Source organism: Carettochelys insculpta, chromosome 5 (assembly GCF_033958435.1).
Source record: "Carettochelys insculpta isolate YL-2023 chromosome 5, ASM3395843v1, whole genome shotgun sequence".
Classification (NCBI taxonomy): Eukaryota; Metazoa; Chordata; order Testudines; family Carettochelyidae; genus Carettochelys; species Carettochelys insculpta.
The window spans coordinates 69,089,432-69,233,610 of NC_134141.1; the positions used below are offsets into that span (position 1 = coordinate 69,089,432).

A 144,179-nucleotide genomic window follows, 5' to 3' on the forward strand; every position below is an offset into this window, starting at 1 on the left:
AAACCTCTTGATATCTTTTCCCTTGACCTTTGTAATAAGGACAAGGGACATGGCGGTTAACCAATGTGTAATCGGAGTCACACAGTGCCCTCCACTCTGTCAAAATACAGTAGTAGTAAAGTAGTTTCACTTTCTTCCTTAATTCTTGTCAACTGTAACTCTATAATGGCTTTTCCATGTCTAGTGTTGAGCAATATTTGTAAGTAACAGATGCTGTGTTGCTAAGAAGGCAGGTAGAAGGACCTGTTTAAAAAAAAATCTGTTTCTATAGAGATTTCCTGTTACTTTACATATCCTGACATTTGTGCCTTTAATGCAACATACACTAAATGAGCAATTTAAATTTTGCTAACTTTTGTTCCTGAAAAATTTTCATGGACTGAAGGGAAGAATGGCTCTTTTTAGATTCTCAGATAATTTCTGACATATCAGAAATGTGATATATTGCATGGAAATCAATTTGCCTTGTGATATATGTTTGCATTTTGTTAATGGAATAACTGTGACATTCTTGAAAAAAAATTGTATGACACTGAATATTTAAACAGATTGAATCTAAACAGTAGCACAAAAATATCGGACCAATACAACTCTTGGGCTTCTAGATTTTTTCTCTTAAACTGTTTGCGTTCATAATACTCATGATGCTCTATTAGGCTGACAGATGGCTCACTGAGCTTTGCAAATTGAAAATGCACTTTCGGCTGCAGATATTTGCATTGATTGGTTATAGAATTTAAACTCTGTTGATGTGCATCTACCAATAGTGCCGTTTAAAATAGACATAAGGTCTGGCAACATTGCTTCATCACTGTCTACTTTGCTTTCAGATTTAGGGCTCAATCCCAAGAGATTATGAGCTTCTGCAATTTACATCAGTATCATTGTGAGGTATGGATGCTCAGAACCTTTCAGAATCTGGCCTTCAGTCAACTGTTGGTTTTCTTAATCCTCAGGTTTGTTAGTTATATGTGACATATTTTATGGTCATGCTACTGTAACACTGATGGACCTGGGTCATCAGCAAGAGAGGTTGAAACTGTGACCTTAGTTTGGGCTGTACCATATGAGCTAAAGGTCAGCTCGCTCTCAGCCAGAGATGTAGAGCAGAGACTTCACTCTCCCTAGTGTCAGTGCCTCTGAGGCTACACTAGTAACCTGCCCTTTACCAAGTAACCATATTTCTTTCTTTTCTGTAGTTTATTTCACTTTCTCTTTACCTGGATTACTTTGCATCCTTCAAATGATCAATGTCTTACTAACTAGTCATTTAACAATCTAATGTATTAATTTAAAATGGTAGTATTAAATTAGTAAGAAAAAGAGATGTGAACTTGGGTCTCCCAAATCCCACATAAGTGACCAAATTACTGAGCTCTTCACTACTTTGGCTAAAAGCGTGTGCAACTGCTTTTTCGTGAAAATTGTTTTAAAGGTCTGGAGTTGGTCCACATCAGAACAGAACAAAACTTTTTTTAAAGTGAAACTGAGCAAATTCAAGGCCATTGCCTTGTTTTGAACTATAAAACACTTCAATTTCTAAACAAAACAAACAAACAAAATAAAAAAAACCTAAAAACCCTGTATATGCATTCTGGAACTTTGGCAGTTACTTTATTCTTTGTTTAGACATATTAAATGGTCAGGGTTTTTATTGTTTTCTGTTTTTTCAAAGACTTTAAGGCCAGAAGGTACCTTCATGTGTGATCATCTTGTCTGAGCACCCGCAGACTCTCACCCACTCACTGCTATGGACTGTTAATAAATGCATCACTGTGTTATCTTTTAAGGTTCTCTCTTGACTAGTTTACATTTCTTTAAAAGCTTGCTTGAGACATCCTTGTCTCCATGCCAAGATGACTAGGGTTTTGTACTCTCAGAACTCAAAACTGTGATTCCAACTGCTTTAAAAAGGATCTCTCTATGCTTGCTGTTTGTTTGCTGGAAGCTTCAGTCCTTATTTGCATTTAGTAAGTTTGTCAACATGTATTTCTACATCTGATGGTGACAATATGTCAAAACTATACATTTTTAAACAGATTTATACTTCACATTTATGGATTAGTGGATTTTGGATTATGGATTAATTTGAATTAAAGATATAATAATATGGAAATGGATTAATTTTAAATGCAAGAATTTGAGCATTCTTGATGGTGACTAGAATAGGTCTGAGAGGAAAGGATGAATTTCAGTTTTCAGAATAATTGCAGTCTGATTTTTTTTCCCATCCACATCAGAAGTAAGATGTCACCTTTCAAAAAATGTAATGAAAACAAATGACGTCAACCTTTTTCAGAATATCCAGTAATCTAGGATGCTGGAGACCCAGGTTCCAGTCTCTGCCCTAAACCAGGAATAGGGACTTGAAGCTGTCCCTGCATCACAGGCCAGGACTGGCCTTAGAGAAAATGGTGCCCTGGGTGCCTTTGCATTTTGGTATCCCTGGCCCCCATGGTTGTGGTACTTCTCATTTCCTTGGTCCCCATTGGCTCTCTAGTCTTGGCCCCTCCCTTCCCTCCACCTCCCTGTCTGCATTGTGCCTTCTTCACACCTACCTCTGCGTATCATGTGCCCTGGCCCCCAAATTGTGCCCTCTTCACTTCTCCCACACCTCCCTCCTGTGCCCCTTCTCCCTGCACTGTGCCTCCTTCACTACCATCCCTTGTACCCTTAACACCTCAATCCTCCTCCCACACTTATGTGGGGAAACTGACCCATCTGGATGTACAAAGCATCTAACGTGGCTTGCTCTCGCACGGCTCCTTCACTACAAGCAGCCCAGGGACTGCACAAGGAAAGGGAGGAGAGAATAGCTGCTGATGCCTCAGCCCAGATGGGGAAGTGACCTAATTGTAGGGAGCCCTGGTAGTCTCTGTTGGATGACAGGGAGAGAGAGTGTGCATGCCTGAGTATATAAGTACACTGTCTCTAGAAGAGAGCATTGAGGGTCAGGAGCCCAAAGCCATGTGTTCAGACAAAAGCAATTAAAGGCAGCAGCCACAGACAGCCACTCTGTCCTATCAACCAGCTCAAAGGGATTGAGAAGAGAGCAACCCTGACAGCAGTCCCTTACTTACTTTGTTATGGGCCTCTCTCTTCCTGGGTTGTACCAGAAATTCCATTCTGGACCATCAAAACACAGTTTCCCACAAAGTTTTGGTTTGACACGTTGGTATTTTGGATGAAATAATGTTGTCAAAATATTTCCAGATGACTCTATTGCAATCTGTTTCAGCATCCCTAATCTATTCTATTGTCATCGGTGACAAGTATCAGAGAGGTAGCTGAGTTAGTATGTGTCTTCAAAAACAACAAGGAGACCTGTGGCACCTTATCGACTAACAGATATTTTGGAGCATAAGCTTTCATGGGCAAAGACCATGCATCTGACAAAGAGGTTCTTTGCCCACGAAAGCTTATGCTCCAAAATATCTATTAGTTTATAAGGTGCCACAGGACTTCTTGTTGTTACTGTCATCGGTGAATCTCTCTTGCCTATTGTTGATTTTCAGGTGTATGATATTGGTGATATTCTGTTTGAACCAGTCCCGTTGAGTCCTAACTTGGGTAGTTCCATTGAAAAGTATGCACTTGAAAAGTCATTGTACTTGAAGATTGTTTGCTTAAAGGTGAAATCCTGGGTCTGTAATGCAATGCCACTAATATCAGGAGGGAAAGGATTTCATTCTAAACAGATTCTAAGCTTTCTTTTAATTCCATGTCTTTTTAAATAAGTTCCTTCAATGGTACTTAGTTCTGTTATATTTAAAATGAGGATCACTGTAATTGTACCCAAGAAGCTATGTAGCAACTTTCGCCTTTTTGCTTTTGCATATTGAGATGAGATGAGCCCAATATAGCTTTAGGAGCACAGTATGTCCTAATTTTTAGGTAAATAACTGCACAATTTTAGTTTCACATGACTCTGCCCCAAAGTTGATTTTGATTTTTTTTCTTTAGCTGTGTATATATGGCTTCTTGGAATATGATTCTGATTTCTGATGCCTTCAAAAAGTTGGATGATGTCTCATGGAAAATTTTTGTTGCAACATGATTCCAAATGGCAGTTGAAGTTGAAATGCATAAACATCTTTGAAATTTTCACTTCTTGTCAGCTGCCAAATTCATGAGCTCTCAGCGATGAAGCAGAAACAACTCTAGAACATTTGCTAGTAATATTCTCAGCCAGTCATCTCGTCTTTGCAATGCAGAAGATTGATCAATGGGATTTAAAACAATCCAAATTTCTTGTATTTCATGAGTGATAAACTGGTTTTCTGATTTAATGTGACTGTCTGCATCTCAGATCCCTTTCCAAGAAACTTCTACTTCTTTGGAAAGCATGCCGTTTCTGTTTAGTGACTTTTTAAACTCTCCCTCAGAATGACTTGTAATTTTTTGTAAAAAATAAACTCTGGCCAGTGACTGGGAAAGCTAGGGTATTGCAAGGAAGTAAGTCAGCAAACTTGCAGAATTAGTACAGAAATCACCATATAATCATTGCATTGTAAATCCGATCTTCACTTAACATTTAGACCAACCTAGTTATGTCATTCCGGAGTGTGAAAAATTCACACCAGCCCTGAACACCATACTGAAGTCAGCCTGGCCTGTCAAGTAGTCACAGCTTGGTTTATGGAACCATGTTGCCATTGATCTCACTACTACTCTTCAGGGAGGTGGACTACCTAAAGCAATTGGAAAACCTATTCTATTACTATAAAAATATTTATGTGATGGTGATACATCAGCACAGCTACAGAGTTCTAGCTGTGCTGCTGTAGCATTTAGAGTACAGATATGACTTCAATTTGATTATATTTTGAAATTTATTTTTTTCCTAATTCACCAAGCCAGCGCTCTTGTTTGCGGGGCCCAGATCTGTAAAATAAGAGGAAGCTATCCATAGGTCCTTTGATTTCTGAGGTGGCAAGTATAATATAGCCACATTCATAGGTCCATGCTTCTGTATAATGAGGAAGGGAGTGCTCCATAGCAGGGGTGAGCAAAGTGGGATTGAGGGGCGCAGCATGATTGGATGCTGGGTCTCAGGCTTATTCATCCCATTAAAAATGTTGAAATGTTACTGGTTTTATATTTGTGTATTCACATTTAGATACTGGTAGAGTTTTTACATTCTACATACTTTCTTACATATGCAATCAGGTTTTTTTTTTTTCTCACATGAACATGACCGGAATGTCCATCTGTTTGGATTACATTAGACAGGTTGGAGGGCATGGGAGGGGAGGCTCTGCTATTTGCAGGGATGAAAAGTAGGGCCTAACATAAAAAGTTTGCTCATCCCTGCTCCATAGCATAGAATTGTACAGCTGTTTCACAGTCAACCGCTAGATGTCACATACCTGCAGGTGAAACAAATTACTGTTGAGCTATTTGGTCTGACTGTGAAGAGAAAACTAAACAAAGGAATGAATACTGACCATCTTTTAGTGAAAAGAGCGAGTGGGCATGTACAGTGTAGTAACTAGTATCTTTGGGAAGAGGTAAAAGTAATTAACTCTTCCCTACAGACTTGTTTAATAGATTCACATATGCTGTTGAAAAATCGAGGACTACATTAATTTGGTTCTGTCTAGTTAATAATGAACTCATGTGTAGATCACAGAAAAGACTATCAAACTTAACGTAAATGGAAACCCTGGCAGACTTGGCTGAGAAGTTAAAAGCAGAATGGGCAGGGAGCCTGGATGCTCCACCACAAAGTACTCAAGGTCAGGTCTGAGGCACATTTGTGAAGGAATTTGTACACCTGCTACTCATGCTGTAACTGTTCTGTGACTAAATGAAAGACTTCAGTTTTCAGGCATGCCAAAATGGCACCTTCTGTGAGTATTAAATGTCACACACAAAAACAAACAAGCAAATGTTGTGCGAGAAGGAAGTATAATAGTTTGAAGAAGAGATGTCTCCCACGTAGATAGGAAGAGCTGAAAAGGGGAAGAAGAGAGTATCCAGCACTACTATCTTGAAATAAAAGGTTAAACTAAAAACAATTACATCACTATGGTTAACTATCCACAAAAAAACAAAACAGAACAAAAAAAAAAAAACCCTTGTATCCCACCGTGCATACAGAGCCAGATTCAGTGCCACTGCTTTGGATTCCCATAGCTAACACAATGAGGTGGTAGGGCAGGTATTAAGAACCTCCTTGCTCTGGTGAAGGGAGGTGTCTATAACAGATGGGAAGGCAGTTCTGTGCAGACATGATATTGGGATTGTTTTGATGGGGAAAGGATGGAGAAGTGAGGAGTTATCCCTGAAACTGTCCTATGGGGTGATCTTCTGGCAGCACCTAAAGAGGGGGGACACAAGACAATGTCTATAGTTTCTGCTGTAGTGCAGTTTGACTGACAGTTTTTAATTTGACAATCCCATATTTTTCAAATAGATTTTTTCCAATTCTAGATACACAGATGTAGTATCCTACAGTAACTACAGTCATCAATTATATGAAAAGTAGACAAACCATTCTGACATTGTACCTGCTAAGTGTAAAATATAAAGTAAATGTGAACACAATATATCCTCCCTCAGTGTCAACAAAGTTGTCTTCTAAAAAAAAAGAAAATGTATGAGGAAAAACAAGCCACAAAAAATGCATTCCTATGTACAATTCGTGGAAAAGTGTCTGCAATAAAATTATTACTCAAAACAATAGAAAATCAGTGTTACAAGTTTTATGTTTCCTCCATGAAAAATGTAGAAAAACATGAATTAAAAAATTTGCCCAAAATATGAAACAACTGTGAAAATATAAGTAAATAAAACAAAACAAACATAAACAAAAACTAATGAAGAACTAAGTAGAGGAAAAGGAATATAGAAAATGAAGAAAATAATTGTGCTAGGATGAATTGAAGTACAGGAGAGTCAAAAGAAGACATGACTGATGTTACCAAATTATATGCTGGGTTGTTAACCCTCTTCACCCCAGAATAACAGAGACATAGTGGGTGAGATAATTTCTTTTACTTAGTTGTTGCTATTGCAAAGCAATCCAGGCTGGCCAATCTGATCTCTCTGGAGGAGTCCTATTGAGAGCAAGGGGAACTCGCCTCACATGCAAATGTAGACATCCAATTCCCTTATCTTGTACAAGATCCCAAGTAAAACAGAATTAATTTAATTTATCATTTCTTGTTCATGTAGCTTTTTCTATTGTAAACGTTATGGTGAGCAAATATTTCTATTTACTGAGAGAAAAGCAGTGACAAAATAGGATGCTTTTAAAACATGGGTGGGTGAAATACAGCCTGTGGGCTGGATCCAGCCTGCCAAGGTGCTGGATCTGGCCGCTGGCTCAGCAGGTTCCTCAGCCATGTGCATCTCTGAACACTGAGATTCAAGAAGGAAGGGGGAGAGGCTTTATGCACTGCTCCAGCCCTCAGCACAATCTCATAGCTCCCATTGGCCATTTTCCAGCCAATGGAAGCTACACATCTCATAGAACTGGAAGGGACCTCAGGAAACCATCAAGTCCAGTCCCCTGCCTTCTTGGCAGGGGCAAATACCATCCTTTTTTTTAAAATCTATGTGTCCCAGATCCATAAATGGCCCCCTCAAAGATAGTACTCAAAACCCTGGGTTTAACAGGTCAATGCTCAAACCACTGAGCTACCTGTTTGCAGGACAGACAGCATACAAACTACCCTCCCCAGGGCCTGCAGCATTCAGAGAAGCAATGGCTGGGAGCAGCTGGCTGCTCGGAGCGTCATGCCGCGGTGGTGCAGGCAGGAAGTCTGGTTGAGGAACTTGCTGAGTTCCTGGCTTGGAGCTCCCCAGGTAAGTGCTTCCTGCCCAGAGCCTACCTTTGGCACACTGACATTTCCCCCCAGCCCTCTGTCCCTCCTCCTACACCTCTACATACATCACCCTCATGTGCCCAGACACCACACCCTAATCCCTTATCCCCATCACAACCCAAACCCCTGCACCCCTTCCTCCATCCCAGTCTCCCGCCCCAGGTCAGAATCCTCCTGCACCCATACATTCTCTCAGATCCCCCACCCCTCCTGTGCACAAACCCTTGTCCCAAGCTCCCTTCTGCACCCAACCTCCATCCCAAACCCCACACCTCCTTCATTAATGTCATGGAAGAATGAAGCCTCTGACCACTTACCAAATTCTTGGAGTACCTCCCCCCAAAATTATTGCCCATTCCTGTTTTAAAAAAAGATTTAACACTGTTGAAATTGGCTTTGAAAGATAATGCAGAATGGTCCTATACTCATCTCAACCCAGAAACTGAGAATTATGTGAAGAAATGTACTGCAGCAGAGATAAGATTGCATACAATATCCCTATCCACAGGGGAGGGATTTTACAACTGTGCCAAAGTGTAGGAGATAAATACATAGAGGTATGTTGACATCTGAAACCCAGCTGAAATTGAAAACCTACCCGAAAAGCATCTTACAGGATCCAGTAATATTTTTTGTAATCTTATTTTGTAGTAGATGGAGAGAGGATGAAAATGGTGTTAACACTAAATTATGACAAATGCTTTGTGAGTTTCAGGTAGGGAGAAATTGAGATCTGTATTCCATTGAACTTGAAGGGGAGTAGGGTGCGGCATAGAATGTATTTGTTTAGTCTGACAGAATCTCATCCTCTTTAAAAAAAAAGGGTAGTTGTCTTCCCCCAAGCCCTACTTGATAAATGCCAATGCAAAGTAGTGCTTTAACTTTTCTACAATCCTCTTGTTCTCAGCTACTCCCAGAAAGACAATCAGCTGTCTTGCCCCATAGTTTTCAGTCAGTCCAAATCAAAGAGACTATCCAGTGACTGAGGGTAACAGAATCAGGCCCTGAGTTACAATATTTAGTAAACGGACACAAATGTACAGGGACACTTAGTTGAGATAACGTGAGGAGGGTGAAGGGATTTATTTCCATAATAGCATACTCTGCCCTAGAGTACCTCTACACTTCAGGGAACAACTACAAGAAGTCATGTGGCATCTTATAGACTGACAGATTTATTGGAGCTTAAGCGTTCATGGGCAAAGTCCCACTTCATCAGATGCATGTAGGCCTCAGACGAAGTGGGTCTTTACGCACAAAAGCTTATGCTCCAATAGACCTGTTAGTTTATAAGATGCCATAGGACTTTTCATTTTTTTTGCCGATACTGACTAACAGGGATACAACTCTGATACCCAGAGGAAGACCAGCCTCCTGGAAGTCAATCTGCCAGGGTTCAATTTAGTGCTTCTAGTGGGGATATGCTAAGTTGAACAGTTATGGCCACACCATCGACCCTGGTACTCCTGGCAGTTGCAAGGAATAAGGGAAGTCAACAGGAGAGGTTCTCCCATTCTGTAGCGTGGACAGTAGCAAAATCAAATTTTAGATACCTTAACTCCAGCTACGCAATTCTCATAGCTGGATTTGCGTATCTAAAATCAATTTTTATCTGCTAATATAGACCTGGCCTGAGTCTGCTAATGGTATGGTGACTTTATCCACCAACTGTCACTCTCAGCCACTGTGGACAGTTTGATTCCAACATTCCACCTGACTTCTAAAAATGGTCCTTGTGCTTTATATTTCCCTTCTGTTTCCTAATCAACTACTCTAGACAAGTTAGGTTGTCCTTTAAAGCAAAAAAGGATTACGTTCTTTCGCGGCTTTCTTTTGCGATAAACCATGTTTAAATTGTGCGTCCTCTTGCTCTGGGCCTCCTGAATTGCTAGGAATACTTGAAATGCCAGGCTGACCTTTTAAGGGGAAAAAATTCCTGGTTGGGGAGTCAAACATATGCCCTGAGACTGAGCCAAGACCATTGCTAACACATGCTGGCTCGATTTTATTCTTTTCTGTCATAAACTGTTTTGGGCTCATAAATGGGGCTGATAGTGTCCTGAGCTGAGCACCTGCGGGTGATACCTTATAGACTAACAGATATTTTGGAGCATAAGCTTTCGTGGGCAAAGACCTGCTTCTTCAGATGCATGCAAATACGTGGGTCTTTGCCCACGAAAGCTTATGCTCCAAAATATCTGTTAGTCTATAAGGTGCTACAGGACTTCTTGTTTTTGAAGATACAGACTAACTTAGCTACATGCTGGTGATATTGATTCCTGGACTCCTTCCAAAGTGTTCTTGCTTTGAAGGGCAACAGAGAGGTAGCCGTGTTATTCTGTAGTCTAACAAAACAAACCAGCAGTCATGTAGCACTTGAAAGACTAACAAAATAATTTATTAGGTGATGAGCTTTTGTGGGACAGACCCGCTTCAGATTTAAATGGGTAAGATGATTAATGCCTATTATTTGTGAAGACACAGGTACTGCCACTAACCACTAGACCCCCACTTGACACCCTCACAAAAGTATTGATATCTCTTCCTTGTTCCAGCTCAGAAATATATCTATAGGTTTCTGAGATGCTGGTATCAGATTCACAACACAACCCGTCTTTGTAAGTCAACCCAGGAGTAACTGTTCTCAAAGACATTGGGAAAAATCTCCCTCTTTGTAGATCTATCTCTTGGTCAGAAATTGGCTTAGCAGTTCAGGCTGGGTTTCTCTACATGAAGAGGGCAGGTCCTGGAATAACTCCGCTCTCGCTTTTTGCATCAGCAACACTGGATGTTGCGAAACTCCAGTTCTGGGAAAGGGCTTCCAGGATGGGGAATTCGCTCGAGTGCTTCATTTTGCAAAATGCCAATGGGCTTTCTATTTCTCCATCTGCAGCCTGGCACAACAGCGCTCCCCAGCCGTGCCAAGTCGCTCCCATCCGTCCTCCTCTGGATGGGGAGGCTACACCACTCCGCCCAGCTGGTCCCTTGACTTCACGCACCCTGCTGGGCTCAGCTCGGGGATTCCCGCCCCTCCCCCCCGGCTCCTGAGGCGACCCGGACCGTTCGCGGACAAGCTCCCGCGTGTCATTTGGCGATGCCTTGGCGGGTGCAGAGCCCAGGCTGGAGGCCGGGCGGCGGGGCAGGCGAGAGGGCGGCTGGCGGGGCAGCCCCCGGGAAGGCGGGAGGCCCCTCCCCTCAGCTCGGGCTGTGTTGGGCAGGGCGGCAGGTGCCGAGCCACCGCCTCAGCGCAGCGAAAGCTCCCGAGCCGGTTCCCCGGGGCGGTGCTGCTCGGCGGGGGCGGCCCCACGGACGGCAGCCGCGGCGCACAGCTGGGGGCCGTCCTGAGTGGCGCCATGCAGCGGGCCGGCGTGGAGAACCCGGCTTTCGAGCCCTCCAGCCCCGACCTCCGGCTACAGCGCAGGACGAGCGCCGCCCGCCCGCGCCAGGCCCCCGCCCGCCCCCTGCCGGCCTGGGAGGAGGGGCCCTGCGGCTGGGGCAGCTTCGCTCCCCGGGCTCTGCAGCGCTGCAACAACCCCGAGGGCTACCTGAGCGCCTACAGCCTGCTGGCCGTCTGCCAAGGTAACCCCCCCCGCCCCCGGCGGGCCGGAGGAGACAGCCCCGGAGGCTGCCAAAGGGAACCGCAGTCGGGGGGGGGGGCGGTTGGCGTCAGCCTCAAATGGGGCGATCTTGTGGCTTCGCCAGGCTCCATGTTAGGCGTGTTCGGGCCCACGGGGCTGCCAGGACGAATGGTGCGGGCGGCTGGAGAGCTGGGAGCCGCCGAGCCCAGCTGCGTGGGTGGGGGGTGGAGTGGAAACCACTCCAAGCCGGGAGGTGCCGCACTACGCCTCCTGCCGGCACTGGGTCCTAGCCCAAGTGGCCCACCTGATGCCTCAGGCTCTTTTTAGAGGCTCCCCCCGCTTTTAAAAGGTACGTTTAAAATGTCTGAATCCACCAGTACCTCTCTGGTCAATGGGTTTCGCCTCTTCGTTGCGCCCCGTAACTTAGGTAAAATGCGCTGCCTTGTTTCTCTACACCACAAATAAAAAGGCTGCAACTTTTACTTCGGGTGACTTGACAGAGGAAGAAACCGTGTGTTAAGAAAACAATAAATTGGACTGGCTAGGGCATAGCTACCACTACCACCTGCGTTCCCAGCAAGTCAGCTGCTTGTCTTTCATCAGTGGGGTTTTTCAGGCCCAGCTTGACAAAGCCCTGGCTGGGATGATTCAGTTGGGATTGGTCCTGCTCTGAGCAGAGAGTTGGACTTGATGTCCTGAGATCTCCTTCAACCCTATGATTCTATGAGTTCATCAGGTAGGTTAGTAGATCTACAAACTTTGAAGTATATTTTCAGACACTTATTATTCATTATTCTAACAGCAGCTTAGTACTGAAAAGCTCCAGGAGTTAAACTGGACAGCTCAGTACATCAGTGGGTGGCACTCATGCCTATGCACACTTAACCACATACAACAGTAGACCCCCAACTTATGCAGGGGTCGCATTCTCCACTTGCCCTCATCAGTTTCCTGACTCCTGTCAGAGGTGGCATCTGAGAGCCTGACTCTCCACTGCCACCACTGACAGGAGCAGGGAAACCTCTTCTGTCAGGGCTGGCAGCTGACTGGGCAGTGCTGGTCAGTTTCCCCACTCCTCTGAGTCAGGCACCAGCTCCCCACCACTCAGAGTTGTGTTAACCTGAGATATGCACCACTCGAGTGTGTGTATCTCAGGGGTCTACTGTACTGTTTAACTTTAATGAATAAAGTTACATGTAAATTTTTATCAGAGAGGTAGCCGAGTTAGTCTATATCTTTGAAAACAGCAAGGAGTCCTATGGCACCTTATAGACTAACAGATATTTTGGAGCATAAACTTTCGTGGGCAAAGACCTGCTTCATCAGATGCATGAGTGAGTGAGTATCATGCATCTGATGAAGCAGGTCTTTGCCCATGAAAGCTTATGTTTCAAAATATCTGTTAGTCTATAAGGTGCCAGAGGCCTTCTTGTTGTTTGTGTAAATTTTTGCAAGGCTTGGGCATAGGATAACAAAGAGATCTTTTTTAACAAACATTTTCTAGTTTTCTGTTGCTTGAGTCAAGTATAATATCAATCATTGAACTCAAGGAATAAATAATAAAACAAAGACATCGTTGAGAACATGAAACGTGTGAGCTTATTGTTCTTGAAAGGCTACTGCGCATTAGCTTCTTATTTAATATTTTTGATATGAGGTAATGCTCAACATTAAGCATATTTTAGTAGGTATTTTCCTGCTAAGATTGAGAAGACATCCTATTTTGCTATTAGCACTTCAGTAAAAACTTTCTCTTCCTGTTGAAACTTGTTAGCCTTGTTTTCATTTAACCTTTCCTCATTATTATTTTTCTTCCCATATCAAGGGATTTCCTCAGCCAGGAGTCTCAAAAGTAATTTGTCTTAGGACCGCTGCCAGCCTTCAAATACTTCTCGGCTGTGGCTACACTGCATTCCACTTTCGGAAGCGGAATGCAAATGAATGAGATCGGAAATGCAGTTGAGGTACGGATTTATATATCTCATACCTCATTGCATATTGTCATGCGATCTTGCTTCCGGAAGCAAAAACAGCCTTTTAGACAGGGTTCCTTCGAAAACCAGCTCTGTTTTCGAAAGAACCCTTCTTCCTATTTTTTTCAGGAAGAAGTGTTCTTTCGAAAACAGGGTTTGTTTTTGAAGGAACCCCATCTATACAGCTTGTTTTGCTTCCGGAAAAGGCTCTTCGCGAAATGTGATCGTGCAGGAATATGCAAATGAGATGTGAGATATGTAAATTCACACCTCATCTACATTTCCAATCTCACTTTTTTGTATTCTGCTTGTGAAAGCAAAATGCAGTGTAGCCGCAGTAGTGGTGAGTTCTGACAAGCCTTGTGAGGGAGGCAGGGGTCTCTGCTTCACCCCTGCCATGTGTGTTTCCTGGCCCTGTCTGCTTGCCCATGCTCCCTCCCTGGTACATCCCCCAGCCCTGCCTGTCACCTGCAAATGATTGAAAACCCTTTGGAGGTGACTCTCCAGCCCTGGCAGCACAGCGGGGCTAGAGCTGCTTCTGTCTGCTATCTCCTTGCTGGTGCCAGAATGTCCCTCTGGCCAGGGAGAGGTGCAGAACCAAGACAACCAGGCTGGCCTGGGAGATGGCAGCAAAATGAAGCAGAGGCTGTTGCATTACTTTGCTTCCTGGTATTCCTGAGGCCCTGATCTTGTGGGAGAGGGCATGAGAGAAGAGGGTGGTGGGGAGGGTGAAGTAGGAGCAGCAAGAAGCAGGGTGGGGGCAGAGCAGGAGCTGGGATTGGGGAAAGGGTACAGACATACTCCCAGTCATGCATAGGTCAGACTGTGGAACTACTTGGGCTGCATGTGACCCGTGGCTTGAGACCTCTATCCTATGCACTCAGCATTGACTTCATTGGAAGCAGAATTGTAGGCTGCCACCAAGCACCTTTGCAAATCAGACCTTTTGGCTCTCTGGGAGCTTAGAAAAAGGAACATTGATTTTTCAAGGTGCTCCCTCAACATCATAAGCTGAATTCACAAGCAGGACATTGCTGTCTCAGTACAACATCTATGTCACTGACACTTACAAAGTCCCTGCTTAGCTGTTGCCTAGGCCTGCATGTGCCTGAAGTCCCTAAATGCCTAACTTTCTGTTAGTGGGAAGGTGCACAGACACCTTAACTGTGATGCTACCATGCATCTTGGTGTCTAATTCCTGTTGGGATTCATGAGATAAGGTCTTGCTACCTGTTTCATTTGTGATGCCTAATGCAGTAGGATATGATCAGAGGCTTCCTTAGTGCATACCTACCAGACTGCATGCTTCCCGCTCCACCCAGAACAGCTGGAGGAGGCACCAGCCTCTGGTCCAGTGATTCTCAACTGGTACATAGAGGTCTTTCAGAGGGCACATCAACTCATTTAGATATTTGCCTAGTTTTACAACAGGCTATGTGAAAAGCACTGGTAAAGTCAGTACCAACTAAAATTTTTCATAGACAATGATGTGTTTATACTACTCTATTGCTACAAAAAGTTCTTTCAGCCTGGCGGGAGGGGTCTTAACTTTAGACTTGTAAACATGAAAAAGTAAGCAATTTTTCATTAATAGTGTGTGGCAACACTTTTTTGTTTTGTATTTTTATGTCTGATTTTGTAAGCAACGACTTTTTAAGTGATGTGAAGCTTCGTATATGCAAGGCAAATTGATCTTCTGAAAGGGATACAGTAGTCTAGAAAGGCTGAGAACCACTGGGTTAGAGCACGTATAGGGCAATGGTTTTCCTGCTGTTGTCTGCAGACCTGTTAGACATTGACTGCTGTCTCCAAGATTTCCCAAGGGGTATGCTCTTCCACTTAGAATTTATTAGGGGTCTGCAAACGGAAAAGAAAAGGTCTACCACCATGGTCATGGGGAATATAAAAAGTCTTCGTAATGTGAAGTTGGAACTTGAACTCGCATCTTTCATATGCCCATATGAGTGCCTTAAACACTGGGCACTGTCTGACCCAATGATGAATACTCAATTATTTTAAAGAAAGTAGAACGGTTTCAATAGGTACAGCCAAGAGAAATCTACTCCAAAATATTCTCAGATCTTCAGTGAGGCTATATCTACATGTGAGGGCTTTTGTTGGAAGTACCTGCAGAGTGTCTACATGCAAAATGTGCTTTATCAGCAGTCTGTCGACAAAACTCTGCACATCCACCAGCAGCGTTATAGCTCTTTGCTTTGAGGTGTATAGCGCCTTTCTGAACAGCTTCCTGTCAAGAAAATAGCTGCGTAGAAGCTTCAGGGTCATTTGTTGACAGACAGGGCTTCCAGTTCACCAGGCACCCCTGTTTGCAGACCTTCTGGTCAGCCATTCTGATGAGAGAGGGCGGGGCAGTCTGGCTGCTCTCCGTTGACAGAGTAGATTGCTCTTTTGAGCTGCTTTTATGTGTAGATGCAATCTGTTATCAGACGTTTTGCAGGGAAATCTCTTCTGGCAGTCACTTCTGTTGACAGATGCTTCTTGTTTAGATGTAGCCTGATTGTTTTAGGCAGTAGGCCACTGGCCTTAAAATAGGCAACTAAGTACAATGGTGCTAACTCCTGTAGAGGGTTTGTGGCTCAATCGTGAGTGGAGGGAGGTGTATCTTGTCTCCTGGGCACTTGAACTTCCTCTTCTCATCATTTTCTATGGGCTAGCTTCAGCAACACCCTTTCAGTGTGCTGGCTTCAGTACATTCCACATTTAGATGTCTAATTCTCCCTAGGCATTATTAAGGTAGCTTAGATATTGAACTTAAGTATTGTGAATTTCACTTGGGAGCATGATATCATGAAAACTAAGTACTGCTTTCATGAGCATTAGTGCCACCTATGAATCCAGCCTGCACCACTTAATAACATTTCTTTTTAAAGCGACATAATCAAGGTTCATAAATTAAGAGGTAAAGAGGCTTCATATAAACACCTTACACAAGGGCTACATCTACACTGCAGTGATCTGTCAACCGATGTTACTGTTGAAAAAGATCTGGCAAAGTGTCGACAGATCACTACCACAGACAAAAGTGGATCGAAAGAGTGATCTGCTCTTTTGACGGAGAGCAGCCAAACTGCCTGGCCCTTACTTGACAGAATGGCCAACTGGAAGCTCAGCAAACAGGATTGTCTGGTGAGCTGGAAACCCTGTCTGTTGACAGAAGGTCCCCCGAAGTGTCCACACAGGTTTTTTGTCAACAGAAACTGTTGACAAAGGTGTTATTCTTCATTGCGGAGAGGCAGAATGCTGTTGGTGGAAGTGCTGAGTTTTGTCGACAGACAGTTGACGAAATGCATTTTGTGCATAGTATCAGAGGAGTAGCTGGGTTAGTCTGTTGGTGCAAAAACAACAAGAAGTCCTATGGCACCTTATAGACTAACATGTATTTTGGAGCATAAGCTGTTGTGGGTAAAGACTTGCTTCGTCAGATGCATGTATGGGAATTCCAGAAGAGGGTCTAAATATACAGGCTCATGAAAAGGAGGGAGTCCCAGTCAAGAGGAAGGCCCGAGTTGACAATGTCAATTGAATCAGGGAGGATGTGGCTGATTATCAGCAGCTAATGTGGAGGTGTGTAAATAATTAACTTTTACCTGTATTTATAGAGGTATTGTGAAGATTACAGCCAGTAATATCTGTGAAATGATTAGTATTAGGGACTGTCACAGTGAATCAAATACATAAATCTGCATAAATAGATACATCATCTTACTGGGACTTACAGCCAGTATTTTGAAAAGTTCCCTCTTTTTTATAGTAATAAGATGCTAATATCCTAATTAGAATGGGTATCCTACCTTCAGCTGTTAATGATATATCAGAGTGCACGTGGAAAGAGTGGGAAGAGAAGCCTAATTAACCTAGATAAAGGAGTGTATCTTGAAACTACGGTTGCAAACAAGCTTACTGAGTTTGTGTGCGGGTTGGATGGGGAATGGTACATGCTTCCAAGAACACTGTAATTGTAGGGAGTATGAAAACCAGGAAAATAGAATGCAGGATTGCATTTAACAAATATTACTCCCTTACAAGTATGTAATTGCAGAGTTAAAGTAATCCAAATGACTGTAACTGGTCCAATTCTATTATGTGGCCCCTTTTCATCTCGAGAGACAGTGGTTAGCAGTGGCGGTGTGGATCTATGGGCAGTGTTTGAGTCTGCAGCTTCTCTCATGGCTTATCCATCCAATATTGGATTTTCATGGTTGACTGCAATAACCGCATGTCAATCGATTTCCGAATTCTTGAGTCTAAGAGCTTTTGCTTCTAAGACAAAGATCTTTTTCATGGCTTGCACATATATTGTCAAAGGATGATGTGCCCTGTCGCAGCGGTCGTTGCCAGGTATTTCGATATGATGATGATGATTCCCAGGCTTTTGGATAGATGTTGATTTTTTTCATGGAATTTTCGCATGTATCCTTGAATCTTAGCTTTGGTCTTCCTCTTGTTCTCATCCCACATGACAATTCACCGAAGAGGATTTCTTTGGGAAGATGTTTGTCACCCATTCTTCTCACATGGCCAAGACAATGTAGTCTTCTGCTGTTGAGGATCAGTATGAGGCTGGGTATGCCAGATCTTGACAGAATATCTGCATTTGAAACTTTATCTTGCTGGTTGATATTCGTAATTCTGAAGAGGCAGCGATGATGTAAACTGTTCAATTTTTTCTCCTGGTTTGAGTAAGTGGTCCATGCCTCAGAATCAAATAACAGGATACTCAGTACACATGCCTGGTAGATTAGTATCTTTGTTTTCCCTGTCACTTTAGGATTGTTCTATGCATGTTTCGTAAGTCTGCCAAAAATAGCAGCTGCCTTCCCGATTCAGATGTTCAGTTCTTTGTCCATGGTAGGTTTCTGGTGACAGTAGCTCTAACATAACAGAATTGTTGAACTACATCTAATGGGCTGTTATCCAGAATGATTCTGGGTTGCTGAGGTATACCTTGAGTGAATACAACAGTTTTCTTCTTGCTTATATCAAGGGAAAACAACCTGCAGCCTCTGGACAGAGAATCTGGAAGTGACTGCAGAGAGTCTTCATTATGAGCAAGAAGAGCTGCATCATCTGTGAAGAGGAGTTTCCTAACGAGGTCTTTTTTGACCTTAGTTTTGGCCTTGAGTCTTGCCAGGTTGTAGAGAGAGCCATCGAATCTTGTGTAGAGAAATACATTGCTGTGTGAGTTTTAAAATGTGCAATTTAGTAGAACTAAGAAGAATATGATGAAGAGAGTATGGTCAAGAACACACCTTTGTTTGACTCTGCTGTTTATCGCAAATGGTTCCATTGTAGATCCATCATATTGCACTTTTGCTTTCATGTTTTCGTGAAAGGATGTTATGAGCTTGAGTTGGGTTGGTGGGGAGCCAATCTTGGTTAATACTCTGTATAGTCCTGATCTATTAGCTGTGTCAAACGCCTTTAAGTCCATAAATGCTATGAGTAATGGATTCCTTGTTCTCTGTATTTTTCCTTTAGTTGTTGAAGAGAGAAAATCATGTCCATTATTGACCTTTCAGCTCTAAAGCCATGATGGATAGACTCAATCTGCAAGTTTTTGGAGGCGTTTGAGAACAACACGGGACAGATGCTTTTCCTGTGATGCTCAGTAATGAGATGCTTCTGTAGTTGTTCCAGTCACCCTTGTTGTCTTTGTTTTTATAGAGGGTGATGATGTTTGCATCCTTCATATCGTGTGGGACATCTCCTGTTCTCAAACATTTTAGGAGTAAATCATAGAGGAAGGGGAAGAGCACAGCCTAGTTTGCCTTCAGGACTTCAGCTGGGATTCTGTTGTTTCCTGGCGCTTTTCCATTGAGAGAGCATCAAGAGCTTGAGAAAGTTCCTCCTCCATAGGCTCTGCATCTAGCTCAGACATTTCTGGAAGGGCTGGGATGAGGTTATCAAGTTCAGGTTGTATTGTACGCTCATGGGAATAAAGACTTGGGTAGTGTTCCACCTATCTGGACATCTGCAGCTTTTTGTCTGTGATCACCTGTCCACTAAAATGCTTCAGTGGGGTGACTTTGGCAATGTTTGGTTTGAGTGGGTTCTTCAGTCTATCATACATGGTTTTCAAGTCACCCAAATCAGATGCCTTTTGGATATTAGAACATAGATCAGCTCAATACTTGTTCATACGTGGCCTGGATTCTTGCTGAAGAACATATCTTGCATGTTGAAGTTGATCTTCTGTGGTACGAGATGGGCTCTTTGGCTACATCTACACTAGTCCAAAAATTCAAAATGGCCATTTCAAAGTTTACTAATGAAGTGCTGAAATACATTTTCAGCGCCTCATTAGAATGCTGGCAGCCACGGCACTACGAAACTGACGTGGCTCGTCCAGACGGGGCTCCTTTTCGAAAGGACCCCAGCAACTTTGAAATCCCCTTATTCCTATCTGCTGTTAGGAATAAGGGGATTTTGAAGTTGCCAGGGTCCTTTCGAAAAGGAGCCCTGTCTGGACGAGCCGTGCGGCTGCGAGCTGCATCAGTTTCGAAGTGCCATGGCTGCCGGCATTCTAATGAGGTGCTGAATATGTATTTCAGCACTTCATTAGTAAACTTTGAAATGGCCATTTGCATGGCCATTTTGAAGTTTTGGGATAGTGTAGACACAGCCTTTATGTTATTCAGATGTTCCCCGTGTTTTTCTTTGAGAAGAGGCCTACGAATGTCAGCATTTGTTAGATCCAGTCTTTGCTGGAGAATTTACATGTTCTAAAGGCAAATTTGGGACAGTTGTATATTACGTCTCTCAGCATGGACCATGTTTCATCAATGGTTTATTGGTCTGGTTTGTGTTCCGTTTTGTGAGTGAGGTCATCTGCGAAGACAGAGCATTTCAGTGCACCTCTGGTATTGAGGGTATTTATCTTTGGTTTACTGTGTTCCTTTGTCTTTTCGGCTGGGACCACACTTGGCCAAAACTTCGGAATGACCATGCTAATGGCCAAATCAGAGGATACTAATGAGGTGCTGAAATGAATATTCAGCACCTAATTAGCATGCTGCTGGCCATGGCACTTCAAAAGTGCTGCTTTTGATTGCACACGGCTCGGCTACACAGGTGTCCTTTTTGAAAGAACTCTGCAGATTTCGAAATCCCCTTATTCCTATTCAACTGCATTCCTTTGTCATTTTGGCTGTGGCCATAGTTGGCCAAAACTTCAAAATGGCCATGCTAACGGCCAAATTGGAGGATACTAATGAAGTCTTGAAATGAATATTCAGCATCTCATTAGCATGCTGCTGGCCATGGCACTTTGAAAGTGCCAATTTTTATCGTGCGCAGTTCAGCTACATGGGGTTCCGTTTCTAAAGGAACCCCGTGTAGCAGAGCCGCGTGCAATTGAAAGTGGCATTTTCAAAGTGCCGTGGATGGCAGCATGCTAATGAGGCACTGAATAGTCATTTCAGCACCTCATTAGTATTCTCTAATTTGGCCATTAGCATGGCCATTTCGAAGTTTTGGCCAATTGTGGCCACAGCCATAGTTTCTTTGGGACAATCTGCACTCTGCTGATGATCAAGGAGTGATCAGTGTTGCAATCTGCACTTGTGGTACGTGCATGTAAATTTGATGGCATTGAGTTGTTTTCTGTGTGCCAGTACAAGGTTAGGTTGATGCCAGTGACCAGAACTGGGGTGATGCCATGAAATCTTGTGACACTCTTTCAAGTTAAAGGAAATATTAGTGATGCAGAGCTAATTCTGAGAGCCGAATTTGAGAAGCCTTTGACCATTTTCATTCATTTTCCCAGTACCGTGATGACTGAGGCAGATGGGCCAGGACTGATGGTCACATTCAACTCTTGCATTGAAGTCGCCAAGGATGTACAGTTGTTCACCAGCTGGAAAGGCGTTGATAACTTTCTGAAGATTATAATAAAAGCAGTCCTTGTCTTCGGTGCACGACGCCAACGTGGGTGGATAAGCACTGATGACGTTGACATATCCTGACTTGGAGCAGAGCTTCAAGGGTATAATGCATTCTGATTCAGCTGAGGGCGTATTGATAGATTTCAGCAGATTGTTCCTAACAGCACATCCAACTCTGTGGAGGCGGTGTTCTTCTGAACGCAAGTCCTTCTAGAGGAAAGTGTAGTTGGTTTCTTTTACTGACCCAGCATCTGCCAGCTTGGTTTCCTGGACAGTAGTGATGTTGACATTCAGTTTGTGTAGCTGTTGAACTATGGCTGCTGTTTTGAGTATTGAGTCAGTGTTCGTAAGGTCATGGGCAGATTCAAGTCCCGGACACATGGTCTGCACATTCCAGCTACTGAGCCAGAGGCAAGTTGATTTATTATTTTGTTTTGTAGAGTGTACATCATTTACATCTACTTTTCAATTTTTGGTCTATCCCCATGCACCCAATAAGGAAGGCAGATGTGGTGGGTCAGCATCTCACTGATCAGGGGCTGCCTGGCCTGAGGCAGGTGGTAGCTGGCCAGTGGAGCATGATGACTCCTCCCCCCAGTGAAAGTGACTCATGGCATCCCCCTCTTCGCCAGTTGAGGAGGGCTTACAACCTGTAACTGCTACTTCCCGTGTTGTTTCCATGCTATCAGCAAGGATGGAATGTCCCCTCCATTTAGCACCCTCTTACACGCTACATTGCCTGGGCTAATATTTGGAGCAAGTGCATTGCCCAAGTGGCACTGTCCCCCTCTCGGTCACTGCAGTTAAATCCAAAGGAAGGACAGAAGTCAGTGTGTTTGGAACTGAGGTGACTGCAAGGAGATGCCAGAAAGCAGATTTGATGAATCCGCCCTGCTCCCTGCCTTTGTGTCTCCACTCTGGATTTTTTGTCTGGGTTACTCCCATAGCCTTTGGATCTCCCAAACCTACCCACAAGGCAGTGGGGAATTTTCTGACAAGGTTGTCTTCCCTGGGGTGATGTGAGGAGTGATGCTCCCTTGGATATCATTGACCAAATTATGGTCCATATGCAATTTGGATTATCCAAAATAATCCAGGGACCCAGTGTTAGCCGATGGTCGGGGTGAGATACCACATGTGCCCTCACTTCATCCAAATCTTTAACTGCTAGGACAGACAGTCCCTTTGCAGCAGGCAGCTAGGGGTGGCTGACAGATGCCCCAAGGTTTTAACACCCAAGTCTTTAACTGCTAGGACAAAGTCCCTTCGCAGCGGGCAGACAGGGAGGCTGACGGGTGCCCCAAGAGTCTGCTCCGTGGAGGCAGCACGACTCAGCGCTCAGCTCTCAGTGTGCCTCACCAATGACCAGGCTAAAACAGCTGAAAAGCAGCTGAGTTCTTTGTTTTGTGTTTGGTTTGCACAGTAACGGGAAGAGTCAGGTTACAAACTTAACCAGTTACTTATTTATTGACTAAGGAACTTAACTCTTATGGTTACAAGGTTACAGGGTTTATACTTTGTTACAAGATTACAAGGTTTGTACTTCCCTTCTTTAGCTACCAATAGCTAGCATATAACAATTCATAGATCTATTATTGAATGTGCACAAAAGCAAAAGCAATACACTTAACTGGTCTTATTCTCACCCCTGCATTACCCAACGTGGCGTGATGAGCATTTTCACTCAATCCCTTGGGAAGAAACGATATGAGGAAAGGGCATCCCCTGGGACCTCGGGAGGCAAAGACCCTCCTGACCGGCAGGTAGAGGTAACTGGACCTCAGTTAGAGGACCCAGGCCCTACTTTATGCCCATTGGGTCATGTACGCTCTTCTTTATCTCAAAAGATGCCAATTGAATTAGATTGTCTGGTGACACTAGTTCTCACAGGGCGTTCAAGGATCTAGTTCACACCTGTGAGGTAGAGATAATTTTAGGGCATTCTTTCTTTATGGGCTGGAGGCTTCCTTGTTTGGGACGTTTGTGTAGGCAGATCAACTGATGGTACTAGCCAAGGGCAGCCCGAGGCTCCGGCTGTCTGTTAGCCCATTTGTCTTTTGTTGTCTGGTTTCGGCCCATTCAGGGTTGTTATGTTGCAGTTTTGCTACGGAGCATCAAAAGACTGTGCCTGAGATAAGCACATCTGCGCTATCGGGCATTCCAGGGCTGAGCTGTTTCTTTTAACCCTGTGGTGCTCTGAAGAACCTAGGAGAGACAAGATGGAGTAGAGCAAAAAGGGGGGACTCTGTCTGGCTACACCCAGCTAATATAGTTATGGTTACATATTTCAGTTTACAAATTTCAGAAACATCAGAGGAGGTAATACATAGCAGAAATGCCACCTCCTTCGGTACCCCAAATTCTGAAGTATCTGCGTAATTATCCAACATATTTTAATATCCTTTATGGAATTTGTGATCAAAAAGTGATGAGCACTGCTGCTCTAAACCTCCTTCTAGATACAGTAATCCTCAACTGTCATCTCATTTGAGCAACATTTTTATATGAAGAATAAAACCAGAAATAAATAGGAAATTGTAAAGGACTAGTGTGCATATGTATCACTGATTTAACTGAAGCTATGTTGGGTAAACTTAGGATTCCATCAACTTTGAAAGATGTTGTACTCCTACAGTACATGTGGAGCTGACTGGAAAATTGACAATTTTTTAATCTGCTGTCATTTAAAGCTCAGACAAGGCCTATATTTTAGAGTATAATCATGGTGTATACCCTACAGTAAAATGACTAACTTGATACCTAATTTATTTGGCCATTGATCAATATAAAAGTGCATAATTGCATCTTACGATGCTGAGTCACTGTACATTATAGCAAGAGATGCTATAATTCACAATGCAAGTTGAGTGACAGAATGTGCAGACGATGCTTTCATTTGTTTCCAGATAAACTGCTGCCACTTTGAGTCACTTCCTTCTGTGGACAAATGGAGGGATGGCTATTTTCACACTGGGGGTAGTGCTATTTTTTGGTGCAGCGAGTAAAGGGTAAAGAATAAAATAGATACAGCCAATCTGCATGTGGCTTTGACAAGCTTTGTGACCAGGCATAATTTAATACAAATATTATCTTGTATTGTTTGTAAACTGTTTTGAGGTAGTTGGGTGAGTTATTAAATTTCAGGACAATATTTTTATTCAACTATAGCAGGTCATAATAATTGTTAAGCCACATACCAATTGTAAAGGTCCAAGTAGACAGTGACATGATGCCAATGTGCATCTAAGATCTTGTCAGTGAGAAAGGGGAAAAAATCATTTTGGCCACTGTGCTAAATGAATGGGTAAAACGTGAAAATTGTAATGATTAGTTTATGTAAGATTAATGATTTACTACCACACTAAGGATGAACCTTCACATACTACAAAAATGCAAGTAATTGAAACAAACTGTTATTTGGTTGATATACTTGTGTCCCAAGAGCTCCTTGAGTAGGATCTGAGAGTTGCTGACAGTATAATATTTAGATCCACAGGCTTCTGTTTCTGCTAAAGCAACTCTTTCTTCTTTTCGTAATAGGAGGCATTGAAAATTATTTTACCAGCAATTGCATTTAATACTAAATTGTTATCTAAACTCTTTTATAAGTAAAGTTCAACTGCAAATTGAACTGTCTGTGGGTTGAACATGGGTAGCTAAACCAATGGCAAACTACAAGAATGTGTAACAGTTTTGTAATCCACTACTGATCCACTTCATTTTTGTGGTGTGCAGGTATTTAACTCTTGTGAGCTAGTTCCCCATATTTAAAATATGAAGATACTTATGTATTTCATAATGGTGCTCAGGAACCTAATTAGATGTTTGACATGCTGTACATAGGCCAACAAATGATACAACTGGAAAATGAGCTTGGTATTTGCTCATTCCTTTTAGGTGAAGGCCCGAGGTGGAGAGGAACCTCTCAGTGGTGACTAAGTTAAAAATAACCCAACATACCAACAGTCCATTGTAGTGCTATTTGAAACTGGACTCCTTCTTTCTCACCTCTTTTTCTACCCCCAGTACTGCAAAATACAATTTAAACATAGTAGCTTGGACATTATAGTTCATAGGGCGAGCCTTTTATGCTAGATTCTTTTATGCCGATTCTTTTATGCTAGATGTGGGAATTAAGGTGCTATTTAAGCCTAGTATTGGGCGGGGAGGATCTCCCCACCACCCTCGCGCCCTGTGCACAAACTGTGGAGGAGAGCTGTAAGACTGACTTCTGAGGAAGAAGATTTTTGTAAGAGATACGGTAGATGTGGGGCTAGCAGCAGGAAAGGCATTGTAGGGGCATGCTGTAGACATTCTGAGTTATGTTCCTACCTATAGGGCATTTTTGAAATGCTGCTATAAGCAGGCCTGGCAAGGGGGCAGGGGGAGTTGCCCAAGGTCCAGCATTTCGAAGGGGCCCAGAGCTTTGGCTGCAGCCCTTGCCACTATGAAATATTGCTGCACTGCTCTGTGCAGCTGTGAGGGAGGGAGACCCAGCACCATGGTCTGAGCTCCCCTCTCACCTTGTACCACTGGCTGTGATGACTGTTAGCCTGGCTGGCTGTATTTTATATCTACGCTCCAGTAAAGTACAGTCACTGCATGCTTAGCCAGTACGTGTCAGTAGCATATAGCTGGTGAAGCATTCTATAGGCAAGTACTGTAAAGTAAAAGCACTTCTGAATCCTGAAGGTGTCTACTGGCTATACAACCTGGGTATATACTCACCTAAGCAATATCCCCTTATCTGAACTGCTGTTTTTAGCAGTGTAGTATTCGGCTACAGGAGTTTCCCCTGCCACAACAAAAGGCTTCTGTAACTCCCTGCAGTGGTAAAAGGCTCCGGCAGCTCCCCCTTGCCATTTCCTGCTGTCTCTCCCTGCCAGAACGTGTCACAGACTTTTATAGCTAGACAGCACTTTGTGCATTCAGCCTGCTTTTTGTAACGTCTGTGCTGTTGGAAGGGGTGTACAGTGTAAATTTATTCTTAGGGCACATGCCTCTCCAAATGCCTGAGCAGTGCCTCATTGGTCTATGCCGCTATTTTTAGCAGTGTTAGTGTTCTGTTGGAGCCCTTTGCTGCCATGTGCAATACAATGGGGAATCCATCTTGTCTTTCACTGAAGCGTGGAGGTACAAATAAACTATATGCTGCTTCAAGTGGCAACAAGACTTTAAGCGTTCCTAGGAGTCTGCAGCTCCAGAGCAAGAGGACACCAAATTGACTTGAACCTATATCTGGGGCTGTCACATCCTGAATTCATGCCTTAATAACTGAAAGTTAGAGGCAGGATGGCAAAATCTCTTCACCAATAGTTTCAGGTCAATTGATACCTTTGTATAAAATGTTCATCTGAAAAAAAATAAATTGCTATGGTCTTGATTTAGGTCTATGCTATCATGATCACTAAACACTCTCTCAGAACAGCTGAGCAATTGAATGCAGGATTGAATTTGCACTTGCATGTGATAAGGTAGTCAGATTACTCGGGATTTTTTTTTCTAAGAAAATAATGCTGATTTGGTGTGTTTAATTATGTCTCTTTTTGATAGGTATTGTGGTGAATGGCCTAATAAATGTTAGTATTTCCACTATTGAAAAACGTTTTGAGCTGAACAGTTCCCTCGCTGGCGTCATCTCTGCAAGCTATGATATTGCATTTTGTGTCTTGTCGCTGTTTGTATCGTTTTTTGGAGAAAGAGGGCACAAACCAAGATGGCTTGCCTTTTCATCATTTATGATAGGATTGGGATCACTTGTGTTTGCCCTGCCACACTTTGCTGGTGGAATATACCAGTATGGATCTAAACTTGAAGGTAAGCTTATATTTTAGTATTTTTGTTATTTTCTTAAAAGAATGAGTAGTATAACTGAATATGCACAAATTTGTGTTAAGGAGATCTCTCTGTGTTTGGATATGAATGTATATATTCTGGGTTAGGGTATCAAGTGCAGAGGAAGATGGGGTACATGTTCCCTTTTTTTTTTTTTTGGTCTCACATCCACATAGTTTTGCTTACCAAGGCTTTGACTGTGCTTACAATTTTACTCATCTCATAATGGTTTCTTGTAGCTGTTTAAGCTAAGATCCCTGAACAAATTTTGGGCTCCTTGTTGATGTAAATTCTTGCCTTTATGTGCTGCAAAGTACCAGGTACTCTTAAATGGTTGGTGATGTCTTTGTTGTTAAAGTTGCAACTTGATCTCGAATTTCACTAACTGCTACCCTATCCCAATTTTCTGTTTGAAGTGAAGATGACTGCGAAAGCTGAGATAAAGGGGTTAGCTTCAATACTTATTCAGAGTGTCTGAGATCACTTAAATTGCAGCCTCTTTGGGACAAGACTGTCTTTATTCCATGTCTTTACAGCACCAAGCACAATGAGGTCCTGGACCATGGCAAGGTTCTAGGATACTAGTACCAAACTTTATGAAAACTGTGATTCTGATGAAATATTGGAAATTGATTTCTGGCATTGGTTGTCTGTACAGTGCTAGGGAGGTGAGGGTTGGGGGTGGGGAAGGGAAACTGTGTTGTATATATGCATGTCTGTGTGGTTGTGTAATTGGATCTGCCTCTGACACTCCTGCACTGGAGGTGGTATTGACATTTTTCTCTACGTGACTTATTCTTTCAGCACCTCTGCCCTTTCCTCTCGCCAGGTAATGCTGGGAAACTATTTTCAAAGTGTCCATCAGTGCTGAAGTTTGGGTTTTGTGTGTATGTAACACATGTCTGTGGCCCATCAAATCAAGATTCTGCGCTTAAAATGTTTGAGGAATAAGGGGTCTTCCGGAAGGGGTTTTCCTTCCAAAGGAACCCTGTCTACACGGCAGCTTTTGCTTCTGGAAAAGGATCTTCCAGAAGCAAGATCTTGTGGGAATATGCAAATGAGGCACAAAATATTTAAATCTGTTTCTTGTTTGAATATTCCTCTTTGATCATTAGCATGCCCCTTCCAGAAAACCTGGCCTAAATGATTTAATTCAGGAAAGCTAAGTACACATGGACACATAACTGTGAGAGTAACATCAAAATATGGTTATAATAAAATTTTTGGAAAACTTTCACTGATGGTGGCATTCATGGGTATGATGTGAGTCGCTATTGCACATTGACAAGAAATCTAAGACTGCAGTCACACTAGTGCAAAACTGTAGACCTAATTCTAAACAACTTGTGTTTAGAAGATCTTGTTGCCAAAAATATAAACACAGTACCTCTCCCCTCTGACATAGCTTTTTCCCATGCTACATTTCTAGTAACCTGCCTCCATCTTTGCTGTGCTTTATTCAAAGCTAGAGAGCATTGAATGTGAGAACCCTGATGTCATATGTCAACTACCTCTGGATAGGTCAGCCCCAGAAGGAGTCATCCTTAGTCTGTGCACACTTACTGTTGATTCATATCTGTGCAGTGTTCTAGGTATTAAATCGGTAATCCATCCACAAAAATGATTTGGAGATATCTGCGTACACATCCATGTATACAAAGAAGATATCCATAAATTTGCAGTTTTCTGGATACTGAATAGGTATTCTTATTGGCAAAATGAACTATGGATATCCACATCCATGTCTGTGGATACCTTCAGATATAAAACGGATAGCCACATATTTGCCAAGTTCAGCTTACATTGTCTCCTTACTGATGTTTTAGAAGGAGGAAAAGTAGCAGGAATTTGTTTTCTTGGAAAATCTTTTGTATTCTGTCTTACTAAGTGATATTTTTTCTTGTGTGTGCCTTGACTTTTGAGTAACAGACCTGTTGACCTCTTGGCAACCCTTTTTTCAGGAAAAAAGTCAATGTTTCTAATAACCCAGCTGTTATATATTTGTGTTCATTAATCATTTGGAATCTTTTCTATAGGGTACTGAAATCAATTTATATATCAGTTCTATGTTAAATGTTCATCATATGTGGACAGTGAATATGGTTATAGAGTTGCCAGTTTCTGAAGCACTTCAAACAGCAAGATAGTACTTAGTTGTACTGTATTTTTGTAAGGAAATTTATACAATTACCCACTCCTTGATTAAGGAATTGGGATTAAAAAGTTCCCAGTGGCTGATATTAAGAGACTAATTCTAATTTCACATGCAAGCCAGAGCTCATATATTGTTTGCTCAGGATTTTGGTTGAGGTGTGTGTGTGTGTGTGTGTGAGAGAGAGAGAGAGAGAGAGAGAGAATGCACCTTGAGTGTCTGAGGTAAGAGTGGAATCCTGGTTTAAGCAACATATATAAGGTCTGTCTTGAGCCGACTCATTGCAGTAGTGCTTACATCTTGTTTGGTATTCTAGTAAGACCTTTTCTTAGTTACTGAAAACACGAAGGGAAAAAACAAAGAACCCAAATTGATAAATTGGAGGGATTCCAAAAATATGGTGATAAAAGCAAAGGATTGTATGCATGTATATTCAGGAAATCCAACATGTAAAGCAGAGAGAGATTGAATGTGATTAGCTGTGTGTAAATAATTTACATAAACGTGTAAAAGTGTTGGATGCCATCTCAAACTAAAATATGAAAGGGAATGAGGCTGGGTGTTCTATCACTGAGTGAAGTCAGGTATCAGAGGGGTGGAAAACAAAACAACTAGAAGTGCTGTGCCACCTTATAGACTAACAGACATATTGGAGCATAAGCTTTTGAAGTGGGTCTTTGCCCACGAAAGCTTATGCTCCAATATAACTGTTAGTCTATAAGGTGACAAAGGATTCCTGATTATTTATGAGTGAAGTCAGATGCTGATTTGCCAGAGAATGCTGTGATCACGTCTCAGCAAGACAGCGCCAAAATTTTTTATCAAATACTGGTTAATGCGAGAGCCCTTCTACTTGAAGAGGATGATCATCTGACTCAAATTACTTGATAGCCTCAACTGAGAAATAGGTATGCTAATATTCATTGCCCCAACGTCTGTCTGTATTTTCTGATTTCTGGTTTTGGAAACTGCGGTGACGAGCATCAGAGCAGGGATTAGAATCCAGTTCTCTTCTTAAACTCTCTCGGAGTCTGCCTCTCCACTTGGTAAACAGATGTTTAAACCACAAGGGGCTTGTGTACACTTGCCCCTGACTTTGAAGGGGGCATGTTTATCAGGGTGATGGGAGATTACTAATGAAGTGCTGTGGTGAATACGCAGCACTTCATTAGATTAATTCTCCCCTGCAACAACTTTGAAGTGTCAAACTTTGATGTGCTGGCATGCGTGTAACTGTGGGCACTTCAAAGTGCTTTTACTCCCTGTATATGCTGCCACTTCAAAGTTTGACACTTTGATGTTGCCACAGGGGAGAATTAGCCTAAGGAGGTGCTGCGTATTCACTGCAGCACTTCATTAGTAATCTCCTATCGCCCTGATTAACATGCCCACTTTAAAGTTGGGGGCAAGTGTAGACCCAGCCAAGGAATAGAAACTAGGTGAGAGGAAGACATGGTTCTGCCCTCCATAAGGGGTGGAGCCAAGGGTGAAAAGGGCGGGTCCTAGGGCATTTGTCCCTCAGTACCACCTGGAACACAGCACTGCCTCTCCCTTCCCTCACAGCCAGGTGCAGCTGCACTGCTGCAGCAATTCAAAGGGGCCCAGAGGCTGGGGCCAGGGCCATCTGCCTCCTTTGCAACCTCCTTTCACCAGGCCAACCAAGCACTGTCCCTCACTGTTTTGTTAGTACTCCAGTGATCATAGCTATAAAAGCAGTAGAATCTATGTTTTGTCAATTCTGATAGGATATGAACACATATCATCTCTTGTAACAGTCAAGTTCTAATGGAAAAATTGAACTGTTATCAAGAATGGAATTTGTATTTAGGAGACTGCTTTCTGGCTCATAGCTATGGTACTTTCCTCTGAAAGATGTGCAGATCCTGATGTTCATGATCACCTTTTGAGCAAAATTGCTCTTTGAAAAAGGGTCTGCCTAGAGACTAGTGGAAAAAAAGTAAGTTACTCTCATGTTCATAAATACAAAGTAACTGGAAATGTGGTCACTAATGCATTAAGGACATCCATATTTGAAAAAATGGAATAAATTTACACTTCATTTTCGAAGTAGAGCAATACTTTCTTATGCAGTGGCTGGCTTCCTTTCTATTTTTTTTTTTTTTTTTTTCAGTTTTTGAACTATTGCCAGGCTCAGTGAACATTCTTAATGAATTATCGCCCTTTAGAAGTTTCCTTAAGTTGGTCAAAAGTGTTGAGAAATGTGGTTTGTACAAAGAGGAAGCAGTGAACTTCTTCTTTCTTGGAGTACTTTCTTTCTTTCTTGAGAACTCTCAAGTGAGTATTCAGTTCCGTGGCAACATTTAACTCTGTCTTTCTCAGTATGAAGTACAAGGGTAACCATTGTGGGGGGTGGCGCGCATGGACGTGACTCCCAATAATCATTGAGGGCATAGAACGTCTCTGGTCTTGGGCCTGTGGAGACAGGGAAGGATGAGTGCCTGCTGCTGTGCGTGAGGGAAGAACAACTTCCAGCCAGGGTGGTGGTGGGGGAACAATCTTCTTCCCAAGTTGGGAGAGGAGCATGAGCGCCTCTGGAGCAGGAGAAGGGGCGGGGAGGCATTTAAATTTCTGCACACGCCCTTCTAACCACTATATTTATTTTGAATATCTAGCCTTTACAATTTGTAGTGTGCTGTGTAGTTCACTGTATGTGCATGAGTACAACTCCCTTTCATATTGATTGATCTTTGAGGGCCATTGTAGGTTTTATTACAGTATTTCATAAACCATACACGTCAAGTATGGAGAAATAGCCTGTTACCTTAAAGTGAGCATTTTGAACCTTCTGTCAGGACTTCCTGCAGTGACAATTGTGGGCTTCTGTGAGCTGGACCTGCTGGTGAAACCAGGAAGTTTGTCTTGCCCATTTACTCATTCCACCCCCACACTCTCCAGTCCACTGCTGTGTAGCATGCCCACCAGAACTGAAGCTGGAGGGCAGTTGTTTCCTGGAGAGATTGTTGGTGCAGAGAAATGGGCAATTTATGGAGCTGGAGTGGAATCGACTTAGCCGCATGAAAAGAGCAATTAAGATGGTATATTAAAGTTCCACTTGCTCAACTTAACCTACATACAGCTTCATTCTTTGTAGATGAAACAGGCAATGAGGGAGAGCAAGTTGCCAGATTCTAATGCGGAAAGAAGAAGAGCTGTACCTGGAGGAATTGGAACTGGCAGATGGATAAAGAAGAAGTTTTTGTGTAGGGAGTGAGAGTAGGGCTTGCTGGACAAGGAAGCTTTGCTGTGATGAGAAGCTTGAGGTGTGGAAACTGGGTATGGTAAGTTAAAAGGAATTGCACTGGAAGGAGGAGCCAGTAATGGGGGAGGAGATGCCACAGTGACAGCTGTGATTGGATGTAACAGAAGATTGAATGGTTCCTCTGTGACGGGGAGTGGTTGGTGTGGCCCACTGGAACACATTGTCAGCTACAGCCCGGTATGGACCTGGATTCCTATCTCACTGTTTGTTGATCAGCAAATAGCTGTGGTATCATGTGGCGAAGTGTGTTGTTCCCCTCCTGGTCTTCAGCAGGGCGCTAATTTCCTCTACTGCCTCCTGTGGCAGAGATTTGTGTATTAGGAGTAAAAAGGTTCCTTCTACTGCTGCTGAGCTATGTGAGTGTCAGAATGATACACCACAGGATGGAATTTGTTTGCTCTTTTTAAAAAGAACTAGGAAATCATACACAAACTGTATCTAAATAACGTTAAGACTGAAAAGTGAAACACAGAAAGTTAGAAGATACTAAGTTATGCTTTCTTGTGCAGCCTAATTCGGTTAGCTTGTGCTTAAAGACTGTTTGATAAGATATATCCATGTGGTCACTCACTTCCTCTCTCCCCTCCCCCTCCCAAATTTTAATTTATATGGAATGCATGGTGTTCACTCTCCTTTATTCTCCTAATGCAGAGTTTAGTCCCATGCCTAATTAATGGCACACTCAGGGTTTGCTGGTGGGGAAGGGGAGCAGGGGATGCAAAGGAGACAGCTGCCACTGGCCTGACAATTTAAAAGGGCCCAGGGCTTCCATCTGCTGCTGCAGCAGTGGCTAAAGCTTTGGAACCTTTAAATTGCTGCTGGAGCCCCAGGCAGTGCAGTCCAGACAGTGCAGAAGGGCTGTTTCAGGGAGAATATTACCCCAGCCCCACTTCTTCCAGAAGGTTATGGAACTGTTCCCCCTTACCTTTCCAAGGAGCCTGGCATTTCTGTCATCAGTCCTGGGTACACTTCAAACTCTCCTCTGAATACAATAACAAATAATACATCATCGTTTTCTTCATGAGGTTGTCTGGCTTGCTGCCAATACTATCTGACTAGCTAACAAAACATGAATTAACTTTTTTCATATCTTTGTGATGTTAGAAGGTAATACCTCTGTTTCACAGATGGGGATCTGCGCTTTGAGAGTTCAAACACAAGAATTAACTAATTCTCACAGTGCCCCCTATGACATGACTAGCTTTATAGGATTGCATAGAACCTCATATGCTCAAATCACAAGCTTCTGCTGACTTCAGTTTCAGCTCAGCATGTCTGCAAATGGGACCCTTGAGTACCACATTAGTCACTTAACTTGAAAATGAGGAACAAATGGTCAATGACTACCCATGAAAAGTTAGGCAAGTCACATAAGCTAATCATTACATAAGAACTCTGTGGCAGACCCACCAATATACTTCTGTCCTGCAGGAGTGCATTTATCTACCTTACTTGTGAGGCAATATTTCTTTTCCTGTACTCTGCTGTCTATTCACTGAAAACTTTCCAACTTCTACAACAAATGAGGTAGTGGTCCTTTAGCCAATATCCTTCCTTATTACACAAGTGATTAATTCCTAGAGGTGGGGGAGCCTATGCACTAAATGAAGCAGGGGCTCCCATAATCATGTAATTATAGACTGCAGTGTAAAGCATATGCAAAAGGAAGCCCAGGTAAAACTGGTCTTGCATTCCCAAACTTTTGAGTGCTTGATGTTGTAATGGTAATGCTTTTTAATATAGCTATTTCTTGTATGTAACTCTCATACTGCCCAGAGGCTATCAATGTGATATTAAAAAATAGTCTAATGAACTTCAAATAACTTTTAAGTGTTCTTCATGTATGCTTACCTATGCAAAGAACACTGCTAAGCTTATCTACACGCCTCCAGCTTCCATCCCGGGCACACTACACAATCCATTGTATACAGCCAGGCACTAAGGTACAACTGCATTTGCTCTGATCCATCAGACAGACACAAACATCTACAAGACCTTTACCAAGCTTTTCTGAAACTACAATACCCACCTAAGGAAGTGAAGAAACAGATTGACTGAGCCAGATGTGTACCCAGAAGCCACCTGCTGCAAGACAGGCCTCATAAGCAAAACAAGAGATCATCAGTGATCTACAACCCATCCTGGACAACAATCCTTCACTCTCACAGACCTTGGGAGGCAGGCCTGTCCTCCCCTACAGACAACCTGCCAACCTTAAACAAATCTCACCAGCAACTATAGACCACACCACAATAGCTCTAAACTTGGAACCAATCCCTACAACAAATCTCGCTGCCAACTCTGCTCACATATCTACACCAGCAGTATCGTCACAGGACTAACATCAACAATACCATCAGGGGCTCTTTCACCTGCACATCTACTAACATAATATATGCCATGATGTGCCAGAAATGCCACACTGCACTCTACATTGGCCAGACTGGACAGTCTCTAAGTAAATGAATATATGGACATAAATCGGACATCAGGAAAGGTAACATACAAAAACCTGTAGGAGAACACTGTTACTGGACACTCAGTAACAGATTTAAAAGTAGCAGTCCTGCAACAAAAACATTTCAGAAATAATATGGAGAGACAAATCTTTGAGCTGCAATTTATTTGCAAATTTGGCTCCATCAACCAAGGATTAAACAGAGACTGGGAGTGGTTGGCCCATTACAAAAGCAGCTTCTCAGCTCTTGATATTCATACCTCCACATTAGAATCTGACAATGGGCCACATCCCCCTGGAGTGATCTGATTTTGTTTTCTCCTCTCTGGATGTATACTACCGATATGGGCCATTTCCGCCCTGACTGAATAGACCTTGTCAGCTCCAGCCCTCCCTTTTACTGGGACCCGCCTCTTTAAATACTCCTCTGACCCCTGCCCCCACCGCTCATGCATCTGATGAAGTGGGTCTTTGCCAATGAAAGCTTATGCTCCAAAATATCTGTTAATCTATAAGGTGCCACAGGACTTCTTGTTGTTATTGTGCTATCGTTGTACTTATGTTCACCTTTACAACTTCAGAGTGGTTGTAGTTCCACTTTAGGTTTTAATGGACTTGTGGGGACCACAACCACGAACACGCAGATGCTGACTATCATGGAATATTCTTGGAAATGTAGAGCTGGCAGTGACCTCTTAAAGTCAAGTCCATTTCCTTCTCTGAGGCAGGATTCAGTAATCCTAGACCCTCCTCAAGAGGCTGTTTGTCTAACCTGTTTTTAAAACCATCAATAATATGGTTTCCAGAACCGCTCTTGGAACCCTTTTCCAGATCTTTGTTACTTTTCCCATTGTAAAATTTTTCCTAAACTCTCTTGCTTCAAATTAAGCCTATTTTTACTTTTCCCACCATCAGCAGAGAGAACAGTTGGTCACAGTCCTCTTTGTAACAGCTCTAAACATATTAGGAGTCCCTCAGCTCATCTTTTTGTTAAAACTAAACATACCTAGCTCTTTTGATTCTTCCTCCTAGGTCAGGTTAGGTGTGCTAAAACTTTGTCACCTTAGTTACTTTCCTTTGGACTCTCTCCAATTTGTTCACATCTTTCCTAAAGTATGGTTCCCACAGCTGTACACAGGACTCCAGCTGAAGCTTCACCAGGGCTAGATAGAGTGGAACAGTTCCCTTCTATTTCATATATACAACGTTCCTGTTAAAGTAGGCCAGGCTATTATTATTACCATTGTGTTAAAATTAAGGTGACTTTACCTCCCAATGATTTTTGCATTACTATCTCAGTCTATTAATTAGGGTGTTGAAGAGAGACATCCAGATCCATAAAGGTATTTAGGCACCTCAGTCCCAGAATTAAGTACCTAACATACACTTCTGGCTCCACTGTTCTTCATTGAATTCTTGCTGACTCCTGCAGGCACCTAAATTCACCGAATGTCTACGTTTTCAGCGTAAAAGTAGCTTCTATACATATTTTTGCATCAGGACATGTGTGCTGGCTCTATATATCACCTAGTCTAAGCCCCTGGATGATTTCATGAACCAGGGGAAGATGGGTGTTGGTTTGCCTAGGTCATGGGTGGGGTTAATTAGACATCTTCATAGACTGAACAGGATCTGCTCCAGTAGTGGAAGAGGAGATGGAGCTTGCTGGGCTATGGGATAGTCTGATATGACACAGTTGCAGTCTCCCCTGTTTGAAGCTGGCCCACTGGGGGTAACTGACAAAAGAGTGTCTTGAAGCAGAAGGGATTAGACTCCTAGGCCTATAAACCACTGGGTACATAGTCGATCACTCTCTCCAGCCAACCTAGTATGGATAGTTAATAATCACTGGGAGATCTGCATCAGATGGTATCTTAACTCAGTGGTTAGAGCTCATGAGAAATGGGAAGTTACTGTTCAGATCCTTCCCCTTGCAGATAGGGGAATTGAACCTAGTGTTGCCCACATTTCAGATGAGTACTCTAACCACCTAGATAAGCTTTGTAAAATGGCAGCTCTATCAGCTAGTTTTGTGTGGAGGAAGGCAGAAGCCTGAATTATGCCTGGTCTACACTAGGAATTTACTTCAGTAAAATTACATCTTTCAGGGGTGTGAAAATTTAACACCCCTGTGAGATATAGTAACACTGACTTAATCCCTGGGGTAGACAGTGCTAGGTAGATGGAAGAATTCATCTGTCAACCAAGCTCATACCTTTTGAGGAGGTGGATTATCTACACCAATATGAAAAGCCTTCCTATTAGCATATTTAGTGCTACAGTGGTTGCAGGTCTGTTACTGTAGTTTTCTAGGTGTAGACAAACCCCAGTTCCTGTAGGGAACAATTTAGGTCAGGGGTCAGCAACCAAAATAGCAAGAAGAGCCTTTTTTTTTCAAAACAGTAATTTAAGAGCTGCAATGCATGTGATTACGAGATGGTCGTTGATAAACAAGGTCAAACCATACTTTTTGTAACCCCTACTTTAAGAGCAGTGCACACACAATGATTTTTAATGCGATACATATTTACTGCAGGATGTTCACAAACTTTTTACATATTCTGTTTTCTCATATGCTCCATGTGTGTGTTTGTACCACTGTCTTCCTGATTTTCACTCCTGAACCTGCTTTAATTATGCCAATTTTACTTCACCTTTAATTTCAGTTTTCTTTCTTAAAATGTGTGTTGTCTTGCACAGCAGGAATTCTGCAAGCTTCTTTTCCTTTTCAGAATCAGCACTCTATTTGCAACATCATCAAAACACTAAGGCTGGGTCTACACATGCCCCTTCCTTTCGAAAGGGGCATGTTAATGAGCAGGTTTGAAATATGCTAATGAGGCCCTGCAATGAATATGCAGCACCTTATTAGCATAATGGCGGCTGTGGCGATTCAAAAGTGCGGCTTTTTGAATTGTGTGCCGCCCGTGGAGATGGGACCTTCCAAAAGGACACCCCCAGTTTTCGAAAGCCCTTCTTCCTATCTGTGATTGGAAGAAGGGCTTTTGAAAACTGGGAGGGGGTCCTTTCGGAAGGTCCCATCTCCGTGGGTGGCGCGCAATTCGAAAAGTCACACTTTCGAATCGCTGCAGCCGCCATTTTGCTAATGAGGCACTGCATATTCATTGCAGGGCCTCATTAGCATCTTTCAAACCTGCTCATTAACATGCCCCTTTCGAAAGGAAGGGGCACATGTAGACCCAGCCAAATACAGTATCCTATTCCTATTCCATTAAAGAAGGAATTATCTGACTTGTGGAGATAATAACAACACATCATTTGTTCTTTAGATATGAGTTGTTCATTGCTGGACTTTTAGATGTTCACTGTTTATCAGGTAATCAGGAGGTTTTTCTTTTTAACATAGCAATTACATCATTGGGAGCCACAAAGAAGTCCTTAAAGAGCCACAGGTTGAAGGTCCCTGCCTAAGGTACATAAATTACTTGACTCCAGGAGATGAGTTCCTGTTTGTGGATTGCCAAGCAGAGATAGGTGTCTCCTTGTAGTCTGATGTGGGCATCTATCTCTGAGAGGGGTAAGCTGAAGACATACCCATGTTGTTAACATTTTCACTCGTTATTCTCCCACATAGCCTGTTGGCTTTTGTGAATAACTTTCTCAGGCACTTGTTTTTCACCATTAACGCCAAAGGGTGTCCAGGTACTTAACTCAAACTTTGCATATCACAGTGGCATTCTTGTGTTTTTGTGTGGGTGGGTGGGTGGGAGGGTAGGTATTCAGCATTGCAAAGCGTAAGTCTCTGTGTAGATCCGGGCCAGAAAAGATGAAAAATGCAGTCTTCCCAAGAAATCTGTGCCAGAGACCAGATAATCTGTTCCCATTCTAATATCTTAACACCATTATTTTTCTCTGGCAAAGCAGTTTTCAGACCTCAATCATCTACAAATGATGCAGAGTGTCATCTGTGAAAATCTGTCTTGCCCAGAGTAGTGCAGCATCAAAATACATTGTGCTGGCTGGCTGTGAAAAGTTTCTTGCAGTAAAGATCATGTTTTCATTATTATAGCTTTGAATGAGACATATCTAAAGTGTTTGTGTTTAACAGGCATTCCTTATCCAGTTACATTCCTTTCACAAGCCCCCTAGTTCTGAACATGCTACTGAATTTCTTCCAAAGGTGACAGAGAATATGAGTTTGAGACCTAAGAGAAGTGGATGCGTGTAGAGACTCTCTTATACAATTTTTCACAGTGCCCTCCAATTCCTTGAGGATGCAGATGTCTCTCATGGGCTTCGGGCTTCACTCAGACAAGACCTAGTTAAGACTTTCTGGGCGTGTTGTAGTGTGACATTACCTTAACTCTATTTCTTGCTTTTTAGGAATTTAAATAGAGGTATCCTTGACATTCTGAAAAGATACAAGGCACTGAGTTTTTGGTATTATATTTGTATCTTCCCTGAATTTAGAGGGTGAGGTTGGGGCTTCACATTTTTCCTGAACCAATTCCTACATACATTTGCGGTGAATTATTTTAGCCCAAGGGGGCTGTTATTACACTACAGCAAAATACATTCTCTTTGTAGTACATGAGTTACTACGTGGAGTTAAATGTACCTGTTTTCTCTGAGGGATTCTATTTAGCTGGCATATGGAAGCTTGTGATTTGTAAACTTTGCATTCCAGGAGATCTGCTTGAAAGTGTTCGTGAACATTGTTCTCTGTGAGAATGCATTTGAATAGTTTTCAGTACATGCATTTGCTTTTCTTCGTGATTGTGAGGGTGAGCTAATTTGGTCAATAATTTTAAGTCTCTGAATCCTGTGTCTGAATGGACACTGCAGTTTACTGTAAGATAGGTATATAATCAGAGAAAATATTTCAATAAGTTAGTAATAGAAATTTACCAAAATGACCCTACTGTGTGGCTTGGGACATTCTACGAAAAGAACCAGATTCTGTGAAAAGAACAACTGAGCCTTCTTACATCTATCCCCACCCTCTTCCTTCTTAAGATCAGTTTCCTAGGTATGTTGCAATATTTGTCAGTTAACTCTTTCTCCAATCCAAGAAAGTCCTGTCCATATTCTTCACAGGTTGTGGGCAGATAAGAGGTGTTTGTTCTCTGGGACCTCTAATATTTCCAACTTCGACAGAACATACAGATATTGTATAAATCTGTTTTTGCTTTATCAAATTGTCCAGAGCACTGACTCTGAAGCAGGGATTTTGTGTGGCCCTAGCTGTGAAGGATGAGGTCACGTGAGGCCTCATATAAAAGAGGTGTGTGAACATCTCAAACTGAACAGTTATTCATTAACTTTTCCTGTTACTTGCCCAGTTCTGTTGGACCTTCAGAAAGAAAGAAAAAATGTAATTAGTTTTAAATGATGTATGTATGTTTGGAGGCTACTCCATTCCTCTGAAAAGCTTTCACCTGCTCATTTTCTCATTTCACATTAAGGTTAATGAGGAAATGTAGCCAGGCAAGCACTGAAGTTAGAGTATACAGACTTATGCAAAAATTTTAATTAGATGTAAGCTAAAAATAATAGTTCTGTCCTGGGTTTTCTAATTCAAAGAAGTAAATACAAAGTCCAAATTATCAAAAAAAAAAAAGTTTTGTTTAGTATATATCTGCATTTTCATTTGCAAAATTTATTTTTGTATGAATATATCCAGTGATAGGCTCAAAATCATTCCAAAGTACAGTAAACTCTTTCATGTCTGGCATTCTGTTATTTGGCACTCTCAAATAACTGGCATTTTAGCCATAAGTAAATTTTAGTTATGTTTTCCATAAGTATAGTATAATGAAAGTAAATACTGTCAGGGATTTTTATCTCTAGGACACTATCGTCCCCGTGTGTCAGGGGAAACAAGCTTCTGGCAGTGTAAAAATCAATGCAGGTACATGGAAAAATCTAAAGTCTCATAGGCTGCCATTTAGCAGCCCCCCCCAACGGTCACTCTGAGTCAGTTGGTTTCCCCAGTAACCTGAACTCATGGCTGCAGGTTTAAAATGGAGCCCTCTAATTGGCCCAGGTGAAAAGTTTCTAGCACCTTCGGCCAAGAAGAAGACCTGTTTGAGAGCACGTGCACAGAATTCTCAGTATGGTAATCATGTCATTAATATTCATGAGTTTGCTCTATAAATCTAGGAGCTGCAGCTCATTCAGCGGACCTTGGGGACACAGACAAGGATTCTGTGACCCAGTACAGGGGAGTGTGGCGGCTGCGTCTGCTGGACCCTGAGGTCAGGCTCTTAGGAGCGAAGAGCTGAATCACTAATCACTGAGCTTGAAATTCACTAACTGAAATCACTGCAGCGTCTAACCTACCTGTGCGGCCCAGTGGCCCGGAAGCGGCGCTCCCCAGCATCAGTGTCTCAGCACTCACAAGCAGCAAGGGAGTGGCAAGTGGGCTCCTTGGCATACCTGTCGGGTGGTGAACTGGCCCGCAGCTCCGGCCGCGGGCACTGCGTACCCAGCAGGGAAGCCAGGAGTCTGCCAACGCCATGTCACTGCCATTGCTGCTCCCACCATATCACCGCCTGTGTCGCTCACTATCAAAGATTACTTACCTGACAGGACAGCATACTGGACTGGACATCCTCCGAACAACGAGACACGTAACTTTATTTACCAGACCCGTGGCAAAGCCTGGAGTCTCTTTTCACCGGATTTGACATTCTGCACTCATTTTAAAGACACTTTTATTGTTGTGGGCGCCGGGACCCCTAATGGGGGGGGTGAAGGGTCGCACCCATCGCCGTGCTGTCTTCCGGCAGGGGGAGGGCAGAGCCCGGGGGCCCAACCCCTTAGGGCCAGGCCTAGAAAGCTCTAATCTTCACCAATTAGAGACACACTTGACTAGTATTACCAGTTAATTAATGACGTGTTATATAGTTTATGGTAGTGTTAAAAGTAGCACCTTTAGTTAAGTATAGATACAAATCTAGAGCCTCGTAATGGCACCATAAGACAAAAACTACCTTATCCCCTTTTACCATTTCTTACCTTTCTTTTATATTTTAACCTGGTGTGGGTCATAAGATCCCCAGGAAAGGGCCGGGGTTTCGAAGAAGACTGACACGGGTATCATCCCCGGCAGTCTCCACCACCGGCCACTCGGGCTGGGAGTAGCGCCCCAGCCCGCATCCTCTTACCTTTTTTCCCCTATTCTAATCTAACCAATTAATTTTTTGCTTTCCGGAATAATAAACATGAGTATACAGGTCGTTCATATGGAGCGTGTGTTAATAATTGTAAGTTAAGTGTAGTAAAATCAGCAGTTAATAAATTTCATTGTTTTTGTTGTAGTTTTACTTGCTGCTGCTTTTGTTAATAAATGATTTACTGGTTGCACCTTTTTAATCTGTGCCTGAGCCTCACTATCTGCTCCAGCTACTGCCTGTCAGGGGGGAAGGACCTTTACGTGTGTTTTGCATTGCTCCCGTAGACAGGTGCATTCTCTCCTGCTGGCCGGGGGGGGGCGGCGGTTGGGTCTGCCCCCGGGAACTGTGGGTCCCAGCGCCCGACTCACCCACACAATATTTCGGCCACTGGGCGGGGAGAAACCACCAGTTTGCGCTAACAAATACAAATTAATACAGAAAATACAGTGTAAGTTTATAGTATACAATGCTGCTATTGTTTGTAAATAAAGTACTCTGCATATATGTTTGTTTGTTTCTTAATATCTAATCTTGTTTTAATTTAGTGTTAGGCCTTGCTAGGTATACCTCTCTATTATCCAGAATATTTGAGTGTCTGGCAACCTCCCAGTCCTGGGGCTGCCAGGTATGAAAGAGTTTACTGTAAATCTGTTTTCTCTAGCCTATAGGAAAATGGTAGAATACACAAGCTAAAGATGAATCCCCTTTTAAAAATGCTTTTCTAGAAAAAATGGAGACCTTTTAAAAAATCCTTTAAGGGACTCAAGTGAAATCTCTACGGCTGTGTCTACACTAGCCCCTGCCTTTTGAAAGGGGGATACTAATGAGACACTTTGGGATATGCTAATGAAGCACTGCCATGAATATGCAGCACCTCATAAACATGATAGTGGCCAAGACGATTCAGAAGTGCCACTTTCAAATTGCATGCCGCCTGTCTAGATGGAGGCCTTTTGAAAGGAGCCCCCAGTCTTTGAAAGCCCCTTATTCCTATTTGGGTATAGGAATAAGGGGCCTTTGAAGTCCGGGGAATCCTTTCGAAAGGCCCCCATCTACATAATTTGAAAGCAGAACTTTCAAATTGCCATGACCAGCATTATGCTAATGAGGTGCTGCATATTCATGGCAGTGCCTCATTAGCATATGCCAAAGTGTCTCATTAGCATCCTCCTTTTGAAAGGCAGGGGCTAGTGTAGATATAGCCTACATTTCTTCCAGAGCTACTGATTTTTGTAAGTGTAATTTCTTTGAGAAACAGGTACAGGAAAGGGAAAGAAAAAGTGAAGAGTTATTAATGAAGAATGAGCAGTTCAAAAACTAAGAGAGCATTAACAATGATCAGATGAAAATTACCATATAACTAATTATGTGATGTGATACACCTCTTAAACAGGCAATATTAATATCCATTCTTATTCATATTCATATTCTTAATCCAGTCCAGACTACAAAATAATCTAACAGTGAGGAAACTAGAATTCCCCACCATTGTGCTTTCAAAGTACTTGTCATTTACACTGAATTTTATATACATATATTCAAATAAATGTAGAGTATATTTTTGCAGTTGCTTGAATGTAAGTGTCAGAATTCTATATTGTATTATTTGCAGTTGCAAAATCTTGTGTTTCATATACCTGCTAATGTTTACTCTTGAGGAAAATCCATACAATGCTCCCTATCCTAAAACAAAGAACAGAGGAATTTTGAATAATAATAGAGAAATTGTAAAGGGAGTTTTGCGAAGGAGCTCTTCAGATGAAAGAGTGTCTACTTGACCCATATTGAGTGGCGTAAGTCATCTCTGCATCCTATCCTGAGTTAAAATTTCTAGACACCATTAATGACTAGTCCTAGAACCCAGAGGGGGAGAGGCAATTTTCTGGTGAATTCTAAGTGATGCACCAGGGTCTGGTCTAAAAGATGAATGTAGCTGAACCACATTTTTGTGTGGTATATTCAAAGTGGGATTTCCAGAAGCATTTAGACCTAATTTTGTTAGTGTTAAAATGAATGTGAAAACGCCTATAAGATTGAGTGGGAGGAAAGTTTTGACCAACATGGAATATTCTGGGGAACGAAATCTCGCTCCTTCCCTCTTTGCCTGCTACAATCAATATACTATGTATTCTCTGACCAAATACCCATGTTTGATTCCTGCAGCTTCCAAAAATGTGACACGCTCCCCCAAAATATCCATGCACTTGCACCCACGTTTCTCCCATGTTTTACAAAAGGTGTCACAACTTAAAAGGTATTGGATTATGAAATATGAACTACAAATTCTCCTGATTTTTCTTCTTCATCTAATTGTCTAGCCTACCTGCTGTAACACAGGAGGAGGAAGACATCTGGTTCAAACAAAAAAAAAAATCAAACAAATTTGCTTGTTCTTTCCAAGTAATACTAAATAATATCGGGGGTTTTATATTTTGGATGCATGTCTTTTCCCCCCAGGGCTCTTCTGCCCCAATCTGAAATCTGGCATTATGAATATAGCACACCAAATGGGTGCCTCCTAATTTCCTAAAATTTTCTAATTTGATATGTAAGTAACCATTTTATGTAAATAATCAAATGATGACAAACTCCTGAAATAAAGTAGATCTATAGACAGCTAGGCCTCTTTCCTCGCTACTTCTAGCACTAAAAAAATTACATCCTTGGGATTTGTTTTAGGATTTCAGAGGGCAGGTTAATGAGGTTCATTTAAACTCTTTTTCCTCCAGTCTGTTACACCAGATTTCCACTGCAAGCTTTCCTTTCTTTTAGTGGAAGCCTACTCTTTTATTACTATCTTCTAGCCCACATTAGGAACAAACTCCTGTTCAGAAACTGGAAATGGTTTTTAGTTATTCTAAATCATGGGTGTCCAACCTTTTGGCTTGCCTGGGCCACATTGAGTGAAGATAGTCTTGGGCCGCGTACAAAATATATAATAATAGTTAATGTATATAAATCACATACTAATGTTAAAAGTTTATGGTCTTGTGGGGCCGCATTACTAGCTGTCCAGGGCCGCAGGTTGGACATGCCTGTTCTAAATTAACCCAGGAGGGTTAACATGGTAGCAATAAAACATTCATAGAATCTCAGGGTATAAGAGACCTTAGGAGGTCAAGTCCAGCCCATTGGCCAAAGCGGGACCAACCTAACTAAATCATTCCAGACAGGAATTTAAGAAGCTGGGATTTAAAAACCTTGAAGGAAGGAGATTATTGCACCTCCCTATGTAATCCATTCTACAGCTGCACCACTCTCCTAGAGAAATATAGAACCTAGACCTCCCCCACCGCAACTTGAGACCATTGCTCCTTGCTCTGCCGTCTGTCGCTACTGAGAACAACCTCTTTCTGTCCTTTTTGGAATGCCCCCTTCTGGAAATTAAAGGCTGCTGTGAAATCTCCCCTTCACTCCCTTCTTCTACATACTAAACAAGCCCAAATCCATCAGCCATAAGTCACCAGCCCCATCTGGACCCTCCTCTGGATCCTCTGCAATGTGTCCACATCTTTTCTGTAGTGCAGTGAGGATAATTGGACACAGTGCTCCAGATGGGCCCTCACCAGTGCTGAATGAAGAAAAACAACTACTTCTCTAGATCTGCTGGAAATGCACCTCCTCTGTACCCTCGTATACTATTAGTCTTCTTGGCTTCAAGGGCACACTGTTGACTCGTATCCAGATTGTCATCCACTGTAATCCCCAGGTTCTTTTCTGACAAACTGCTGCTTAGCATTCGCTCACCTAGGAATGATATCATCATCTATATGATTGTTTCAAATTAGGGGTGGGCAATAAGTGGCCTGTAGGCTAGATACAGTTCACTAGAATTAGCTGCCGCATCACTGTTAAGATTCTCAAGGATCCACGCAGTATTCTCTTTGTTTCAAATCCTGTAGTTTGCAAAAGAGGAAGCATGCTTTTGCAGCCTTCCTGAGATTGGGCTCATCAGCCCTTGCTTGAGTGTATGAAGATCTTTTGTTTGAGATAAGGTAGTCCAAAAGAGTTGAGATTTTTCCCTGTATTTTGTTGTGAATTTCAGTGATATCTCGTCCAGAAATGAGACTGCTCTATAATTTCAGAAAGCTGGAGACCCACTAAGTTAATAAAATACTTATCTTCTACGGGTTTGTGGTGGTACATTTTATTTGTGTTCATCAGGTTCGTTTGCTGAAGGCCGAGTGAAAAACTCACTGGCACTGAGTGTACTTCCATCATTTTCAGTGAAGTTTGGGTTTGAGATATATAAAAGTCTCATGATGTACTTCTTCAGAATTGTATTTGCCAGACAATGTGATGTGGTTTATTAAGAAGGCTTATAATGATTACAGAGCAATTTTGATTTTACAAAATATCTATATATCCAAATTTTCATTTTCATGTTGAATATCTATATATCCAATTTTAATTTTCATGCTGAATTAATCTTACTCAGATTTAATTTCAGTGTGATGTTTAAATCAACTAAAGGGCACATTGGGGAACTTTCTAAGGTTGTATGTTACTGTTTAAAAGCACTGGTTTTCTAATTGGCTTATAATTTAAAACAAAACAGCAATAATGTATATACTACTTGTATCAAGCCAAATATATTTTCATTAATAAACACTTGCTACAGTTAAAGTGGTAGTCTAGCTCCTTTTCTAGTTCCACCTTTCCAGTTATGTATAACTTTTATAACTGAAAAATATATCATGTTTTGATTCAATTCAAAGTTAGTATGTGTGTGAGAGTGCAGGAGAGGGGAGAGTATGAGATATGAAGCAGAATCTATTGAACTGTCTTGTTTGTGTTTTTGAAAAATATAGTTTGCCATGTGGCCTGCTAAGAAGAGCTGCATTTCTCTAAAGATGCATTAAATACTATTATAGAAGGATGACATTTTAAAAACTGTTGAATCCAGTTACTGTTAGTACTAGGGCTTATCTACACTTGCCCCCAACTTCGAAGGGGACATGTTAATCAGGGTGACAGGAGATTACTAGTGAGGTGCTGCGGTGAATACACAGCACTTCATTAGGCTAATTCTCTCCCATGGCGACTTCAAAGGGGCAACTTCGAAGTGCCCGTGGCTACACGCATGCCAGCACTTCGAAGTGCCTATGTTGTTTCAAAGCCTTTACTCCCCAAAATATTGAGGATTAAAGGCACTTTGAAGTAGTGTGGGCACTTGGAAGTGCCTGTGGCTACACGCACACCGGTACTTCGAAGTTTGACACTTTGAAGTTGTCACGGGGGAGAATTAGCCGAACGAAGTGCTCCATATTCACCGCAGCACTTCATTAGTAATATCCCGTTGCCCTGATTACCATATCTGCTTCGAATTTGGGGGCAAGTGTAGACCCAGCCTCAGTGTATTATCCAATTAGATGCATGGCAGCAAAGATATGTATGCATATGAGCTGTTTGGAGGTTCAGATAAGAAGTATTAATGTATTAATTAGTATTAATGTATTCTTAAACTTTATTCTGCCCCCTGAATATATCTTGAGATTTCAAACATAATTCTGTACTTCCTAGATCTGAAGATACTTTGAGGCTCTAAAACCTTAAAACTCTGTTCCTTTTGCTTACAATAGTCACATGTGGGAATATAACTTGAATGTAAAAATAGTCCCATGTAATTGCCAAGATGAATCTGAACATTTATTGCCCATTTTTAAAGCATTTGAAATGAGAATTTTGTTTGCATGCATTTCTCAACGATCCTGTAAATTCCCATGTAGACATGCTAAGAGGGACCAACTCCTAAAATCTCATTTCAACGGTTTTCAGTCAGGCACTTATATTACGGCATCTTCTGCTAACTTGTGAATGAGCACATATCTAAAAATACATGTATATAGTAAAGCTTGTGAAACTTTTTCAATATTTTAAGTGAAAGCATATTTCTGTAATATGCGTACTATATTTTTATGTCTGTGGGGCATAGTGGTGATTTTCTTAATAGAGTCAGGAAACTATTTGTTTAGGAAAGTAGTACAAAGTAGCATTCAGAAGCGAGTCTAAAACTCCTATTGCTAACTTTGCAAACTATCTCAGTTTTGATATTAGACAATCAGAAGTGTGAGTGCTTTCCTGTGTGTTTAACAGTGTGTGCGTGAGTGAGTGAGAGAGAGAGAGAGAGAGAGGCGGTAAAGCTGAGATGAGCCACTGAATGTTATATCACTCATGCTTACATATTGTGTATGGAAATGGATTAAAACAATTTCTTAACTCAAAGTGAATCTGAAATTAGAAATTTCAGCTTTCTACAAATAGGTGTAAGAAAGGAATTTCTAGATAAAATGCATAATGTGTGACCTTGTTTAGATGTTCTCAAACAGGTATGTTTTAAAGTGATCTAGGATAACCACTATTTTATTGGGATAGCTGGTTCAAATTGGGTCTGAAGTAGGTGGGGGAAGGAGGAAGGAGAGAAGTTGAAATACCTGGAACAATATTACAAGTATTAAGTTCTCCCTCTAGTGGCCTATCATCTTATTGTAAGTTGTTTGATTTTATAATTAAATAGATTCCTGTGGTTTCCATCATGTTACTCAATGGATAATGCTAACATTGCAATAGAAATGATAACCAAAGTTAAATACAGAATTAAATATCCTTCTAAAATTCATGTCCAGTATCTCCACTGTCACCTGAGATTTAAAATATTTGAATTTTAGGTATATTTAGTGGTTTGTTCAGGTCAGTTGCTTTAAAAATAATGGGATCACTGATGCTAACCTTTCCAATCTCTAGCCTTGCCACAGAATTATGTGAAGATAGTGCAATGGAGGGGTTCAGTGGTAAGATACTAGCTAGGGCCATGGAGATAAAGGCTTATATTCCATCTCTGCCACAGATTTCCAGTGACCATGGGCAAATCACTTAACATCTCTGCATTAATTCTCCATCCATCTGTTAAACAGACAGTGGTGCTTTGCTCCCTGACAGGAGTGTTAGGACAATAGTTAATGTTAAAAAGATTTTGTGATTTTCAGTCATGGTGTGGTATGTTAAAATGCCTGTAACTGAAATCTCGTATAGCTTTTTCTTTTTTGTTATTAAAGATGTGCATGGTGAATCAGAGTATAACTTCAGACAAACTAAATGACTAGTCTTCAGTATGGTCATTAATTTTAAATAGTGTTTAATATTCATATTTATGTAGGGCAATTAAAATAAACGTCTAATAGCATGTTCTGAAATTACAGTGGTCCTAGTTCTACTGCAAATAGTGAAGTGTATAGATAAAATTATGTATTTTGTATAAACATCTTGGAAGGTTTGTCAGTTGCCAAACATAATTTACTCAGTATTCTTTCTCACTGACCTGCTAGCAACATCCAAGGGACAAAGACATCATCTGCTATAGCTGGGTTTTAGAGCATCAGTGGCTTCAACCTTTTGTACCATATGGAACACCAAAAGCATGGCTGATACATACACACACAGTGTATATTATAGTGACATTACTGGTGCCATTCAACTGTTGTCACTGAATTCCGTGGCACTGTCTATGTTGGTGGCTTCCAGCTGGCCAATGTGTACAAGCCTCCAAGTGTCAGCTGGACCTTACAGGTTATGCCAAGCCTGCCACATCTAGCTGTCTACATTGGAAATGCCAACAACCATCACACACTGTGTGTACAAGGAGGTTGGCACTGATGGTGAACAGCTTGTAGACTGAGCATCTTGGAATTACTTTACCCTTATCTCTGATACTAACAAGCCAGGCACGTTCCATCCTTCTAGATGGGATTTCAACTACTTACCTGACTTGTGCTGGGTCAGGCCACTTCATGGTCATCCTCAGCCCGCAACATGCCAAGTCTTGGATAACTTTCCACACAGCCAACACAGATCATTGCCAGTCTATATTTGGCCACAGTTCCCAATTATCAAGAGTTCCAAAAAGAAGCAGTGAAATTTCCTACAGCCCAGCTGTGAAAAATACAGTAATGTGCTGGAGAGGAGTGACAACTGGGCATACCTTGGTAAACAAGACCTCAGTTATGGCTTCTGTGGTGCTATCAACAGCTTGCAGAGCCATCCCATGCTGTTGCTGCTGGGTCTACAGCCCCTGTCTTTGTGAGAGTGCTGCCTTGTTCATGTAATAGGAGACAGCCAAGAAGATGAGCTTTACCTGCTCCAGCTATAATACTTGGAGTTTGCGCTGAAGCTTTGGAGTACCTGGCCCTCAGTGACACCCATCCAGGTAGCTGGACACCTACTTAAAGTGGTCAGAGCTCCTTTGAAGAAACAGTGTGAAGACAAGTAAGGAGCAAATCGACTATGTGTCAATGTATACCTCAAATCAGAAGTTTCCCAGAAACATTCACTGTAACACAGCTGTAACAGACACTGGAAAGCATCAAATATGGAGAAGTTGTGAGCGTGATAGCATATCTCCAGAATTCCTAAAAAATATTGGTCCTTGTGCTCAGCTCAGTGAAAGCAGGCTGCTGAAGATGTGGTGCATCACAAAAGCTACTGGCCTCTCCAAACTTGGAAAAGACCCAAGTCAAGCATCAACCTATCATCCTATTTCATTACTCTCGGTGTGATTCAAGGCACTGGAGTGCTTAGCTCTACTGTACATTTTATCCCATGTGGAGAGAATTCTGAGCCCTGACCAAGCTGGCTTTCTCTAAGGCCAGAGCGCATATGATCAAATGCTTGCACTAATCACAGTTGAAAATGGCTTCCAGAGAAACGTGAAAACAGACACTGTTTTCATAGGTCTAATAGTAACATATGATATGGTTGGTACGGCACACTGGCCTACTTGTGAGGTCCTGTTACCTTTGGTCACAGGCGTCATTGAACTGTTCCTCGGGGAGAGGCAGTTCTGAGTCCCTATGGGGGAAGAAGTCAAGTGCTTGGAGATGACAGATCAATGGCTTACTCCAGGGCTCTGCTTTCTACCACTCTGTTCAATTTTTCAACCAGTGACCTGCCAACAATGGACATGTGACCTGCGCCATTTCATGAGCTTGATGGCAGCTTAATCCGGGACCTGGTAAAGTTAGCTGACTACTATAGAAGTTGGTGCCTGCAATCAAGGATCATAAAAAAAATCTCCAGTTTGTTCCTCCTGCATGCCAATGCAATTCAAGAATTAAATATTGATCTGAATGGTCAGAATGTTAATTAGAAATTGAGGTGTGATGTTAGACTGCATACCTGAGTTACAGTGCCCACTTGAAAAAGACAGCAGCTAAAGTTAAGACACAAAACAATCTTCTTAGCAAGCTGGCAGATTGATTGTTGGTGCTCGTGCCCCAATCCTGCAGTTGTCAGCTCTTGCCACCTCACGTTCAATGGTGGAGTGCTTCACACCTGTGTGGAGTTGATAGTCACACAACAAATATGGATGTGCAATTAAATGCTGCCATGCACATTGTCTCCAGCACCCTGCATCCAATTCCACTCCAATGGTTTCCATTTCTGAGCAATGTTGCTCTTTCTAATATCAGATGAGAGGTTGCTGCTGGCCAGTTACTGGAGAAACTGTATACCAACCCAAACCTGAAGCTGCGCAATGAACCTAGAAGAACTGCATTGTGCCATTGAAGATGGCATTGCTTAACTAGATAGTTATGCACATGCTAAATAAGTAAGCGGTGGTTGCAGTTTATAGCTAGGGTACTCTGAAATAAGTGTTTCTTTTTATGGCTATGCGACTTCAAATTTTAGTGGACTATATTATAAATACCTTTCAAAAGCACTAAATTCATAGAAGTGTAAAGACAGAAAAACCTAAAAAAAATCTACCAAACAAAAGAAGAGATGGGACTCAAGAAGAATGATTTCAACTTTTCTTTCTAATCATTGTTTAGTATATAAGAAAGTACATGCAGCATATTGTGGCAGGTGCTTTTTAACTTTTGGTTTGTTTTATAATGAAATGCTGTGATAGCTCTGTTACAAAACATATTGTCTTCGGTAAGTGATTTAGAACTCTTCCAAGGGGATATCTTGGGTTTAAACTTTATGTGTATATTAAACCATTCTGTGGAGGCTGCATTAAGTCTCGGGTGCACGTCAGCTCTTGAAGATACAGATTTGGTGCCATGATTATGGTTCTGCTTCTGAATTTTGAGGGAGAGAAAAGATTTTTATGGAAACTGGCAAGAAAAACTATCTGTATGGTTTTTCACAAGGGTTGGCTGATTACTTATTTATCTTTGAGTTTAAACTCAATTTTAAATTGTCTTCAGAATACAATTTATAATCGGTACTCATTACTGAATATTCAAATTATGTTAAAACAGAAGGTGGATCCCTTCTGCCCACTGCACTAAATGGTAAAAGTTGTTAGTAGGACTGTTAGGACGTGTCTACACTTGCCCCCAACTTCAAAGGGGGCAAGTTAATCAGAGCCACAGGAGGTTACTAATGAAGTTCTGCGGTGAATGTGCAGCACTTCATTAAGCTAATTGTACCCCCATGGCAACTTTGAAGCGTCAAACTTCAAAGTGCCCGCATGTGTGTAACTGCGGGCACTTTGAAGTGCCCATGCTACTTTGAAGTCCCTTTACTCAAAATTTTGTGGAGTAAAGGGACTTCAAAGTAGCATGAGCACTATGAAGTGCCCACGACTACACACATGCCAGCACATTGAAGTATGATGCTTCGGAGTTGCTGTGGCGGGCAATTAGCTTAATGAAGTTTTGCATGTTTACTGCAGCACTTCATTAGTAATCTCCTGCAGCCCTGATTACCATGCCCCCTTCGAAGTTGGGGGCAAGTGTGGTCCTAGCCTTAGTGATTTAAGAAGTATTACTGGCACTCTGACAGAACACAAGGGTCACTAGATCAAATTTCGACACTCCACCTCAGAAAGGTTTCTGACCCCTGTCCCAAGATATTAAAAAAACCTAAATATTTGCTACAAAATTCCAGTTTTTTAAAAAAAACATCTTGAGGGTGAATTTACTTGAAACCAAATAACTACAGCAAACATCTTGATGTTTGAGTGAATTTTCAGAACCTGCTAGGCATCAAACTAGATTTTTTTTAGCAGTCCTCCATAAATAAAAAAAAGTTGGTCATATTATGGCAGATGGTTGCAAATAATTGTTTTTAATGTAAGCCAAATTACCCAAATATTTTCTTTTAAAAATAAAAAGGACCTTGGCTCCCTTCATGTAAGTATTTTAATGAATATCACTTTAGGTTTTATTGATTAAATATTTCGCTTCCAAGAGTTAATTGGATATATTTGGAGGCAATTATGCATTACCAAGTAGTGAAGTATGTGCATATATTGCTTAAGCTACTAAAATCCTAGGCACACAAATGAAAATTGCTCTTACTGTGATGATACTTATGACAGTGTTCTTTAAAGAATTCATTACAAAACAGCGTCTACAATTTACAAACAGAACAATGTACTTAAGACAGAATATTGCATTTAGACATCCCTGTTCGGCTGGGTTTTGCCTAATATGACTACACAGTTCTCCCAAAAAGAGAAAAAAGGGGAGCAGAATCCAGTGTACATTCATTTGACTTGTTTGTGAAAGTACTCTGATGCTAGGAACATTAGTGTGTGAATCTTCCAAAGGGAAGAACTTGTCTCTCCATGCTAGTTTGTGTTGTAATAAAAATACTGTTTAACTTGTTGTTCCAAAATTTATGCACATGCGAAAACTGAGCCTGGCTAGCTCAGTCAGTAGAGCATTAGACTTTTAATCTGAGGACCCAGGGTTCAAGTCCCTGGTCAGGCAAGGTCTCCTCTCCTGCTTGGGCGCACTCAGCTGGAGGCTCCCTGGAGATGGCCCATCTGAATTGGAAACTGCATTTCATCTACAGACTTCCATTTATTTCTCTTGTGCAAAGCTGTATGTTTTGTACACTCTAATGTACCTCTAAAAATCTAAATTTAATTATTTTAGTGTCTCTTCTTTCGTGTTTAGTTCAGTTGTGATGTCAATGTAATGATATCCAGCATACCTGTCTCCACCATCTTTTCGTGTCCTTTCCCCTTCTCCTGTCTTTGAGGTTTGTCCTTTATTTTACAGCTTTGTGTGGAATGATCTAGTCTGTCTCAGGCCCCATTGTTATTTTAGCCTTTCATGTTTCTGTATGCCATTTATACGTGAATGGTGGTGTTGCAGAAAGAAGAGAAAAATAGCTCTTTTTTTAAAGGTAAGTATCTGAAGTAGTTCGTTCGTTTTAGTGTCTGAGGACATCTTGTCCCTCTTAAGTCTGTCTCCTAGGGTATTAGCTCACTCTGAGCAAAGGACTGTCTCGATTATTGGTCTTGCATAATGCCAGAGCTCATCTGCTGCTTCAATTGGCATACTACTGAGATTCTTTCAGTTCTCTAGAACTCTGATAAATTTGATCTAACTGCTGTGTTTTATTTAGCATGAATGTGATTTCAAATGTACTCTGGGTCATCACATGGAGATGTTGCAGTAATTATGTGTTGTCAGCATACTGTAAAATCAAAATCTTTACAATGTATCTTGCCATAAAAATATTTCATGTTCTACAGGATAAAGTTTTAGACACTTTATACATATTTGTTTTGTTTAAAGTTAGCCTGAAGTCAAGTGAACTTCAGATGGAAGAACTATGAACATTTTCATAAACAGGTTTTGAAAATTTTTGGACTATCAAGTGTTGTTTCTAATCTCTCTTCAAATGCCAGAAGATGGTAAAGAATACAAGATTTATTGCTAAAAGCTTGAGTAATTTTGGATTAATTAAAAGGGTTAAAGATGTCCCTAATACTCTACTTCTGTTGAAAAATACTACAGGAGGTGAACAATAACCTAAAATATGGAGGCTCACTTAGGCTATGCCTGCGCTTGGCAAGCAAGTCGATTGCAAATACGCAATTCTAGCTATGGGAATTGCATAGCTAGAATTAACATATCTGCAATCGACTTACCTTACTGTCCTCACTGAAGAAAGATGGAAGAGTTTCTTTCATTGGCCTCTATTACTCCTCATGACAGACGAGGTGTAGAAGGGTCGACTGCTGACCCCAAAATGATGATTCTGCGCATTCCTACCAGATGTGCAAAACAGAACCCTGTAAGACTGACCTTGTGCAGGTTGATCTTCTGGGGTAATGTAGCCATGGTCTTTGAGGGAAGAGTCTAGCACCAATTCCTCGAAGTGCAGGGATCTGACACTTCTAAAGAGCCAATTAAACCAGCTACACTTGAATAGTAACAGAGAGTAAGCCGTGCTAGTCTATACACTATCAAAACAAAAAGCAGTCAAGTAGCACTTTAAAGACTAGCAAAATAGTTTATTAGGTGAGCTTTCATGGGACAGACCCACTTCTTCAGACCATAGCCAGACCAGAACAGACTCAATATTTAAGACACAGAGAACCGAAAAAAGTAAGCAAGGAGGACAAATCAGAAAAAGATAATCAAGGTGAGCAAATCAGAGAGTGGAGGGGTGGGGGGGAAGATCAAGAATTAGATTGAGCCAAGTATGCAGACGAGCCCCTATAGTGACTCAGAAAGTTCCCATCACGATTTAAACCATGTGTTAATGTGCCGAATTTGAATATAAAAGTCAGCTCGTCCACTTCTCTCTCTAAAACGGTGCTATAATGTCTCTTCAGTAACACACATACCTTGACGTCATTGACAGAATGCCCCATTCCATTAAAATGTTGACTAACTGGTTTGTGGATCTGGAGTGTTTTGATGTCTGTTTTGTGCCCCATTGACCCTTTGTCTAAGGGAGTTAGAAGTCTGTCCAATATAGAAAGCATCTGGGCATTGTTGGCACATGATGGCATATATGATGTTAGTAGAGGAGCATGAGAAAGTGCCTGTGATTCTGTGAGTAACCTGGTTAGGTCCAGTGATGGTATTTCCAGAGGAGAAATACAGAGGCTCTAGAAGAATTCCACAGAGACTTTAACAATCTACACCCCACCATCAACTTATGCCTCGATTACAACATGCAAGAGATACATTTCCTGGACACTACAGTACTAATCAAGGATGGCCTGATCAGTACCACACTGTACCGAAAACCTACTGATCGCTATACTTATCTACACCCTTCTAGTTTCCGTCCTGCACACGTGACTAGATCCATTGTTCACAGTCAAGCTCTTAGGTACAATCGCATTTGCTCTGATCCAACTGACAGAGACCAAAAACTACAAGAACTTTACCAAATATTCATTAACCTGAATTACCCACCAGGAGAAGTAAAAAAACAAATCGACAGGGCCAGACGCATGCCCAGAGACCAGCTACTCCAAGATCGGCCCAAAAAAGCCAAGAACAGAACACCACTGGTCATCACCTACAGCCCCCAACTCAGACCACTGCAACGAATTATTAAAGACCTACAACCTATTCTTAATCAGGATGCTACACTCCAGAAGGCCCTGGGTGACATGCCTGTTCTCTCCTACAGACAACCTCCCAACCTCATGAGGATCCTTACTAACAGCCACAGTCTATACGCCAGGAACACCAGTCCTGGAACCTTTCCCTGCAACAAAGCCTTCTGCTAGCGTTGTCCACATATCTTCTCTGGAAATACCATCACTGGACCTAACCAGGTTACTCACAGAATCACGGGCACTTTCTCATGCTCCTCTACTAACATCATATATGCCATCATGTGCCAGCAATGCCCAGATGCTTTCTATATTGGACAGACTTCTAACTCCCTTAGACAAAGGGTCAATGGGCACAAAACAGACATCAAAACACTCCAGATCCACAAACCAGTTAGTCAACATTTTAATGGAATGGGGCATTCTGTCAATGACGTCAAGGTATGTGTGTTACTGAAGAGACATTATAGCACCGTTTTAGAGAGAGAAGTGGACGAGCTGACTTTTGTATTCAAATTCGGCACATTAACACATGGTTTAAATCGTGATGGGAACTTTCTGAGTCACTATAGGGGCTCGTCTGCATACTTGGCTCAATATAATTCTTGATCTTCCCTCCCACCCCTCCACTCACTGATTTGCTCACCTTGGCTATGTCTACACGTGAATGCTACATCGAAATAGCCTATTTCGATGTAGCAACATCGAAATAGCCTATTTTGATGAATAACGTCTACACGTCCTCCAGGGCTGGCAACATCGACTTTCAACGTCGACGTTGGGCAGCACCACATCAAAATAGGCGCTGCGAGGGAACGTCTACACGCCAAAGTAGCACACATCGAAATAAGGGTGCCAGGAACAGCTGCAGACAGGGTCACAGGGTGGACTAGCGCTTCCGGGGCAACAGCTAGCTGCTTCCTTAAAGGGCCCCTCCCAGACACATGCAGCCTGCACAGCACGCGGTCTGCAGAGCCATAGGCATGCACACCTCGAGCGACGCGGTCATGGACCCCCAGCAGCAGCAGCAGCAGCAGCAGCCAGGGGTCCACACAGCCGCCCCTGCAGGAGCAGTGCTCGCCCTGCTCCATGCCATGCAGGAGGCAGCTGAGCACCTTCTTGCCACAGAGGAGGAGCTGCCCGCAGGGGAGGAGGACGCAACCCCCAACCCTCCAGCACCCCGCCCCCGCCCCGGCCGCACACGCTGCCGGCTGTGGAGCTACCCCACGAGCACCGACTGGTGGGAGCGGCTGGTGCTCGGAGAGTGGGATGACGACTGCTGGCTCCAGAACTTTCGCATGAGCAGGCAGACGTTTCTGGAGCTATGCCAGTGGCTCACCCCCGCACTGAGGCACCAGGACACCTTCATGCGGCGTGCCCTCAGCGTGGAGAAACAGGTCGGCATTGCTGTCTGGAAGCTGGCCACTCCACACAGCTACCGATCCGTGGGGCAGCAGTTTGGCGTGGGCAAGGCCACCGTCGGGGCTGTCCTCATGGAGGTAAGAGGACCCACGGGGGGAGGGGGAGGCAGCCCTGGCAGGGGAGGGGGGCCCTAGCAGGGGAGGGCCACACACACCCTGCACACCCCTCATTGGTGCTCTCCCATGTGCTTCCTCTGCAGCTCGTCTGCGCCATCAACGCCCTGCTCCTCCACAGGCTCGTGAGGCTTGGGGACCTGGATGCCGCCGTCGCGGGCTTTGCCACCCTGGGCTTCCCCAATTGCTTCGGAGCTCTGGATGGGACTCACATCCCAATCTGCGCCCCGGAACACAGTGGAGGACGCTACTTAAACAGGAAGGGCTACCACTCAGTGGTCCTCCAGGCCTTGGTGGACAGCCGGGGCCATTTCCTGGACATTTATGTGGGCTGGCCTGGCAGCACCCACGACGCCCGGGTATTCCGGAACTCGGGCCTGTGCTGCCAGCTGGAGGCGGGGACCTACATCCGCCAGCGGGAGATCCCTGTGGGGGACACCACCATGCCCCTCTGCGTCATCGCAGATGCGGCATGCCCCCTCCAGCCCTGGCTCATGCACCCGTACACGGGCCATCTGTCTGCCAGCCAGGAGCGCTTCAACCAGCGCCTGAACCACGCACGCCAGGTGGTGGAGCGCACATTTGGCCGCCTCAAAGGGCGCTGGAGGTGTCTCCTCACCCGCCTTGATGCGGGCCCCACCAACATCCCCCCGATTGTGGGCGCGTGCAGCGCCCTCCACAACCTGGTGGAGAGCAAGGGAGAGGCCTTATTTCAGGGCTGGGCTGTGGAGGCTGGCAGGGCCGATGTGCAGCCACCCGCTGCCCCCAGTCGCCAGGTGGACTCCAAAGGGACCCAGGTCCGGGAGGCCCTGCGGGCCCAGTTCGATGAGGCCGCAGGGTGAACGCTGGCAGGCCCCCCACTGCCCCCCCACCCTCCACAACACTCCCTGCCCCTACGCCCACACCACAGAGCACCCAAGAGCACACCCCCCCACTTTTCTTGAAAATAAAAGCAGACAGTTGTTCGTCAACTCAAATATCTGTAGAACTCATTATTATTATTATCAACAAGACTAACTATTTACAGGCAAAATGTAACATATATATATATATGTATTATAAATCGGGATAAGATGAAAGGGGAAGACAAGGAAGGGGACAACTATTAACATGGGGGGGTAAGGATCAGCATAGTAACGGGTCAAATATACAAACTATTTACAAAATAACATTAAACTGGGGGGAATATATACAAAGGGGGAGGGCCACATCCTGGGCCCCACACCCCCTAATGTCCAGCGCTGGGAGTGGGTGGCCGGGATCCCCTTCTTGGCCTCAGCCCTGGCCGGGGCTGGCTGGGGGCTGGGCGGACCAGGAGATACGGCCGGTGGGTGTCAGCTGGCCCCAGGTCCCCCTCGGCGGAAGGGCTCTCGGTGGCGGGTGGCGGTGCGACGGCGGCTGGAGCAGAGGGTGGAGCAGCAGGTGGAGCAGGCAGGGCGGGCGCAGTGGCGGCCGGCGCGGCATGAGGGGCCAGGTAGTCCATGATACGGTTGAAGGTCCACATGAAGGCCCCCCATGCCTCCTGGCACCAGGCCAGCGCCCGCTCCTGCAGCTGGAGGCAGCGCTCCACCCGCAGCTGCTGCTCGATGATCTCCAGCTGCCGACGGTGGAGGGCCAGCAGCTGGGGGTCTGTTGCCGTCGGGTGGTGGTGCTGGGTCTGCCGTCTTCCCCGCCGTGGGGCTGGTCGGTCCTCCGCTGAGGGGCTGGCCTGGAGTGATGGCCCCGGAGGGCTGTCCGGGACCACTGACGCCTCGCCGGCGCTCTCCGGTCCTTCCGATGGTGCAGCTGCGGAACACAGGAGGCGGGGAAGAAGAGTGGAGACAGCCGTTAGTGTGGGCCCCGAGCCGTGGCCCTTGTCCCCCCACCCCTCTGCTGCAGGTTCCCCATCCCCGTCCCTGGGAGATGCTGCTGTGATGGGGTTCAGGGGTCCCCCTGCACTGCACCCCATCCGCTGGCAGGAGTGACTCTCACTCAGCAGGTACAACAGGAGGTTTATTAGGCAACAGATGCCCAGTTTCTCACAGAAGCGACAATACAGCAGTCAGAGACGATCCTTCCAACCCGTCCTGGGGAGAAGACCCCGAGGGGTGCCCCTCTGGGGTGTAGCTTTCCCCCTCCTCAGGCTGGCTGCCTTCTAGCTCTCCCTTCCCCTAGCCACTAACTGCCACCCCCGATTCAAACCCAGCTCGGCTCCTCCCTCCTCTTTATTCAGGGCAGAGGTGTAACCTGCCAGTTGTAGCCCCAGGATCGTCCTTAGCCACTGGGAGCTATTCTGCTTGTTTCTCATATGTAGCCTGAGTCTCACATTTGCACTCCCCCCACTCCATCACATGCTGCTGCTGCTGCTGCTGGGTGTCCCACCCCCTCCCCCCGGGGGACCCTAGAGGTTCCGGGGATGGGGCATGGCACTGTCGTGCTGGGGGAGGGCAGGGGCTGATGCACTCTTCTGAGGGACATGCCACTGCTGTCCTTGAGGCCATGGTCATCTGGTCATGTGGAGGGCCCTGGTCACATCTATTACCCCCGCCCCTCAACCCTGGGGGTGTGCACCGGGGGGGTACATACCTGACGGTCCACTCCCACGGTCGGGGGACACCCGGGGGGCGGACGCCCGGCTGGAGCTCCTGGATGGCAGGACGATCCTCAGGCCGGCGTTGCTGGAGGAGGACTCCCCCTCCTCCTCCTCTGGTGCCCCGGGGGTGGGCTTCTGGGGGGTCCCCTGGGGTGCGGGGCTTGCCTCCGGGGCGGACTCCGCCTCTGGGGCCTGCTGTGGCTCGTCAGCCACGGTATCAAGCGTGGCCGGAGGAGAGGAGGTGTGCCGGGGGCCCAGGATGTCCCTGAGCTCCCTGTAAAAGGGGCAAGTGTAACCCTGCCGCAGCTCCTTCACCTTACTCCTGTCGTGGTCAGGAGTGCGGGCAGGGTGACCCCGGGCGGCCAGGCCCTCGGCCAGCTGAGCGAACGCATCCGCGTTCTGCCTCTTGCTCCCCATTACCTGGAGCAACCTCCTCCTCGCTCCAGAGCCCCAGCAGGTCCCAAAGCTCGGCCTCCGTCCAGGAGGGGCCCCGCTGCCGCTTCCCCGCCTGGCTGCTGGGCTGGGAGCCCTGGCTCCCCTTGGGGGGGGTCCCCTGGGGGCGCTTGGGGGGCTGGCGGGCGGCCATTGCGTCGGGTGTGGGTGTCTGTGGCTGCGGAGGAGCGTGCAGGCTAGCCGCGTGGCAATGCTGTTGCCTGCACACTCTCTCAGCTTCCTGCACAGGAAGGCAGGGGGCAGGGAGCTTTAAGGGGCTGCTCCACGTGGCCACCATCGAGCTCAGGGGCAGGAGAGAGCGTCTCTGAACCCCTCAGCTGATGGCCGCCATGGAGGACCCCGCAATTTCGATGTTGCAGGACACACAACGACTACACTTTCCCTACTTCGATGTTGAACGTTGAAGTAGGGCGCTATTCCCATCCCCTCATGGGGTTAGTGACTTCGACGTCTCGCCGCCTAATGTCGATGTTAACTTCGAAATAGTGCCCAACACGTGTAGCCATGATGGGCGCTATTTCAAAGTTGGCGCTGCTACTTCGAAGTAGGCGGCACATGTAGACGCGGCTCTTGATTATCTTTTGCTGATTTGTCCTCCTTGCTTACTGTTTTTGGTTCTCTGTGTCTTAAATATTGAGTCTGTTCTGGTCTGGCTATGGTCTGAAGAAGTGGGTCTGTCCCACAAAAGCTCACCTAATAAACTATTTTGCTAGTCTTTAAAGTGCTACTTGACTGCTTTTTGTTTTGACAGCTACACTTGAGGTTTTCTTCTTTCTACAGCTGTTTAAGAGCACTATTGGCATTCAGTACTCTACATCCTTCCACTAAGGCTGTGCATTCTACCACCTCTGGAGGTATCAATGCTATTTCCTCCCTAGGTTTCTTCTCCAAAACCTGCCTGTTCTAAGAGCTACTATAAACCGAAAAACTGCCTCATATGACTTAAAGGAAAATTTATTAGCGATGTACTGCTCATTGACCAGGCTTGTGTATGAAGTTTCAATCTGAAGTTAATTTATGTGCCATCTTAAACTCTTCGGTGGTGGAGAAGAAAAGAAAGGTGTTTATGGATGGAAAGAATGATAGAAAAAGCAATTATGATGAAGTTATTTCTTCAGCAGTGTTTGTTTATTTTCTGAATGATCACTAGATAATTTCTACTCTCTTCGGATGCTGAATATATCTTGTGATTCTGGAGGGATGATTCTGTATGGTTTGTATTTTGTGGATAAATATAACCTATTTATGTAATTTTCTCTTTACTGTAAGTGTTCTAAAATATTCTTTACAGTTGCTGAGAATTACCCAGGACAGCCACTCTGTCGAATGAATGGGATTTTCCTTCTTCCAGGTTGCACATGTGTATAACACAGACATATGCAAAGAAAGCTGATTGTACTCTAGGTCTATGCTATCAATGAAGATTAAGGCTGTTTGATGACTGTGGAAAAGAAATGCCCCAGAAGGGAAGGAAAAGAGAGAGGATGCATTTAAGCAAATAATACCTAAACTCTGAAGTGCCAGTTCGTGTGTAGCTGCAGCTAACCCACTGGTACTTCGCAGTGCCTTTGAAGTCCCTTTACTCCTCAAAATGTTTACACTTTAACACTTGGAAGTTGCTGCAGGGTAGAATTAGCTTAATGAAGTGCTGCATATGCACCGCAGCACTTCATTAATAATCTCCTGACATCTTACTTACCATGCTCCGTTCAAATTAGGGAGCTAGTGTAGACACAGCCAAAGAGAAATTCCAGTAATGTTGTTTCCTCATTCAGGGAAGTAAATCAGTGATATTTGTTATCTTGGTGAGATTGCGAGGTGTAACGTATTAAATAGGAGCACTCTTTTACAAACCTGTTTTTTTTTCAGTGGAGAAAGAGTGGGTGATTGAAACTTTTAAAACAGAGTTTTCTTCTGTCACTACCATCCCAGTCTTCTGAGACGTTTGGTTAAGTGGGGAGTGCTAAAGGGTGTTTTTTGAATCTCAGTGTTAACTGGTGTACTGACTGATCTAATATAACCTGTTTTTAAATTGCATTTCTCTATATTTTGTTTAACCTGGGGCATAGTAAGCATAGTAAGTTACAGTGTCACAGGAGAATTCTGTTTGCGATCTTGTTGAATGCACAACTCATTCTCCAAGTAAGAGTTTGAATTCAGTGTATTTGAGCAATCAACTTTGTCCATAAAAAAGTAGGGTTTTTTTTTTTTAAAGTTTTCCCACTCTCCCTAGTCTGGTACAGAAATATCCTTATTTTTTGCACTGGAATATTGTGCATTGGGAATATGTCTGATATCTCACAGGAAATCTGTAGGACAGCTGAGATTAGAAATTTAGGAGATGAGTAGTTCTGTCATCTTAACTATAGAAACATTGTATACAGGTTTCCTTACCTTTAGATTTCACTGCACAAATTATGTGATGAAACATTCAATTGTACATTATTAATGTCTCTGTAAATGTGTTTCTAGATACCTGTCAAGTATCAGGAACTAACAATGCTAACTTCACTTGCAAAGCAAGCAAAGAGTCTTCACTTTCCAACTACCTCTATGTCTTCATCCTGGCACAGTTGCTACTGGGAGTTGGAGGAACTCCACTCTACACTCTTGGCACAGCCTTCATTGATGATAGTGTCCCAAAACACAAATCTTCTCTATACATAGGTAACATAGTTTTAAAATTTCAAATGATTGCTGAATGAACATATTATAAATAAGATTTAAAATATCTGTTCACAAAAATGATCATAAATGTTGTAAACACAACACTTCTAATTAAAGAACTGAAGCACAGGTTGAACCTCTCTAATACAGAACTCTCTGGTCTGGCAACAGCCATTGTCCAGCATGATTTTAGTTAGCTGTATTACTACTTATTGTGGATGTGGCCAAGTTTCCCATGGTCCTCAAGTGTGTTTACAGCCACCAGGCCTGGCTCTGTGTTTGTGCTATCATTTAGCTGTAATTTACCCATAAATGTCTTGTAAATGCCCAGTAAGCAGTGGAAGTGTTGGTAGCGTACTAGACAATATTGACCTCCCGTGGTCCAACAAATTCTCACGTTCAGCATCAGTCAGGTCCTTAGGGTGATGGATGAGAGAGGTTCAACCTGTAATGGATTTGTTTGCTTACCACTTTTGTATATAGAAATTAGTTTCTGCAGTGATTGCTGTAATGGTTGGCATATATGTGTTTTGGAAATAGACAAGGCTATGGTTATTGTCTTAGCAGGCTGCAAATGTTATTGAATGGTTTTTTTGTTTAATAGGGTGGGTCAGGACAAACCCCACATGATCTAGAATAATTCACCTAACTCCATTTTCATATGTAACTAATTTGATGACTTGAGAAGCTGAGATTTTAATGTGGTACTAAACTGCTTACATTTACGCTATCAGTAGCTAAAGCTGGCATTTACTCTCAACAGAAGAGTCGATAGCTAAAAACTGTCAGTTCAGCGGCCACTTCCTACTTTATTATTTAATGGCTTCATTTTAATTATTTAGTTAATTATTTCTTTTCATGTTCCCTTGTGATTATTTGGTCAGTGTAGAAAGGAGTGCTTCATATGAGCATAACACATTCTGCAACTGTATATTAAAGTGAAAGTTCTACATGGGCATTATAGCAGAGCAGACCTTTATTCTAGTCATAGAAAATAAAAAAATTGTTTACGCACTTTTAGTATTCCCCATCCTCTTTTAATATATTATGTGTACAGGGTGAGGAGTGTGTCTGTGGGTGGTTGGTACCCCCCTTCAGTGCTTAATGTAATGCATACTTTGAATCAGGAGACCACATCTGCTCTACACAATATTCTGTGACAAGACAACTCACCTATTTTTCCCTGTGCTTCTTCACACTGACTCAAGCCCTCTTCCACATGTACCCAAAGAATTCCTTCAGATACTATATATTTCTTGTGATTTCAGCATTTACTTCTTTCCTCGGATTAATAAAGGAATACATTAATTGTGTTGTAAAATTGCCCAATATTCTTTCAATAATCTGATACAGGAGAGTTCGTGAAACTAACTCTCTATAATTAGATTTAATTAAGATTTCAGTTCTGTCCCCAAACTTCCATCCAGAATACTTAAATCTGTAACTATTATTTTACTGGCTCTAGCCAAGCCTTTGCAAACTACTTGATTTCCTCAAAATTAGTCAGTCAATTAAATTTGTTTGTAAACTTTAAGGGGTGAAAGTTGTTCAAAATTGCTGATGCTTACAAAATAATTCTAAAGAGTGGTTCTGAGTATTTTAAGCCTATCTCTTTAGGTTTTGTCAGACCCATTTGAATTCTATTGAACTGTTCACCGGACTTAGGGGAACAAAATTTGACCCACACTAGAATATTTAACAAATCTCTGTAGAGAAGAAAATTGTTGCAAATTATTCCAGAACAACTTTTTGATTTGTTTTTTTTTTAAAAAAAAATTAGCTCATTAAATGTCATTGCTATGTCTAAAGCCAAAGCTGAAGTGCCAACAACATGCGTAAAGAGTTGGTGACATGCGTCTAGACTTCAGATTAACATATGAATTTATAGATGACAAAAGTATCTTAAAACAGCCTGTTTTAACAACACAGAAAAAAAAGACCCTAATAAGGAATTATAAAAAAATGGTGAAGTAACTAAGTTAATCCTTCCATGTTTGAGCTGATGACTTTTTATTAGGGAGGATGCATTCATGTATTATAGGATGCCTTCAGGATATGTTTGTTTTTCTTGACAAATTTAGTGTGAGTGTTTAGTTTTTTGAATTTGGGAGCACGTGTTTAGTTAAACTTTTGTTAGGCACAGAAAGGCCTCTGGTACAGGGCACCGTAGTCTGCAAGTTACATGGGCCGGAGGTGCTCAGGCACCACGATTATTCAGAGTTGGGCTCAGCTCCACCAGTATTAACTGCAACACAGCCTGAGGCTGGGTCTATGCTACTGTGGAAGATTTGACCTGCTCAGGGTTGGTTGTCCAAGTTTTGTTTCATACATATGTGAAATGGCAATTGCTGGGGTCAGAGTTGACCCTGGAACTACTCATGAGCAGTGAGGATTAAGAAGGTCAATGGGAGAAATGCTCCCATCGACCTTCTTCTGTAAAGACAGACAGTGAAGTCGACTGCTGATAAGTCGATTATAACTACGCAACTGATGTAGCTAAAATTATGTATCGGCGGTCGACTTCTATATCTAGTATAGATGTAGCCTGACTGTGACTGACTGTGCCTGGGGCATCTGGGAGCAGCACAGCCATTGCAGCAGGAAGTTTATTTATTAACAGGAGCGAGATGATTAAGGTAGCAAAAGGCTTGTCATGAAAGTGATCTAAGGATTGTTAGATCATCCCAGAACATTGTCAGGTACTTCAATCAAAAGCTAAGAAACAAAAGGCTGGGCTAATGGCTAGTTTTGCCCGGGAGTTGAGAGGTAGAGTCTGAAGGGGCTATATACACACAATATTATTTACACATCTGTAATGCCCAAACCACCTGATTTAAAAAAAAATCAAGAAAGGACAAGCTCTAGGAATAAAAAACAGAATGCAGGGAGAAACCTGTCACCAGGGTTGGGGGCTATCCTGTTTATTCCATTCTATGTAGCATGTATGTCAGGTGGTATCAGGGCTGATTCCCCATTCTGAGACTCCGAGTGCAGAAAGGGGGGCCTGCAAAACCTTAAAAATATCTTGCTTTTATAGACTCTGCTTTAAAAAAAAAACTCTCCAAGATTACAGATTCCCTGACCCTGGGGCATAGTAGCTGCCACAACCAAATGAAGGAAAAAAAAAAACCAAAAAAACCCCACCCTTAAACCCAGGAAGACACAGTTGGATGTCTCCCTGTGGGGTAACCCCAAGCTTCATCCCTCTCTTAGGAGAGAACTTGGGAACAAAAAGAAGAAATTAAACTACAATCCGATAGCTGACCTTTTGGTCTAGGCATGAATATACACAGACACTCCTCTAGGACACAGGAATCAAATTATTGCCCTAAACAGTAATTTATTAACAAACACAAAACATGAAAAATACTAAGAAAGTAAATAAGTACATTTGGTTGCTTCGTGTGCAAAAGCAACTAAAAACCATCAGCATCAAGGTTACAGCATCGAAAACTTTCTTCCCTGGGATTCAATTTAGAAGCTAAAGTGTGCAGGGAAAATACATCAACCAGCCTAGAAAGTCCCATACCAAACCCAAAATAAGCATAACCTGTTTGTGTCTAACTAAATATTTCCTTTCTACTTATATATGGCCAGGATATTGACTAGATTCATTCAGCCTACTTAAGATCAAGTATATTGGTCTCTCCATGCACCAGCCACACACAAAGATTTCTCTCAGTAGGCCACTGCTTCAATTCACATTACCCTCTCTTCTCCTCTTCTTTCTGGATTTAATCTTTCACTGGCTTTTTATTCATAACAGGTGGCATATATGTGCATTTGGTGTAAGGAGGCAGCTAAAGCGCGGGATATTATAGAGATCTATAAAATCATGACTGGTATGGAGAAAGTGGAAATAAAGGTATTTACTCCATTCCATAACACAAGAATTAGGAGTAACTCAATTAAATTAAATGAATAGGTAGCAGATATGAAACAAACAAAAGTATTTCTTCATCGTTAACCCATGGAACTTGTTGCCAGAAGATGTTGTGTAGGCCATGTCTATAACAGCGTTCAAAAAAGAGCTAGATAAGTTCATAGATAGTAGGTTCTTCAGTAGCTATTAGCTGGTGTGGGTAGAGATCCAATACCACGTTCTGAATGTCCCTCACCTCTGTTTGTGAGATTCTGGGAATGGGAGACAGGATAAATCACTCAATGGTTGTGTTCATTCCCTCTGAAGTACCTGGCATTTGCTGCTGTGAGAAGATAGGATACTTGGCTAGATGGACCTTTGGTCTGACCCAGTATGGCCATTCTGATGTTCTAACATAGAACCCAGGTGTATCTACCCCTGCTGTAACTCACCCAATCACCTCGCAGAGTTAAGCAAGAACTCAGGACATCTAATAGGGTCTCTCTTCCCCCACTCCTCAGAAGTAGTAACAAATTAGAATATATGGTAAAATTCTAACCTAAATGTATTCCTTGCGTGATTTGTCACAAGATGTCAGAATGTGGTGGTGGTATTATTAGAGCTGAGTGGGTCTACTCTTTGTCTCTCTTTTATATAGGAATTAGACTAGGTACAGGCTCCTGACAGTTAATAATTCATTTTCTGGCAGGTAATTTAGTATTCAAGAGCCTTAGGAGCTCCTGGAATCACTGTTAAAGTTGTCCCCCTCAATCAGAATCTGCACTGACCGCTCTGCAAGGGGCTTCCCTATTTCTTATCAGTGTGAGGCTATGGTGAAGGGAAGCTTGATATCACCCCATCTGCCTGCAGCCACCACTCCTACTCCATGCTGGGCAAGTGGTAGCCTCATTCCCCACTTCCCCGTATCAAGCTATGGTGAGGGACAGGGGAGGAAGCACACACAATAACAACCCCACTCTACCTGCACCCTGCAGAGTGGAAGCAACTTCATGGACCTGGGGGTCGGGGTAGGGTGACTAAGAGCATGTGCAGTGACAGTAGTGCAGGGCATGAGTGCTGCTGGGCATGGGGGCAAGAGGAAGGCACATACTCTGGAGCTTGCCGTGGTCAGTGGGGAGAGGGTTGTTGGGGAGAGTCTTCTCTGGCCCTAGCCTTGGCATACTCTGTCTGCACCACAAGCTCCTCATTCCTGGCACTACCCTACTCAGATCCTGCACCCAAACTCTCTCCCAGAGCCTTAGGTGGGTGGGGTGGGGGGTGTTGGGTCCCGGGCACCATCAAAATTTCTGCAAACCTGCTGCCCCTGCAGGGCACTCAACCCAGGGATTTTAGGTATTTGACAAATTTATTTTAAGGGTTAAGTTACATTCTTTCCTTTCATTTGCATATTTTGAGTGCATTTCAAAACAATACCATAGTTAAATCTGGTATGAAAATGAAAGTAATTTGTTTTTGCAGACATTTTAGAATACAACCCAGCAGCTATTAGACAAATGAAACTCCATCCCATGTGCTCAGAGTTTAGAGCAAATTCCCATTCATGGTTGTTGGTCCTTAAAATTTTATCCCAAGTCTCCTGAATCTAAGGGTACGGCCAACCTAGAGAGAAATCCTGGCTTCAGCTGACTTTGGTAGGTCCAATATTTTACACTTGATATGAAAGGATAAATTAGCATTGAATAGTTAGGAAACATAGTCTTATCCCTAGCAAATTCAATCCAGAAATGTCTGTCTACAAGAAAATTGCAGAGCTGGGCCAGATCCCTCATTCAGCAGCACTGAAAAAATTATACAAAATTTTAGAAAAAATCCTTTCTAAAGTATCAATCATGTATATTTGGAAGTTTGAGTCTATCTTTGTACTCATCTCTGTGTACGACACTTTGATCTCATGGCTGTTAAACATAAAAAGACTAAGTATAGTTATGGTTAGGGTCACCAGAAGCCTCATTTTTAACAGAACATAATTAATTCCTCCTGCTGGTGTCCCTATATTTTCTTAAATAGGGGTACATTTTCTCAATTGTCCTAACTCATCCTTTTCATCTTCACCCCTAACAGTTTTACATTCATTATCAAATACTTTGACAAAACTATGGGAATAGTCATGAGTACTAGGATGGCTCCAATACATGCCAACCTCTGGGCCACCTTCAAGGAAAATTTCTGGATAAATGAACCATGAAATCAATGGTATATCTGAAATATATCCATGATATTTTCATTGTCTTGTCAGATGGCTTAAAATCCGTCATAGATTTCTGCTACAATTTCAACAACTACAACCCATCCATCAAATCGCTCTCATGCAGGTATTAACTTCCTGGACACCACAATTGGTTTCAACAGTGATACCCAACAGACTTTCACGTAAAGTAATCCCACAGGTCACTACACCTGCCTTGTTCCAAGCCAGGACAAAGAAATCTATCTAAAGTCAATCACAGAATATGCTCTTAGGAGAAAGTCTGGGATATACATGTTAGCACACATAAAACCATCTTCACCAAATGAGGCACTCCACCAGAGAAGTAGATTGCATCATGCAATGGGCCACCCAAATACTTTACCCAACTTATTTCTCAGAGAATAACTGTAACAGGTGATGTTAAAGAGATTTATAATAGAATTGGATAAATCGTTATAGTGAAAATATAAATGGGATATTTCCCTCGTAAATGACATAGAATTTATTTTTTGTATTTTGTGTGTCTATGAACCTTTACTATAACCTGAAAGAGCCTTTTTGTTTCATTTTAGAACTATATGTCCTCATGAAACATTAAATGGAAAATGCCTTTTCTTTTTTCTCTCCCTTTAGGTATTGGCTATGCCATGTCATTGCTGGGTCCTGCCCTTGGCTATGTATTGGGAGGGCAGCTTCTTAATATCTATATTGATGTCCCTCTTCAACCAAGGCAAGGCAGTGTTCTGGTTTTCTCCTGTTCTGCCCACACTGTACTATATTGATCTTTTGTTCTTAATGGTAATCTACTAAAATCTTTAGGTACTTCTTATGGCTTCATTGAGGATTCTGGAGCGGGGCAGGGGAAATGGCTCATCTCATCTCCAATCACTATAAGAGCTCTTTCCTTCAGAGAACATTCAATTGTTCTTGTTCTGGGCTTTTTTTGAACTATTCCACACCCCCTGCCAACCTTTAGGCAACATTTATATCTTCCTGATCATTTCAAAGATAAGAGAGCTAAGATCTAATAATTTTTACAGGGAAAAGCTACTCCTTCATAATCCAAGCCGAGTTTCAGGTTTTGGAGAAGGTGGTTACCACTTCTTTTGTTTATCAACCTGAAAATAAGCCCAGACCAAACTTCTCAGCACGTGAACCTAGCAGCAAAAGTTTGACAATCAATATTCTGTGTCCAGTGACTTCCTTTGGTAGCGATATGAGGAGTGGGATCTCACTTCTTTCATTTCAGTGATTATGTTGCAGGAGTTCCACAGTAACACTAAATAAGGTAAAAAAAATCTGTATCGGATCTCATTCTTCAGTGACTTAGGACATAAACTGACCACTATCTTCTTGGGATCAGGCAGAAACCTCTCCCATGGGCATGCCATTGCATAATTTTCCACTGAAGGTTGGGAGGGTTGGTGGGATTCTGTGAAGAATCTGTTGCTGAAATGCAATAGGATACAGAATTAGATTATCATTGGATTGATCCAATAAAGCAACTGGTAAAATCCTGATTTGACTAAATTATAATTGCTTTTTCAATTTCCAAACTTTTTATGACTTCAGCTACCCAACTTCACCATGATGGGATTAATATCCAGTTCATATTTGACTTATATAAAAATCTACTAATGTAAAGATATTCAGAATTGTTTTGAGTAGTATTGAACATATTTTTAGTAATCAGTAATGTGTTGGTGACATTGCAACACCTGTTTTTTCATTGCTTTCTTATTAGTCAGTCCAGTACATTCTGGTTCAAGAGCCTCCTTTTTCAGTTTTATTGTATTTATAATAATGTGAGTGGTTGATTATGTACAAATGTAAAACAATAGAATTTAACAGATCCAGAAAACAATGAGGAAAAATATTGAGTGGAAAGATATGTGTCATTATTAAATCCGCATTTTCCAAATTAACATCTTTTCTAGCACAGAGATGGACCCAGATGACCCACGTTGGCTTGGGGCATGGTGGATAGCATTTCTCTTGTGCTGTATTACAACGTGGCTTCTGATAATACCCTTTTCATGTTTTCCAAAGCACTTACCAGGTAAATGTTAATTGTTAACCAACTAAATTAAATGGTAGTCTGGGCATGTGGCTACAGTAGTACAATGGGGATGGGCACTCTAAAGTTCTGTTCCACTCTGTTTACTGTGTCCTACTGAATCAATAATCTAATTGTTCTTTACCTTGTGCCATGTAAAAGAAGTAATGCTTTGTGGTTGGAATATTAATTATGTCTTTTGTAAAAGGTAAGCAACGAAATTTTAACTGTTAGAGGGTTTTTGAAAGGCTTAATGGGAATTAGAGCTGGAGAGCAGTTTGAGGGTGTAGTTGACATAGGCTGAGGGCAAGGGAAGTAAGGGGCATGGTGGGTAACGTTTTCAAAAAAAAGTTCCTCATGTTAGGCTCCCAAGTCCATAGTTTAGATTATCAAAATAAATTACCTGAATTTCAGACTGCTCAGCACCCACCAACTCTTACTGACTGAATTAGTCCTGCATTACAGCCTTTGATTCAGACTTATCCTCCTGCTTTTATGTATGGCTGGAACAGGAAACATAGATTCAAGTATCCTAGGACAGGTTTACAGAACTTAGGAACTTTATAAAGTTTCTTCTTTTAGTACAGCTAGTATCTTCCCAAATACTTTTAAAAAAATCCAACACTGGAAACCCACTCATTGCTATACTTACCTACACACTTCTACTTTCCATCCTGTACACACAACTAGATCCATTGTTTGCAGGCAAGCCCTTAGGTACAATTGCATTTGCTCTGATCCTACTGACAGAGACTGAAAACTACAAGGCCTTTACCAAATATTCATAAGCCTGAATTACCCACCAGGAGAAATAAAAAAACAAATCGACAGGGCCAGACGAATACCCAGAGACCAGCTACTCCAAGGTAGGCCCAAAAAAATCATTACCTACAGCCCCCAACTCAAACCACTGCAGTGCATTCTTAAAGACCTGTCCTTAATCAGAATGCCACACTCCAAAAGGCCCTAGGTGACAGACCTGTTCTCTCCTACAGAAAACTTACCAACCTTATGAGGATTCTCACCAACAACCACAGTCTATACCTGCGGGAACACCAGTCCTGGAACTTTTCCTTGCAACAAGGCCTGTTGCCAACTTTGTCCACATATCTGTTCTGGATATCTATTCATCACTAGACCTAACCGGGTTATTCACAGAATCATGGGCACATTCTCATGTTCCTCAACTAACATCATATATGCCATCATGTGCCAGCAATGCCCAGTTGCTTTGTATATTGGACAGACTTCAAACTCTCTTAGACAAAGAATTAATGGGTATAAAACAGACTTAAAAACACTCCTGATTCACAAACCTGTCACTCAGCACTTTAATGGAGTGGGCCATTCTGTTAATGACCTGAAAATTTGTGTCTTAGTGAAGTGGAATTTTCACAACAGTTTGGAAAGAGAGGCTGCTGAACTCTCTCTTATATTCAAATTCGACACATTAACATGTGGTTTGAACTGGGATGGGAATTTTCTAGGTCATTATAGGGGCTCTTATGCAAACTTGGCTTTATCTAATTCTTGGCTCCCCACCCCACCCTTTTCTGCCCCTCTACTTTCTAATTTGCTCACCTTGATAATATTTTTCTGATTCGTCCACCTTGATTACAATTTTTGGTTCTCTGTGCCTTAAATATTGAGTCTGTTCTGGTATGGCTATGGTCTGAAGAAGTGGGTCTGTCCCACAGAAGCTCATCACCTAATAAATTATTTTGTTAGTCTTTAAAGTGCTACGGGACTGTTTTTTGTTGTACAAAATGTTCTGTTTGTGTGGGGAATGGTAGAAAAAAAGGAGAGAAGGAAGATGAAAGTTATAAGTATAGGGGCAGAATGGTGATATGAATGGAGTAAAATGGCCATGACAGGGTTCAGTGAGCCTGGAATTTCTTTTTCTGGGTTTGGTATCACCAGCAACTCTCATGCTTGTCCTTGAAGTTCTTGTTGTGATGCTCTCAGCAGAGCTCTGCTTTCCGTACAAATACATTATTGATTTGCTTTGTGCTCTGCATCACTGCATTGTCCAGCAGAATTTATGTGACGTATTTTCTCCTGGGAAATGAAATATTTTATTGTAAGAGTGCACTATAAAGATAAATTTGTTACAAGCACTAAATTACTCATTACTTTCATCAGGTAAAATAAACTTGTTCTTTTGTAGGTACAGCAAAAGTACATGCTGAAAAAATTTCTGAAGCTCATCATGATGGAAGTGAGGCATTCGTTGAAGACAGGAATATTGGAAAACATTTTAAAGATTTTCCAGTCGCTCTTTTGGTAAGGATAAACAGTAAAGTCAGCAGACAGGGCTTCCAGTTCAACAGGCAGCTCTGTTTGCTGAGCTTCCAGTCGGCTATTCTGTCGAGAGAATGGCTGGGCAGTCTGGCTGCTCCCTGTCAATGGAGTGGATCACTTTTTCGATCCGCTTTTGCATGTGGACATGATCTGTCTGCAGAAGTTTTACTGGAAGATCTCTTGTGTTAGTAACTTCTTTTGACAGATCACTGTGGTTTAGATGCAGCCCTAGTGTTTCTGGAAAGTAGGTAAGCATTAATAACTTGTTTTGTGAGGATGAATGGTGTTATGGATCCACACACTCCCACTCACTTTCTGTGTGGAGGTGTGGATATATCAGTGCAATTCTTTTAATGCTTACCCTTTTTTGCACAGAATTGGAACTGATGGACTAGAGTAAGGATAGTGTTTGGTATGGGTGGTGTTAAATCAGCCTGTAAAAATGTTATCTGCATTCTCACTTTCCTTGAGTCAAGTAGAATCCCAAATCTATAATTCTTTTCAGCAATATGATTGTACCATATTACCAGAAATGTAAATATCTGCTTAATAAGATGAGTACCTATGGGCTTGTCTGCACTACCACCTTCCTTCGAAGGAAGTATAGTAATTAGGGTGTTGGGAGTTTACTAAAGAAGGGCTGCCATGCATAGGCAGCTCTTCATTAAGCAAATTCCACCCCACAAAGTTTTAAACATCAAAGTACTGGCACGCATCTAGCCACAGCTCACTCACCAGTATTTCGAAGTTTTGAGGAGTAAGGGGACTTTGAAGTTGCCCCGGCTAGACTTGTGTGTGTGTGTGTGTGTGTGTGTGTGTGAATTTGCTTAATGAAGTGCTGCCTATGCACAGCAGCACTTCATTAGTAAACTCCCAACACCCTAATTACCATCCTTCCTTTGAAGGAAGGTGGTAGTGTAGACAAGCCCTATGTCTTACACTCTCTTTCTTAGTAACAGAGAGGAAGCCGTGCTAGTCTATACACTATCAAAACAAAAAGCAGTCAAGTAGCACTTTAAAGACTAGCAAAATAGTTTATTAGGTGAGCTTTCGTGGGACAGACCCTTGTGGGTCTGTCCCACGAAAGCTCACCTAATAAACTATTTTGCTAGTCTTTAAAGTGCTGCTTGACTGCTTTTTGTTTTGATACTCTCTTTCTTGATTGAGATGCAGGCTGAGGGTGAGCGGGGAGTTCTAAAAGTTTAAATAAGAAATTAAACTAGTTGGACGCCTTTTCCTGTAACTAAAAAAAAATCAAGACCATTTCATAGAACACCTGTCAATATTTCATTATTTGAAGAGATACGTTATCTTAAAAAGTCATTTATCAGGTGTCTCTATTTACATACTGACTCTGCCAGTCAGATGAACATTCTCCTGTCCCAAGTATCCAGAGATTCGAAAGAATCCTAAGTCATGTTTGCAAACATCCTGAAATCTGTGTACCAGTCTTGTCTTTCTAAACCCTTCATAGTACAGCACTAATTAAGTTAGGAGCAGCAAGTTTAGAACCTCAAGAATATGTCAGGAGATGCTTGTGCCTGATTCTAGATCTCAGGAACCTCAGTGAATACATTCAGTGTGCCAGATTCCACTTGATAACTTTTGTTTGTTATCCCTGCTGTAAATCCCATGGAGCAGATCATTGCCCTCAACTTACATGTTGCTTATTTTCATGTGGCCTCCTACATCTTGTGGTTCTGGAGACCTATTGCCATCTGAGTGCTGGTATTTTATTGGCACTGAGAGTATTCAAAAAGTGCCTATGAGCAGTACTAGCCTAGCTTCTCAGCCAAGGATTACACATTTTCCCTTGTATGGATGTGTGAAAAAACTCATGAATACAAGTATAGTCACAGCAAAGCAAATGTTATTTAGTTTTTATCCCTGGGCTTAAGGATCGAATTTAAAAGTGAAGTCTGACTCTGTCTGAATGTATAAAGTTCATCAGAACTCTCCTGGACACATTAGCAGCAAGAGAATTCTGCCCATGAGACAGATTTAAAAAAAATTATATTTCTCCTCAAACAATAAAAAAATGTATCTAATTTCCAAGGTCATGTAGCTTCATGTACATTTTTAATCCTATTCGCTAGGTTACATGTGAGACCATTTAAGAAGGAACAAATCAGTTAATAGAACAACAAACCATGGTATGTCACTGAAATAACTGCTTCCAAATACATTTTTTTCCTCTCAGGAATGGTGGGTTACACAGGGAAAAGTGTGTGCAGGAATTCCATTTGTCCTTCCTGCCTTTCCCAAAATTTTAATGACAGATGCATTCAGGAGGACCAGGGAAGCACATATAGATTATGTTCAAACATGTAGCTTTTGATCTCATTTAGAATGTATGATTCATGGAAATACGCTAGAACTAACAGCAGCAAGATTGGCTTCCAAAGTGTTTCCATGTAGCATTAAGAATTCTTCCATCTAAAAATTCATAGATATTTCCATGGCTACTTATTATCTAAAAAGATAACAACTTGTAGTAGCAACTTCATTGTAAATTGTCATCGTATTTTCCTGTTCTTTTAAAAATCCGAATAAAATGTAGTATGCATGTCTAGGCAGCAATTCTGCTTACCCAAGAAATTTCTAACAGAATGAACCTGTGAGAGACTTCAGAATAAGTTACATTTTATTATAGAAGTAAATTCCTTGGATAAGTGTATGCAGAGAAGACCAACCGTGTTTGTATTACTAAGACTGTGTCTACTCTACATACCTTGCAGCAGCACAGCTGTGCCACTGCCATAATGCTAAGATATGCAGTGCCATGCTACGAGGGTATGCAGTGTAGACATAGACCATGGGCTGGTGAATTTGTCGGTGGGAGAGTTTCTTCTGTTCACAAAGCGCTGTTCCCAGCAGTGTTTTTTGTCATTAAAACTTTTGGCTCCTTGCTTCTCCCTAATCACTCAAATTTATGTCCCCAAACTTCTCCCATCCTACAAGAGAATATAGTTAGAAAGAAGAGGATGCAAAATAAAAATGAAACTTTACTTCCTTTTGTCATTTAGCCTGACTATATGATCTATTTAACACAGTCTAATAAATGGAAGTCCTGTCACTTAAACATTTAAAACTAGAATGGACAATTAATGTGTCCTGGAGAAAAATCTTTATTGAGACTAATTTCTAATAAATCTATTTCAGCTGAGGATAACAAGTGAAATATGGGGAAAAAGCAGAAGATCATATTGAGCATTTCAGGGCTTGTATTGTTTTGGTTTAAAGGTCTTGAGTATCAGCACACATTTAAAATGTTGTTTTTAAACACACTGTAGTTTCTACTTTCATTAAATAAGTTTAGCAATAGTAAGGCATTAGTAAAGGACTCTACAAAATGCTAAATAACCTTTTCCCTCCCAGATACTGCTGAAGAATCCTGTCTTAATGTGTTTAATAGTAGCTGCTTCTACAGAAGCTTTAGTTGCCACTGGCTTTGCCACATTTCTGCCCAAATTTATAGAAAATCAGTTTGGACAATCATCCAGTTATTCAGCTACACTAGGAGGTAAAGTGACTTTTCAATTCTTTAAATTAAAATAATAAATATTGTGCCATATATATTGTGCTGCTTTCCCCCAAAATGTGTTCTTTTTCCTTTTCTTCCTTATTTCATCTTTTTTTACTTTTGTCTAATTAGAATTTGGCTTAGCTGGCCAAGATTGTGTCTTTGGCAACAATGCACTTTTGACCAGAAAGAGGCAGCTAAAAGGATTACCATAAACAGCTTAATGCTTGTACAGGTTTGCCAGATCTTGAAGTTCCTGCTAAGACTGTATGCCTTGTGTGTGCTTTTTTCAGTTATGGGTTTGCAGGTGAAAGTCAGCCAGGTTTTCTATCTTTAGTTCTCTTTTCTCTCCCTTTTTGTGTGTATTGTTCTTATTTTGTCATCTAGGAATTTGGACCAGAATTTAATGTGAGCAAGAACAACAGTTCCAGCCTGTCTCAAGTAAATGTAACTTCCTTTCTAAAAGGGGCAGTTATGGAAGTAAAATAACAATCAGTGAACACATTGAGAATAGTCCAAGTTAAAATACCATCAAATAAATTAATTGAAATCAGGTATTTTGGAGCGACCTAAAAGGCAGAGTTGCTGAAAACTAACATTAGGCTACTGGCATGCTGAGTCTACTGCCTAATAGTTAAGACTGTGTGGACGTTATGGAAAAGCAGAGTTTTAAGATCATTAATTAGAGTTTTGCAGATGTTGAGGGGAAGCTCTTATCAAATTTGAAAGGCAGAATGGCAGAAAGCACCAAGGTGTTGGAAAATTTATCAATTGTGTGATAGCAGCTTGCTGAGCAGAGGTAAATTGGACTCTTTTGGTTGTCAGTGAGCTAACTGAACCTTGGAACCTTTCAATTTATCTCCTCTTTGACCACAATGAAGCAGTTCCCTGCAGGAGTTCCTAGGTTTTGCTGTGATTCCTCTTTTCCCATTCAGCTATGACTGCTACAGGTCTTTAGTTTTTCCTTCAACCCTGGTCAATTTCTGTGGCTGCTTGTCTTCCTGTTGGGCCTATTATTTCTTTTGGGTTTATTCCTAACCTCAGAAATTAGGTTAGGGAGACCATGCATCAAAGGATTGGAGGACCAAAAAGTCCAGTATCTGAACATCCTTGGAACTCATTATGGAAAACCTTGTGCTTAACATAGCAGTAGGCTGAGGGGAGGAAGTTTCCAACTGGCTAAAGGGTTCACAGAAGAGATGAACACTTGAGAGCATGTGAGAGTGCTATGTTGATCTCATGTGTCCACCACATAATCTAGGAGTGGGTTGTGTCTTTGGCAATTAGAAGTTTGAAGCAGTAGTTGAATAATGAAAAACCACAGATGCATGAATCTAAAACTAAAGAGAATAATTTAAGTAATTTTTGTGAGAGGTGTAATAATAGATTATTCATGCCTTTTGAAATTCCAATAATATAGTTCAAAAATAACAAAATCTGAATAACCCTGATATGTTTTGATTTTTCAAATATGAAATTATTCTTTATTGCTTAATTATGTGTTGCATTTTTGTGTAATTGCTGGTGTCTCATTTTCCTACAGGGCTTGTGTTAATTCCGGGAGCAGCTCTAGGCCAAATCATAAGTGGCTTCTTGGTTTCCAAGTACAAACTGGATTGCAAAAACGTAATCAAGTTCATGTTAGGCACATGCTCAGTGGCACTAGTATTAAACACAGTGTTTCTGTTCTCTAAATGTGGGAATGAACCATTCGCAGGGGTCTCTGAAACGTATAACGGGTAAATATATTTTAATATTTTATGGACTTGCTAACACTGTTCAAAATAAGTAAATTGTTTTAAAGTGCATAAATATACTTTTCAGATTTCTTGTTTAATTTTCTTTAATGTATGAAAAGCACCTTTTGACAAAGCGTAGATTCTTCTTCATTGTTGAGTCCTACTAGCAGTGGATGAAAACAGGAAAAAAACAATATTCTTGTGATGGGTTAGGGTTCTATAAAAGAACGAATGGCAGGCTGACTCAGCTGTTATTTCTCTGCATCTTGGAGATGTGGGCAGCTTTTGTGGTTGCTTAGATTAAATATCTGTGTTTCTCTGGAGGAAGTTTCTCCTTCAACTCTTGTGAATTTCTGCAGCTTGGTTAATTTTTGGAAGTTCCTTTCTTGATTGATTCCCATCCCTGAGTGTCTACACAGAGAATTAATTCTTTTAAAAGGACTTTTGAAAAAATGCAGCCCATTTTCCAAATTTGCTTTTCTATTCCCGTTCCAGAGAGAGTGCCCCCTTTTGAAAGACTCTTTCAAAAGAGAAAGTGTGTAGATACTCTGTAGTCTGCTCTTTAGAAAGAGGGGGTCCTCCGTGGCGCCGGCCAGCTGGAGCACGGAGATGCCCCTGCCAGCATAAGCGGGGTCCTCTGGTTTCTGCGTCCTGCTGCATTTAAAGACACAGGGACCCAGAAGCCCTGTGGCAGGAAGCTGGCAGCAGGGAGAGCACGAGCCTCCTCCAGCTTACCCTTGTATTGACACCAGACCATCAGCAGCCACCCCACAGGCAGCATGGCCAGCACCCAGGAGTCCCGGACCCCCACTGAGCTCAGAGGAGCCTAGCCAGGGCCCCAAAAAGGGCCCCTTCTGGACGGAGGCCAAATATAGGTACCTCCTTGGACCTTGGGGGGGTGCGCAAGGAGGTCCTTCTGCACATGGGTGTCCATCAAACTGGAACTCTGCGGCATTGCCCACCCCTCCACTGGCCTGATGACCCTGGGGCAATCCAGCTGCACACCTGACTAGGTCCACTCCAAGGTACAGAAAGCTAAGGCAGGCTTACTGCTGTGTCCAGGATGTGACCAGCAGCTTGGGGGCAGCACCCACAGACTGTCCCCACTTTGAAGAGCTGGACTGCCTCCTTGGGGGCAAAGCTGGCAGCCCCCCGACCCCAGTTGCCCTCCTGGACACCATCAGGCCAGAGTAGGAGCCAGAGGTGGAGACAGTGGACCTGCCAGGACCATTGGGCACCAGCATCCTCTGGCTGAGGGAGCAGGACATCCAGGCAGGAAGCGATGGTGGTGGATCCAGCAATGGGACCCTTGTCATCGCCATCCCCTCTGGGTCGTCAAGGCAGGACCCCTCCAGCCAGGCTCCCACCCCGAGTTCTTGGAGGGACCGCCAGGTAGGTACTGGGTGTTCCAGACACCCCAGCACATGGGGAGGGGGTGCCTGCCTCTGTCACAGCTGGCAGTGGGCTGCTCACATGGCCACTGGCCCCAGTCCATACACACCCCGGATGGCTGAGCTCCGCAAGCTCCGGAGGGAGCTGTGCCCTGCACTCGGCACCTGCCTCTGTGGAGAGCACCACAGTCCGCTTGCCTGGGGAGGGAAGAGGCATCCTGACCGAACCTGGTGTGAGCCCCGCTCGTGGGGGGAACCCACCACACCCAGGATCCCACAGGTCCTGCAGCTCACCGTTCAGTGGAGGTTGGCAGGGGCATGGGGCATGGCCCTCAGGGCCAGGTAGCAGGAATGATGGGCCATCCCTCTGCCTCCTTCTGTCTCCATAGGTCCACCATCTGTTAGCCAGTGGCCGGGTAATGTGCGGTGAGGTACTCCCCTGGGTCCTAAGCAACCCAGTTTTTTTACTGTTAGAGCAGACAGCCCCTAGCACACTCACCCACGGCCAGGCTGTAGTAACCAAACGGTTAAAGTTCTTTTTGTTGTGCCGGCTGTGTTGCAGTAACAAAAGGGTTAACAAAATGGTTAGGCTCAGAGCTTAACTAGTTACAAGTTTATTTAAGCTACAGTTATAAGCGTGCGGTTACAAAAGGCTATTGTTTACTTCTTATATGCTAGCAAAGTACAGGTGTTAACAAGTTAAGTTACAATCCAATACAAAGATATCTGTTACCATCTAACACAATGATATCTTGACACTAGTTACAGAGCTCTAATTCTTTAGCCGTGCACAAAAAAGACAGAGACCTAGCATGGGTGTATCTTACCCTCTCTGCGTCTCTCGATACCAGCGTAGCCAAGCCGGATCGGTCACTCAATTCCGCGGAAAGAAGAATACGAGGTTGGGCGTCCCCAGCAGTGGACCTCGGGAGGCAATCACCTGACCCGACCAGCAGGAAGTTGGTTGAATGCACTCAGAGTTAGAGTTCTGCTGGACCCACCTTTTATACCCCTTTTGGGTTACGTATTCTCTTTCTTATCTATGGTGCCAGATCATACTGGTCTGTCTTTGTGACGCCAGTTTGTTACAAGGGCATTTCTTACTTAGTTTGCACTTGTAAGACAAGAGATAAGCAATTTAGGAGTACAGGACATTCTTTTGTGCGGGCGGGGCACTTCCCCTTCTGGGGTGATATGTGTGTGTGCATCATATCGATCAATGCCAGCTGGGGTGATTTCTGAGGGTCCCCCCACTCATGTTGACAGTCTGGCCTGTTAGCCTTCTAGCTGTACTTTCTGCTTCTCAGGGTCACGATAAGCTAGCATATCTGGGCCTCAATGAGGGCATCAAAGACTGTGCTGTCAGCAGCCGTTTCCGTACCCTGTGTGCTCCTCGGTGGGGGGGGGGGGCAGCGAGCAAGCTGGCTTGTAAGGGGGAGACTTTGTCTGGCTACATTATCCACGGCCCGGCTGAGCCTCATTCATGGCCAGAGGAGCCCAGAGCAGATGGCGAGGGGACCGGGACACCCCTACCTCTCGCACCATGTGGGGCCACCGCTGGGGCATGCTCTGGCACCACCAGAAGGAGGAGACCACCACCACCACCCACACAGCGGCCCTGCAGGAGTGGCTGGCGATGGAGCGGAAGGCCTAGGTTTGGGTGGCAGGCACTCTGGAAGCCCTCACCCAGGATGTGACTGCCCACCTGACCCAGCCTCTTGCTCCCATGCAAGGCAGTCCTGCTCCACCCCCGTCACAGCCCCTGACTTGGCTGCTTCTGACCTCACTGCCTGGCTCCCATCTGACCTGCCTGGCTGGCACTTGGCTGGTAGCTGGTGGCCAGTGCTGGCCAGAGTGAGCTGATCCTCGCTGCCCCTGCCCCTCCTCCTCTCTCCATGCCCCCTGATGAGACTGTGTCCCCCCCGACACTCCGGTCTCCCCAGGGTCCCATCCCTGTCCCAGCCCAGACAGGGACCCTAGACCTGGGGCAGTAGGGGTCTGATGCCTGGCATGGCTCCAGGCCCTCCACCCCTGTGGAGGAGTAAGGCCCCCCACTCCAGGGTCCCCCTTCAAGATGTGTTGTCCCCACCCTGGACCCCCATTGTAGATAGTTTCCCCCTCCCCCATGCATAGTTTATTATAGAGTTTGTCAGGTTGAAAGAGTTTTCTTTTTACCATGCCAATTTCCCTCATGAATGGTGTGGGAGAGTCATTGGGGTCCCCAAGTGAAGGCTTCCCAGAGGGCCTCCCTGAATCACACCCCATTCTGTTGTGCCTGGTGGCACAGAGCAGCAGTTGGCTGCTCATAGCTGGGACTGGCCTTGACAGCTCAACCCTGCACAAATGGCTCATGCTTTTTCTCCATGATATTATGGAGTGTGCAGTATGCCCCCACCATGTCCAGCATGTTGTGGCAGCCAACCTCTAGTCACATGAGGAGGCAGCAAAAGCACCCCTTCAGGTGCCCAAATACCTACTCCGTGGTGTTCTGGGCCTGGTTCAAGCAGGCATTATACAGGTCCTGGCTCAGGTCTGTGTGTCCTGTATAGGGCCGCATGAACCACGGGTGCAGGGGGGAGGTGGCATCAACCATGATACAGTGGGGCATAGTGGTGTCCCCAACTGCGAGGTCATATAGGGGGATGTAGGTCCCCCCTGTATCCTGTGGCTGAGCCAAAGGTTCCTAAACAGCCGAGCTTCATGGGCCCAACTTGGCCAGCCCATGTAGACATCCATGAACCACCCTCTCGTGATCATGAGGGCCTGGAGCACCATGGAGTGGTACTCCTTGCGGTTGATGTAAGCTCCCATGCTGTGGTACGATGCTATGTGGGTTCCATCCAGCACTCTGAAGCAACAAGTGGGTCTCCTGTTGTATGCCATTCTTTCTTAAAGACTGGGAGGCTTCAGTTGTTTTAAACTTGTTGCCTGCAAATTTCACTGTGTGAGCCTTGGTTCTCATGTGAAGGAGTAAATAACACTTCCTTATTCATTTTCTCTATGCAGTACCTGACGTCATAGATTTCTACCATATATCCCCCAGTTATTTCTTTTCCTAAAATAAACAGTGCAAGTCTTTAAAAACTTTTCTAGGGTGGAAGCTGTTTCATACCCCTCATCTTTCCAATATGCTTTATTTTCCACTTGCCAATGTTCAGATATTTAATGTTTGATGCTACAGTTTAATTATGATCAGCACAGTTACAGCTTGAATAGTACTTTGTGCATAAATACTCTACATTTTTTGTTAGTTCTTAAAATATTTAGAATGGATGCATGTTTTAAGAGACTAGTTGAGGATCTGTTGTAGGAAGTTACAGCATGCACAAATGTTTACGTCAATCTTCATATTGTACTGATGATTAGTCAAAAAAATTCTATTTGGTTTAAGATGGTACCAGCAGAGAGACCTTTTAAATGTGTGGTAGTGTAAAACACTCATTTCTGTTACGCAGGGTCTCAGAAGACATTGAAATTACTACTGTTTCATAAACAGATAAAAAGGCACACATTGCTGGAAGTCAGGCAGAATGGGAAAAAAAAAAGTATCAGCTATTCTGAAACTCAGACAACCCATCACTAACCAGTTATTCTATCAACACAACTCCAATTGTTTGAGGAACTGCCAAGGAGCCAGATGGTATTGTGGAAGATAACTTCCATGCTCTGGTACCTAAGGATTCTAGCTCCCATTGAAAGCGAAGCATAAACATGAGTGATATGCAGTGTAACTGAGTATGTGACTTCTCAGTATTCAATTACTGTTCCCAATTCTTTAAGTTCTTTTACTATTCTCCATTCTATGTTAGAATAATAGGGTGACAAAATAGGATCTTTATTTTGATTAATATATAACAGAATTGGCAGTTCTAACTTCTGCCTTTTGTTCTTGAACTCTTTGCTGGCCCGACATGACTCCAAATCAAGTACATACAAGTGAACCAATATGCTCCTTACAATGTGAATGAAAGAGGTGTTCATGTCATTCAACAGCTAAAAAGGGACAGTGAAGAACATCAGAAATTGGAGTGCAAGTTGGAAGCAAAGAAATTTAGGTATATTAACCTAGGACAAATATGCTGCATTCACTTTATGCAAATTACCAGCTGCTATTTGCTTTATGTAAATTATTTTGGGGGCAGTTCTATTGCCTGTGGCATACATGCACACCCAGACCTGATAATCACACTGATCCCTTCTGGCCTTGGAATATATGAATCAATTTGTATTAGTATGCATGAATTAAAGTCAAAAGTTTTCTCTCACACATAATAGGAAGATGACACAAAACATGGAGTCTGACTTGTAGGCTGTTTCAAAGGTGGAAACAATAACTCTAAACTGAGTAAATCAAATACTTTCAAGCCTCAGTAGTCTAGAGAGATTTTTAGTTATTTTGATGCATTAAAATGTAAAATAAGACGTACACATCAAGAAATAGTGACTGCCCGCAAACTTTGAAAGGAAAATGTAAGAATAAGAGCAAAACATCATACAGTGGCTGACATTGTTAAATGCAAAAAACACAATAAGGGAAATTTGAGGTTACAAACTCAAGGGCTAGGATTTTCAAAGGAGCTGAAGGGAGGTAGTTGCCCAATTGCTAATGACATTCAAAAGAGTTGGACACCTAACTTCATCTTACTGCATTGAAAATCACTGGTTTAAGAGTCACTTTCTGACTTTTAGATTTTAAGCTAAAACAGCCTTTAATTGCCTGACTCCTTGCATATATCAGTATCTAAATGCCCTGCAATCTTTAATCTTCAAAACCCTGTTAGATAGGGAAGTACTGCTACTACATTTTACAGATGGGAAACCAAGGCAGGGAGAGACTTGCCCGAGATCGTACAGGAAGCCTGTGAAGGAGCAGGGAATTAAAGCTAGCTCTCGCAAGCCCTGGACGAGTGTCCTCCCATAACACAGTGCATTGGTGTCAAATGTAATGTTCTAAAAATTCTAACTCACCTTTCCTGCTCTTTTGATTCCTAATTGTAAAACTTAATGCTGCATCAATTTAGGATAGATTGAACATTAATAGTTAGCAGTTCTTTTGAACATTCATTTTAATTTTTTTTTCTATATTCAGATAAATTTAAGGTAACATAAACTGCTTCAGTGAGCCAACTTTAAGCTTTTTCGTCAAACAAAGCATTTTGCTGTCCTTGGTATAATCTATAAAAGGAGCTGACTTCAAGGAAAAGTAGTACCGAAGTTTTAAAATTCTGAACATCTAACATAAGAAAGCTGTATTTGAAAAGTGCACACTTCACTACGGGAACTCTAGCCCAAGAGGAAAAGAGAATTTTGTTAAAAACTCAATGTGCGAAATGGAACGATGCTGAAAAATCTTATGTGTCCAGAACTCTGGTATCTTTGTCTGCACTGAAGTGAACTGTTGTGCAGTGTCACCATCAGGAATTCAATGTCATTGCCATTCTGTTCCACCCATGTGCACTGTTGGAGAGTCTTTCTAATTTATTTCCTGTATTACTGTAGCAGTTGAATGTTATAAGGCTGTACATGAAGGCTACTTCAGCTAGTGGACTGTTGTAATTTTGCCTCTCTGGAAGTGAGAGGACTAAACTTAGGATATGAAGCTGCAGTACACAAGAGATAAGAAACTTCTTTTATCTGTTATCAGTTTCCACAGCAGCTGTGCAGCTCTGTGACAGAGCTTAGATGTTGTATTGCCACCATGCAGTGAGCACATATAGCTTTCTTGGTGTTTAAACAATCCAGCTAAGGGGCTAATAAAATATTATATATCTGAAAAATGGATCATGAGTTAGACTGCATCAATCAGACTGAATCAAAGGAACAAAGTCTGATACTTGGCCAATAAAAGTAGTTAAAGTGGGTTATATTTTAGAACTGCCTTTTACTTAGAATAGCTTTTATTTTACTATATCTTTTTTGCAGTTTATCTTTAAAATGTGTTTTCTCTTATCTCTTCCTGTATTAATGATCCACAAAAACTGATAGGGAGACTGAGTATATAAAGCATATAATAGAAATTACTACACAAAGTGCTGTCAGAGGCAGTAAATATGCAAATTAGGTTTTTCCTTCTTAATATTTCAGTATAATAATTTTAGGTGTTACAATAAATATAATTTTTTTTCAAAGAGAAAAGTAATCTATGAATTTGTAAGTAGTTTGAACTTTATTATGGTAGTACTGTATATTTGCGTAGTACCATAGAGTAGCATATGTACGTTACATTGCTGACTCACATTTTTGTTCTCTATTGCATATTATTGTTGAACTGAGTGAACAAAATATTATGTTTAAGCCAGCCTGTTTAATGTTTATCTTACAGAACAGGAAAATTATGGAATTTGACAGCACCATGCAATGCTAACTGCAACTGCTTACGCTCCTTTTATTACCCAGTTTGTGGCAGAGATGAAGTCCAGTATTTTTCTCCCTGTTTTGCAGGATGTACATCTTTCAGTGTTCAAAAAAGAAAAAAGGTATTTTTATATTTTGTCTTTAACAGGAAATAGATGCATAATTTATCTTATATCTTGGTTTCGTAGCAAAATTTGTATGCCCTTTACAATTATTAAGTGTAAGGATTGTTTCTATTACAACAAAACAATGAATCAACACTAGCTTTTTAATACATAATTGGTAACTGAAAAAGAAAACTTAAACAAAACCTCGCTCTTTGAATCTGTAAATGAATATTTGTGTCAGTGGAATGGGGGGTCTAGTATCATCTAAGCTACGTCTACACTTGCCCAAAACTTCAAAATGGCCGTGCAAATGGCCATTTCGAAGTTTATTAATGAAGCGCTGAAATACATATTCAGCGCCTCATTAGCCTGCTGGCAGCCACGGCACTTTGAAATTGACATGGCTCACTGCCATGTGGCTCGTCCAGACAGGGCTCCTTTTTGAAAGGACCCTGGCAACTTCGAAATCCCCTTATTCCTATCTGCTTTTAGGAATAAAGGGATTTCAAAGTTGCCGGGGTCCTTTCGAAAAGGAGCCCTGTCTGAACGAGCCACACAGCGGCGAGCCGCGTCAGTTTTGAAGTGCCGCAGCTGCCAGCATGCTAATGAGGCACTGAATATGTATTTCATTAATAAACTTCGAAATGGCCATTTGCATGGCCATTTCGAAGTTTTGGGCTAGTGTAGACACGGCCCTAGTGTCTTGTAGCTGTTTTCTGCCTGCAGTATTTTGTTGCAAAAGTAGTTCTTTGTGACAAGTCCACCATTGCAGTCATTAGTAAAACAATAAATGGGCTATGCAGAAGATGCTACTGTTGGTCATTTGTAGTTTCCAAAATAGCCTGTGGTTTTAAGTATACACCCGGATTTGGGGGTTTACTTAGTTATCTACAAGTTTCTTTGAATTTTATTTGCTAACATTCTATTGGATAATATTTTTGTCTCTGAATCAGTCTCTAAATGCCATGAATCAGAGAATTGTGTTTTTCCAGCTCAGGATTACATGGTATTGACTCTCATACATGAAAATAAATTACTGCTGTTTTATCAGATTTCATCCCTGTAATCTATTCCAGTAACGCAGCTGTGAACTTTGAACAGGCTAGATCAATTATTCAAAAATAATCTGTGCTCCTTTTGTTGGGGGCTCAGATGACAACAGGGCTCAGATGCTTGGCTAAAATGTACGTGCTTCAACTCAGAGCTAAACCCATAAATTGACCTTTATCCGTTATTATACAGTAATGCCTCAAATGCTTCATCCTTTCATGCAGGTTTGTTAGGATCAAAATAATTCTAAAGCTTTTGGCTTTCTGTGCAAGGGTGCAGAGGAGCCTGGGTGGTGGGGTAACATTTTCCTGTGCTAGAATCTTAAGAGTAATTATTTTGGGACCCCATGGAGCATAGACTCTCAAATGTCAGTGTGAGATGTGAGAGGAGGGGGTTCAGTATTTCAGCAGAGGTGGCATTAAAGTTATTTCCTTTAATAGACAGTGTTGCAGAAGTGATACAGAGCAGGTTTACCAAACGTGCAAGTAAAGGAGAATTTTGAGCCAAGGATAATCCTATGGTTACCACCAGAGAAGGTGAATTTTAGGGGGAAAGAGTTATGCTGGTGAATGCTGCTTCTTTCTCCAAAGCACTTTGGATTTTGAGAGTTAAGTCGTTGCTCTATTGAATTTGTTTCATTAAGTTCTTTCAGGCCTTAGTTTTGTAGGTGGATGCAGCTTGGGAAACGGGAAGCATACAGTGCTACAGTTCCTTTTGTATCAAAAAGATGCTTGCCAGAGATGCCAGCTTCCCTTAGCCATGTAGAACTGCAAGAACTGCACCTTAAAGGGGGAAGCTGCTGTGTTGAGCTTTTAGACCCTCATGTATGGAGACCTGCTCGTGCTTGATTTATAAACTCTGGATGGCAGTTGCATCTCCCTGATCTCTCCAAAACAGTGCATCAGGACCTTCTGCCTCTACATCTGATGCAGATCATTGTTGTCCAGGTTGCACTGATTAAGGGTCATCAGTGCCTTGTCATGTCCCTTCAGGCACAGCAAACTCTCAGATTCTTCTGATGTCGAAAAAGTTAAAAAGAGCACAATGGGAGAAGGCAAGCTAGAAGATGGCAAGAAAATGGCATCTTTTGTGGATTTATTGCATACCACAAAGAGACCATGCAGAATTTGGGTAAAAAGGCAGATTAGATGGAAATTTTCACAGCCATCTAACTTCATTATACACAGGGATCTGTGTGAGGTTGTGGCTATTCCTGGCTGAAGGAATGTAAATCTCTATTCTTTTTCTTCTGTAGACAGTCTTTAAAAAAAAATATCAAGGGTGCTACTAAAATACAACTAAAAATATTGAATTTGTTCACTTAATTCTAAAAGCCTCTGATAATTTACTGTTAATTGCATTTCACATTCTCATTACTTCATTCAACTTTATAACACACTTATCAAAGCAGTAAGGTTGATGTTGATAGTTAGCTGACTTCAAAGTGAGTGACTTAACTGAGCCCACATGAAAGTTGATCATATTACTTCTTTGATACCAGTTTAAGGTTATTTGACTGTCCGTTCAGGGGTTTATGCCTGCATAGGAATTCTCTGTTGCATACGAACAAAACAATTTACTAAAACATCACCAAACTTGCAATACTGGATAAATCTTTTTATGTAGGCAAAGCCAAGACACATTGCTTTCATCAGTTTTTATTGTTTTGTTTTTTGTGGAGGAAGAAGGGGAAGAGGAAGATGGAAATATTGTACCTCTTCCTGCAAATGGTGCTTCTCCACTGGAGATAACAATGTTGTGTGCGAATATAGGTGGATGATGATATTGTAATACTGCCAGTGCTCTCGCCCTGTCCCCGAGTATCTTATGTGCACTGATGAAGCTGCTCTAATAATAGTGAAAAGGATGGCTAATATAGCGATAATTTTTAACAGGTCAGAATTCCAGCTTTTCATTTGGTATTGTACTAGTTGTATACTCATTCTAGCTAATATTGGAAAGCTGTGTGAGTGATTTCAATGGAGGGTATGCCTTCAAGCTATTATTTTTTTTCTCTTGTATAATTCCAGTAGACAAAGTCGGTCATGAGGGGGCAGAGTCTCATGTTTGCTTTAAAATTTGTATGACACATGAACTTCTTGTTGGACATGTTTGTTTGGAGAGGTTAATTTAAACAGCTCTTTGGGCCAGAGTAAGTGACTGACCTTGAGGCTGGCCAACCATGGCGATGACAAGAATGGATCTAATTTCATCTTCCTGAAATATGCAGAGCTTTGCACATTATGTTTTCTGTGTTTTAGAATTATGAAGTTATCACCGTGTGTTTTATTATAATTATCCCATTTTGTCAACTACTTCTTCCCATCTATAGGCAGAAGTAATGTATGCTGAAACAAATGCAGCTTGCGAGTCAGGACGCCATTACTCAGCAACGAAGGGTCCTGTGGTACCTTATAGACTAACAGAAAAGTTTTGAGCATGAGCTTTCGTGAGCACAGACTCACTTCATCAGATGCACATCATCTGATGCATCTGATGAAGTGAGTCTGTGCTCACGAAAGCTCATGCTCAAAACTTTTCTGTTAGTCTATAAGGTGCCACAGGACCCTTCATTGCTGTTACAGATCCAGACTAACATGGCTACCCCTCCGATACTTGAAGCCATTACTGTGTCTCTACCCATTTCTGTAGCAAGGGTATCACTAATTCTTATGCTTCCCTCAGATCCTTCAATTTAGCTTGTTTTTGTAATATAACCACTTGAAAATAAATACCTCTCTCCAAAAATAGAAAAAAGGGAAAGCAGTGAAAATACCTTAAAATAGTGTATCAACATATACGCACAGTAGTTGTGCTCCTTTATCTTATTTTCATCTCTATGGCCATGGCTACGCTAGCACTTTTCATTGAAAATAATTTTGAAATGGGCGGCTGTTTCAAAATTCACCCAGGAGTGATTGCACACAAAGAGCACTATATGGAACACAGCCCACATTTCAAAATCACTCTTCCACGCCTGTGTTGTGAAGAGTGCCCTATTTCGAAATTAATTGAGAAAGGAAACATATGCAGCTGTGCCACCAACCCCTATTTCAAAAGAGTGGGTCCGCCACGGCACTGGCCAGCTGGTGCACGGAGACACTCCGGGCAGCCCCAGCAGGGCTCTATGGTCTCTGGGTCTAGCTGCTTTTAAAGCTGCATGGACCCAGAAACCCTGTGCAGGAAGCTGAGTGTGTGCAGGCAGCCACAGGCACACGAGCCTGCAGTCCTATACCCACCAGCACCCCCATGATGCTGCCAACTGTCCCGAAAAGTGACATAGCCAGGAGCCCAGCACCCCCAGGTACTCCCTGGTGGACCGGGCAAGGACTCCCAGGACACCAGCCAGGGGGCTAAAAACCATGGCCCTTTCTGGTCTGAGCCAGAACTCAGGGACCTTCTTGCCCTGTGGGCAGATGAGGAGGTCCTGCTGCAAAGGAAAGAGAGGCAGCAGAATGCTGCAGCCTTCTTGCGGCTATCAGCAGGCCTGATTGCCTGAAGCCACCCGCTCCAGACTGCAGACCAAGTCCACTCTGAAGTAAAATAAATGGGGCAGGGGGTACAGTAAGGCCTGGGATGCCACATGACAGTCAGTGGCAGCCCCCTCCCCCGCAAGCTGCCCCTATTATGAAGAGTTGGACCAGCTCCTGGGGGCGAAGGAGGCAGCTGTCCCAGGTGAGGTGATCAACACAGACAAGCCAGAGGAGACACCCCTTAAGGCTGTGGGGGACAATGAGCTGGGACCCTCCATGGAGCCTGCCTCCCAACACCTGGAGCAAGGGCAACAGACCAAGCAGGACAGCTTGCTGCCTTGTTCTCAACAAACCTCCTGGGTGGAACTGGGGTGTTGACTAATGGCCAGTGTGGCCATCTCTGCACCAGCCCCTGCAGCCTCTGCCATCCCCATCCACAACCCTTCCGAGGCCAAGGGTGCAGCACCCCCACTTCCCCATGGTCCTGTCCCTGTCCCAGCCCCACAGGGAGTGGTAGGTAGTATACTCCTGTGCAGTGGTACAGGGCCTGGATGGCAATATAGGTCCCATCCACCACACCCCAAAGCACTTTGGGAACCCCAGGTTGTTGAAGCCCATGATGATGGCATCAAGGTCCCCAGCATGGATGATCTGGCACAGGAGGATCATGTTTATGGCCTGGATGACCTGCACATGATGGAGGGCAAATGCAGCCCTGGGGCCCCCTCCTCTGTCCCCTCCCAACCCCCCCGCACCCCAAGGTCTCCCCCCTGCCCCCCTTTGCCCTCCCTGTGGTGGGTGTGTGACCCAGTTTGGTTTACTTCAAGGAGGATAACTCCAATGGAGGCCTTGTCCACTCCAAATTGGTGCCCAACCGAGTGGTTGCTGTTGGGGGTGACCAGCTTCCACAGAGTGATGGCCACCCTCTTCTGTAGGGGGAGCGCAGGCCACGTCCTTGCGTCCTGGTGCTGCAGGGCAGGTTCAAGCCAGTGGCAGAGCACCATGAACATGGCTTTGGTCATTCTAAAATTCCAGAGTCACTGTTCATCATCCCGCTCCCTCAGGACAAGCTGGTCCCACCACTTGCTACTGGTGGGATACTTCCACAGTCACTGTTGGACCTGTGAGGGTGGGGCACACCTTGCAGCATAGGGGGGCACCTCAGGAAAGCAGAGATGTGGCTAGCTGTCCAGAGCTGCTGGTGGATGGCCGGATAGAGAACAGCTCCCAATGGGGAGCTGCTGGTGATCCATGGGGGGCATTTGTGTGTTATCTGAGATATGCTCTGCTCTGTGCATGTACTGCAGACAGCCTGGCAGCCCTCAGCGTGTGCACCAGAAGGGTGTTTGGGAGAGGCCCTTTAAGGGAGTGGCTGGCCACAGGTCCTGGAAGGGCTTGTCAGCCATGCAACCCACCCATACAGTTTCCTGCTCCATTCTTTCGAAAGAAAGTCCAGGGCTGTGTAGTCACTCTCTTTTGAAAGGACAGAGGAGTCTTTCAAAAGAGTGGCTTGATGGCTCGGTCTGCTTTTTGTGTGTACCCTCTCTATTTCAAAATGTGAGCTTTCAAATAGTAATTTGAATAGGCCACAGCCTAAATGTGATACTATCATTATTTGTAAATTACAGTTTGGAAGTGCCAATTGAGATTAAGGTCCCATTGCACAAGCCACTAAATTAGTAGACTATTAGAGACAGTTTTTGACCTATGGTTTAAATAGAAAACATAAATTGTGGGAAGTTTCTGGCAGAACTGAGTAGTGAATCCTGATAACCTACATTCCAGCACAGTGCTTTAGCTATGAAAGGCTACCCTCCATCTCTAATCTACTTTTGGAAATCAATTAGTGGAAGAAGAGAGGCTTTACCAAGGATTTTATTTAAAGTATTAACACTAAATCAGCCAATATTGACAGAAAAAGTGGTTCTTTGAGAATCTTTCTGGATAAAAGGATATCTTCCAGGTTATAAAAAGGCAATTGCAATTTAGTAATAAGGGTTGGTTAAAGCAACTGTTAACCCTTTTTCATCATAAGCATGTAAAATTATTTGGAAGGGGACGAGCACATGAAAGGCGTCCAAACAAAAAACCATTCATACTTTCATAATTTTGAATAATTGCATATTACTAACTTGTAACAAGAAGGTATACTTATTGGAGTACAGGACTGTCTTAGTGTGGCTTGTTTATTCTCAGCATTATCTTTTTCTATAAAATGATTAAAACTATACATGGACTAATTGAGGAGACACCAGCAGAATATGCAATTTTTCATGGATTTTTTATATGAATTATGTGTTGCTAGTTTACTTATTTTCAACCTGAGATTTAGTGCAATATGAAGTGAGGTCTAACTAATATAAAGGAGAAATTTAAATTTAAGTTAATCTAATATAAATATCAGTCTGGCAAAAAGGTTTAATGTGTAAATACAAAATATCCCAAATGGATGTCGCGGTAACTACTGTTCAGGTAAAAAGACATCTCTTTTTGTAGCTTGCTAGCCCAGGAGGAAAGCAAATCAATAATGGGAGGATAGAGTCAGTCTTTATGGCTAGAGTCATGTAACAGCGTAGTTGTTGTTAAAATTAAGTGAAATAACAGGACAGTGTGGCTGAATATATCACAGAACAAATTAAAGGTTCACTAAGTCATGCACTGCCCTTGAAATAAGTGTGTGTTAACATGTGGATGTCTGACCACTTAATCTGTACCAGTACGTATACAGTAATATACAATTGTACATATTTTGAAATAACACTGTTTGCTGTGTGTATTTCCTGTAGACTTACCAAAGCTGTTCCTGTGTTGGGATGCCAAAAAGATTACCTGATGAGGAAGATGTCCCTTTTGAGGCAGTGGCTGGGAAATGCCAAACACGATGCACATTGTTACCTCTGTTCCTGGGCTTTTTCTTTTTTGCTGTTGTTTTCACTTTTATGGCTGTTACTCCAACTACTGTGGCCATCCTCAGGTATTTCATTTTCATATTTTTTTAGTAGCATATTCCTGGTTCTACAGCACAGTATAAGCTTAAACTTAGCATGGCATGCTTCTTCCCCGCAACCCAAAGAAGAGCTCTGTGTAGCTCAAGAGGTTGTACCTTCCACCAGAAGAAGTTGGTCTTATGAAAACAAAAAAACAGTCATGTAGCACTTTAAAGACTAACAAAATCATTTATTAGGTGATGAGCTTTTGTGGGAAAGACATAGTTTTTTAGATCATAGACTTACCAGAACAGACTCAATGTATAAAGCACAGAAGTCCATAAATTGTATCATGATTGACAACTCAGAAGAGCAGAGAGACGGGTGTGGGGTGGGAAAGTTAAAAGTGAGGTCAAGCATCAGAGTATGTAAAAGAGCCATTATAATGGGTCAGGTAATTGCTGTCCCTGTTCAAACCATATATTAAAGTGTTGAGTTTGAATGCGAATCTTACCTCTGAGCATTCTCTCTGTAGACAGTTGTTAAAGTCTCTTTTCAGTAGAACACAAACTCATAGGTCTTTAACAGAATGGCTCACTCCATGAAAGTGCTGGCTGACAGGTTTGTGTATTTGGAGATTTTTGATGTCTGTTCTATGTCCATTCATTCTTTGCTGAAGAGTGTTTGCAGTTTGCTCTATATGCGTGGTCTGTGGGCATTGTTGGCACGTGATGGCATATATCATGTTAACTGAAGAACCGGAGAATGTGCCCATGATTCTGTAATTAATGTGGTTAGCTTATCGTTTCACCTGTCTTGTATCTTTATGGCAAGGAATGGAACTATTCTGACAACTTGCAAATTAAAGATTTTAAATATATTTTAAAATGAAATTGAAAAATCTCTGTTGATATCACTGGATGTAGCAAGACAGAAACTAAGGCTGAACTATGGAATTCGTTGAGACACCTGGAGGCTGCACACATGCCACTAGACCACAGTTGGAAACCCAGTGTCATTGCTGCTAAATTTTTGTGGACAGCTAGTGGACAGCCAGTATTGCAGACATGTCTGGCATCAGCTGTGGCAGCCAAGGTCCACACGTGTTCAGTTGTCCCAATGGTTTGCATCAGACGCGAGTAAGGAGATTGGTTCATCCATTGCAGCCATGAAACTGAGGCAAGCTGTGGCAAAAGATGGCATTTATAACAAAGTCTTTTCTAACCTGGTTCACTGGTACAGAAATGCCTGGTGCAGCTTTTTACCAACATCCTGGAAACTGGTGAAATTCACAGCTTGCAAAGAGAAGCACTTTTAAAACCTAGAAAATCTGTAGATGACCCTTCTGTTTATAAGCCAGTCTCCCTCTTGAGCACCACGTACAAAGTGATGGAGCCTGAGATTCTAAGTTGAATTGGCCCCATGTTTCAAAGCCTTCCTGTTTTGAAAAAGCATTTCCATCATAAGTGATATTCATAATTTGAATATCCCCATTGTTCCCAAACAAGTGTTCTTCTGTTCCTACCCCAAGGAGACTCCTGACCCCAAGGGAGATGTGCTAAAGACTCTTGGAAGTTCTCTGATGACTTTGCTGTTGCTATTCATTTTTATGTGGAAGCTGCTCTGATTCTATGATGATGCGTCACAGTGTACAGTTCTAAGGTGTGTGCCTGTTAGCCACAATGCCTTGCCAGTCTCTGAAACTCAGATGGTCTTTGACCCTGAACACACTGTGCTAGACAACCATTAAATTCTAATTGTATATGTAGGCTACTAATTATATGGGGCTTAGCTTCCCCTTGAAATGAGACTTTATTAATACCTTGTTAAAGCGGCTGTTCACCCATGCAGAGCTGCAGTTTTGATGTTAATAAAAGTCATAACTTTCGGAACATAATTGCTTTCCTATTCTATAGCTTGTAATGCCTCATGGTCAAATGTAGAAAGACCACATTACAATTTTTATTATTTAAAGTTCACAAGTTATTTGAAAGGCACATGAGCATACGGAATTATTTTATATACCATAAAAAGCACTACCACTACTGAAATGGTGGTGTAACACACAACACTGTACTGCGTTATTACGCTTCATTACATTGACCTTCTGTTCTTGGTGCTACAGTGTGAATCCATATGGGAGTTGAACTTTCAATATGACTGTGTTAGTCTGGAGGCAGAGGAAGGTCACCTGTGTTTAGAATGGGGAAACTAAGGGGAAAGCAATATTTTTTGCATTTGTGTCATCATACTTCTGAAAAATTACTGGAGATTTCTTAGTCTGTCCACTTCAGTTGTCAGTGTTGTCAATTTTACTGGGATGCTGAACTGTTAGCAGTCAGGTTCAACTAAAATGGTTCATTGTGGTTGCTGCTGCTTGTTGTGATACCTTTATATGATGCAATATGCTGATATAAAACAAATGCTACAAATAAATAAGATACCTACTGATCATACATTTGATCCAAAGTACTACCCCCACCCGTGTTTGCTCCACTATACTATGTACTGAAGTATCTCCACTTCATGATGAGTGATCAGGCTATTAGCAATGTGCATGGTCTTGAACAGAGTCCCCTTGAACAGAGCCAGCTTGATTATCTTGTGTGTAAATGCATTGGGAAAAAGACTATCTAATGTCAGAAACAATGCTGTTACCAGAATTCTCTGTGATTTATTGCAGAAAACTGGTGTGCATTATATTTTATTGAAGTCATTTTTTGTCTCTTCTGTCAAGTAAATTCCATTTCAAGATTTTAGGTTGCCTAGTACACAATGTACAGATCAAAGTATCAACAAATAACTTGACAATGTCAGAGTTTTTTAAAAGTTGAAGTATAACTTACCAAAAAAAACCTGAACAACCCCAAAACACCCCAAACCAAGTTGAAAAACATCAGTTACATTTATATTTTATGAAGCCCTTAAATTCCAATTTTATTTGCAGGTGTGTACCAGATAAACAGCGTTCATTTGCGTTGGGAGTGCAGTCAGTGTTTCTACGCTTAGTAGGTATGACATTGATTATCTTTTGCTTAATTACCTGTGCCAGCATAAAATGTCTAATTGGGAGACTTTCTTTTCACATGACCGAGATGAATAATTTTAAAGAAAACCTGTATGAATTAATTTGCTGCCATCTTCCAGTCTGAAAGAACAAGCCAAACGCCTAGGAATTCAAATGTGGTGCTTCACAAATTTTAGCATTAATGCTATCTTCTCTATAAAGAGTTGTGTAAAGAGGCCAGGCTTGCTGACAGTGGGGTGCAAAGGGGGCAGTTGCTCTGGGCCCTTTTGAAGTTCTGCAGCAGTGCTGCTCCATCTGTGCATAGGTGTGAAGGAGCGGGAGACCCAGCACTGCATTAGGGGCAGTGCTGAGAGCTGGCTGCCCTAGGCCCTGCCCCTTCCAGGGCACAGAGCTGCCTCCCCTCCCACTTTGCTGCAGGGCCCATGGTGTCTGCAGCCTTGCTGAAAGATGCGAGAAGGCTATGTCAAAGAAAACAAATCCCAACTGCAGAACTACATTCAGAATGGCATCCCCTTTTGTTAAAGCAACCGCCTTTCTCCCCAAAACATACAAGCCCATTTTTTTAAAATTGCAGAGATTTTAAGGCTCCACTAGTTAAAAAGAGTGTTTTTGTAACACTTAATCATGTGTTTATTGTATAATTCAACATTGATGAAACTGGCAGCACTTTAGAAGTTACAAGTAAAATGGTAAAGGTTTTATGAAACCAGGTGCAGTGTTTTGTGTTCTTACTTCTAATGGACATATACGTACATTTTAGAAATCTAGCAGACATATAATCTGCACAATTAGTCATTCATTTCCAGAACACTTTCTGGTAGTCGTTACTGTCTTTGTTTTCTTTTTTAATTTTGGGAGGTCATTGATGTGGATGCAGAAACAGTGAGAAGCACATGTTAGAGTTTGCAACTTTTAAAAACTATGACATAGCAAAGAACCTTTCAAACCCCTGATGGGGGGCATTCCAGCATGGAAGTTAACTAATGGCTCCATATTCTACAAACCTGAATTGTTCATACCCTGCATTGCTTCCCTGTACTATAGACTTCCTTGGGGACTCTGTCAGGAAGCTAATATCTTAATTTATTTACCTCATCCACACTGGAGAGAGGAGATGAAGGGAGCTCTATCCTCCGCTAAACATTGTGGCATAGCTTTTTACTCTGTGATGTCATGCTCAGGGCCTGTTGTAGTAATTGGGCCTACAAATTTACCTTATATTTTTCAAGCTGAGCTTACAATTAAGTATAAGTTCATGATGTGTCACAGCAAATCATGATGAATGTTAATGGGAAAATTGCAAAAGAGAGATTAAAAAAACTAAATTAATGCAAATAAAAAGACCTACTAATATAATTTAATTACTGTTTTAAAATCATGCCTGGTAAACAAGAAAATGTGGGCCTGGAAATTAATGAACCAATATTGGTGTGTTGGAAACTAGTTTCAATTGGAGGACAAAACACTGAGGGAAACAGCTATTTCAGTTACTTTTTTGGACTCATTTAAAAAATTATGTTAAGAAGATTAGGCTACTTGAGCAAGCTTCCTCATCATGGCAGCCACACACATTGTCTCCTAGGACCCCAATTTTCATCATTCTGATCTACAGAGACATTCTGATGAGACTGCTCCTCCAAAAATGACATATATAACATCACTGCCAGCCCTAGTTAAATCTAAAACACAATCTAAAAGAAACCAAAATAATAATTTCTGTAACCACGATAATAACTGTAGCCCAACTCAGCTAACTTTCTTTACCTCCTAAAATTGTTACGCTGACTCATTCTCTAGCAGCGTTACAGCTCAGCAGGGGTCTATCATGCCAACCAATAAACTGTCAAAACCAGAGTTCATTCTTTTAAAAATTCTCCTCAGTTAAAGGAAAAGTAGTAAGAAATGATTAAAATAAACCTTACTTAATTTAATTTAATTAGCTTTAGCTGTTTTTTCTTTAATAAATAGTTTCAAAAATTAACTCTTATTAAGAAAATTAAGGCCTCTGAATGCAAAATCGTAGTTCTTGTTTCATAGTGTTTAACTCTGAACAGCAACTACATTATAGTAACACATTTGGCCCATTTATTCCATCTAAATTAATACAAAAGGCTTATGCCAAAGCAGACCGTTGGTTAATTACATAACTGCTGTTGTTCTCAAGATCTGAAACATTGCTTCTAGGCTTTTATTTCTGGGTATATTTTTTATGTCATTGACACTTGGTCAGTTAGCCAAAGAGGCTTTTTTCAAAAACCTGTATGTGTCATAATTTAGGAAAACATATTTCCAAAAGCCCTTTCCTTTTCTATCAAGAGTTAAGGGGATAATGTATGTAGCTACATGAGCACTTTCAGAATTGACAGTATAATTAAAGTATTAATGTACATAATGATTGAAATACCTCACTACTTAAAAAATGAACATATTGGATCCCTAACATACAGCCACCTCTTGGAAGGGAGCTGACAAGATGTGAGTACATTTTACTGGAAGAGGGGAGGGAGTAATAGTAGTCCATCAGAGGGGGTGACCTCCCCACCCCCCAGGTCCGTGGGTGGCCCATCCTCCTCACTACATCACCACCAGCTGTCGGATGTACGGAATCAGCAAGGCATCCAGAGCTGTGAGTGTGGGCCTCTGGTCAGGGCTATAAAATCAAAGTGGTCACAGAGTCAGAGCAGGGCAGCAAAGAGAATCCATGGGCTCAGGCTTGCACTTAGGCATAGCAAAGAATAGTCTCTCCATTTAGGCTCTGTATTGGGACAGGGCAGTAAAGGCATCTAGGGCTCAGGCCTGTATTCAGGCTGAGCAACAAATCAAGGAATTAGCCCAAACTCTTGTCCAGAGAGGGGCAACAAACAGAGTCATTCAGCTTAGGTCTCAGCTCTGACAGCCTGAGGGAATGGGGAGACTGCCACTCCAGGGGCTGAGTGGCAGGAGAGCATGCAGGCCCACCCTGTCAATGCATCATGGCGCTGGGCCCTAATAGTGGCAGAGTGGTCTGCCATCAAGTCAGCATGGCTCCAGACCGCAACATGCTGACTCATTCTCTAGCAGCGTTACAGATCAGCATGGGTCTGTCATCACGGGGCCTCTCACACTGGAAGCAGATTGTGGAACTTTGAGTCCAGAGAGCTGGGCAGTGGGGGCCTCCATCACCACATCACCAGTAACTACTCTTCCTTGGTTGGGTCAGCCAGTGGTATAGGCAGTCCAAGCCAGCCATCTCCCTCCTCCAGGGTCAGGTCTTCCAGTGATTCAGGTGATCCGGGATAGTCATCTGTTTCCTGCAGGCCCACTGTGACCTCCCAGTGCAGGAGCTCAGCATAAACACCTATTCCCTCTGGTTGCTTTCCTTGAAATGAGCCCCGAGTTCCACGCTTTATACTTCCAGTCTTGCCCCTGGGGTGAGAGTTTTGTGGGTCTGCTCAGTAGGGTGCAGAGGACTACTCCTCCCTCTGTAGGTGGCCAGTCTGCTTCACTGTAATAATGGGCACAAGTGCAAACTCCTATCCTATGCTGTGATATCCTTAGCATTCACATGGGACCGATGGTATCTTAGTTTTAAGTTGTTCTTTGCAAGAATTTACACTATGTTGCCTTGTTCTCTCTCTATCTCAGAAATGCAAAGGGCTAGAACAAGATGATTATATTTGAATGTGTGGTTCTATAATCTGGCTACACCAAACTTAATGCTGTAATCCGTAAAATGACCCACAGGTTCTCACTCTGTATGCTGTTGGTTCAGTTAAAATTCTTTGAATTATCTTTGTACATTTGCATCTCTTCCAGGCACTATTCCTGGACCAATTCTGTTTGGTGTGGCAATAGACAGAAGTTGTACTCTGTGGGATGTTAATAAATGTGACATTAAAGGAGCCTGCTGGGTTTACAACAACTCAAAAATGGCCTATATGCTCATGGGTATAAGTAAGTGCTTGCATTTTTGATATATATGTACCACAAATGAGTGGTCTTGGAAACTTTTCAAAGACACCATCATAGAGGCCCAACGTAATTGTATATCCCCAAATTAAAAAAAAACACAGTAAGAGACCCAAAGAAGAGCTACCATGGCTTAACAACCTTGTCAAAGAAGCAGTGAGAGACAAAAAAAGGGAACTTTTAAAAAGTGGAAGTCAAATCCTAGTGAAGAAAATAGAAAGGAACATAAACACTTCCAAATTAAGTGTGAAAATATAATATGACAAGCAGAAAAGAGTTTGTAGAATAGATAACTCCAGAAACTCCAAAAGCAGCAACAAAATGTTTTATATGTACATGAGATGCAGGAAGCTTGCTAAACAATCAGTGGGGCCCGTCAACAATCGAGATATAAATGAGCACTCAAAGATGATAGTCATGTCAGAGAAACTAAATGAATTCTTGCTTCAGTCTTCACAGCTGAGGATGTTAGGGGGATTCCCAAACCTGAGCTGTCCTTTGAAGGTGACAAATCTGAGGAATTGTCCAAGACTGAGGTGTCATTAGAGGAGGTTTTGAACTAATTAATAAACTTAACAGTAACAAGTTTCCTGGACCAGATGGCTTTCACCCAAGAGTTCTGAAAGAACTCAGATGTGAAATTGTGGAACTATTAATTATGGTTTGTTACCTAGCCTTTAAATAAGTGTTTGTACCCAATGACTGGAAGATACCTAAGATAATGCCAATATTTAAAAAGGGCTCTAGAAGAGATCCCGGCAGTTATAGACCAGTAAGTCTAACATTGATGCTGGGCAAATTAGTTGAAACAATAGTAAAGAATAAAATTTTCAGACATATAGAAAAGCATAATTTGTTGACCAAAGAGTCAACATGGTTTCTGTAAAGGGAAATCACATTTTGCTAATCTATTAGAGTTCTTTGGAGGGAGTCAATAAACATGTGGATAAGGAAGATCCATTAGGTATAGTGTACTTAGATTTCCAGAAAGCCTTTGACAAGGTCCCTTACCAAAGGCTCTTACATAAATTATGTTTTCATGGAATAAGAGGAAGATCCTTTCATGGACTGAGGGCTGGTTAAAAGACAAAGGGTAGGAATAAATGGTAAATTTTCAGAATGGAAGTGGTGTTTCCCCGGGGTCAGTCCTAGGGCCAGTCCTATTCAATTTATTCATAAATGTTCTGGAGAAAGGGGTAAACTGTGAGATAGCAAAGTTTTCAAATGATACTAAATTGTTCAAGATAGTTAAGACCAAAGTAGACTGTGAAGAACTTCAAAAAGATCTCACAAAACTAAGTGATTGAGCAACCAACTCGCAAATGAAATTTAATGTGGATAAATGTAAAGTAATGCACATTGGAAAAAATAACCCCTACTATACAATCTGATGGGGGCTAATTTAACTGAAACTAATCAGGAAAGATTAGTGAATTACTATGGTCATCATGGATAGTTCTTTGGAAACATCCACACATTGTGTAGCTGCAGTCAAAACAGCAAACAGGCTATTAGGAATCATTAAAAAGGGATAGAGATTAACACAGAGAATATCTTACTGCCCTTCTATAAAGCCATGGTATGCCCACATCTTGACTACTGCGTACAGATGTGGTCTCCTCATCTCAAAGAAGATATATGGGCATTAGAAAAGGGCAACTAAAATGATGAGGGGTTTGGAATAGGTCCCATATGAAGAAGGATTTAAGAGACTAGGATTTTCAGCTTAGAAAAGAGGAGACAAAGGGGGGATAAGATAGAAGTATGTAAATCCTGAGTGGTGTAGAGAAAGTGAATAAAGAAAATTTTATATCAGAAGGAATCAGGAAACTAAAAAGAGCACTGACTCAATTGATTTTTTTCCCCTTAGTCCATCACCTTTAAAGAGGGAGATGAGGAAGGATATAGAGGACAAGTAATGAATTGGGACATGAAACTAGGAATTGAGGAAAATGGTGATCGCAAAGTCAAAAGAAGTGTGAAGAGTGTACTTGAGAGGGTTCATAATATTTTAAGTAGGGATGAAGTTTCAGTGCAGTGCCACAAGTGACAGGAAGCTAAAAAGGGACTTTTGCGGCATACAGTCCTGAGCAGACTAGAATGGAGGAGAATAACAGAATTCCAGTGAGTACTAAAAGTCTCACAGCAAGCAAGAACCAGATGGCAGATGAGGGACCTCATCCAAAGATCCTGGAAGTCAGGGGAAAGACTGCTGCTGTTTTTAGGGTACTTTTATTTGCACTGTGGGTTTTAGCATGCTTTCTGCCATCACTGGGTACCATAGTGTGGAGCCATAACATTGAGCCCAGTTTATAGCTTGGGAAATGATAAAATTTCTCCTTAGATTTAGATTTTTGTGGCACCCTTTCAGACTACGGGATCACACACTTCGTAGTTTCTCTAGGCCAAATGAATTGCACTCATCACATGATCATAACATAACTGCTTTTCCCTTGCATTCCTCTGTCCCAGAGGCTCTGTGTGCCCCTTCCTCTCTCTTCAGATTGTTTTGTTTGGGAAATAAGTCATTAATCAGCAAGTTCAGCTCCACTGGAATGATGAACAGTGATCAGACAGGTATTGCTATACTGCAAGGCATGAATGGGTATTGTGGGCTAGTTGTTTGAGCCATGGACAATTGCAGAGACGCTCAGAGTTGTGACTGTGCCCAACAGATAAGGTCTCCATATGTCCCACTATTTTGGTTGTCTAGTCCCTCCCACGGTAATAATTTTGTAGTTAATGATGTCTAGATCATTTTGGAATTGACCAATTGTATTGTTTGAAAGTTGTGGCATGATACACAGAAATGCTCCCATGTTGAATGGAGAACTTTCATCAGTTCTGTCATTTAATGTTAACTACATTAATTGAAAATTGATCTTCAATAATAAATTCACTTTTCTTCTTATAAAGGTGCAGCATGTAAAGTCATCACTATCTTTTTTATTGTCGCTGCATTCTGCTTGTATAAGCCACCACCGGACAATTCTGTGACTTTGCGTAAGGATACTGAAATGGTGTCTGCTGTGCCCATGTAAAACTGCAATGAGGAAATTGGGAACTTCAAAAAACAAAATATCTGGAAGAATACATACAGCTGCTGAAAGACAGCTGTGTTAGAGCTTCATGTGCAGCATTATCTGAACACAATTTAGTTTTTAAACAACTTAACATTATTTTAAATATATGTGGATATTTTGTGTAACACGAATTCAGGCTCAGGAAATTTTTCTATTTCAACAGTGTACTTTTAAATATCACAAGAAAGAAATTAGTTTATCACTTTAGTTTTTAACATTCCCTATACACAAACAAAAATACTGTACATATACAAAGGGTTTCCTCATTCACTGAGTTAAGCAAATTACAAAATTATGCGTAGAACACAAGAAAGATAACAAAAGCTGAACTGGAATACCAACATGCCTGAACTGGTACTGCCTGTAAAAGTAACACTATAGCCTGAGAAGACAGACTTTAGGACAACAAAATAGTAAATGGATATATTAAAGGGAGCTGTCAATGTCTGCTTCAAAATGGCAGCCAAATGTGTCAGTGTTTGGGCTGCAAAATGACATGTAAGGCTTGGTTGATGTAAATTTTTAAGTACCATAGGATTATAGGGTTTCTTGAATATGAACAAATAGGGGGAAAAAAGCATATCTTTTTTCTCCATCTATTTTATAAAAGTTTAAATTTTGATCAGTTTTATTAATCTTAAACATATTTGTAGGAAAATAATTTACAGGAAAGCTAACAAACTTGTAAGTAATAAACTGGGTGCCTTAGTTCAACTGGGTGCCTTACTGTGTAAATTCAGACTGTCAAAATATTCTGTTACTTTTTTTTCAGAAAGATTATTTCTCATAATATATACTCTGGAAATTTTGAAAATTGAATTTGTTTTCTTTAAATGTTTTGCTCATTATTTTGAGGTTACTTCTAAATGTTTATGGACTAACTATTTTCTAAAAAGTGATTTCATTATTTTTAGGCTATCAATATACAAAGAAAGACTATGCAAACACATTGATAGAAAAGAAAAGTGCATTGAGCTGGGACTTTGCAACCTTGACTAAACCTAATAATAATAGCCTGTGTATCTGTAGAAAACTTAAAATAAGATGTACGTCGTGGTAAAAAAAAAATCCCAACAAAAACCAAAAAGAATGTTGTATTTAGTGTTAAAATTTTTATTGTATACAAATCTCTTCTATTTAAATATTGTTTATATAATAAATCTATTTTAAATCTGGGTTTTTTTACACGTAAGATGTTATTTCCACAGAGCACTGGTTTCAAAGCTACTGTTTACCTTTGAAGTACAGGTCGAACTTCTCTGGCCCAGAAGCTCTCTGGTCCATCAGCATCAATGATCCTTCCAGACTATGGATGTTGCTGGATCAGAGAGTTCAACATCAGAGAGCCCTGGAGACTGGGAGTGGGCCAGAAGCTTGGTGGTGGGAAGGGAGGGCTGGTGGACTGCCAGGAGACTAGCTGCCGCCCCCCCCCCCAGCAGAGCCTGGCAATAGAAGGGCTGGAACTGACCATCCCTGACCTAACTCCCTTGTACAGGACTGCTCAGATCCGGAGACATCTAGACCAGCAAGGTCCAACTTGTACTAATAATGAATTGCCCCTCCTTTTTCCACCTAACCCATGTGCACTCTGTCTCTTAGTGCAATGATGGGTATATTGACGTTTTCGATTCAGGGGAGGAACCTTGTGTGTCAACAGCGCCTGCACCCTGTGCTGGATCCTGGGAAAAGAAATCCTCTTACCATTTCTTACAGACATTTATCAAGGACCATTATTAGCTGCTGAACAAATGAGCTTGTTTAGTAGATGGATCCTACTAACCTGCTGCTGAATAGCCATGTAACCAGGGAGCTCAGGCTAGACAAGCATCCACAACTAAGGACTGTAGCTCAGATAGTTGGAAAGCATAACTCATGGTTTTGGAGCACTTGTTCCTTCAAATTGCTGCTTTTAAAGACACAAACATGGAGCATCGCATAGTGGTTTTGCTGGGCTATTCTGTTATCATAAAATAAATACAACATCCAGCACCTTTATTAGCAACCATTGTCCAATGCCTTGTTTGGGAATGAGGATTTTTTTTTTGATCTAATACTTGTCTACAGGATAATGCTTACATAACTTTTTGATTTGCATAATTATTAGTGTGATCCCACATGGTCCCGTGAAGTGCAAAGGACCAAAAGTAATTCTGAGCCTTTGGAGAGGAAGTGATGTGCTCATAGTTATGACATTGAGCTGGGACTCAAGAGCAATTTCCATCTCGGCTATGGTTCCCTGTGTGCAAGTCATGGAATTGCTTTTTGCCTCAGTTCCCTGCCAGTAAAATAGGGGTGATGCTTCTTCTCTCTCTCCTTTTTGTCTTGTTTATTTAGTCTGTGAGCTCTTTGGGAGCACAAACTGATTCTTACTATGGGTGTCTGTACTGCTTAACCCAACTGAGACATGGCAATGCAAGGAAACAACCATAATTTAAGGGAAAAAATAAAGAGGCTGGATAGATAATTCATCAAGGTTTCTTCCAGCTCTATATTGCTATGCTATTAAGGCAAATGGGAGAAAGTGGGTTGCATCTTGTGTTCTCCTTCTGAGGAAGCTACCTGCACCTTCAGCTGGCATTTGATGGGGTAGCCAGGAGGGAGAGGGAAGTAGTTGGTATTGTACAAATATTCTTTCCTCTCAAAGATGTATAGCTTGTTTAATATTTCATCATAATTTGCAGTAAGTTCATAATACGTCACGTGACCAATGGGAAGATGTGCACATGAGCTACAGAGGAAGAATGAGCGGCAGCCTTTTAGTTTTGCTATAGTACAAGAAGTTGAATGGACACCCAGACAACCTGAGAACTGCTTTGATCACCAATTAAGGTATCTGGAACTCTCAACAGGCTGGAGGTTTTGGTATACAGCTGTTTGACATAAGGTTGCTTAAAAAATAGTACACATTTTTATCTATAAATACATTTTTGTTCTTAAGCGTTCTCAAAAATTTCCAAAACTTGCTTGAAAATCTGTGATTACATTTTTTTCTAAACGGACATCTTAAAATTCTTCATAGACTGTCTGAAATACTTCTTGGTTCATATAGTATTTTCTGGTGAAGGTAACGAGTGTCTCTGGGCAAAGAATTTTTTTTTCCTTTCTCTAAAGCAGAGAAGAAATCTATACTTCACTGTATATAATTCTGCACTCTATTAAAAAAAACCTCATTAAAATTCACAGAGCTTTTACCTGTTATGGCTTTTTATCACTTAAAAAATCCATTTTAGTTTTGGACAAAACAATTTAGATTAAGGATGCTTGAAAGGAGAGTAAAACTAAGAAAATCTTGGACATGCCCGTGAAACCTCTTGCTCAATATTTGAGATGGGGCACCACCATCAGGAATTTTAAATGGTTGCGGTATCTACTGAATGGGAGAAAATTCTTGCACTTTAATTTTTTGCCGAAAATCAAACAGAAGAAAAAAATCTCAACAAACAAAGGAATTATTTTTTGGGAAGTGTTGTGGCCTGTTGTTACAAGAGGGAAGATAGATGATCACAATGGTAGCTTTTGACCAGGGATCTTCAGACAGTAAAATCTCATATCTAGCAGCCCCGGGACAGGGAAGTTGCCAGATATGCAAATATTCTGGTTAATAGAGAGGCAGAGGCAGGGGTGAGTGCCCCCAACCCCAATAACAAAGCTCAGCTTCTACCCTCCTCCCCCACATTCCAGTGCTAGCTCCTCCTCAACCATTGCCCCACCTTCTTGATGGGGACAGTGTGGAGCTGTAGTCAACCAGGCTTGGGTTCCCCAGAAACGATGCTGCACCCAGAAGGCAAGTGCTATATTTGGTTTATTGAAAGTGTGTGACACCCGTGACGGGAGCCCCGGAGATGCCGCAGTCACCAGTGGGGGAAAACCCGACGCGTTGGAGCTTCGCTTGGGGAGAGGCTCTGTAACAGGCCTCCTAACACTAGCTGGTAAAGCTGAACTCATTAACATAAGATTGCCTAAAATTGCCTATGCATTTCTTATCACTATCTCTTGTGGCCTACTGCCAGCATAGCCTTGAAGTCTTGGCAAGCACGCCTTGTTCTGCAGTAGTTCCCATGGCAGTTATTTTGCAGCTTTTCACCTTGCACAGACTGGTCTGTTTAGATTCTCCTGAGGAGTCACAGAGGGGTCGGACTGCACTCTCGACCGTTACAATGTCTTCTCGCACCCTACAGGAGCCACTTGAAGGTGGTGATGGGGCGGAGGGGTCTTATGTTGGACAATAGGTGGGAAAATGGAGGAGCCCACTGGCTGCACACCCAAGCAGCACAGAGGGACTCAGGGCAGATGCTGGGTGGGCTGGTCCCAAGGGTCAGGGCGTTGTTCTGTAATTCACAAACCCCAGCCATGATGCTGCTTTTCCACACTCCTGCCTGGTGTGTGCTGCCCAGAGCTTCAGTTATGAGTTATGCTGGTTATTTGAGTGTGCCAGTTACTCAAATACCAGATAAAAAAGGGTTTGCTGTAGTGACTCTTTCAGCAGTTTTAACTTCAAGAGTTTATATAAGTAAAAAATGTGAGCAGGAACAGCACTTTCAGCATTGATGTGGTTGCCAAAAATCCATTAGTGGAGTGACCAACAAATCATTAGTAAGGCCAGATCCACATTAGGGGACAAAACTGATGTAAGAAAAAGCAACTTTTTTCACAAAGAAGGGTGCTTTCAAAAGTTCGGGGCGGTTCCTTTCGAAGGAATCCCATCCACATGGCTGCTTTGGCTTCTAGAAATGGCTCTTCTGGAAGACAGATCATGTGGAAATATGCAAATGAGGCATGAGATGCTTAAATCTGTGCCTCATTTGCATTTCCAACCGATCACGTTTGGAAGCCCATTCCGCAAGAGAGCGGCTGTGTACATGCAGCTTATCACAGTGGAGAATAAAGAAGTAAGCCTAGAATATGCTATTGAGATCCCAATACAGAAGACCAATATTTCTTTAAAGAATTTATATCTGTAACCTGTGTGGGACATTAGAAAGCTCAGAGCTACAAAAAATAATGAAGTATGCTAAAACATATATTATATGAAGTAACCTAATTAGTCATAAAGTAAGTAAGACAAGTGATGAGCACATGATTGGAAAACCATCTAGTAGTTTTAAACCCACAGCAAGTTAAAAGGAGCAATGGAACGCTATTGAGCCAGGAAGGTCCTGTGCCCTTCGTGACTGCTTGGCATGTTTCCTGTGGAGGGCCTACTAAAAAGGTCCCAGCAATCTGGCAGGATGGAGTGTGGAGAAGGCAGACAGACAGACTTCAGTTGCTGAGGCAGAGCAGTCTACAGGGAAAAGACTAGGTTGGAATCCCCATGACTGAAGCATCCCCATACTCCCAGCAGAAGCCTTGAATTACTGAAATTAGGTAAATAAGGCTAGAGTCATGGCCCTAACTGAAGAGAGAACAGAGAAGGCAGGAGGTGTCCAGGGGGAGGTTGATCTAGAGTGATACCAAGAAGGGAATGAATCACCTCTCTCCTCCTGGGCCCTGGCATAGGACCAGGTAGCGAGTGAGAGCGCTGGTTTCCTTATCCATCCTGTTTTCCCTTGCCTCCTGAGAGATCCTGGGAGACTCTGAAGGAGTATGGTGGTGATGAACTGGCTTGGCTGCAAGGCCCCTGAACTGCTCAAAGAGCCACCTCGAGGCTTGGGGAGAGTGTTGTTTGGCTATGACCTGACGACAAGGACTGCCTGCGATGCCCACCTGGAGTTTTAAGAAAACTAACTGGAAGCTACAGATAAGAAAATGTACTGAATTTGTGAATACTCATTGTGTGTGATGACTGAGAATTTCATTGATAATGTGATAAAGGGATTACTAGCAGCAGCTACTGTAGCCATGTCCTAAAATACTGATGAACTTCAAAACTACTATGGTGAAAGGAAGAGTGACAAATGGGAGTTAAACAAAGAAACCAAGCCTATAAAAGAGCAAAATATGCAGTGCATAGTAAAGATTTAATGAAGGATAAAAAGTAATACAATAGAACAAAGCATTAAGAAAAACAGAGTTGCAAGAAATACTGTTGATGGTAAATAAAGAAATCAAGATATCAGTGATATACAGGAACATTACCCAAGTGAGTATAATTTAGTGTAAAAGGAGCTACATTTCAGGACTTATTGGGACTGGCAATATAGTTAAAAGTTTCTGATAAAAGATTTTAGCAGAAACTTTCTGAGGTGAAGGATGAAAAACAAAACACAGTTTTCTACCAGATTAAAATATAATTCCTTGAAGAGAGTCTTAATCTATTATGTAGCTGGGATAACCATGAAGATAGTATACTGAAAGGCTGAGCCTACACAAGCAAGTTCTTTTGGAAAATCTGTACCATTTTCGAAAACATGCATTGCGTCCACACACAAAGCGGAAGAATGCAGCTGTTCTTCTGGAAGCTCCCTTCCGCTCCAGGATCAGGAAGAATGCCTTCTTTCAAAAGCTTCTTTCAAAAAAAAAAAATGTAGGTGCTCTGGGGGTTCTTTTTCGAAGAGCAGGCCTCATGGTGCTGGATTTTTTGATCCCTGGCCCATTCTTTTGAGAGCCGAGGCTGTGTGGATGCTCTCTGTTGAAAGACTGGATTGATTTTTTTTATCCACTTTTTTGTGTATGCTCTTATTTATGCACTGTGTGCTCCTTTGAAAGAAGTTTTTTCAGAAGAGATCTTCTGGAAGAATTCTTTTGGAAGATGGCTGTAGTGTAGACATTGCCAATGAAAGGCCTTGTTGTATGCTGGACCTTGTCAAAGCTGTTGATGTTAGCATGACTACTTTCCAAGATAAAGATAATATATGTAACAAAGTTTAAATTTCTCTGGTAGTAGTCTGAGGAGTCTGAATTATGTAACCCTATGAGAGGGGTGTATGGAAGGGGGTGTGGAGAGGAGGTGCAATACCAGTAAAATAGGAACATGAAGTAGTAATTTCAATATGAAAATCAAGCAAATTATTCAGAAAAGGGAATGATTATAGACAATAGCTGCCCTGTCTGGATAAAATTATGGAAAAAACGATGAATTAAAGATCGGTTGTAACTTTGCAAGACAGTGACATTAAAGGTAAGGTGCAGAGTAGTTTTAGGAGGGGAAGTTGCACATATTGATTACATTGTTAAAACAAATACGAAAGAGTATGAGGCCACAGGGGTTTCATGACAATTTGCTTTCTAGCCATTGAAAAGGTGTATGATATGCTGTTGAGGGGAGGCTTGTACAAAACAGGTGCATTAGGGATAACGACAAGACTATCTGACTGACTTTTGAGTAATGGACTGGGCAGGTCAGAGCTGGGTAAGTTGTGGTGGCTATCACACCACCTCGTTTAACGTTAAACAATCTCCAAAGCAAATAAGCACCAGGGTAGATGTCACTCTTTTTCACAGGTGATCATGCTCTGTGGGTAAGGAGAAGGACTTTTGTGATGGTAGAGAAGAAAATCAATAAAGCATAGCGAGAGATTTCTGACTGGAGAAATGCACAGGGTTTCACATTCTTCGTTGCTAAAACCAAAAGATTCATATTTACAAAAAAAAAAAAAAAGCAAAGTTTACAAAGGAATGTAAACTGTATTCAGTTTGAGAACAAATAGATATATCTAAAAAGCTAATTTCCTAGGGGTAATATTTAATACTCAATTACTTTGGAAAGATCATAAGAACTATGTTAAAGATAAATGTACAAGGAAGATTAACCTGCTTAAGTCTTCCTGGACTAATGGGTGGGGTACTGTATGACCTGTTGATTAGAACACTAAAGAATAAAATTAATATGATACATATTAAATGGATTAAAAACAGGCTGTTAATCTTAAAATGTAATTGTGAGTGAGACAGTGTTATGGTGTCAGATTATTTTTCCCAGTGAGGTTTTTGGGATTATTCTTGGCCCTATGCTATTTAACATTTTTATTAATGGTATAGAAGAAAACATAAATCATCCCTGAGTAAGTGTGCAGATGATACAAATTGTGGCAAATAATGTAAAGGTCAGGTCGTCAATACAGAGCAAACTGGATCACATATTACGATGGGAATAAACAAACAGGGTGTTTTAATATAGTTAAATGTAAATGGATACATCTAGAAGCAAAGAGCGTAGATTATATTTCCAGGGTTGGGGAGCCTGTTCTGGGAAGCTATGATTTGGGAGTCATGATGGATACTCAATTTAACATAAGTGCCCAGTGGAATGTTGCTGCCTAAAGGGCTGGTGTGCTCTGGGATGTGAACACAGGAGAGTCTTGAGTAAAAATAGAGAGGTTATTTTACCTTTGTAAAATCAAAGCTCTGTTATTCAGTGCCCATTTAACCAGAAAGCTCAGTTATCAGGTATTTCTGATATCCTCCAATACAAGACTTCAGTCTAGTAATCAGGACTACTCTACTGCACAGCATGCTATGCAATTCCACACTCTGCACTCAAGTTTTATGCAAAAGAGGCAGAGAAAAGTTAGTAAGCTGAAATCAGGGATTTATTGAAACAACCTGCTTCTAGAGTCATTACAGGTTTAGCCCAATCTTCTCCACTTTCTACATTGACAATGATCATTGATGTTGATAACGATGACCCTGAGGCATTGCAGCATCCTGAAGTGCCTTCTCAATCATCAAAGAAAGATTAAATTATGTTGATTCCATTAGAACGTGGGTTTTCACTTTTTTGTTTGGATCTTTCAGTTTTGTGCTGTTGATCCATGGGCTCTTAACTTCTGTAGTCTCTTTCACTTTATCCTCCGTTTAATGATTCTTAGATTATAGTCACTGGCCACACCTTCTTCCCTACGCATGCAGATCTGCCAAAGAGTTTTGCAATACATGCTCAAAATGGGGAAGCAGTCTATTTATTTTTTGTTTTAAATAGTACTGTGTGAGGAATTCCACATTTGGTTTATGGAATTCTTTATGAGTAAATATTGTTCCATCTATCACTAACTGTTCACACTGCCCATGTCTACTACCATTCAGCATTTTGTTGCATGTTCAAACACCAGCCACACTTGCTTATAATTTTATCCAGTCCATCATTGTTACTCCCAACCTTTACGTTAAAATCATCCTTAGTCACTATGATATCATGTTTTGGGATTTCAGTGAACACAGCCTGTATCAAATCTTAAAAGAACATCTTCTTCCTTATCTTGGCTTATGTTGGTGCATCGTATTTCATTACTGAGGAGAAACTATGCTGAAAGTGAGCTATAATCCTAGAGGGTAACACAAACTCATTACCTAAAAAGTAAATTTGGTCATCTTTAAAGAGCTACAGAACTGCTTGTAGTTTGTGAAGCACTAACACGGTTACCCGAGCTGTTGCCTGTGGTTTGCCAATAGATGTCTCTGTTGTTTCTACTAAACAACAGAATCTTATTCTGCATTGGATGGTAAGGTAGAGTTCTTTGAGATTCACAACTTAAACTGTAGCAGTCACAAGAGAACGAAAAGCTCTATTATCAGCGCTATGACTATTGTCATTTGTCAGGCTGCTTTCCATTCTTGCAGCATTAGCTGCTTTTTTGTTGATGCAGTAAATACAAATATATTTGGTTACATCTTTTTTTCTTCTTGCAGAATGTTATTTCTCAGAAAAAGCACATATTCTCATCACAGTGAATTTTAACTATTTTTGTATTGTCTCAGCTTAGTGGCATTTTTGATACAAAAATCCCAGGACTCATGGGTTCAGAATTTTAAATATAAACAAGTATGCATACACAGACCAGAATTTCTGCTGGCAAACTTGAAAGTGCATTTTTAAGAGCTTGTGTCATGAAGCAATTGACTATGTGAGCTTAAAAAAAGTTCAAGGGGATTAATTGTTATGTTTCAGTGAAAGACGGTACAAAATTTACAGGTATCTTTTGCCTTGATGTACAAGATATAACATGCCCTTGTGAATCACCTCTAAGGCCAGTGAAGAAGGTACTGGAAAATAATAGGGGCCAATCTACTTTAAGAAAATTTGGATATCCACACATACCTCTGTATGCCTGCCTGCAACTGTAAAGGCACTCAATGAAAGTTCACATGAAGCTAATGTATATGTAATTGAGTTAAAAATACCCACCCATAGTGGCTTCTCTGTTTTGCAGGCATGCCTGTACTAATTAGTAGCACAAGAGCAGTGTCTAAGGAATACACACATAAATTCCTCTGTAACATTGTTTATCATTAACTTTTAAGACCTTCCCTAAAATATGTGCTTACTCAGAATCACCCTCAGAACAGCTCTTGGTTAGAGAATGGCTTGCCTATACGGCGGGTGTACAAAAACTCAAAGAAACAAAGGTTAAGATATTAGATTCTTAAAATTAAGATTCTAAATCTTTTTACGAAGGCATCTAGCTATGTATTTAGGAGGCTAATTTGAAACACCTGCTCCTGAAAATCTTGGTCTTGGATTGTTTTGTCTTGAAAGGAGCACAGTAAGAGAGAATTTAATTGAGAAATTTAGAATTAAAAATAGAGTGAAACATGTTTAAATATCACTGTTAGATTTGTCTAATATTCTCAGATGTACATCACCACATCCTCAGTTGGTGCAGCCGCACTGAAGGGATCTGATAATCTATAAAATAAGCATGGCATCATAAAGGTATGATAGAGATTCTCTGTGGGGTAGAGAGGAAGAAAGGAGAAGCATGCTAGAAACAGTATAATCTAAAAATCTTATCCACGCTTTTTTAGATTCACAGTTTTTTCTGCTACTGCAAGAAGTTGAGCCAAAGATAGGAGAAGCAGTTTAACAGCACAATTAGTTAGCTAAGGCTGAGAAATTGAAAGAAAAAAGGCTAAAATGTGCACGCCAAGAGGGACTAGGAAAATGGCACCAGTTTGGCATTAGGAGAAAAGCTTTGCATGTGCTCATTGTTGCTGACTATTTCAGAAATTCAGAAATGGGTTAATTAAAGATGCAGCTTGGATTGAAATAGGACATGACAGTAGACTCTGAATTCTATGTGAGAGACAGGGACTTCCTAATGTCTTTCAATGATTCCTTATGATAATCACCCCAAACCTATTTAATTCTAATTAGGTTACATCATACCCACCACCCTACAGTGCTGTGTTCTGTTCACCTCTTCTCTTGTTATGTCAGCTGCCTGTACTAAGCTTTCTGTATTGATTTATATAATTTAAGTTAGGTGCTTTTTTTTAGACCAGCATTGCATTCATAAACTCATGGAGCCATTTTGTTCAGGTCCACATGGGACATCTCCAGCTCTAAAACAGTAAGTTCAGACATGTCTCTCGTATCCTAGATTATTCAACCTGTAATTAACAGACGAAACACATAGAATTTCACATTCTCTACTTGTTTCTCCATGGGTTCATGTAACGCATTCAGTGACTGACAAAAGCCTTGCATTACGAGGGTTTGAACTCGGGTTAGTTACAAATTAACATGCTTTTTTTTTTCCCTTTTTTTTTTGTGTTCAAGTTTTTATTACAGGTTGAATCTCTCTAATCTTGCATTCTCCCTTCTGGTATCATCCATTGTCCAGCAGGATTTCAGTTAGCTGGATGTCCACTTATTGTGGGTGTGGCTGAGTTTCCCATAAAATTTGTTTTCAGCCATTAATCCTGCTATGTGTTCTGTGCTGTTATTTCATTCTCATGTGCCCCTAGATGTCTTCTAAAAGCCTGGTCAGCAATGAGAGTGTTGGTAATGCTGCTATTGACCTGTTGTGGTTTGGCAAATTCTTTCATTTGGCACCAGTCAGGTCCCGAGGGTGCCAGACTGGAAAGGTTCAACCTGTACTCACATGTATGATGTACACTTGCCTATCTGAATTTCTTCTAGATCATTTTTCTGATTTACTTTGCTAATGACTTTTATGGACTACCTGTCACTAAGTTTGTTTCCTTTTCCATAAATGAAACAATATGATGAAGAAAAAAATTATAGCTGGAGGAATAATTGATTTTTTTGCTACCCTGGCAATTATGAATGTTTGCAACATTTTGCAATATAGTGGGGGTTTCTGGGGCATTGCTGAGAATGTCAAACCAGGGCAAATTGCTTAAAGACTGGACTGCTTACAGCCAAGACTGGGATTCCTCCACTATAAGGCATACCAAATCAGTCACAAAGAGCACTTCTTTTCACCACACTCACCACCAGTACCACTCTTCCCATACCTTGGAAGTCAGCTTGGAAGTTATCTTTGTGCTAAAGTTGACATTGAGGCAGAAATCCAGCATCATCTGAGCTGTGAAAACTCTGCTCTTGCTCCCCTAAGACAAAGGGTCTTCAAAAACTGGGAATCTGTCCCAGGATAAAGGTCCTTGTTTACTGTGCAGTGGTTGTTCCAAATCTACTGCATGCATGTGAAACCTGGACAACGTACAAGCATCATTTGAAGGCACTTTGAACAATATCATCAACACTGTCTCAGGAGAATCCTAAATATCTCTTGGAGGATAGGTGCACAAACACTAGTGTCCTGGAAGAGTCAAATATGACCAGCTTTGAAGACATTATCACTCATCAACAACTTCAGTCTACTGGTCACATGGTTCAGGTGTCTGATCAGCACCGCCCCAAAGAGATTGTTTTCCAAGTTGGAGGATGGACGAGGAGCATTGAGAGACAGCGGACACAATAATAAGGACATGCTGAAGGCACACACAAAAAAGTGCAGAATCACTGTTGACACTTGAGAGAACCTTGTCCAGCATCATCCATAGTGGAGAATGGTAATCCATGAGAAGGTGGTGCAATTTGAGAGGTCCCACCACAGTGCAGATGAGGAGAGATGGAGAAGAAGAAAAGAACACCAAAAACTGCCCCGTGCCAACACCTACCAACACCAGAAGCTCTGTAGCTCCAAAATTGGGCTGATCAACCATCAATGGACTCACAAATAGGAGAGCAACATGAAGACATCTTACTCATTATCGAGTGATTGCCAAGAAGAAGAAATAACCACTCTACCCAAATGAGAGGCTAGGAAAAACCGTCTCACCAAATCAGAACTGGTTCTTCTGATCCCAAAGAACTAGCCACTTTCCCAAGTCAATTCGTACCTCAGATCTTACTCAAAAGAGCACACTGTGTCAGTTCTTTATGATCTAAAATCTAGAGGTTTATAATAAAGAGAGAGAGAGAACAAGAAAAGTTTGAAAGTAAAAATCGCCAGAATACATCCTGTGTGAAGATGGGTCATCAAAACTTTTGGGCTCATTTCATAGCAAAGATGCTCCTGTAGTGATGAGCTGCAATGAAGACCAAGATGTATGAGCTCTCAGGGCCCTCTTTATACCTGTGCCCATGTGGAGGGAACTCCATTGTTCTGACGGTGTGAAATCATGTTCAAGATGTCATTAGTCACATGAGCAAGTCACCTGTCTATGCATGACTCAATCCTTTTGGCCACAGACATTGCTTACATGCTGGTCTGAACGTTCACAGCAACCACCAAGTTCCTCAAAGATGAATTGGCACCACTTGAGGTACATTGTCAATGAAGTAATGCTGCTCACTTGATTTGCAATCCTTTCACAATATGTTGTTCAAGCCTGTTGACGTCCCTTATAAGCAAACCTTTGAAATATAAGTACATAGCCAATACTCATTACTTCCAATACAAAAATGACGCATGCATATGAGCTGTATAAACAGAATCAGTGAATAATAAGCTATAAGTACAAACCTTCTTTTGTCTGCTTTTCACAAGGCCTGGTGCAAACACATAAGAGTGGTTGCAACAATGATTTGTATGCTCATCTTAAAATCTAATAAAGTCACACATTGTTTCAAAAGTGATGTCTAACTTAGATATTTTTGGATTATTTCTAAATGAAATGATTCAGTTAAATTGACATGAATGTGCAAAATTTTAGTGTTGCCAAATCTGTATTCTTCCACTGAAATTTTTTTTGCATGAAAATGTTGCCTACCTTTCCTTAAAAACAAAGAGAGGTCCTGTGGCACCTTATAGACTAACAGATATTTTGGAGAATAAGCTTTCGTGGGCAAAGACCCACTTCGTCAGATTTAAGTGACGTGCATCTGATGAAGTAGATCTTTGCCCACAAAAGCTTATGCTCCAAAACACCTGTTAGTCTACAAGGTGCCACAGGACTTCTCATTGTTTTGGTGGATGCTGGCTAGCACTGCTACCCCTCTGATAGCTTTACTTAAAATGACAGGCGAAGCTCCACAATCCTTTGCAAGCATAAATCTTGTCCTGGTTCTCTTTTTAACTGGAGGCTAAGCAGAAGAATAGCAGTAAAAGATTCTGCAGTAAATGGAACAGGCTGAGTTACAGATAATGCAGACACCAAGCTAATTACCTACAAGAAGTGAATTGAAACATCTCCAGTGAGAGATTGGGGAATAAGCATATTAAAACAGACATAATAGCAGACATGAAATGAGACAAAAGAAATGAGGGATGAAAATGTAATGCATGAAGAAATTCACACAGGAGATTAAGAAAGTGTATACTGCTATTGTTTCATTCTCAAAGTCAGTGACCTTCATTTGAAGTGTTTTAAGGCAGTTATTTTTATCTAAGGAAACACAAGCAACCACAGTTGTTGACTGCACCCTAGCTTAACCATCCCTCCACTCCAGCCCTGCAAATGCATTAGATACAGTATAGATATAGTGCATAATGTGATAACTAGGAGAGAGAAGAAGCCATAGGCTAGATTCACCAAGAAGTTTCATTTGCTGGTGCTGTAAAGGTGATTTAAAATTTTGTAGAGGTGCATTTTCCATAGACCCACAACTCTAATTCTAAGGTAATATTTTAAGATTGCCACCAGCTGATGTATTTTTCTGCTAAAAGAACCTACTTTTTCTGAATATTGCAGTAGAGCTATTTAGGATTTTCTCCTGGGTGTGACTCTTTTTTGTTTGGCTCCGTATTTTTCTTATAATATGAAAAAATACCACACTGAACTATTCTCCCCTCTGGCTGAATTCCTGTGCTTTTCTTCCTTTTCTGTTTATCCTCTTGTTCACCAGTTAGAATCTTTCTCTATTGTCATACATTTTTGTATCCTACTTGGCCAAATGCATTTTTCAATATCTTAGTAAACAGCAAATACATCTATATACTTGCAAGCTGTTTCCTATTAATTGAATGCCAAATTTAAAAGTTCTGGTTTAGTCATGGATGTTTGTAACCACTGCCTGTTTGGGGCATCAAAACAGGTTTTAATCTAAAAATCTCAGCTAATACATAATTTGAAACTAAGCTATAGCTCAAATTCAAAATATTCTCATTCACACTCTACTATTTCTCTGCTGGTAAACTTAGTATTTGTTAATAGACACATGGAAATGGCAGAGGTTATTAATGATTTTTTTGTTTTTGTTTTTACGAAGACGTTTGGTGGCAATTGGATACCTAAGATCATGAATACCAGGGAAAATTGCACAGGATCAGAAACTCAAGTAGGAAAATAAAAATTATTTATGTAAGTCAGATGTTCCCAAGTCACCAAGGCCTGATAAAATGCATCCTAAAATACTCAAGGAGCTGACTGAGGAGATATCTGAGCCATTAGGTATCTTTGAAAAGTTACAGAAGATGGGACAAATTCCAGAAGACTGGAAAAGGGCAGATATAATGTCCATCTATAAAAAAGTGAATAAGGACGGTCCAGGAAGTTACATACCAGTCAGCTGAACTTCTGTATCAGGAAAGATAATGGCAAAAATAATTAAGGAATCAATCTGCATACATGTAGAAGATATGTATCAGCATGGGTTTGTCAAGAATAAATCACATAAAATCAACACTTTCTTTGACAAAGTAACGTATCTTGTGGATCGGAAGTAGTACATGTGGTTGGATAACCTGTCTGAGAGAGTAATTATCAATGTTGCTCAGTCATGTGAGAAGGTCATAATGAGTGGGGTTCTGCATGAATCAGGTCTGGGTCCAGTTCTGTTCAGTATTTTCATCAATGGTTTAGATAATGTCACAGAAACTCCACTTAAGAAGTTTGCAGGTGATACCAAGGTTGTTGCAAGTACTTTGGAGGATGGGATTTTAATGCACAATAGTCTGAACAAACTGGAGAAATAATCTGATGTAAATAAGATGAAATTCAAAAAAGACAAATGCAAAGTATGGCTCTTAGAAAGGACCAATCAGTTGCACACCTCTAAAATAGGACATGACTGTCTAGGAAGGAGTACTGTGGAAAGAGATTTTAGGGGCAGAGTGGTTCACAAAATAAATATGAGCCAAGAGCGTGTGATAATGGTGCAAAAAGGGAACATTATTCTGGAATGTATTAGCAGGAGTGTTGTGAATAAAAAACAAAAAGTAATTCCTCTGCTGTATTCTGCACTGATTAGGCCTCAGCTGGGGTAATGTGTCCAATTCTGGGCACCACACTTCAGGAAAGATGTGGAGAAATTGGAAAAAAAATCTAGAAAAGCGCAACAAAATGATTAAATATCTAGAAAACATGATATGTGAGGGAAGATTGAAAGAGTTGGGTTTGTTTAGTCTGGAAAAGAGAAGACTAAGATAGGACATGACACTTATCACTTACCTAAAAGGTTGTTATAAGGAGTAAGCAAAACACTATTCTCCTTAACCTCTGAGGAAAGGAGAAGCAGCAATGATCTTAAAGTGCAGTATAAGTTTAGATTGAACATTAGGAAAAACTTGTTAACTGTCAGGGTGGTTAAGCATTGGCATAAATTGTCCAGGGAGGTTGTAGAATGTTCACTATTGAAGATTTTTAAGAGCAGGTCGGACAAATGCTTTTTTGCCCTGCCATAAGTGTAGGAGTCTCTGGATTGGATGAACTCTCAAGGCCACTTCCAGTGTTATGATTCTATTATGTGGTTCGTGAAATCGAGTGCTTGGATAAGACATGATTCCAAACTGTAAACCAACATTTTTTAAAAGAGGCTTCGTACATCTGTTACTTCATCACAGAGAACATGGTCTCTTGACAAATATTCATAATTAGCCCATGGGTTTATCAAGGAAAATTCTTTGAACTTATAAAATAATTGCTGTGAATGGGGGATTCAGAAAAATCTTGTGCTCTCAGACTTATCAGTAATCGGTTTTCCTGACACCAAATTATCCATTTTCCTTGACGTGCTGTTACCAAATAGTTTCCAGTCATCTTGATGATTTCTTGCATTTTTTTCAAATTTTGTTTGTCAGTATCATGCAGTTGCATTTGATTTTTTTAAGCAACTGATGCCAAAATAAATAATCAATTTAAAGAATTTCTCCAAACAACTCAGGAATTTTGGTAGACATCCATATACTTTCAAAATAACTTTAAATAAAACATTTTAAGAAGCAAGAAAGGTAGCCTGGTTGCAGAAGTATATCCTGACTGCTCACTTATAGCATCCACTTTCCAACTAATGCAATTTTGCTCTTCAGTAGATCATTGAAACTAAGGACAGGGGAAGGGGTCAAATGCACCCAGCTTCCAGTTTTTTGCTGCACTAATGTTTTAGAAACACAGCTATTTTGGTGAGCAGCACAGAATCCTCAGCATATCAGTCTGCAAAGTAAATTCGATAAGCCGTGTGCATAAAAATGTGTGTTATGTAACAAAATACAGCAGTGCTTGGGACAAAAGTGAGCATTACAACATCTTTCTGCGGTAACTGAATATTGTGCACAACAAACTTTTGCTATCTAACCACTTCCACGGGACTTTGTTTTTTTAGTCCAAGGACAAAAATTTTTGTTTTAATAAATAATCTCACTGCAGTATGAGAATCAGAAGGTGAAAACTGATGAGGAACTGATTAAAAATGCTGAAGTAGGGCTGATTGGTCTATTCTTCCATGCTTGACAAAATACAATAAGGCCAAAATACTCACTCTGGGAAGCTCAATGTTAATATGTATTAGACCACATGGCATTCTTAACATGCCACTGCTAATGCAGACTAAATCAATTGAAGTTACATTATTTAAACTGGTGTGATGGAGAATCTGCTCCACTGAGTTTAATGGAAACTGTGAGTGTTCAGTAGAACTTCTGCAAATCAGACTTCTTTGATTCTTTAGGCAGCCACGCTTGAAAAATTTCTACTTAGTGGAGAAAAAAGCCAATACAAAGGTGGTCAAAAAAACAAAAAAAAAAAAAAAAAGAAAGAAAAAAACAAACCCTGAATAATGAGAAACCTTTCACTTCTAAAATCTAAGATGCTACTGATTGAAATTTCTTTGAAGTAGGCAGCGTCTCCAGTCATCACTTCGCATTCATTCTCTACAGGAGGCTGGTGCTTCCACCTGATACCATGTAAAAGAGTGATCATTGATTTTGTTCCATGTATTACAATACTCCACGATTAACAGACCAAGTAAATCACTACTCTGACAACACTAGAACTAGCTGGAGGCTGAAATCTCTCCAAAGATTTACTTACCTTTGAGAAGCTTGTGAGAGACATGGTCATACATTGGCTTGTCTGCCTTTGAATCTTCTACCTTATTTCATCATGCTTTCACCTGCCACCTATTAGCTAATCTTCTGCTGTATAGGAAAGCTAGGATGTTGATTGGTGTAGTAATACAGGTTTAACCTCTCAAGTTTGGCTCCCTTGAGACCTGACCAGTGCCGGACAAGAGAATTTTCCTGACCGTGGGAGGTCAATATTGTCTAGCAGCATTGCCAACACTTGTACTGGTTACAGGGCTCTCAGCGGACATTTAGGGGTAAATTACAGCTAAATAACAGCACAGACCACTGAGAGCCAGGACTGGTGGCTGTAAACAAACTTTAAGGGACCACAGGAAACTTGGCCACACCCATGATAAGAGGTTGTCCAGATAACTAAAATCATACCAGATTATGGATGTTGCCAGACTAGAGAGTGCCATATTAGAGAGGTTCAACCAGTAATTGTCTTCCTGTCCATGGGTTTACCACGCTGCCCTTTTGAACCTTCTTAGTACAAATTGAAAAATGGAGATGATCTGTACAAAAAGTACAGAAAACAGATTTCTTGTGTATGCAGCCAAATAACTCAAAACATGTTATTAAACAACATAAAAGCCGCTGTTTGATTTCAGTCAATAAAGAGGTTTTAGTATAAACTTCACGTTACAGGCTGAATATGAATTAGCAGAAGATTCACGGTCATCTTTGCACTTGTGTTAATGCTGTAATGCCAAAAATTGTAATCTGTTTTCTGGGATCATATAGTTTTCAGACCATAGCAAAGATGCAAAATAATGTTACATGCTTTGTAAGTCATGTTTGAATCCTGTGTTGCAAATAATCATTGTGACAGATTTATTTAGAGTGATACTGGCTGATGTACAATACAATATTATTATAGAGCTTGCACAGTATTATTTATATAATAGACTGATAACAGTGCTTTGTATTCTGTGCTCAGTGCTTCACTTTTACAGTAGTGCCTGTATTAAATACATTAGTTGAGGCTGAAGAAATGTGTATTACCTGAAAGGAAAAGGCTTTGCTTTCTTCTTTAATCAGAGTAATGAACCTATTATAATACTTTGGGAAGTGTGGAGTCTCCTATTTGCATTTTCTGTAAAACTCAAAAGCCATAGTGAGCAGCCACTGCAATCATTGCTTGAAGTATTTATGGAAGTATTACTGCTGAACTGGAAACTTCGTATCATGTAATGGGATGATTTGATTCGCACACTAAAGTCCTGAAGCAAGAGTTTACTGGCAATAAAATGTGATGAGAATTAATGGTGGCTAGAATAGAGTTTGATCCAAGAGAACATCTGTCCTGAGTTCTAAAAGATATACTTGTTCATGTCCATCTCAGAGGACTGGTACATAAAAGCTGTATGACGTAAGGACAGAAATTTATGAAGTTAGAGATAATGAAGATACATTGTTAAGCAATGATCTAAGACCATGAAATTCATTCAGAGGAAATGTGATTAAGCAGAACTAATTATGTGCATTTATGAATTAGTTATTTCATTTAACTAGTTGTATGCTATATTAGTGAGGTGTCTTATTCAACTGGAGTGTTATTAATATTCACATGAATATATAGCACCATAAATGTGAAATTTAAGAGGGATCTTAAACACAGACCACTTGAAAATTCTGCACACAGCAATGGCATGCTTTACAGGATAATGTTTGTGGGCTGCTTGAAGTTGAATCTAGACTGCATGTGACCACTTCTAGACTAGATGTTAATACCATTTTGTGTATTACTTATGTTTCTAAAGAAAAACATGACAAGTAAAAACATTTTATAGATTTAAAACAAAAGCTAAGAATTACTTGTGGAAAAAGAAGCAATTGCTACAGGAGCAAATGGAAAGGAGTGGATAGAGTTGACGTGCTGTGTAATATCTTGTATGTGGAACTGATGTACTTACAAAATTTACACTTGCAGTGTCTGAGGGAGTCTTCAAGTTTTATCATTCTCTTATGGCATGGTTGCACTCTAATGAAAAAGCTGCAGTTCAACATGATCTTCTTTTTATATAGAAATGGTGAACTATCTCTCCCCCACAATCCCTTTACGCTCAGTGATCATGACTCCTTCAGTATGAAAAATGGACAAATGGAACTAAATTTATAAGGACTTTCTAATGCAACCCTCCTTCAATTTGAGGAGTCCTGCAGCTTGACTTTGCAGATGAGAACCTCCTGAATGCTTCAAAAGACTTGAGTTCACAGTAAGCAGTGCATACTTGTCTTTGGGAACAAGCACTGTCATTAGGATTTAGTTCTTGAGGGAGAAGTTGTAACAGATGATGTCTGACATTTTTTTATTCTAAAGCCAGTATAGTAGTCTACAAAGACTGTTCCCAATGCATCCATTATCTGTCTTGGCATTCCTCCTTTCCTGTTGGAATAAATGAAGCAGAACACAATGCTTACTTTTTTTTGTTCCCCAGCTTTTCCGTGGTCACACTGTGGTTGCCACAATAAATATTTTGTTTACCAAAAATAAGGTGGGGTAGAAAAGGATTTATTGTACAAAAGCATTCAGACCTAGAATATATATCACAAAACAACGATTCATTTTATTAATTATACCACAGTGTTTAAAGATATTCCATCACTTGGATGACAAAAAATTCTTTGTTTTCAAGCCTATTTTCTACCTCAAGGCTGTTGATAATTGTAACATACTAGGATCTGTGTTTTCTAACATATTATCCCTGTATGCAGGAGGTAAATGCAGATTTCACTGGCCATGTTAATTTGCTGTGCAATTGAGTGGTGAATATTTTCAAGAAGAGAGCTGCTTAATGAATCTTTCCATTTGAATTATATTTTGAAGGTATTCTACCTTGAAAAAGGTAGATCAGCTCCCTGAAGTCAATGGGAACTTTTAGATAATCAGCCCTTCTGAAAATCAAGCCTAACCAGGTAGCTATCTATGGGCTTAGAAAAGAATTTACCATAGGCCTCTATTTAAAAAAAACCTTCTTGTCCTTAAATTCTTGAGTGATGCTTGAATAATTTTGTTTATGCCCTTCAGAGGTATTTCCATGTTTGTAGGATGGTAGGCGTAGGGTTAGCTTGGAGGCAGGGCCTGTGAAGGATGAAAGAAGTAAGTGTTGAGCATCAAGATAAAATGGAGGCTGTGGAGGACCCCTCTGGTTCTTCTCCTCCTCAAAAAGGAAAAAAAAAAAAGAGAGCGAGAGAGAGAAGTAAAAGGAAAAATAGACTGCACAAATCCTTGTAAATGAGCTATAAATAGTGGCTATTTTGATCTTGCTCCATATTCAGTCACCTTATGTGTTTGACAAGAGTATGGGCCTGACTCTGCTTCCATTGATGCCAACAGAAAGGTTCCCTATAATTCAGTGGTGCAAGGTAAACTAGGAGAACAGTCATGATATCAGCACCCTTTCACCACCTAATGCAATGCTAAAGGTTTCTGACAGCAGCAGAGCGTGAAAGAGAAAGCAAGGGTTGTTATGAACACTTTATGCACAATAAAGCAGATAGTCCTCTGGTCACCAAGTGTCCTCCTATTCTTGGCAGGGGTGTCTTCCACTAGGACTTGGCATCAACTGGGTACAGAAAGAGGAGAACAAAGGGCTTATTTTTTTCTCACAATGAAGTGAAAGGAATTTCCATTGGCTGTATCTGGGGTTGGATCGATCTCTCATTTCAGTGTATTTAATGTATTTCCGAACCAAGTCACAGCACAGTGTCATAGAGACACCCACGCTCGAAACACTGGCACCAATTAGTAACAGAGAAGAAGCCGTACTAGTCTATACACTATCAAAACAAAAAGCAGTCAAGTAACACTTTAAAGACTAGCAAAATAGTTTATTAGCTGAGCTTTCGTGGGACAGACCCACTTCTTCAGACCATAGCCAGACCAGAACAGACTCAATATTTAAGGCACAGAGAACCAAAAACAGTAAGCAAGGAGGACAAATCAGAAAAAGATAATCAAGGTGAGCAAATCAGAGAGTGGGGTGGGTGGGGGGAAAGGTCAAGAATTAGACTGAGCCAAGTACGCAGACGAGCCCCTATAGTGACTCAGAAAGTTCCCATCACTATTTAAACCATGTGTTAATGTGCTGAATTTGAATATAAAAGCCAGCTCAGCTGTTTCCCTTTCCAGAATGGTGCGGATCGTTCTGGAAAGGGAAATGGCCGAGCTGGCTTTTATATTCAAATTCAGCACATTAATACATGGTTTAAATCGTGATGGGAACTTTCTGAGTCACTATAGGGGCTCGTCTGCATACTTGGCTCAATCTAATTCTTGACCTTCCCCCCCACCTCTCCACTCTCTGATTTGCTCACTTTGATTATCTTTTTCTGATTTGTCCTCCTTGCTTACTGTTTTTGGTTCTTTGTGCCTTAAATATTGAGTGTGTTCTGGTCTGGCTATGATCTGAAAAAGTGGGTCTGTCCCACGAAAGCTCACCTAATAATCTATTTTGCTTCTCTTTAAAGTGCTACTTGACTGCTTTTTGTTTTGGCACCAATTAGACTTGGTCATCACCAGACGTGACAACCTCAGAAATGTACTCCTGACACGCAGCTACCAAAGTGCTGACTGCGATACACATCATTTGCTAGTCTGCTCCAAGCTCAAGCTGAGACCCAAGAAGCTGCACCATTCTAAACCAACTGGAAGGCCCTGCATTGATGCCAGAAAGATGGCAAGCTCAGAAAAAGCTGAAATGTTCAGAGAGACCCTTGAGGAGAATCTGCGCAGCAGCCCTGGGGGTGCTGATGCAACATCCAGATGGTAGCATCTGAGGGACATAATCTACAATACGGCCTTGTCAGTGTTTGGAAGAAGAGCTGGAAACACAAACGACTGGTTCGAATCTAACTCCGATGAGATGGTTTCAGTCATCGAAAAGATGCATGCTGCACTTCTGGAATATAAACAAGCACTCAGAGTAGCCAGAAAAATAGTACAGCAGACAGCCAGGCGCTGTGCCAGCAACTACTGACTTAAGCTATACAGCAGTATCCAGACATGTGCTGACTCTGGTAATCTCAGGAGAATGTACGGGGGCATAAAGAAGGCAATGGGACCCATCCAGAACAAGACGGCACCTCTGAAATCCAAATCTGGTGAAGTCATCACTGACAAAGCCAAACAGATGGAGCGATGGGTTGAGCACTACTCCGAGCTGTACTCATGCGAGAATATTGTGGTTGATATAGCCCTCAATGCCGTCGAGCTCCTGTCAGTCATGGACGAGCTGGACCAGGAACCAACTGTGGTCGAATTGAAGAAAGCTATTGACAGCACTGCAGTAGGAAAGGCCCCAGGCCAGGATGGTATACCACCAGAGGTAATCAAGTGTGCCTTGGACACACTCCTGGGACCCCTACATGAGCTGCTGAGCCTGTGCTGGAGAGAGGGTGAGGTTCCACAGGATATGCAGGACACCAACATTGTAACCTTGTATAAGAACAAAGGAGACACAAGTGACTGCAACAATTACCATGGAATCTCCCTCCTAAGTATCACTCGTAAATTGTTCGCTCGTGTCATCCTCGGCAGACTGCAGAAGCTCGCTGAGAGAGTGTATCCTGAATCCCAGTGTGGATTCCGCGGCAAGAGATCTACCATTGACATGATCTTCTCCCTGAGGCAGCTGCAGGAGAAATGCAGGGAGCAGATGAAGCCACTCTGTGTCACCTTCATCGACCTGACCAAGGCTTTTCGACTCGGTCAGCAGGGAGGGACTGTTTAAATTGCTCCACAAGATAGGTTGTCCACCACGGCTACTCAAGATGATCCAGGCTTTCCACGAAGACACGAGAGGAACCATCCAATATGACGGCACATCATCGGATGCCTTCAGCATCAGGCGTGGCATCAAACAAGGATGCGTCCTTGCTCCAGCATTGTTCGGGATCTTCTTCGCACTCCTCCTGAAGCAGCCTTTGGATCCTCAACAGAGGGCATCTTTTTGCACACAAGATCTGATGGGAAACTGCTCAATCTTGCAAGGCTGAAGGCTAAGTCTAAGGTGCGGGAAGTGCTCATTAGAGACATGCTGTTCGCAGACGATGCTGCTGTAGTGACACACACACAAGGCCAACTTCAAAAACTGCTGGATCAGTTCTCTAAAGCATGCAAGGACTTCGGCTTACCATCAGCCTAGAGAAGACAAACGTACTTGGTCAGGATGTTGCTGAACCTCCATCAATCAGCATTAGCAATTACACGCTAGAGGTCGTCCAGAAGTCTATTTACCTCGGGTCCACCATCACTGACACCCTGTTGCTGGAGACTGAACTAAATAGGAGGATTGGAAAAGCAGCCACAACTCTGTTCAGACTTAGCAAGAGAGTGTGGAACGACAACAAGCTGTACACTCACACCAAAATGCAAGTCTGTAGAGCCTGCATCCTCAGCACTCTCCTCTATGGCAGCGAGTCTTGGACCTAGTATGCCCGTCAGGAAAAGAGGCTGAATGTCTTCCACTTGCGCTGCCTCAGGCGCATTCTTGGCATATCATGGAAGGACAGAGTGCCCAACAACGCCGTCCTCAAGGAAGCTGGAATTCCAACCATGCATACCCTCCTCAGGCAGTGGCAGCTCTGCTGACTTGGCCACATCCACAGGATGAATAATGGAAGGATCCCAAAAGACATCCTGTATGGTGAACTAGCCTGTGGCAAAAGACCTCCTGGACGCCCCCAACTGCGCTACAAAGATGTCTGTAAGAGGGACCTCAAGGAGGTAGACATTGACACAGATAGTTGGGAAGAGCTGGCAGACGACCGCAGGAGCTGGAAGCAGGAACTACACCAGGGACTTCAGAAGGGCGAGAGGAAGATCAGACAGCTGGCAGAGGAGAAGCGAGCCTGTAGAAAGGACAGCAAGGACCTGCCAGACACCCACTGCAGCAGATGTAGCAAGGACTGTCACTTTTGTGTGGGCCTCCATAGTCATAGTCAACGCTGCAAATGACAATCTTAAATGGAGTTACAAAGGGCGCGATCCATAGTCTACGCAGACTGACGGATGCCTAGGAATGAGAGTTTTGCTTTCACTATACAGGGTAAGTCACAGTTCCTGTACTGGTCTTTGTCACTGGTATTGAAATGTGTCCTGAGCTAAATTTCTCCTTCACACTCAATGTAGAAGTTGCACTAAGCAGAAAAGTGACTAACCCTTCAGTTCTGGGCTCAGCAGGATATCTGAATTATAGGTGGCTATAGATCTTCCCATATGCTGGATTGGTTGGGGGCCATTTTGGCTCTGCTGCAGGCTAGAGCAGCCTGAGGGTGTACCTGAGGTTTAGGAACCCTTCAGCTATATCCTTAACCTTCAGTCTTCCAACACAATGCCTTATATTTCCCATCACTGAAGGATGCTACAGAAGGCGTTGCAGAGGCACAAACTCTGGCAAGTAGTCACAGGACAATGTGTAAACTGTCTACTTAGCTCATGCCTAATAAAACCTATCCTGAAAAACTCCGAAAATGCTTTGCTAGACATTTGAAAGCTTATCTCCATAGTTTTGAATCACCTCAGAACACTGTTTTTCAGGTTGTTTCCTTTCCCATCAGAAAATATCCAGGTTCACAGGTTTTATTTCCAGTTAATCAGACCTTTTGGAGTCTCATTAAACAAATCAAAATAGTTTCAGTGCACCTCGTGTATGTGAAGCTTAAAATATTTGCAAAAGTTCTGCTTTGGCAGCATTGGTCCAATGAAGGCCCTTTGTGAAGTTCAGTTCCAGTCTCTTATCAATGTTGCTGTTCATCACTCTGGGACTCCTTACATTATCACACATAAGCTGCGTCTACACGTGCACGCTACTTCGAAGTAGCGGCACCAACTTCGAAATAGCACCCGTCGCGTCTACACGCGTCGGGCGCTATTTCGAAGTTAACTTCGACGTTAGGCGGCGAGACGTCGAAGTCGCTAACCTCATGAGGAGATAGGAATAGCGCCCTACTTCGACGTTCAACGTCGAAGTAGGGACCGTGTAGATGATCCGCGTCCCACAATGTCGAAATTGCTGGGTCCTCCATGGCGGCCATCAGCTGGGGGGTTGAGAGATGCTCTCTCTCCAGCCCCTGCGGGGCTCTATGGTCACCGTGGGCAGCAGCCCTTAGCCCAGGGCTTCTGGCTGCTTCTGCGGCAGCTGGGGATCTATGCTGCAGGCACAGGGTCTGTAACCAGTTGTCAGCTCTGTGTATCTTGTGTTGTTTAGTGCAAGTGTGTCTGTGAGGGGCCCTTTAAGGAAGCGGCTGGCTGTTGAGTCCGCCCTGTGACCCTGTCTGCAGCTGTGCCTGGCATCCCTATTTCGATGTGTGCTACTTTGACGTGTAGACGTTCCCTCGCTGCGCCTATTTCGATGTTGGGCTGAGCAACGTCGAAGTTGAACATCGACGTTGCCGGCCCTGGAGGACGTGTAGACGTTATTCATCGAAATAGACTATTTCGATGTCTCAACATCGAAATAAGCTATTTCGATGTTGGCTGCACGTGTAGACGTAGCCATAGTGGCACTTGCGTTTCACATTGGCTTTCCCTTTCTCATTAGAGACAAGTAACTGAGTCATTGTGCCTAGTGCATCCCTTGCTGTGTGCAGGAGTCTCTTGATTGCCTGGTCTATAGGTGCCTAATACTGCCACTGTTTTGTCAATGTTCAGTTCCCACTGATTGCTTCTGATAACAAGAGCTTCACAATCTTGTGCCCAGGTTCCATCCTTACAGGCACAGTTCCCAAAACAACCATATGTAGTGCTGTATCTGTGTCTGTTGCTGTGGTTAGAAAAGCTTGCTACTTTGTGCTGGTTAGCCGGCATTGCCTCTTCATGACAAACTAAGCTGTGATTTACATTGCATGGCTCATTATATTTCATGTATTTTAAATGTTACTCTCTGGAGTAGTATCATTAAAGCTCTCTCTCTCTCTCTCTCTCTCTCTCTCTCTCATTTTCAGAGTCCAAAGGGGCAGACATCCCCTCCCACCCAGATACTCCAGAGTGATCCTTCTAAAATATCAGCTGACTTGGTTCTCTTTATACTGATAGTTTCTTTAAATAGGGATCAAATATTTTCTAACCCTAGACAATGGTATTGAAAAGTAGTTTTATGTGAACGGGTAGCTTAGTCCAGCTCTCTGGGGAGAGGGAAGATGGAAAGCTTGATTATCTTAGTCAGCTTTAGCACTTTAGAAGGGAAGAGACAGCCTGAGTAAACGGCATGCTTGCTGTCTGCATTGGCTAAAACAGAAAATAGATATGTTGTTGCCAAGCCCCACACACAGTTCACAATGCAGTAAACCAATTTTTCTACCTTGGCCTGGAGAGACTTGTCCAATTAAGCTGATTGTAGAGGTCCCAGTAATGGGTCCTGAGATGATAAAGTACAAATCTGCAGCTGTTTCTGAAACAAGCACAAGTAGTAGCAGACTGAAATAAAGCTGCCCTCTATCATATACGTGCTCAGACTTTTCCACTTGCTTTGTGCCTCCCTCTTATTCCTGGGCTTCATTGTTTGGAACCTGTCTGCATTACAAATGTAACTGCTAGTGCACAGATAGTGGCCTCTGGGTTCTAACCCTGTTTTTTATTATTATGGTTTGTGTGACAGGTATGATGAACACAGGTGCATCCTGACACTGTTGTATCCACTTTATAAATGTTATCTGTAGCTCTGTGAGGCAGGCTGATTGGGAAGGACTATGAAGCTTTGTCCAGGAACACTCTCCCTCTCTCTGTACATGTTATTACAGCAGATGCCAGGACAGGTAAACAATCCCAGAAAATTGCCATCCCTAGGGGGGTGAGGGTGGGCAGGGATGGAAAATAAAAGTTCTGACTGGGTTCAAGAGACAAAGAGTGGCTTTTGTGCATTAAGGCTGAGATTAAGCTGAATCAAAGAGCCCCCATTTGATCAAGAAAACTGACATGAACATTTAGCCAAAGCTAGGTCTACACTACGGGAGTGTAGCGAGGTGCTGTGCCCCCCCATCCCCGATTCAGAGGCGGGGGAGGCCGATCAGAGACCTTGTGGGTGGGCCCTGAGCCAGAATCCCTGTGCCTTGCTCCTCAGAGAGCGGCACCTGGGGCCAGAAGGGCCAGGGATGGGGCTCAAGGCCCATTAAAGGAGTGGCCTCCAAGTAGGGCAGACCTGCCTGACCAGGCTCCTGGGCGTCAGAGTCGGGGGACCCAGGCCATACCGGCAGGCTGATGGGAGCTGCAGCCAGCTGCCCAGCCCAACCCAGAGGGCCACAGCCCAGCCTGCCGTTGGTCCGGCACCTCGACTTCCATGATCTCCTGGGGCTCTTGAGCTTGCGGCGGGCCCCCTCTCCCGAGGCCCTGCCAGGTCCCAGTTGAGCACAGTCCAGGAGTCCTGCCTGATGCCCACAGCGCTGAGACTTCCGACCAGTCCTGCCGCTGGTGGACGACCCGAATGACGCTGAGATGTCCAACTGGCCAGACGTGCCGAGTGCTACCTACCTGGAGTAGACCCACCTGCCTGGACTTGCTGACCAATCTGATTGGGAGCCAGTGCCGATGGAGGTGGAGGTAGGAACTGGCCTGGGGGATGCTCCACCTGAGCCCATGGCAGTGTGTTGTGGCCTGGGGTTCTGTTAGCTGATGGTCAGTTGAGATGCCACTTATGCCCTTGTCTATGGCAGAGTCCACCAGTGACTAGGCTGAGAGCAGCTGAAAGCAGCTGGGTTCTTTGTTTTGTGTTCGGCTTGCACAGTAACAGGAGGAGTCAGGTTACCACTTAATCAATTACTTTGTTTATTTACCCAACAAGTTCATCTTTTCCTGTTACAATGTTGCTTTATTTGTTTACCTAGTGAGTTAAGCTCTTGTGGTTACAATTGTTACAAGGTTTATACTTTGATTACAAATAGTTAGCATACACTCTAATTCATAGATCTATACTTGTTAAATGCACGCAAAAACCAAAAAGTAAAATACCTAGCAGGTCTTATTCTCACCCCTGCGTTACCAACGTGGCTTGGCCAGTTTTTCTCTCAGTCCCTTGGGAAGAAGTCCTTTGTCCCTTTTTCTCCAGGAGTCGGGCGTCCCTGGGGAGACCCCCACCCTCCTGTCCAACAGGAGAGATGATTGGAGTTCAAATAGGGGGTCTGCCAGACCCCTCTTTTATACCCATTGGGTCACGTAGGCTTCTTCCTTGGTTCAATTGAATTAAACTGTCTGATGCTGGTTCTCACAGGGAGTTCAAGGGCGTAGTTCACACCTGTGAGGTAGAAAATTGAGGGCATTTGTTTTTTTAATGGGCCAGAGATTTTCCTTGTGTCTGGGACCGTGTGGGCGAATCAACTGATGGTAATTAGGCAAGGGCAGTCCGAGGCCTGGCTGTTAATTAGCCCATTGTTCTTAGCTTTGCTCCGGAGCTTCAAAGACCTTGGCTAAGATAAGCCCATCTGTGCTCTTGGGCATTCCAGGGCTGGGCTATTCCTTTTAACCCTTTTGTGCTCTGAAGCACTTAGGGAAGGCAAAAATGGAGTAGAGCAAAAGGGGGGAGGTTCTGTCTGGCAACATTCCCCACTACCCAGCTCAGGGTGAGAATGATCATTAGGGCACCGGGCCAGGATGCCGTAGAATGGGAGGGCCTGCGTACCACTACCCCACCCCTCAGGAGAGACAACCCCACACCTCTCCTGAGACACCCTGTTTTGGTGACTAGCTGTTTGTCTACTGCCCTGCCCTCCCCTGCCCTGCCCTGAACTGACGGCTGGGCTTCTGCACTGCTTACCTGCCACAGAGGCCTGAACTAAGGGCTGGGCTTCCAAACTGTTTGTCTGCTGCCCTGACCTGAACTGAGGGCTGGGCTTCCTAAGTGTGGGCCTGCCTTGAGCAGTCTGTTAAAGGGGACAAGGCTCCCAGGGTTGGCTGGACGCTAAGGGGGGCAAGCTATGCAGGCCTGCGCCACCTAGAAAGGGCAGCTGCCACAGGCTGAGGATGCTACAGGGAGAAAATGGTTGCCTTCTGGGGTTACCATATGAAATTAATGGGTAACAGGAAAAGGAAGCAAAAGGGAAATTCTTCACACAGCACAGTAGGCCCGTGGAACTCTTTGCCAGAGGATGTTGTGCAGACCAAGACCTTAACAGGGTTCAAAAAAGAGCTAGATAAATTTATGGAGGCTAGGTCTGTCGATGGCTATTAGCCAGGATGGGTAGGAATGGTGTCCCAACCCTCTGTTTGGAAAAAGCTGTACATGGATGACAGGAGATGGATCATTTCATGATTAATTATTCTGTTCACTCCCCTGGACCATCTGGCATTGAACACTGTCAGAGAGGTTTCTGGTCTAGATGATCATAAGAACGGCCATACTGGGTCAGACCAAAGGTCCATCTAACCCAGTATCCTGTCTGCCGACACTAGCCAATGCCAGAGGCTCCAGAGGAGGTGAACCGAAAACAATGATCAAGCGATTTGTCTCCTGCCATCCATCTCCCGCCTTCGACAAAAGGCTAGGCACCATACCTTACCCTTTGCTAATAGCCACCTATGGACCTAACCTCCATACATTTATCGAGCTCTTTTTTACACTCTGTTAGAGTCCTGGCCTTCACAGCATCCTCTGGCAAGGAGTTCCACAGGTTGACTGTGAGCTGTGTGAAGAAAAACTTTCTTTTATTAGTTTTGAACCTGCTACCCATCAATCTCAGTTGGTGTCCTGTAGTTCTTATATTATGGGAACAAGTAAATAACTTTTCTTATTCACTTTCTCCACACCATTCATGATTTTATATACCTCTATCATATCGCCCCTCAGTCTCCTCTTTTCTAGACTGAAAAGTCCCAGTCTCTCTAGCCTCTCCTCACATGGGACCTGTTCCAAACCCTTAATCATTTTAGTTGCCCTTTTCTGAACCTTTTCTAACACCAATATATCTTTTTTGAGGTGAGGAGACCACATCTGCACGCAGTACTCAAGATGTGGGTGTACCATAGTTTTATATAGGGGAAGTATGATATTCTTCGTCTTATTTTCTATCCCTTTTTTAATTATTCCTAACATCCTATTTGCTTTACTGACTGCCGCTGCACACTGCGTGGATGTTTTCAGAGAACTATCCACTGTAATTCCAAGATCCCTTTCCTGATCTGTTGTCGCTAAATTTGCCCCCATCATATTGTATGTATAATTAGGGTAATTTTTTCCAATATGCATTACCTTACACTTACCCACATTAAATTTCATTTGCCATTTTGCTGCCCAATCACTCAGTTTGCTGAGATCATTTTGAAGTTCTTCACAGTCTGCTTTGGTTTTGACTATCCTGAACAGTTTGGTGTCATCTGCAAACTTTGCCACCTCACTGCTTACCCCTTTCTCTAGATCATTGATGAATAAGTTGAACAAGATTGTTCCCAGGACTGACCCTTGGGGAACACCACTAGTTACCCCCTTCCATTGTGAAAATTTACCATTTATTCCTACCCTTTGTTGGTCTGACCCACTATGGCTATTCTTATGTTCTTATGATGTGTAAGATATACAACTCCAGCTATGAGAGTTGCATAGCTGGAGTCAGCGTACCTAAGTCAAACTCTCCCACTGACTTCTTTTCCTCCTCATGACTTTGAGGAGTACCGTGGTTGACAGGGTCACCCTTAGTATTCGATTTAGCACATCGCTACTAGACATGATTAATTGAACCCTAGAATATTGACCTCTGGTGTATCACCTGCCTGGTAACTATAGAAGAGTCCCGAGAGTGCAAACCATATTTAAAGGGTTTTAAGCTCTGGAACCTGCCAGGATTTCCCTAGCAAAGATGGGGGACCTCTGGGAAGTTTAAGTGAGCACATATGCTGGTAGTCTTCTTATGTGTTTCCTTATGGTATGTGCCTTCTGAGACAATACAGAATTCTTGTGGCAATGGTTCTTAACCTGTGGCTCATGAGTTAGCTGTAGCCCAATCAGTGGAGCTGTGGACCATGTGATATCATTGAGTCATACAGATAGTACTGGATGTGGCTCAAAGTGACAAATAGGTTGAGAGCCACTGTTGTATGGACACCAGAACACAGAGAGCTTTGGACACTAGAAAGGCTTAAGGGGTGGAAAATTTAAAGTTGGGAATGAAAAGTATCTTCCAGCAAGGATTAACAAATAGACTTTCTGACTACATACAGGATCGTGTGGGGAATAGCTGGCACAAACTGAAATCAATGTGGCTGTAAATGGCACATGATGTTCCAGGAATACTGCAACTTAGTACCAAAAAGCAGAGAATAAAACTTGGTGGTGAAATCTTCATATTAGAGAACTGGGGGTGGAGAGGGAAGCATAATATGAAGGAAAAAAATGTGATAGGCCAGAGTCTTGAGCAGTGATAAGACGACATACTCCGAGGCAAAAACAGAGTCCAATGGAAATGCTTCATCATCTAAAAGTATGGATTGTGATGTGCAATATAGCTGACTAGGAAGACATGAGAGGGAAAAACATTTTTAGACTTACTAAAAGGCAAATAAGAAAATGGAGAATAAAAACAAGTTTGCTTAAATTAGAAATGAACGTAGTATATTGCATAAATGGTGAATCAGTCATCAGTGTTAGGAACTGACTATACTGAGAGAGAACAGAATGAGGAAAACCCAAGGGAGAGCATGTAAGATGAACTGGAACAAAACAAATTGCCTATAGGAGAAAGAGGTTGCAGAGTTTCTTCAGAAAATGAAGAAACATCATCTATGCCAGATGAAATGCCATTGGATGTGCTGAAGTAATTGGGAAAGGTAGTCATCAAGTATCTTATAAGCTTGTTCTGTAATATTCCTCCAAATGAGACAATATCAAATGAATGGCGTAAAGCTTTGTGATGCTTATCTTTAAGCATAAAGGAGGTATTAATGTGTGCTGCTGTCCAATTAAGATGATGTCGCACTATACAAATATGATAGATTATTGAAAAACAGTGATGTGTAATAATCAAAATTTGGAAAGATTAGAATGGATTCTTCCCAGTAAGGTAAAGGATTGATGCTATCTTTGCACTCTCAGTCCTACTGCAGAAATTCAACTGGTTATGCTCTCTTTGGGCCAGGAAAGCATATATCATCATGCACCCAGAGAATTCATTTGGTGGTGGTTGTGATGGAGTGATGTGCTAGAAGAAAATGTCCATCTTATTCAAGCTATGTATGAGGGAGGGACTACCGTAGCCAGAACTAAATGAGACTACTCTTGAGCATTTCTAGTAAACCTTAGCCTGCATCAGAGGTCAGCATCACATCTTTTTGTTTTGATTTGTCCTGGATGTGGTGAGACCATGGAATGTGCTTTAGTGATACATGTAGAAGATGGTGACACTTTGCAAGCCAGGTTTTAACAGTGGCAATGTAGTTTTGAATAGTCCAGACACAGACTGAATGTAAGACTGAAGTGATGACAACTGACTGAGGAGAATTCAGCATAAATGATATCACTGGCAGAGGTCTTGGAATCAAGTTTGAATACTTAGGGTGACAGCTGTGTTCTCTTGAGTGCTGCCCAGAATCAAGCTACAGCTGTTTGGTGCAAATGACAGAAAACAATTCTTTGTGACTAAAAAAGATGTCAAAGTTAAAAGATACATGGTATCAAACTGTCTTCTGACAGCTCTTAATGCACAGGACGGACTTGGCCAGCCCTTAGAAAGAAAACCAATATGCACTCCATCATGGAAATAAAGATGTAGATGCATTCAAATGGCAGGGCATTTCAGTGAAGCCATGATAGGAAATGGAACAAGTTTGCAATGCAGGTTGCTCCAATTGAAGTCCAGTTGAGCAGGGGCTAGGATATGTTGGCACGGGCACATCCAGTGGAGATGACTCTTGTGATAATCAAGGACAGATATGAGCATTGCTCAGAGATCACTCTGCATGACAACCTTGTGTATGACCATCAACTGTGGAGAAAGGCTATAAAAAATTGTGGCATGTGGAACGGATGTCTGCGCATTTGATTTCAATGCTATGCTCAGCACAGGTCACCTGACCAGATGGCTACTGTGGTTCTTTATCACTGGTTGCATTCTAGGTGACAGCCCCAAATTTCTGAGATGTGTATTTGAAGTCTGAGCCTTTGTTTAATCAATAATCCTGCCTGGGGAAAGGTGATACCTCTCACTGTGTGTCCCTTGGCTCCGAAACATTTCTAATACAGATATAGAGCCAACATCTATAACTTCACATGCAAATATGCCACAGATATATAAGTAACATAAACATTCAAGTAGCATTACCAGCTTTCATTAGATAACTCACTTGGCACGAGATTTGGTGCCACTATATACAATGGTGACACAAATGACTTTCATATTCATTTTAAAAATCTAGTAATGTCACACAAAGCATGAAGTGTGGATACAGTTATGTTGGTATGAAGGTATAATAATTAAACTATTATGTCAGTATAACTCCATTTACACTGAAGTTGGGGATTGTTACCTCTTTAGCCAGATGAAGTCTGCCTACAAGTTTGACAGATGACATGCAGTCACTTATTTTTTGGGTCAAGAGCTGTGGGTCAAAATTTTGGGTCAAGAGCTGAGACCAAACACCATTTTCGGACCTGCAGCCGTCTGTGCAAGTTCTAATGGTGAAAACAACTGTAGGGCTGCCTCTACATTAGACCCTTCCTTTGCCCGAGAGAAACATAATGACGATGGTAAATACACATTTTGTTTTCTTATTTGCAGTTTGGCACTGTTCTAGAGATGGTGCTGAAAATTTGTGCAGGCATCACTGGCTGCACCGATGTTTTTAGTAGTATCGCCAGTCATTGCATCTTTTGAATCAACAATGCCTAGTTAGCAAAATTATAGTCACACTTAAAGCAGTACAACTAGCTTGTGCGGGGACAATCAGGAATAGTGTGCAGTGATGGTCATTTGGAGTTTGTGGGGAAAGGGGTCTGCTGAGATGGGAGAAGGAAGAGATGAATTTGAGACTTAGATCTTTAATATGTCTGACATTTGTTAAAAAACTTAGTTCCAAATACAACTGTATTTCTGCTTTTCATTGAATTTATACATCCTCCTACAAAAAATTGTTTATGCATGACTCTCTAGAAAAAACTCCTCTTGCCTTCAGGGAAAAGACACATCTATATATAATAACAATAACAAAGCAACAACAGTTATACTGAAGTACAAAGTATGTTATGGTCAGAAAAGGCATTCTGTCAAAATAGCATCATGGGATTCCATGTTTATCCTCCATCAGTGTCTTCAGATCAGGTTTGCTCATTTAATAAACCAAAGCAAAATTTTCCAAAGTCAGCATTGCATGTATGCTCAATGGTTATCTGAAATTCACACTGTGTGACTTTTACATTCTACAGCATCACCAGCATAAATATTCTGGAATCAGAATTTAGCTGGTAATTTGATGCATTTTGCATATTGGACATTATTGGATATTAGCTTTACAGTACTGACAGTACATATTATCAAAAACTTGATTTGCATATTAAGGTAAACAGCTGTATCTCTGAAGACACAGAAGAGGCAATTATATGCAAATAACAAGGTACAATTTTTAGTCATTATTCGGATGAATTGGCTCAATTACTGTCAAGTTAGCACATCTTTGCACAGACACACAAACCTCAAATCTTCATCCAAACAAGGCTGGTGACTGATATCCTGATTTTTGTAAGGAAGGTCACAATATTCAGGGCTTTTTCTTATCTAGGTGCCTCTAACCGCTTCTTCCATCCTGATTTTTTCACACTTGCTCTCTGGTCACCCTAATCAGAACCTCACTCTTGAAATTAACTTCAGACTTTTGAATGTCTGAAAACTCTGGTGAAAATCTCTTTTCTTCTACTTTCTCTTTTTGGTATAGACAAGAACCAACATAACCGCTGACAGGTAGACTCGAACCTGGAACCTGTGGAGCTTAGTGCGTGAACCTCTATAGTTTAAGCTAAAAGCAGGATTTTTGTCAGCTAGGCTGTAGAGGAGACAACAAAATACCAGGAGACTGACTATTCTCAGGATAATTTCTTCCCAGTCCACTCCTGGGAAGTAGTGGAAATGTTCAAAATTACATTACTAAATAATGTATGTAATGTGCATTTACCTGGTGTTTTTAAAACACATATTGTTGCTACTTTATAATATAGAAGTACGCAAAAGAAAGATCAGGATGCCTAAGAATACATTTTGCACAGTCACAGCAGTAGACATAGTCTCTATCCTGAAGAATTTAAAATTCAAAATAATTCCATTCCCTCTCCCCCTCAGATTTGAGATGTTTCCATAAAGGATCTAAATCTTATCACAACAGAATTGAAATGGCGAACCTGTTCAGCTGAGCTATCATTTACTATCTTTAATCTCATTAAAGCAACAAAAATGGACTTTTAAAAATCATTGATCAAAAACATCTGTTTTACATAGATGGACTTCAAATATTAACATCATGTTATAGATAGGGAAACTGAGGCATAAGTAATGTGGAAAAATTGCCCATCTGAGGTCACACAGGAAACCAGTGGCAGAAATAGAATATGGGTGTCTTGACTGCTAGGCAATGTCTACACAGGGATAAAAGTCCTACAGCTAGCCCAAGTCATCTGGTTAAACTTGTAGTATTTGGTCTCTAGGGCTGAAAGATCTCTTTGTAGATGCTTGAACTTTGCTGTATCCTGAGTTCTGGGACTCTGCATGGGAGAGGATCCTGGCCTCTGACTCCAGCCCAAGTCTAAACATCTGCACAGGGTTTTTTAGCCCTGAAGACTGAGCATTGCATATCTGAGTCAGCTGACCAGGACCAGCCACAACTGTGTGGTTGTCTTTTAGCCCTCTGTAGATATTCCCCTAATCTTCCAGAGGCTGTGTGTTTAATAGCTCCAAATTTGCCTGTGGCAGCATTCTCTGTAAATCTGACATGATCTCTAGAAGTCGTTTTTTTGTCTCCATTTAGATTCTCTTCACTTGATGCATTTCTTGTGTGGCAAAGGTGAATTCCAAATTTCAAGAGAAGGGAAAATGGTGTTTTGTGTATTTCCCTTCCAGATTGTATTTCTTCACTCTTTTCTACTACCCTTAAAGTGCAGAGACAAAGGTACTTAACATTCTGTATATTTTTGTACTTGGGTAGAGGCAATTGAAAATTCCAAGGACTAAGTAAATGGCACTTAAGCAATAACAATCGTGATGCGGAGCATTTCCTAACAATTAATGACCAGTTGGGAGGAGCTGATGGCCCATGACTGAATCTTGGATCATTAACCTTACACAAGATGATTTCCCAGTAAAATGTCCTGTGCTGACATAATTTTTGCAATTACAAGCTAAATATACTTTATTGGCTTATGAAATGCCTTTACTTTGGTGGGGTTTTGCTCATGTGTGCATGCGTCATTACTACTGTAAGCCTTCTGTTAATGGCAGGTGATCACCAGAAGGGCCAGGTTCAGTTCCTAGGGTATTCCGTTAATAATGCAACCAACCAGCTCAAGCCCCCACCCAGTAATCTGGGACAATCTCACTCTACTCTACAGGCAGTTCTTCCACTCTCTCAGACACAGAGTCTGAGATAGAAACAGCTTGATTAATGACAGTAGACTAACATAAATTTACACAGAGACACATGCAGTATTCCTATACAAAGGAAAGGTAAATCCCATTAAGCAATGCACAGTCTGCTGAATCAAGTCCCTTGCTTAGAGCTTTTTATTCACCCCCCACCTCTTATAGAGTACACCTCTGCCTCAACTCTCCACTCACATTGCAGTCTGTACCAATCCAGAGTTCACAGCCATTGACGGACCTATCCTCCATGAATGTATCTAGCTCGTTTATGAACCCTGTTAAGGTCTTGGCCTACACACCATCCTCTGGCAGGGTGTTTCACAGGTTGACTGTGAGTTGCATCAAGAAATACTTTATTTTCTTTGATGTAAACCTTTTGCCTATTAATTTCTTTAGTGACCCCCTAGTTCTTGTGTAATGGAAAAGAGCAAATAAATTTTTCCTTGTCTACTTTCTCCGCGTCTTTCATCATTTAATAGACCTCATACCCACACTCCTTTTAGTCGCTTCTTTTCCAAACTGAAAAGTCTGTCTTTTTAATGTCTCCTTTATTGCTCTTTACTGAACCTTTTTTCCAATTCCAGTAAGTATTTTTTGAGATATGGCAACCACATCTTCAGGCAGTACTCAAAATGTGGGCATGCCATGGACTTATAAAGAAGCAATATAATATTTTCTGTCTTACAATATACTCCTTTCCTAATGCTGCCCAAGATTTTGTTCACTGTTTTAACCGCTGATGCGAGTGGATGTTTTCACAGGACTATCCACAATGACTCCAAGATCTTTCTGGAGTGGTAACAGCTAATTTAGACACCATCATTTTATATGTATGGTTGGAAATATGTTTCCCAATATGCATTAATTTTCATTTATTAACATTGAATTTCATTTGCCATTTTGCTGTCCTGTCCCCAGTTTTGTGAGAGATCCTTTTGAAGCTCTTCATAAACTGCTGTGGTTTTAACTATCTTGAGCAATGTTTTGTTATCTGCATTGGGGCTTCACTGTTTTGTTTTGGGACCACATTCGGCATAGAAGGTGGGCAGCACTAGTCTCCTGAAAACCAATTTTTCTTTTGATCAAAAGATTATTAAAACACACAGATTACTGACTGATGGGTAAAGGCCCCTATGCTGCATACAGCATGTAGTATATCCAAAGGCAATCATTTTAAATGTTTCCTCTTAAACATGTCGTAAGAGTTGAAAGAAAAGAATTGCTGCTGTGGATTAGTCTCTTTTCTCCTCTACTCTGCTCTCTCCTTTTTGACTAACAGTACCTAACAGTAGATATTTTTAGAGAAATGGCATGTGGATCTGTGTAATGGGTAATTATGGAATAATTTGGCTCGAGGAAGTTTCTTCCCTTGGCTAGGCTCTGAGGAATAAGAATTTAAATTCCTGATATTTTATTTTTTACTTAAGAAATACCTTATCATTAACCATATAACTATCAATTTTAGACTCTTTGATATACTG

At 42.0% G+C, this 144,179-nt stretch overlaps 1 protein-coding gene and 1 non-coding gene across 2 annotated transcripts; both read left to right on the forward strand.

Moving 5' to 3' along the window:
- The first annotated feature begins 10,977 nt into the window (after positions 1-10,977).
- Positions 10,978-105,925, forward strand: LOC142013121 (solute carrier organic anion transporter family member 4C1-like). The gene is made up of 13 exons (XM_074994192.1): positions 10,978-11,411; positions 26,841-27,104; positions 63,504-63,698; positions 70,403-70,499; positions 71,707-71,828; positions 73,993-74,108; positions 77,505-77,649; positions 79,193-79,388; positions 87,102-87,255; positions 94,550-94,737; positions 97,638-97,702; positions 101,514-101,651; positions 104,583-105,925. The coding sequence occupies exons 1-13, from the start codon at positions 11,186-11,188 to the stop codon at positions 104,705-104,707; spliced, it is 2,031 nt and encodes a 676-aa protein (XP_074850293.1). The 5' UTR covers positions 10,978-11,185; the 3' UTR covers positions 104,708-105,925.
- Positions 53,799-53,871, forward strand: TRNAK-UUU (transfer RNA lysine (anticodon UUU)). Its single transcript has one exon. It is a non-coding gene; the product is annotated as a tRNA-Lys (tRNA).
- Positions 105,926-144,179: the final 38,254 nt, after the last annotated feature.

Coding starts and splice junctions, on each gene's coding strand:
- LOC142013121 (XM_074994192.1), top strand. CDS start 11,186: ATGCAGCGGGCCGGCGTGGAGAACCCGGCTTTCGAGCCCTCCAGCCCC. Junction 74,109..77,504: donor ATTTTCCAGTCGCTCTTTTG/GTAAGGATAAAC, acceptor TTTCCCTCCCAG/ATACTGCTGAAGAATCCTGT. Junction 97,703..101,513: donor AGTGTTTCTACGCTTAGTAG/GTATGACATTGA, acceptor CATCTCTTCCAG/GCACTATTCCTGGACCAATT.